This window comes from Cheilinus undulatus, linkage group 21 (assembly GCF_018320785.1).
Source record: "Cheilinus undulatus linkage group 21, ASM1832078v1, whole genome shotgun sequence".
NCBI lineage: Eukaryota > Metazoa > Chordata > Actinopteri > Labriformes > Labridae > Cheilinus > Cheilinus undulatus.
The window spans coordinates 33,982,607-34,126,785 of record NC_054885.1 but is presented as its reverse complement, the minus strand read 5'-3'; the positions used below and the strand labels follow the sequence as shown (position 1 = coordinate 34,126,785).

The following is a 144,179-nucleotide window of genomic DNA, read 5'->3' as shown; positions in this document are numbered from 1 at the left end:
GCAGCAAAAGCAAAGTTGCAGCGAAAGCAAGGGTGCAACAAAGGCAAAGGCACAACATTGACTGTCTTCACAATAAACAGGATATGAAATTTCTAAAAATGCTTTTTTTTTTAAATCACAGGATCATAATGATTCAAAACAAAATAAAAGTAATATATTACATTGTTGTCAAATCTTGCCTATGATTTGCAGGGTTTTGTAGGATTTCTGTACCACTTAGTTATGACATCGTCTGCTGAACCTCTTAATTTGAATGGCTATGTGGCTATAGCACTTCACCCTACTCCTCTATTCCAATGAGAATTTGGAACGTCCCTCCCCTAAAAATGAACATGCAGTGCATAAGGATAATGGGTGTGCTGGGACTGAGCAGTGTTGACATAGAAAGGTGTCAGGGTTTAACGGTACAGGTATTTGTCTTGAACTGCCATCATGCAGTCACTAGGGATGGGCGATATGGACTGAAAAAATTATCACGATATTTTGCTGTATTTTTTGCGATAACGATATAAATCACGATAAAAAAATAGCACCATTCAACACAACCTTTCTGACTAGGAAAAATGTTTAAAATTGGCTGCTTAACTACACCAGCTACATATAAATATAGATATATAAATATATCTATATTTATATAAATAGATATCTATTAATTTAGGGATATTTTAGTAAAAAAAAAAAATTATGTTGCTTCTACATTTAAGAGATTCAAAGAGAAATTTAGTTGGAAATAGTACAAATAATGTTCCAACTTAGCAGATTATTAAAAATTTAAGTGTCAGCATTAAAAATTGACCCTAAACTAGAAGTATTTACAGCACTATTTTACCTCCATATGGCCATTCCAGGATATGGTCTTTTTTGTCCAGTTTGCCTCTATCTTTAGTGTTTAAATCTAAAAGGCAGTCTGATATCCTCTTTTAAGTCTTGAGGTTCCTTCAGTGGAGCAGAGCTGCCAGGCTCCACCATGTTTGCTTTTACAAAGATAAGTCACCTAATGCAAGTCCAAGTTAAAATTTCTGTTGTTAAATTAATAAAAATAAGAATAAGTAAATTTGATAAATTATTTTTAAGTTTGATTAAGTCCATGATGTATAATAACACTGAAGCTTATAATGTGGTAGTAGTAGTTATAATCACATTTTCAGATATAATACAGTTTCGTGCTTTAATGTTTATCTGTCCCTCCATCATACACTTCTGTCAGTCTGTCTGTCTGTGAGGTGTGTACTAAAGACACCTATGCACCTAACAAAACAAACATGCATCATGTTATCTATCATATCATGTACATTCTATGTTGTTGTAAATGTTATATATCCCTAACCTTATAGGAAATCTACATGAGATGCGAGTTTATTACTCACATCTTTCTAAATATTAGACTAAGCGCTCCGTTATTTCCTCGTATAAACTGTGGGACTGTGCGTAATTTCCGCGGCTGTAAAACGGAGGAATAGGGGATCGTAAAATAAAGCACACTGTGCAAATTACCGTTGTCTGCTCCACGTCTGAGTTCCTCTAACCAAACCATTTACAGATAATAGAGGTAGCTCCTCGTTTAACAAACTCATCACTGCCTTCGGCCATGTTTGTTATGTAAAGCTGAATCTTCAAGGCACAAGACTTTTAACTTGCTGGAACCGTGGAAGCAACATTAACGGGCGGACCTCTAATAGTATAAATTATTATGATTATCATCACTGATATTTCAATAATAACCAAAAATCTCATCATTAAACCCCAATACTGAGGAATCTACCTTCTTCTCCTTCTGCCCAAAGTGTTTTGAATTGAGACTGTCCAGCAGAGACCATCTCTGGTTTTGAAGTGCATGCATGAAAAGGAGATTTCTGTAAATGTCATGACCTGAATGTCCAGGAAATTGTCCATAAATTTTAAAAAGTTCATGTACAAACAAGGCTGTAGTCCCTAAAATTAACCCAGGATTAAACCCATTATTTGGTCGTTAAATCTCAGAAATATGCTGGTATGAACTGTTGCAGCAGAGCTGGTGAGATTGTACATGCAGAAGTAATGCATAAGACATGAGCTTTGTCAGGGAGGTGAGTGGGTCGCAGCTCCAACCCTGCGTGTGCTATTCATAGCTGCGCCGATAACAGGTTGACTTCTCTGGGAAACAGCAGGCAGGGAAAGGGAGAGGGGGAGGAGGGGGGAGGGTAGACGAGAGACAAAGGCAGGAGGGTGCAGAAGAATTCACCTGTGGAAAAGAAACAAGAAGAGGAGGAGGAGGAGAGGAGGAGGATGCTTTAGGGTGGAAGCAGAAGGATTAAACGGAGGATAACGAGGACGAGGAAGCATCTTTTGATCCACGTACACCTGCAGCACCAGCACATGACAGTTTCACGTCGGATTGTGGATGACAGCGGTGGAGAAGAGAGGGATTGCTGCAGAACGAGATGAGAGAGAGTGGCAAAGAATAGAATAAAAAAAGGAGAAATTGGAGAGTTTTCACCCAAACAGGCATCCAAACATCAGTTGTTTATCAGCAGAGGCCTGGAGGAAAAAAAATGGGGCATCTTGCTGTCAACATTTCGCCTCAGCGTGTGAAAACAAACATGTGAAATGAGACGACAGCGAGCTGAACACAACAGGAAGCAACCACATATCAGTCTGGTCTCATTCAGCAGCGACTTTTACCTTTGCTGCCCACTTTTCAATGCAAAAATTGACATAAAATCAACTCTTTCCATTTTGAAACAGCATGCATTCATATCACCACATTCAAATGTCACCACTATACTAAATGGATGGATCAATAACACGTAGAGAAGATGAATCCAGCTTATTTTAGTCACATTTAATGTGACATTTTAAAAAAAGAGACAATATAAAATATAGCAAGAACCCGTCAGGGGAAAACATAGCAACAGGAATGGGGATTTGGTCCAGACGTCTATGGAGCGGATTCAGAGCAAGAAATTCCCAAAACAACTAATTTGGGCACAGTTAAAGCTCACTGTTTTCAGTGTATTGTTCTCTTATTATTTGTAGCTCTAATTATTTGCCTTGAATCATCTCCCAAAGGAGGTTTTGGAGATCAGTTAGCTTTACACAGAAACAACAGCCAGAAACGTCCTCTTTTTTTTTTTACATTTCTACTGAGACTACATTGTAAAGGCTGCACTAAAAGTTAAATTAGAACTTCTAAATTTACCAACTATTTGAGCTTCTACTAGAGTGAAGAAAGTGTGTATTTTTGCCACCTCTGTCATGGCCCAGGCAGCTCGTCACATTGGCCAGCTGTGACTAACTGTGATCCTGTTGTCCAGAAGCCATGTGTCTGTGCCTCATCTGTCTGCCGCTGTGATTTCATGCCTGTTCTCAGGCTCCGATCTGAAGGAAGCAAAAGTAAAAGTGAAACGAGAGGCAAAGAAAGAAGTCTCCTTGTCCGCACGTCCCATTGTGCCCTCCGTGGGTGTAGCACAGGGAGGGATAAAGGTACTGATTACCCAAGCCCACAGCAGGGGGGTCCTTGAGAAGTCTGAAGTGAAAAGTGTGTTTTTATTTGAATACATTTCTCAGTAATTGGATGACCAAGATGAGGATGATAGAGGAGAAGAAAGAAGGGACAGAGAGCAAGTGGAGGATGATGGAGAAGACAGCAGCGACAGACAGCAGGATGAGGATGATGAAGGAGAAGAAAGTGGGGGTAGAAAGCAAGAAGAGGATGATGAAGGGGAAGAAAGCAGGGACAGAGGGCAAGATGACAATAATGTAGGAGAAGAAACACAAACAAAGAGTAAAATGATGATAATGGAGGAGAGACATCAGAGGTAATGGCAAGAAGATGATGACTGAGAATGAGAAGTAAGCAGGGACAGAGATCAAGATGAGGATGATGGAGGAGAAAGCAGCGACAGACAGCAAGAAGATGATTGAGTAGGACAAGAAAGCAGGGACAGAGAGCAAGATGACAATAATGTAAGAGAAGAAACATGAACAAAGAGTAAAATGAGGATAATGGAGGATACAAAAGCGAAGACAAAGAGCAAGATCAGGATGATGGAGGAGAGACATCAGAGGTAATGGCAGGAAGATGATGACTGAGAATGAGAAGAAAGCAGGGACAGAGAGCCGGATGAGGATGATAGAGGAGAAGAAATCAGGGACACAGAGTAAGATGAGGATGACGGAGGAGGAGAAATTACTTTACGGAGTAACCTGCAAACATGCTCCAATCAAACCTGTTGCAGCGACCATGTTTTTCTTCCACATCAAGGGGAAAGTAACATTTTGGAGTCACGCAGCTGTTAGAAACACAGAAAAGACTGTTCAGTTTGAAACAAAAAGTAGGACCATAAAAAGATGTCTTCACAGGTATTATGGGAGTTTGTATTAAAGCCTGCTGCTTTTTTAAACCCTCCACCTTAACGGGAGCTTCAGTCATGACAGAGTTCACTCCACGCCATCATGTGAGTGAGAAATTAACAGTCTGAGGAAGGCCCTCAGCCGTATTCAGTTTCTCTTGTTATCAGGAAGTGTGGTGACCAAAGGAAGTGATTGCAACACCATCTGAACCTGAGGTTAAACCAAGTGACCAAATGTCAGCTGATTTTGCTGTGAGGACTCCTCCTGTAACTGCTTCACTCCATGCCACTGTATCCACGGTCTCCTCATTGAGCGGCTCTGCCAGTTTAGCCGGGCGCTCATGCCAACGGAAATGGCTGCCTCTAGTTTATCTGCACGGGCTGCATTCCTGGCCTAAAACAAAGCCGTTGCTGTTCGCCACATTAAGGCGATCTCGCAACAGATACCAGCTCCACGCTGAAACCAACTCTAATCCCTCTTTTCATGCTGGCCTCTTGGTCTTCATCCAGTTGTTCTGCAATTGACAAGTGAACTCCCTCAGGCAAAGGCGCTCCATTTTTTCTGGCCTTAATAATAATATGGATAATGCATTTTATAAATAACACATGTTTCATTAAATGCAAATCTCAAAGGGGAAATGGGAGTAGAGACGGTAATCAAAAGCAGGTAAGACAACAGGGATGAAGACGTGAGGTAAGAATGAAGGTTGTTTATGCACTTTAAAACCCTGGGATGATTTTTGAGTGTATTTAAGGCTTTCTGTAGTGAGCGCTGTGTCTTCAGGTGGGGAGGAAGTGCGCTCAAATGTGCTCCTCTAAAAGACGAATCCCTGCTGAGGTTCTTGTTAGACCTGGAGGCTTGAACCTGATGGTGCAAATAAAGGTGCAAGACGTAATTTTCTTCCTTTCTTCCTGCCTACGTCTAACTCCATTTCTCTCCTATTTATCTTATTCCCACTCCTGCGCTCCGTAGCCTTTTCTCCCTCCCTCTCTCTGCTCGCTCTCTCTGCCTGAGCCTGCCCTGACCCAGACGTCTGTTCCCTGTCTGAGCTCCTGCCAGATTCCTGCAAGGGGAGGAATGCGCAAGAGGGCCCTCGCCGAGCCACAATTAACATTTCATCTGTGCAGCGCCCACACCTATGCAGGGTGCTTAATGATGGCATATTCATGAAAAGCAAATATTTGCACAGAAAAGCTGTCTCCAAGCGACCACAGAGAGGTAGGGGAAGATAATTGAAAGGAGCTCGAGGCAGTTCTAAAAAAAATATATGAAAAGGGGGAGGTATTAAAAAAAGGAGATCTTAGATAAATGGAGGACTGGGCTTTAAAGAGACAGTTTAGGAGAGGCTGTGAGGAGTGTGTAGTGACAGGAGAAAACCTGCTCTGTGGGGGACGGCTGCACACGCTGAGAGGGCACCGGCAACAGGGGAAAAAATCCTGGCACATCAGCGCAGAGAGAGAAATCAAGAAGATAGGGAGAGGAGGAGAAGGAGGAGGGAGGAGGTGACAGGTAGAGGGGAATATTCTTATAGCAGGAATCAGATAAAGTAGGGATCGCTGCACACTAGAGGATTCTCTAAATTAAAGAAGTATTTCTGCATTTTTGAAGTTGTACAAAATACTTGGTAATAGTAATTATATCAGCCACACAGTTTCAGTCTGCAGTGGCCCTTTAAGAGGAGAGTGATGAAAGCATCAACAAGGAAGCTACAGTAGGCCATACAGAGCTACAGACAGGTGTAGTGGCTCTGCATATCTTAGCCCATTTTAGGTCAAAATAGGCCAAAAACCAAAGTTGGCCAGATAGGTTTGGATGTTTTTTTCCCTTAATAATGAAATCATCATTTACAGACGGTATTTTTTATTTACTCATGATTTGAAACATTCAGAGATGACTAATGTGCAAAAACAGGCCACACAGCTGATCTTGTTAAATCACAACTGTACCCATCTGTTACACTGTATAGTCTAGCTTCACTGCCAGCACTACCAGTGACTTCTTCTTAAAGGGGCAATTCTCACTGAAATCTCTGGAGGCTAATTCCACAACTGTTGCCAAGCAGTGGCAGATTCAGGATGTCCGAGGGGCAAAAATGATAGAAAACGGTGTTAAGTGTAAGAAGGCATCATCGTTAAAAAAAGTTGTACATTTAGAGTGAAATAGTTGGAAATCCTGGATAAGACTGAACATTTGTTTTGATTTTTCCTACTAAACCTCTGTTAAAAAAACAGACGAGGAATTATGAATAATTTAAGCATTGATTTGACAAAGAAGCACAAGGTTGTCAATGAAAACTTAAGAACAGGGAGCTTAGCACTTTTTTGCATAATCTACCCTGTTAGATGTGATTTTGTCCACTGAGAGGAGACCCTGCTCTCTGGAAGACAACCCTGAGGGGCACTTTATCACTTATTGTCCACTGGAGGGGTAGCAATAGAGGACAATTTACCATGTACTGTCCATTTAAAGGCAACATTAAGAGCAGTGTCAAATTTTAGCTGCCTGAAAGGCACTAAACAGTGAACTTGATCATTTTTGTCCACTTTAGGGTGGCATTTTATCAAATTAAGTGCTCAAGGGGTCACTCAGTCAAAATTTGTTCGCTCATAGCAGGTACTTCATGAAATTTTGTCAACATATAGGTCACTAAAGAGGGCACTTTATCAATTTTTTTCCACTCATAGGCCACTTTATCAAGTGTTGTCTACTCAGAGGGCAGTTTAGAGGGTACTTTTTCAAGTTTTGTCCTTTTAAAGGGCACTAAAGTGGGCACTTTATCAGGTTTTATGCACTCAAAGGGCAATTCAGAGAGTATTTTATCAAGCTATATCCACTCAGAGGGCACTTTATCAAGATTTGTCAACTCGAAGGACACAAAAAGGGTATTTTTTCAAGTTTATTCTACTCAAAGGGCACTTAAGAGGGTATTTTGTCAAGTTTTGTCTACTCAAAGGACAATTGAGAGAGCACTGTATAAAGTTTTGTCTACTCAAAGGGCACTTAAGAGGGCACTTTATCAAGTTTTGGTTATTCAGAGGGCACTAGGGAAGGCACTTTGTTTAATTTTTTTTAACTCAAAGGCCACTTGAGAGGAAAATTTGTCAAATTCTGGCCACTTAGATGGTATTTATGAGGTACTTTGTCAAATTTCCTCACTTAGATGGGGCTTAAGAGGGCACTTTGTCAAATTTTATCCATGTAGGAGCACTTAAGAGGGCACTTTATCAAATTTAATCCATTTTAGAGGACACTTTGCCACATTTTGCCCACTTCTAGGGCACTGAAGGGGGAATTTTGTCAAATTACATCCCCCCAGTAGGCATCTTAGAGGGTATTTTATTTAATATTGTCTATTCAGTGAGCAACAATGAGGGATCTTTGCCAAATTTGTCCATTCAGAGGGCATTTTAAAGGACACTTTGGTCACATTTCATCCACTTAGAGGGCACTTAACGGGGCACTTCTTCAAATGTTATCCCTTAGGAGCACTTAAGGGGGCCCTTTTTTAAAATTTTGTTGATTTAGAGAGCACTATAACAAATTTTGTCTACTTGGAGGACACTTTTGAGATAATTTGTCCAGATTTCCTTACGGAGAGAGCATTTGAGAGGGTGCTTTGTTAAATTTTGCCCACTTAGAGGACAACAAATCAGGCACATTGTCATATTTTGTTCACTGAGTGGGCAACAAAGAGGGCATTTTATCATGTTTATCTACCATAGGGCTATACAATAGGCTTCTTTTGTGGCAGGCACCAAGGGGGGCAATTCCCCCCGACCTTCCTCTAAGTCCACCAGTGTTGCTATGAACTGTACCTCATAATGACTCATCTTCAAGTACTGAAATTGACTAAAACTCTAACCCTGTTCTGTGAAGTTTGTGAACAACTTTATATCACTTCTAGTGCCTCTGTAATAAATGCCAGGTTTTTTTAATGGTGATTTGAAATTGGTTAGAGATGCATTTTCTCAAAGAGTTCAATTAAACCCATGTGGAAGCATGCTCTCTACCTGCTAGGAGGAATCCATGCACATCAGCAAGTGCTTGACCTGAACTGCACTGCTTAAACACATGCAGTCTATGGCTGTAACCCTGAACTCTTACATGATTATAAATGGTAATGAACTAATCATAGAGTAGTGCTCATACATGAGAGGTGACTGAACTGCACTGGTATATTGTGATTCCAGTAATGTGGTGGTAATAGCACATTCCATGGAGTATTTGATGATATAGACTTGGATGCCATCCAATCATAACTGCTCAATCTGAGGTAGACCTGTCTGGAACCTTAGACATGTTTGATATTGACAACTCCAAAACAAGGGGTTAGACTCGATCAGGAGCAGTCAAATAATCATTTAGACATCAAACACTTGAGGGTTATTTGGACAAATAATCGTTTGTGACAAGCCTTGAATCAGGCCACGCCTCCACAATCACTGAAAGGACAATTTAGGCCTAAAATCATCCGGTGTGAAGCCAGCTAGAGAAGAAGAAATGCCAGCTGACAATGAGGAGAGAGAAGAGATGATACACTGACAGTTTTCCAAGAGGAGCAGACTGCATACCGTCCTCCATTTCCCCAAAGATCATCCCTCCCTACTGCTGCCCCCAGCTGAGAGCGTGCAAAAACACTCACACACTAACATGCACACATACATGCAGCCCTGCTGTCTGGATGGGGGAGGGGAACAGCGAGATGCAGGGAGACGGCGAGGGATAGTGATGGAGCGGGGAAGCGGAGGAGCAGCAGAGGAGGATGGTGAAAGGCACAGAGGAGAGAGAAACAGGGAATCAGAGGAAGATGAACGGAAAAAAAACAAAAGGGTGTGACTGGATTGGGTTGACCATTTACCAACAAGATCCTTTCTGTGGAAGTCTGATTTAACAAATGCAATCTGTGGCTGTAACCATGAAATCTTATATGAGTACAAATGATGGCAAATTGATCACAGAAGAGTGCAAATACATCTGCAGATGTACACATTTGTGCATCTATAACTCAGTTCTTCTTGTTTTCTCTGTAAAAATTAAACTGCTGCAGCTATCACTTATTTTAGTCATTGTATTATACTGATTATTTCATCATTTACTGGATGAAAACATATGATATACACAATCTGGAGCTTCAGAGTAAAATGACACATCTGTCTGCAACACTGCATCACAATTTATCATGATCATTAATATAAAAGAAACCGTATTTTACACAATGACTGTTAAAAGTAAGGCTCTAAATTTAGAGTGGAGTTTGGAGAATTAACCCCTGCTGCCTCTTAGCACTTTATCACATCACCAGTTAACTTTCATTTGTAAAATTAAGTGGAGTCTTTCCAGGTGCTTGAGATTATGCTACAAACCGTACACATCTTGAGTCATACTGTCCTGTGTAGAGCATGTAAGGACTCATTTACTCGTAAGATTTTTCTTTATTTTGCCCGGAAGTCTCTGAGGGAAACCGGTTTTACCTTTTTATTGATTTTAAAAGTTGATCACTATCAATTTAATTTGAATTTTTTTGACAAAAAAATTTAAAAAATATCCTCTTTAATGTCTAAGTGAAAACAGATTTCTACAAAGTAATGCCAATTAAATGAAAATGTGATGTAAAATAAGTGATTGCATAAATATTCACCCCCTTCAAGCCAGTATTTAGTGCTCAAGCTCTGTCAGATTGCACAGGGATCAGGGTGAACAGCCTTTGACGCAGCATCTCCTGAGCCCTCACCCTCTTATCTTTAAAACATTTCTGTGACGCTTTCTCTGTATGCTTTGGGTCATTGTCTTGCTGGAAAACAAATCTTCTCCCAAGCCGTGGTTTTCTTGCAGACTCAATAAGATTGTCCTCCAGGATTTTTTTTATATTTGGCCACATTTGTTTTATCCTCTACCTTTACAAGCCTTCCAGGGCTGGCTGCTGAGAAGCATCCCCACAGCATGATGCTGCCACCACTACTGTTTTTGATGATGTGCATCGTTTGGTGTCATGTCTGATGGCCAGAAAGCTTCATTTTGGTCTCCTCAGGCTAAGGAACTTTCATCTTCTTGACCGTGGAGTCTTTCCACATGCCTTCTGGTGAACTCTAGTCCAGATTCAATCTGAGTTTTCTTCAACAGTGTCTTTCTCTTTGCCACTCTGCCATAAAGCCTAGACTGGTGAAGAAACCGGCCAACAGTTGTTGTCTGCAGAGTCTCTCCCATCTCAGCTGCTGAAGCTTGGAGCTCCTTCAGAGTAGTCAAAGGTGTCTTGGTGGTCTCTCTCTAGTCTTCTTCATGCACGGTCACTCAGATTGCGAAGACAGCCTGGTCTAGGCAGATTTACACATGATGGTTACACATGATCCATTTCTTCATGATGGATTTAACTGAACTCTGGGGGATGTTCAGTGCCTTGGAATTTTTTTTATCCATCCCCTGACTTGTACTTTTCAATAACACTTTCTTGAGTTTCTGTGAGTGTTCTTTTGTCTTCATGGTGTAATGGTAGCCAGGAATACTGAGGAGGTGGCACATGGGCAGGGAAAAGAAAAAACAGGAAAAAAAGGAAAATCATGCATGTTCTTCCACCTGCACTGCAGCACTCACACTGAAATTCACCCACCTGACTCAGCATCCCTCTCCATCCACACTAACACACCTCTCAATTCATCATCCCAGGTCTCCTGCCTGCCACCACACACACTCAAAATTCCTACAAAATCCCGCTGCAGAGAAGTAATTCAGGAGTCAATAACACAGCACACATGCACCCACCACCGCCCCTCCGTGCACGCTCATATACACTCATATATGTGCACAGACATGCAGACCTAAAGCAGACAGCTGGAGCTATCAAACCAAAGCCTACAGAGCCAGCTTTCTGCAGATGGATTTGAGATGTGGGCTTTACCGTATCATCTGCCAGCGCGCTGCTGGGAATGAGACGTCACAATCAGAACAGCCTACTGCCTTATAAGGCAATTATCTCTCTCTCTCCTCTCTCCCCTGTCTTTCCCTCTCTCTCTCTGTCTCCCTTTCAGTGGGGGGAGGGATGAGTGGTTTCAATTATGTGCGACACAGACCAAATTAGGCACCTGGCAATTTCAATATGGCCTCTCTCTGTGCATTAAGTTGATAGGATGTGGTTTTGATAGGGAGGTAATGTGGCTGCATGCATCTGAGTCTCACGGGTGAGCGCATGCATTTGTTTGCATGCTGATGAACAAATTGCTTCTGAATAATAAAGATCATCTTCAAAATTTACCGAAGGCTGCAACATTCTGCAGAAAGGTGACCAACAATAGCAAAAAAGAGAAGAAGAGATGATTTTTTTGTTCATATCAGGAAAAGCAAACACTCCTCACTGTTCTGCACATTCCATTATGCGGGTCACACAAAGGCTCAGCAGCAGGCCGGGATCGATCTGTGCACAGCAGCTCTGAGGGCACATTGAGTCTCTATACTCTCATTGACTTCTTCATGATCAATAGCAGCTGATTATTGGCTGGAGAAACTAGCCGGGGTGTCTGACTCTGCTCTGCTGCTGTGAGCTGTTTCACACGTAGGCCACAGCAAGCATGAGGCATACAAATGCAACCAGACGCTGCAAAAGCAACCTTCACTGGCGCACATATAACACACTGGTAATGAGAAGTGCATTACATATGCAATCAAGATTCCAAAAAAGTTGGGGCGCTGTGCAAAAATGTAAATAAAAACAGAATGCAATGACTTGCAAAACTCATATATTATCTACATTAAAACATAAACAACATATCAGATGTTGCAAGTTTGTTTTAACATTTTAACAGGAAAAAATAGCTTATTTTGAATTTGATGGCAGCAAAAAGGTAGGACTAAGATAACAAAGGGCTGGAAAATGTCACACTTTTTTGCAAACTGTTGAACCAAACAGCCCATCTTTACTTCTGAGAGACTCTGTCTCCTTAAAATGCTACTTTTATACCCAGTCATGTTACTTATCTGCTGCCACTTAAGCTTATTTTCTGCAAAATGCTCTTCCAGCTTACTTTTCCAGCCTTGTGTTGCCCTTGTCCTTACTTTTTTGAGATGTGTTGCAGCTATTTAATTCAAACTGAGCTAATGTTTTTCATGAAATGATAAGATTTTAAATGGTTTCAACATCTGATATGTTGTTTATGTTCTATTGTGAATAAAATATGGTTTTATGAGATTTTAAAATTATTGCATTCTGTTTTTGTTTGCATTTCTCACAGCGCCCCAACTTTTTGGAATTGGGGTTGAAGGTTTACAATCTCAGCTTAACCAAATTGCTTAACAGTGGGTTAACCAAACTGTGCTAAAGGGACAATTAAGCATGCAATTAGTCATGGTTCAAAAAATGTAATGCACTACTTATGGTCCTTGATTAATCATAATTAATGCATTGATGTCTGCAGCCCTAATTCAGATAAAAGTGTTGCAGGCATGGTGCACTGCCATGCATTATTTTAGTATTTCATCAGGTTAAAATCAGGATAGAGGTTGCACAAAAGCTGGGTGTTTTGGTGCTTTGTGGATTTTTGGCAGACCTGAAAACAGGATGCTACTGGGCAAATTGGGAGCTATGGTGGCAGTGGTGGACTTTTCTTACAACACTGTGGCTGCAGGGAGACGCCAATGAGGCTTAACCAAAGTGTGCTGAAAGGGACAACAAATGAAACTATCAATCACGATGATAAAAAGGTTTGTGTGCTGATCATGGCCATAATTAATCACAATTAATGCTATTAACCTTGACAGATCTTATTAAGATTAATCCCAAAATGAATTAAGTCTTAAAGGATAATTTTTAAAAAATATTTTAGTATTATTGAATCCTAATAATGATGATTATGACATGCAAAATGCTGTAGATATGATTTGTAGTGTAAAACTCACATTGCTTGAATTTACTGATGTTAATTTAATAAATAAAGTAGTGAATGTTGGGAAATCTCACTCATAAATAGTAATTCTGGTGTATGTACCAAACACTTGTCACCATGTCTGCATGCAGCTATGTCAGTCCTAAAGTTCTGATCCTAAAACCGCCCCTGTTTACAGTCCCTCTGATGAGTGATGGCAGGTTGAGGCTTTATTCATTGCACATTTTTTATTTAAATTTCCGTCCTCCTCAATTTAGTCGAGCACCATCCAGCCGTGAAGCCAAACTATAATCTCCTGACACCATATTTGAACACCCCGAGTCAAGAATGGAAAAATCAACTCTTCCTCTAGTGTTGGCGTGCACTCATCCATCCCCTTCTTTCCATCTCCATGTATGGTGCTGCTGTGTAGCAGAGAAGGGACTGGCCGAGGCTGGCTGTTCCTCTCTGGGTCTCTGCACGCCTCTAATCCACTGAGCTGCTAAAGGAAAGAGTGCTGACGGTGCCCTTTTCCGCTGACTACCTCCTAATCCAGCTGGCTGCGGGTCTGAGAGAATAATCCTGGATTAGGTGCTCCTCCCCACAGAGCGGCCATAGGGTCCCTCATGGGGGCCCCCATCACAGTCAGCTGTGCCTGAGGCGCTACGGCTTTCACGTGACGAGAGAACACAACAGTCAATCCAAAAACAGGCAAACGGTGTCTGATTAGGATTGAAATTCATCTCTCTGCTGCCCTGAGGGGAGAAACGGCGCTTATTTCACATGAATAACAGTAAAGAGGGATAATGTCAGAAGGCCTTGTGTTTACAAGTGCTTTTCATCTGGGGTGACAAAGATTTTGGGGTAAATGAGCCCCCCAACGAAGCATTTTGTCAACACAGGATGCACATGATGACAATTGTCCTAAATCCTACAGAAATATGGCTTGAAATAATGAAAATGCACGGATTATACTGCAGCTGAGAGTCTCATTAGCCATCTGCTCAATCTGAGAGTGAATACACCTCCATAACTAGGAGAAAACTTTAAAATAAAAAGCCTTTGCTGGTGTTAAAGGGATACTTCTAGCCTTTTGAAGTTGGCTTTTAGCCACAAAGATTTCAGCCTGTGTTTGCCCTTTAAGGAGAGGACACTTAGAGTACCTGCAAAGAAGCTGGGCTATCCAGCGCTATAGGTGTGAACAGCTGCTCCACATAATTTAGCAAACTTTATGCCAAAGCAGGCCTACAAATCAGTGTTTTCTTAGATGTATGCATGTTGCCAAGGCAGCGGTAGCAGGCATTACAAATAACTGAACAGCTCATCTTCTTGCTGCTTGTCTTGTTTGCTTTTGAAGGTCATACTGGGGCATCAGTATTTATTACTTCCTGTTTCATAAGCAGCTAAAACTCCTCCCAGGAGCTTAAATAACTGCAAAATGTGCTTGGATTGAAACTTGTTCCATCTATTATTTAATAGATACCTATTATAAGTGCCTAAATTATAGCGTTAGATAACCAGTGTGTTTGTTCATGGTAGATTCATGTTGATATAACAAACCTGATGGATAACACTGGTCATGATCTGGTGTAATATGGATAAAAAGTTGTTTGATTGACTGACTGAGGGTGGATTTGAGTCCCTGGACTCACACTGCAGGTAGAAGTGACCTGAATCTATTTCTGCTCTGATTGCCCTGCTTATACAATGCATTAACAGGAATTCATACCCAATTTGGGCATTAGGATACCAGGGACTGATCATTAATGCCTTGATATTTGATCACTCAGACTGCATACAGAGGCTGGATGCTGTCATCTGGATTGGCCTGGCTGTGCATATATGTGGTAGATATACTATATTGCCAAAAGTATTTTCTCATCTGCCTTGACTTGCATATGAACTTAAGTGACGTCCCATTCTTAATCCATGGGGTTTGATATGACATTGGTCCACCCTTTGCAGCCATAACAGCTTCAACTCTTCTGAGAAGGCTTTCCACAAGGTTTAGGAGGGTGTTAATGGGAATTTTTGACCATTCTTCCAAAAGCGCATTTGTGAGGTCACACAGTGATGTTGGACGAGTTCTGGCTCTCAGTCTCTGCTCTGATTCATCCTAAAGGTGTTCTATCGGGTCGAGGTCAGGACTCTGTGCAGGCCAGTCAAGTTCATCCACACCAAACTCTCTCATCCATGTCTTTATGGACCTTGCTTTGTGCACTGGTGCACAGTCATGTTGGAACAGGAAGGGGCCATCCCCAAACTGTTCCCATGAAATTGGGATCATGGAATTGTCCAAAATCTCTTGGTATGCTGAAGCATTCAGAGTTCCTTTCACTGGAACTAAGGGGCCAAGCCCAGCTCCAGAACAACAACAATAATCCCCCCTCCACCAAACTTTACACTTGGCACAATGCAGTGAGACAAGTACCGTTCTCCTGGCAACCACCAAACCCAGACTCGTCCATCAGATTGCCAGATGGAGAAGCACGATTTATTACTCCAGAGAACGCGTCTCCACTGCTCTAGAGTCCAGTGGCGGCGTGCTTTACACCACTGCATCCCACGCTTTGCATTGCACTTGGTGATGTATGGCTTGGATGCAGCTGCTCGGCCATGGAAACCCATTCCATGAAGCTTTCTACGCACTGTTCTTGAGCTAATCTGAAGGCCACATGAAGTTTGGAGGTCTGTAGCGATTGACTCTGCAGAAAGTTGGCGACCTCTGCACACAATGCGCCTCAGCATCCGCTGACCCCACTCCGTCATTTCACGTGGCCTACAACTTTGTGGCTGAGTTGCTCTCATCCCCAAACACTTCCACTCTGTTATAATACCACTGACAGAATATTTAGGAGCGAGGAAATTTAACAACTGGACTTGTTGCACAGGTGGCATCCTATCACAGTACCACACTGGAATTCACTGAGCTCCTGAGAGCGACCCATTCTTTCACAAATGTTTGTAGAAACAGTCTGCATGCCTAGGTGCTTGATTTTATACACCTGTGGCCATGGTGTGATTAGAACACCTGATTTCAGTTATTTAGAGGGGTGAGTGAATATAATGTATGTGGTATTCTACAACCAAACAAAAGCATGGCTTCATTTATAAATGTGTAGCCTTGCTTGGAGTGATGAGAACTGAAGCTCTTTTAAACTTTTTGGCTCACACACAAGTCTATCAGCCCTCAGATGACCCCTTATTTGGCACGATTTTTCCTTTTATACTGAATCTCTAAAACAACATAAATGGAAAAAAGAACATCTTTCCAACACTGGGCAACATTAAGTGAAGAGTACAGGGCCTTTTGAAGACAGACAGATGTTTACCTGCATAGAAAAGCATCAGAAATTACTATAAATGTAAGTTTGTGTTCTAAATGCACTCATTTTTATGTCTCTCTTGATTGTTTTCCATGGAATTACATGTTCTTTTTACATGCATGTATTCTAATGTCTGTGTGTCTCGCCTTCTGCGCCATCCTCGGCTGGTTGACTCAGTGTGGTCCTGGCCTGGTGTTTTCTTTTCTACAAGCTTAAAATAAGTTTAGGAGCTAAACAACCAGCTCTACTTAGCTCTACAAGTGATCCAGATCTCTAAAAAGAGGCAGATTTCCTGTCACAACAAAAGAAACTGGCAAACATCGGCTGAGGGAACACGGGCAAGGTCAGAGTTTAATGAGCTGAACTAAGACAAATCTGTACGATATTTCACTACTTTTCTGGTGCAAAAGAAGCTTAAGAATAAAGAAGTTTTTTATTTTCAGACTTTGAATGCTTGGCATAATTGTACACAGCTCAAAACATGGATTTTGGTAAAGTTTCTCTATGCAGAAATTACATCTTGCCCCCCCAAGGAGAGTTCTCTGCTGCAGCATGATTTCATCTGCAAAGACCCAGTCATAATAAGGCCACTTATTATGATTTATATGGATCCATGATGTTCTAAGAGGAGTTTGATTTTTACGTAATATGAGCAGATGGATGCAAAAACAATCAGATCTGTGCAGAAAAATGTGAATTGTGCTTTAAGGCTTGCAGCCTGAATAAGCCTGAGAAACTTTAATGAGAAGTCGATATGTGTTTGACTTTATCTGACCCAACAGAGACAGCTGCACTCACTGTAAATGGATTAAAAACACCTGAAAATTCAGTCATTTTCATGACACACAACTTATTTATTCACATTCCAGATGGCAACATGTTTCAACCCTGAATCAACCTAAATGAGGAAGCTGTTTCACAAATAAAAAGGTATTAAAAACCTGTAACTGAGCTGTTCATGGTGTGCGGTGACGAGAAGAAGCCACAAGAATTCCTCAGACATTTATGAGCGGTGACGAAGCGTCCATGGAGGTTGGTCTGACATGATCTTCAGAGGACGATAAGAAAACCACAGAATCACTCAGAGGCATGGAGCAACAAGTCATCCTCAGCACATGTAGGACGCACAGATGTGTATTAAATAACAGGAGAGCTTTAATTTCACTGAATTGATGGACAATAAGGAGAAGGATATTTTTATCATCTCCCTTATTAAAATCAATGGATATCTAGGGAGCATGCATGCAATCAAATACAAATAAATTTTTCTGCATTTATATTTGAATTATTGATCTTTTCATGCTCACGAGGCAGGACTCAGAGTGTCACAACCATGGCAAACTGATCAGTAATCTGCAGGCTAAATCACGAGTGTACATGACGTCCTCATTCAGCTCTCTCAGGCTTATTTACCTGCTCGGCTGCCCAGGAGAGAGCTGTGCTTACGTCAGTGAACATTTCCCCCGGCACTGCTGAAGCACAACAGGAGACGGCAGAGAGGTTTAATGCACCTAGAGTGGGGACTTTCATGGTAACATGACTAATGGCTGCTGAGATGACTCTTGGCTCCAAGCTGGTGTTTTTAAAGGAGGAGTGATTTAGTGGCCATCAAATCATATAAATAAAGTTTTCTTTATTTATTTCTTGTTCCAGAAAGTCCCATGGCAAGACCTTTTATTCCATTTCTTAATTCATTATGAATTTCTAGATTATTTGTGGCACTAAAATGTGAGCCTGCACATTTCCACCAAGTTAAAATAGACTGTTTAACACTTATGCATTCAGAAATATGCAGGAGTGCATGTACAAAATGACTCACTGTCCTGCGATCCCTAGTCAGTGTGACAGAACTTACATGCTTATGTGTGAAGTCTGTCTATTGCAGTTTGAGCTGCTGTTAATACTCATGGTATATACTTAAGTATAGAAACCCTATATGGACAAAAGTATTTGGCCAGCTGACCGGTACACAACTGCATCTGGGAGCTGAAGATTTTAAGTGTTAAAGTAATGATGGTGGAATTATTCACATTCATGCTTGACTTTCATCTTAAGTTTCTCAAAAGGGCAGAATTTCTTCTGTTGTATTTGGTGCTTTATTTGTGGCAAACATTTTCAATGGGAGACAGGTCTGTTGAGTTGCTGTAACTCATCTAGAATGTGGCTTGGAATTGTTTCTCTAAGATAAGCAGGGATATCTCTGAGAAAGACCTTGACCTGGAAACACACTAATACACTATATGGACAAAAGTATTCAGCAACCTGACCATTAACACCCCCCCCCCTGCAGCTATAACAGCCTCCACTCTTCTTGAAAGGCTTTCCACAAGATTTTGGAGTGTTTCTGTGGGAATTTGTGTCCATTCATTTTGCAGAGCATTTATGCGGTCAGGCACCAATGTTAGATGATAAGGTCTGGCTTGCAATCTCCATACCAGTCCATCCTAGAGGTGCTTGATAGGGTTGGGGTCAGGGCTCTGTGCAGGCCAGTCAAGTTCTTAGACACCAAACTCATCAAACCATGTCTATAGTCTGTCTTTGTGCTCTGGGGCACATCATGATGGAATAGCAATGGGCCTTTCCCAAACTGTTGCCACAAAGTTGGAAGCATAGCATTGTCCAAAATGTCTTGGAATGCTGAAGCATTAAGATTTGCCTTCACTGGAGATAAGGGGCCTAAAAAACAGCCCCATACCATTATCCACAAAGTTCACAGTTGGCACAGTGCAGTCAGGAAGGTAACGTTCTCCCACTATCCACCAAACAGAGACGCATGATTCATCACTCCACAGAACACTGCTCCACAGTCCAGTGTCGGTCTGCTTTACACCACCCTATCCGACTTGGTGATGTGAAGCCTGCATGCAGAATTGGCAACTTTACACACCATGTGCCTAAGCAGTCGTTAACCCCACTCTGTGATTTTACATGGTCTTCTGCGTTGTGGCTGAGTTGCTGTTGTTCCTAAACCTTTCCACTTTCTAACAATATCACTTACAGATGAGTGTGGAATATCCAGGGAAAAATAAATTTCATGAACTGTGCTATTGCAAAGGTGGCATCTATCACAGCACCATGCTTGCAGCCTCAGAGCTCTTCAGAACAAGCCATTTAGGATCAAAAATGTTTGCAAATGGAGCCTACATGTCTAAGTTCCTAATTTTATACACCTGTGGCACCAGGTCTGATTGAAACACCTGCATTTAATAATTAACAGGTGTGGCCAATACTTTTGTCCATATAGTGTACATCAGGGCTTTATATGCAGAACTGAGGAAAGACACTGAAGGATAACTAACTTTGGTTTTGATCATTATGAGGATAAATTAAATCTGGATGCCTTTTAATTCTACTCTAAGAATGAAACACCAGTATAGAAGCTCAATGTTGCTGTCCTCTCATTTCATTCTGTCCCAGTTTGCACACAGATTATACAGTATTGTTGGGGATAATGGATTTTTTGCAGAAATTTAAAAGGTCACGAACAGAAAAACCAAACATCTTTGACCGGAAAGCATTTTTCAATCATGTCTGCTTCATGGAGCTTTTCTAATAAGAGAATAATACAGAAGTGAGTCTGACTCATTCATTTCCTCTCTGCTCTGCGGCAAATCAAAATATGCAAAGACACACAGTGTTTTACACGCACACACAGCAGCAGGAAGACTTATGTGGTGAGGGTGGGGATCTGAAAATAGACGCACAATAAAATAAATGTGTTTGCACTCATAACTGTGTGTGTCTCTCACGCACACACAGAGTAAAGCAGTGGTAAATCTAATGCAGCACATGCCTCGCTCTCCGATCCATCATAACACCTGTGACATATCTCAGAAGCATACAGCACAGCAGAGACTCAAAACAAGCCATGAGCTCTAAAATACACACAAAGTCACAGCATATATCTTCACCTCTGTCACCCTCAATCCCTGAACCGTGCTTCCCCCCCGTCTGCCTGCAGCTATTTCCAGAAATGCCTCATTTTCATTTCAATCTTCTGTGTGATAGAGAGCGTCTGCCGTGAGCAGGCTCCTTCACCTAAACGTCACTAACAGTTGAATAGAGCACAGGCCTGAAAGAGCCACTATTGTGATGATAAGAGGCTAAGTCGATCTATTTGCATTCAAGGGTGAAAAGACATCTATTTCTGTGTCTCTGTACTAGAATAGAGGCGAGGGTGGAGGACGCAGGCGGTCGGAGCTGCATGAACGCAGCATGTCGTCTGTCATACCTCATCACCTGGTGTGTATGAAGATATCAGACCCCACCAGCACAAATGATCTGTAGTTTTTCTTTGCGTCCTGGAACAGGGGGGAAAAAGGGTACTGATTACCGGGGCCCACAGTAGGGAGGTGCCTTTAGGAGGCTGCAATGAAAAGTGTGTTTTTATCTATTATTTCTTGGTAATTAGTGTCATTATTGAATCAAAAGCTACAAAATGAATCAGTCAACAGACTGAAATTTGTATCAAATAGAGTTAAATAAATACTGGGGAGCCTCTGCTCCTCCCTCCAAATGGTATAGTCCAGCGCTGCGAAATAATGCAAGTGAATTCAGTTTATCCACAGTAAAATATTGCTCATAAATAGGAAAATTATGCTTTAAAAATACATAAAAATGCATGTATATTTGTAAGAAATGATGCAACATATGTCGCTTGGCTAGCTAGTTAAGGGGGGGGGCTGTGTAATATTCTTTCTGGGGGCCCAAAATCCCTAGCTATGCACCTGTCCTGGAATAAAGGCTGTAGACCCCAATTCCAAATAAGCTGGGACGTTGTGTACAATGTGGATAAAAACCATACCGTGATGTGCAAATCCATTCCAACCTATAATCAGCCAAATAAAGCACACACACAAGAAATTTAAAATTCCAACTGATAAAGTTTGATGTTTTTGTAAATATGCACAAATTCTGGATTTGATGCTTGCAACAAACTCCAAAAAACTAGGGACAGGAGCATGTTTTCCACTGTGTTACATCACATTTTCTGCTAAATCACTAAGTGTCTGAAGAGTGAGTGTTAAAGTAATGAAAGTAGGATTCTTTCCCATGCTAAGTTTCACAACAATGCAGAATTTTTGTTGTCATATTCTGTTCTTTATTTGTGATGCACATTTTCAGTGGGGAAGTTCCTGCACTCCTTTTCTCTGAAGCCATGCTGTTGTAACTCCTGTAGAATATGGTTTGGCATTGTTTCTCTGAAATAAGCAGGGGCATCTCTGAAAAAGACCTCGATGGAAACACACTTATACACTTTATGGTACTATATACACACGTGGACAAAATTGTTGGTACCCCTCTGTTAATAAAAGAAAACCCACAATGGTCACAGAAATAACTTGAATCTGACAAAAGTGATAATAAATAAAAATTCAATGAAAATTAACCAATGAAAATCAGACATCGCTTTTGAATTGTGGTTCAACAGAATTATTTTTAAAAAAACAAACTCATGAATCAGGCCTGCACAAAAATGATGGTACCCTTAACTTAATATTTTGTTGCACAACCTTTTGAGGCAATCACTGCAATCAAACAATTTCTGTAACTTTCAATGAGACTTCTGCACCTCTCAGCAGGTATTTTGGCCCCCTCCTTATGAGCAAACTGCTCCAGTTGTCTCAGGTTTGAAGGGTGCCTTCTCCAGACAGCATGTTTCAGCTCCTTTCACAGATGTTCAATAGGATTTAGATCAGGGCTCATAGAAGGCCACTTCAGAATAGTCCAATTTTTTGCTCTTAGCCATTCTTGGGTGTTTTTAGCGCTGTGTTTTGGGTCATTATCCTGTTGCAAGACCCATGACCTGCAACTGAGACCAAGCTTTCTGACACTGGGCTGCACATTTCTCTCTAGAATACCTTGATAGTCTTGAGGTTTCATTGTACCCTGCACAGATTCAAGACACCCTGTGCCAGATGCAGCAAAGCAGCCCCAGAACATAACAGAGCCTCCTCCATGTTTCACAGTAGGGACAGTGTTCTTTTCTTGGTATGCTTCATTTTTGCATCTGTGAACACAGAGCTGATGTGCCCTGCCAAAAAGTTCCTGTTTTGTCTCGTCTGTCCATAGGACATTCTCCCAGAAGCTTTGTGGCTTGTCAACATGCAGTTTGGCAAATTCCAGTCTCGCTTTTTTATGATTTGTTTTCAACAGTGGTGTCCTCCTTGGTCGTCTCCCATGAAGTCCACTTTGGCTCAAACAACGATGGATAGTGCGATCTGACACTGATGTACCTTGACCTTGGAGTTCACCTTTAATGTCTTTGGAGGTTGTTCTGGCTTCTTTTGTTACCATTCGTATTATCCGTCTCTTCGATTTGTCATCAATTTTCCTCCTATGGCCACGTCCAGGGAGATTGGCTACAGTCCCGTGGATCTTAACTTTCTGAATAATATGTGCAACTGTAGTCACAGGAGCATCAAGCTACTTGGAGATGGTCTTATATCCTTTACCTTTAACATGCTTGTCTATGATTTTCTTTCTAATCTCCTGAGACAACTCTCTCCTTCGCTCCATGTCACCAAACAGCACAGTGACTACTTGTCACCCTTTAAATAGGCCGACTGACTGATTACAGGTTTGTAGACACCTGTGATGCTAATAAGAGGACACACCTTGGTTGAACATGTCCCTATGGTCACATTATTTTCAATCTTTTCTAGGGGTACCATCATTTTTGTCCAGGCCTGTTTCATGAGTTTGTTTTTTAAAATAATTCTGTTGAACCACAATTCAAAAGCAATGTCTGATTTTCATTGGTTAATTTTCATTGAATTTTTATTTATTATCACTTTTGTCAGATTCAAGTTATTTCTGTGACCATTGTGGGTTTTCTTTTATTAACAGAGGGGTACCAACAATTTTGTCCACGTGTGTAAGTATTCATCCACCTGCCCATCACGCCAACAGGGACTGTACTGGCATTGTATTCAAATATGTGCACTTTAATGTAGAGCTGACCCCCTTTTGCCGAGGCAACAGCCTCCACTCTACTTGGAAAGCTTTCCACAAGATTTTGGACTGTTTGTGCTGGAGTTTGTGCCCATTCATTCTATATAACATTTATGGGGTCAGGCACTGATGTTGGACCAGAAGGCCTGGCTCAGTTCATCCCAGAAGTGCTCGATGGGGTTGAGGTCAAGGCTCTGAACTCATCAAACCATGTCTATAGTCCTTCTCTGTGCACTGGGGCACAGTCACGTCGGAACAGAAAAGGGCATTCAGCAAACTGTTGCCACAAACTTGGAAGCATAGCATTGTCCAGAATGTCTTGAAGAATTAAGGTCAGCCTTCACTGGAGATAAGGGGCCTAGCCCAAACCCTGAAAAACAGCTTCCTACCATCATCCCTCCCACACCAACTTAACAGTTGGCAAGTGGATTCATCGTTCCATCCAACACTTGGCATTGGACTTGGTAATGTGAGGCTTACATGCAGCTTCTCAGCCGTGGAAACACATTCATGAAGCTCCTTCTTCAGTTTCTGTGCTTAAATTAATGCCAGTGGAAGTTTAGAAGTTTCAGCAATGGAATCAGCAGAGCGTTGGCGACTTTTGTGCAGTTGTTGACCTCGCTCTGGGATTTTACATGGTCTTCTGCTTTGACGCTGAGTTGCTGTTGTTCCTAAACTCTTCTGCTTTCTAACAGGATCACTTAAAGACAAATGTGGGATATCAAGCAGGAATTTAATTTCACAAACCATCTTATTGCACAGGCAGCATCCATCACAGCACCACACTTGAAGTTGCTGAGCTCTTCAGAATAACCCATTTAGGATCACAAATGTTTGAAGGTGTTTGATTTTATACACCTGTGGCAACAGGTCTCATTGAAACACCTGAATTCAATATTTAACAGGTGTAGCCAAATACTTTTGTCTATATAGTGTATGTTGCTCAGCACCTTTTAAAAAATAAGGGCACTGCATCATCATATTGTTAAAATAATTTAGTTACCAGCTCTTTCTTTGACTAAAGCTCAGTAATAATCACTTCTGTGTCAAACTGTAGTGCCGTATATCATTCCTGACATTATCTCTGAAAATATTCTGAAATGTGGACTCATCAGAGTACAACACACTTTCATACTTGCTCCATTGATTTATTGTTGAATTTTTATTAAAACATTTTATGGATTTATCTTTATTCTTTAATTCTCTCAGACCTCATTTTAATTCATAGTAATATTTAAATCTACATGTGTGAGAAAATCTTTTATCTCTCTTGATTGCCTTTCTTTGTTGCCTTATATGTACTGTTTTTAAAATATGTTTTTAAAACTAAACTTCACCTCATTTTCAGAGTACACTGTGTTGAGCATTTCAAGGCCTGGATTGGAATAAAATAAATAAAAAATAATGAATAATGTATATAAAATGCATACTGCCTCCAGCATCAGCTATCGTCGGCGTCGGGTTGATAAATATCCACTGTTTTTATTGAGCATTTGAAGATTTCTGTGGGAGATACAGGAGTTGTTTGAGCCTCAGTTTATCACTGCTGTATGTACATGTCTTATTTCATCCTCCTTTATTTCCCCTCTAAACCCTCCACCCTCTAACATCTCCTCTTGTTGAATTACGACCCTCCCCACCCCTCCGCTTCAACTCCCCCCTACCCTAAAGAGTGACAGTGTGGGGCCCGGCCACTCTCCTGTCGTGAGGCCTGCATTGAAAGTCGGGTTATTGCCCCCTAATTATCAATTACCGGCCTGTGCCTTCACACCTGGAGCAGGCCAGGCTGGGAATGAGCTTAGCCCATTAGGAAGGACCTCCGGCTGGGCTGTTTATGAAGGGGGCTGGGCTCCACACTCTGGAGGTGTTAATGGACTTTTCAGGGTTAGAGTCGGCAGGCGGATCCATCAAAGTGTCTGATAACTGCACAAGCTTCAGGCTGCAGAGCTGTTATTTCATTACAAATACAGTCTTTGTAAGAATACAAATACATACTTTATTTTACATTTGAAGGCTTTAAATCTTTTAAATCTGGCATAAACCTCAAAAAAGAAATAGTAAGTGGCCACCTTGTTGGGATAAGAGGTGATACTACCAATGCTGCTGCTGGGGTGCAATACAGGCTGTGTTTTTGATGCATTAGTCATTTAAGGGACTAAAACTTTAAATTTGTGATTTTCATCTTAATCTGATTGCAGATGATAATTAAAGTTCCCCCATTTTTGTAGTGGATTCCCACAAAAATATGTTGCTTCTGCTCTGATCTGATTTAAAATCATAAAATGCTGTATTCTCAGGCTAAAATTTCTGAATTAGTGAATTAAATGAATAAATAATAAAACGGTTATTCCACAGGGATGCTTCCAGCCCCAGAAGAGCAGTATGTTTTGAACAAATGTGAACAAACAACAGTTTTCAGTGGATGCTAATAATAACAGCAGCTTTGTTTTTAAGGTCAGTGAACGGTGAGATTTTCTTTGTGCAGTGTTATTTTTCTAATAATGTTTTATCTTTGTTTATACATGGTAGGAAATTTGCTAAAATTAGATTTAAACTAGGTTTGGTACTTTGTAAGTGTGAAACAGCATTGTGCAATGTGCTGCTCTTTACTTTTACTCATGTTAACAGATGGCAGAGTGATATATGACAGGTGCATCTCAAAATATGATCGTGAAGAAGTTTTTTTTTTTTTTTTTTTAGTGATTTAATTCAAAAAGTTAAACTTCCATAAATTCTAGATTTATCTGATACAAAGGAAAATATTTCTAGACTTTTTTTTTGTTGTCATCTTGATGATCAGCTCATAAAAATCCACCAGGATCTAAAGATGTACGATACAGAAATGCCAACGTCTGGATAATTCTGCTTGTTTATGCTCTCAGTGATTGGTTGGAGCTCCTTTTGCACAAATTACTGCATCCATGTGACGTGGCATGGAGGCGATCAGTCCGTAGCACTGCTAGGGTGTCATGAAGCCCAGGTTGTTCTCAGTTTTCCCTTCCGGTCAACTTTCCATGAATCTGCTTTGATACAGCCTCTGAGAACAGCCTGGCCTATCAGCACTGACCTTCTGTGGCTTACCCTCCTCATGGACGGTGTCAGCAATTGTTCTCTAGACCAGGGGTTCCCAAATTTTCCAGCCCGTGACCCCAAAGATAACGGTGTCAGAGTTCAGGGACCTGCGCCTCACCTTGAAGGGGATAAAATGCAAAATGTTGCATAAAACATCAAGATATCAAACTTGTATTTTAGGTAGTTTTATCACTTACTTACATTTAAGCACAAATATTACTCGATAACTATGTTTTTATTTTATAAACATAACAATAACAATAATTTTTAACAATGATCTATAAAATGTATGATTATAAATCATATTTAATTTCTGTTTGCTTTTGGAAAGTATTCAGCGACCCCCTTCACTGTCTTGCGACCCCCTCGGGGGTTCTGACCCTAGCTTTGGGAACCACTGCTTTAGACCAGTGGTTCTCAACCTTGGGGTCAAGACCCCCTTAGGTGTCATGAGACACTAAGAGGGGGGTCTCCAGCATTCCTAAAAAAAAACTCAGAATATTTTTTGAATTCCACTATTGCCAGCTTACACCAATTTTGCCAACTTTCAACCAGTTTTCATCATTTTTTTCCCACAAATTTTAACACATTTTTTCCCATTTAACACTTGTTTTTGCTATTTTAAACCCTTTCCACCACTTTTTTCTGCCTGTTTTTGCCACTTCTAAACCAATTCTTGCCACATAAGCCAATAGTGCCTCTGTTGACCCATAAATGCTACTATTAACCCCATTTTAACACTTTTGCCCAATTTTTCCCATTTTAACCACACTTTTACTCTCTGATATGCCCAGTTTTGCCAGTTGGACCAATTTATGCCAATATCTGCCCGCTTTTTCTTTCTCAGTTAGCACTATTTTGACAGTTTATGTGGATTTTTCCTGCCATTTCATCAAATTTCCACCCATTTTCCCAATTTAAAGCCTTTTCAGCCACTTTTTAAATTCCCCTTTACTTATTTTTGCCACTGTTACCCATTTTGCCTTTTTTATGCCATTTATTGCCATTCTTATATTTTTTGACACTTTTAACCCATTTCTGCTACTTTTGAGATCCAATTTCATCACCTTTTCCACAAGTTTTTGCCATTATTAACCCATGTTTTCAATTTTTAACCCATTTTAATTTAAAAAGGGATTTGTTTCATTGATAAGAGCGGTTATTTTTTCAGGTGAAATATAAAATATGGCTATCACAGCTTAACTTTACAACTGACCATGGTTTTGCCGACCTCCATGGGCCCCCAGTCTGGCTGGGCCCCAGAAAGCTCTCCCCTTTATCCCTTCTTTTGGACATCTTTGTCTGCATGACTATTCTAGAATTTGCATGGCTGTTCAACCACCTTCAGGTACAGCAGGGGTCCCCAGTCTCTGGCACCTTTATTTTGGGGGATGAAAAGGTTGAGAACCACTGCTCTAGACAAGAGTCAAGCCAGCAGTCTTCCCTATGATTGTGGATTTTTGTCAGCTGTAAGACTTATTCACCAAGATTAAAACAAAAAGACCTATGGAATATTTCAGTTTTCTAGGATGTACCTGTGCATGCAACTATAAATTAAGCTCCACCTGGCTCATCCAGACTAGTGTTGAAGTATGGTTGTTCATAGTTCTGCTGGAGGTTTCTGCCTGTTAAAGGAAATTTCTGGGATTAATGTTGGGTTTTTGTAAATGATACAGCAAAGGGTCCTGTCCAGACCTGCTCTTTATGCTAACGGTCCTGACATGATGTTTGTTGGCTGATACACAGAGATAGACTTCTAGTTTAAAAAAGGCTTTTATCACTGCAATACTGACTTATTCTAGGGACCAAAGTCACTCATAGTCTCCTGATCTTCAGGGCTTTTTCCCCATTTCTAGATCCACAATCACCCCGGTTTGATTATCATGTAATGCACATGCAAATCCTGACAGAGCAGAGGAGAATTTGAGTACAACTGACACAAAGAGGCTCCACACAGCTCCGAGTGTTTTCCATAAGTCTCTGATAGCGGCCCAGCAGAGAGCATGTGACACCATAGGCTGCTGTATAAAGTCATAAATGGTGTACGACTCCGCACTCAAATTCCTGTCCTACAGTTGAACCACAAATGTTGTCCCATACCGAAACGTCCCTAATCTCACCGTCTGTAGATAAAGCAAACTACCTCCAACTCTCAAGCAGGCCGACACGTTTGTCCTGTTTCGTTCTGCTGATTCATGCTTCGCCCCATCGTGCGCCTCTGAAGTCATTTGTTCTTCTTTGCGTAGATAAAAACTGCATCAGTCGCTGAAATGACGTAAATGGGCCAGAGGTTTGAGAAATAAGAAGTGGCGTTTTATTCATTTATTGTCATTTTCTCTTTTATCTTGTTTTCTGCTATCATGATGCATTAGCCCTCAGAGAAGCTATCAATCAGGGGCTAATGGGTTGTAATTGCTGGCAGGCAGGCAGTCCCCCCTTTTACAAATACACATGGGCAGGGAGGCCTCTGGGTAACAGAATAATCTCACGTACTCGTAAAGAGAGAATTGCTTGGGGACCCTGGGTGATTTCTGTGTATACGTTGAGGTAATTTCCTACTCATTTTCCTATTGAAGCCCATTATACTCATCCTGGTGATGTCCTGCATTAATCATAAGGTTAATACAGCGAAGGGTTAAGACAAAGAGACAAGACGGATCAAAAGATGGTTTTAGACGGCACCAGATTTCAGTGGCTTTTCTATGCAATAATAATAACATGCAATAACTGGAATAATTTAAACATTAGACTTGTGTCCTTTGTTATTTACTGTGGTGTGAAAAAGTATTTCCCCCCTTCCTGATTTATATTTTCTTGCATACTTGTCACATTCAAATGTTTCAGATCATCAAACACATTTTATTATTAGACACAGATAACCTGAGTCATATCCAAACCTACCTTGCCCCTTTGTAAAAAAGCGATTGCCCCCTAAACCTAAAAACTGGTTGTGCCATCCTTGGCGGCAACACAGCTCTTCTGTGCAGAATTGCATTAATTCAGTCACATTAGAGGGTTTTTCAGCATGCACAGCATGTTTAAACAGCATCTCAAGCAGGTATGAAGTCCGGACTTTGATAAGGCCGATCCAAATCCTTCGTTTTGCTTTCAAGCCATTCAGAGCTGGACTTGCTGGTGTGCTTCGGATAATTGTCCTGCTGCACAACTCAAGTGTGCTTGAGCTTAAGGTCACAAACTAATGGCCTGATGTTCTCCTTTAGGATTTTCTGGTAAAGAGCAGAATTCATAGTTTCGTCAACTACAGGAAGTGGTCCAGGCCCACCAGGTCAAGCAAAGCAGCCCTTCAAGGAAGTTCAGCTTTTGTCTCGTCGGTCTGCAGAATATTTTCCCAAAAAGTCTTGAGGATGTTTTTTGTCAAATGTGAGACAAGCTTTTGTGATCTTTTTGGTCAGCAGCAGTTTTAGCTTTGGAACTCTTCCATGGATGCCATTTTTGCCCAACCTTGCAAAGCCAGTGGATTGGCACGACTCCATGTCTGTCATCAGGCAAATCCATCTTGAAAAGCTCCAATCCACATTTGTATGGAATGGTTCAGCTCAACTAATCAGTGTCATTTGAGACGAACAAGATGGTAGCTTTGGTCAGGGTTATATTGTTTAGTGTAGCGGTTAGCTCAGACGTAGCTTTAGTATACCGGCAGTTTTATCAGAACTGGACCACATTTTTCATTATGTTAAAGATGTTTTCACCTACATGTCTGCTGACCTGCTTTGGCATGAGTTTGTGATCGTCACAGGGGGAAGGTTTGCAAAAGCCACACAGCCAAGATGCTTTGCACATCTTCCAATAGGCTTTGGCAAGAATTTTAGTGAATGATCTGATTGGCCAGTAATGAATGTGACAGAAAGAATGTTCGGCCAATAACCTTTTGAGGATTTTTGGAAAAGTCCTGTCCTTCCCAGACACTTTGCACGAGAGGTCTCCCAGATGAATGGGAAATATCTCCATGCCAAAGATATATGAAACTGTCTATCTGGCATATTAGGTTAATTTTTGCCCAGTCTCTTTCTTATTGTTGAATCATTAACATTGACCTTAGCTAAGTCAAGTGAGGCCTGCAGGCCTTTAGATGTTGTTTTGGGTTCTTTTGTGGCCTCCTTAATGGGTCAGAGATGTGCTCTTGGAGTATTTTCAGTTGGCCAGCCATTCTTAGGAAGGTTCACCACTGTTACGAGTTTTCCCCATTTGTGGATAATGACTCTTACCATAATTTACTGGCATCCAAAGGCTCAGAAATGTCTTTGCAGCCCTTTTTTGGTATGATAGATGTCAACAACTTTATTTCTTTTCTAGATGGCACTATGATGTGTTGCTTGTTGAGATCTTTTAGTCTACTTCACGTCAGACCGGTTCTATTAAAGGGATTTCTGGATTCAACAGTCTGGATTAATCAAGCCTGGGTGTGGCTAGTGAAATTTAACTGAAAAAAATGTGGTAAATCACAGTTAATTCATAGTGGAAATTACTTAACACATTGGGCAAGATAGGTTTGGAAATCATTATTAAAAACTGCATTTAGTATTTATTCATGTTACTTTTGTGGAAGATCAATTTTTTGATGATCTGACACAACAATTTTAGTTAAAATGTGCAAGTCAAATTTGGACAACCTTAGAGCAGGCAGAGCCACGTTTAGTCAGCTTTTGGAGGTTTTTTTATCTTGTGACTTTTGAAGTCAGATTTTCTTTAAAGCTGCCTCTTTTTCTCCTTTCTTTTCTAACATACCAGCTTTTGTGCAGGGCAAGGAAGGACCATAAAAAGTCCAATAGTTCAATAAAAAAGGCTCACACTATTCTAAGAAAATGGGCTTTTTCTTTTGAAACAGGCTATGTTTTGGATAAAATGACCATTTGCTTTAATTTAGGATAGACCATTTCTTTAGCTTCATGCCCCCCAGAGAAACTGGGCCCCAGAGCCCCCCCCCCCAAGGGCAGCCTTGCTCATAACTGGCATACAGTTTCTCATTTGTTCCTTGGTAAACTTGTGGTTAGTAATTCAGTAACTCAGTTTTTCTGGTTTACTTGCTATTAGTTCCCCCACTTTACTGGCAGTGAGTCACCCATTTGCAGGCAACCATCAGCTGGTTACTCCTGTATTTGGACAGTTTTTGTGTGCCTTATTGTTATGTGCCTCCAAAAACTAATGACATTTTCTTTCCTGGGGCCCAACCTGAGCATCTCAACAGAGATATTTTTACTTCCTGCATCCCATTCCCCAAAGACAACTGTCAGCTCCAGCCCCACTCTCTCTCTCAAGGAGGCAGCCACCTGATGACAGCGTCTGATGATATCTCTCCACAGCTGTCCGTGACAGTCAGTTGATCGCCGTCAAACGCCTGAGCCTACACAAACAGTCTGTCAAACAGCCATAAACAAACGGCTGAGGATGATAAGACTGTGTTAGATTGTTGAGGGTTAAACTCAGAGAGAAAACACCGTCTGCTTTGCTGCCTTTCTCTCATGGGACGCCTTATACTGTTTGTCAGAATGGTGGAATGGAAATCCCCCGTGAGGCAGGATTCACACCTCGGTTTTCTCATCTGTGCAGAGTTAAAAGACAGCGTGCACTCAAAACAACTTCTTATCTTATGCTAGCTGCTCAGGGGAGTGACAGCGCTTTGGATTCAGGTTTTTAAAAATCCGGTCTGTAATGTAACATAAAACCACAAGAGCATTAAATCTTTCTGTTTGAAGAAACAGATCTCTGATTTTAAGAAGTTTTTGTCAACAGCAGAGAGGTCGATATAGAGTATGATATATGAGGCTGTGTTTTCACATCTCATTATTTTTACGGTACATTTAAGGATGTTTATCTGGACTTGACAGATGAATGTGGCTGAAAATAAGAGTAATTTGATATCTTGGGCAGAACTACTCACTTAATTTTAACCCTGTAAGGCTGCAACCATCAAATACAAGCTCAAAGTCATCAAGGTTTAGATGATGGATCATCAACAACATTTGTGCAAGGGCCAGCTTTTTCTTGGAAGACACCAAAGGGGCCGGACCTCCCAAAAACTCAATTTAACTAAATATTTTGGCCCCACTAACACAGGGTTATTCAATTCTTGTTTTCCCTTAATAAATCATTTCTGCCGTCTGCAGGAAGATCAGCCCAAATTGAGTGGACTACAGCTGCCACTAGGGGGCCGTTGGGATATTTTGGCAGCATATTTCTGGGCCTTGCATGTTGTCCATCACTGGGTTTGATGCTGAAATGCTGTGTTGTGATTGGTGGGGAAAACACGAAACCAGTCTATTGCTGTGGTTCTCTGGAGGGAAAAACTGAACTCTAAAAGTGCCTGAAGTGGAAAGTTGAGGAAAATGACCGCTTTAATCAAGAATGGTCAATGGTTAGATTTTGATTGTTTCACTGATAAAACCATAAAAAGGCCTGTGCATGCTTTCTTATCAAAAGACCTCTGTATAAACTACTTGATAACTGCTTTATCATGGTTTTAGTCAATATTTGCAAATCTAATTTTGGCAGCTTCAGAGCAAACAAAGCCTCGCGCCCCCCTGAGATCTCTGGCGCCCCCCCCTGGAGGGTCCTGGACCCCAGGTTGGAAACCACTGCTCCATGGGGTCAAATAAGGCTCATAAATACTTTGAACGTGCAAAATATGTCTGCAGGTGCAAATATTTTTTGCACGTGTGCAAACCTTGACTCTATGCACAAAATGTTTTTTTAAGATACAAAGTATTTTTTACAAGTCAAAAATATTTATGACGTTTATTTGAGCCCATATTTCTCCACATTTTCTCCACACTTTAACATCCTCTGCACAGTCAGGTTCCAGCGCACGGGCTGCCGACACCAGTGCACTGGAACCTGACTGTCATGGCAGCCCTATGAGAACGGAGACTAGCTGTGTGCAGTCTGTTCTGGATATTCTGGGCAGAGATCTGTTAGCCATATTGTCCTGCAAACCTCAACTGCACATATGGTTCCTAAGTGCTGACAGGGTGAGGAAGCAGTCTTTTTGGGACGCCCACTTCATAGCTTGTCTTCGACATCTGTTTTTTTTTTTTTTTTTTTTTTTAATTTTTTAATTTCCCAAATTAGTAACATAAAACAGGTGAGGACAAGGGTAGGTGCAATTCTCAAAATTATAAAGCAGACATAAAAAAAAAAACACAGGCACAGCACAAAAGCACAGTCTAACAATCTTAAATGCAACACTTGAGATTTTTTTCATTTATGGCAATTCCATTTTCCCCAATATTTCTCTGCTTTTTCCTTTTGAAGACACAATGTAAAAGTCATTTTTTCCATTATGCAAGTAGTCTATAATGTTTACAAGAAGTTTCACAGTTGGTGGATTCTTTTGAAGCCAGCACTTGGTAATTGCTTTCTTACTTGCAACCATAAATATCTTCAAAAGATATGCATCCCGTCTACAAAGGCATTCGGGTATTTTTCCAAGGAACAGAGAGGTGAAGTAGAAATCAAACATTATGTCCAAGATTTTTACAATTACCTGCTTCACATCATTCCACAAGGTACCAAGACATGGGCTGGACCAAAAAATATGAAAATAGTCTGCAGAAACCATCTGACATCCCCTTCAGCAAAAGAACTGTGACCCACTTAACTTTGATTTCTGTTTTGGGGTAATAAAAAAATCATATTAGGTTTTTCCAGCAGAAATTACGCCAGAATAACAAATGTGTGGTGGAGGACTAAATTTCCCAAATTTGAAGCCACGTTTCTTCTGAAATGACTACCTTAGCTTCTTTTTCCCAGCGCTGCCTAATATAGTCTGTTGTATTCCTACTGTTCAGACTGAAGCTTTTGTAAAGTTTACCAGTAACACCTTTAGGACTTTTTGAATCATAAGCGTCAGTAAATATCGGTATTATTCCTGGGTTCGACATCTGTTTTATGGAACTTGGCCTTCAGTTTGGAGAAGATACTACAGGTCTGCCAGCACCAAGTTGTATCAGATCAATCAATTTTGGCATATTTTTCATCGGTGCAACCCACATACTCAGCTCTGCTGTTCATCACACAAACCCATGTTCCTTACAAAATTAGTACCACTTTAAGGGAAATAAACAGGCTTTCAAGCGGTGTAAGATTTATTTCCAAGATGCATTGTTATAACAAAAAAGAATCTACCAAACACAATTTCTTTTCAACTATATAAGTAATAAAAGAAGAATGTGTCTTTCTGTGCTTATGTTTGTATTTACTGAATAAAACCCACACAGATACTTTCCACATGTAACTTCTTGAGCAGTGCTTAATAATGAGAAGTATCGGAGTGTAAATCCCAGCAGTGTTTTCAGTTGGTATCAGATCACAATCACCTGTCATTTATTGTCACAAAGGCATTAAAAGTGACATACTTAGTACATTTTGGTGTTCAGCAAACCCTCTCTGGAGATGTTCCCTTAAAGTATGATGGTTTCATTAATACCAGCAATAAGAATGGGCTCTGTTTTTGCTCGGTAATACATCAACAACTGATGGAGCTCGTACATTCAGTGATTCTGATAAAAACCCCTTCAAATAGAAGTCATTAATTAGGCTCGTGACTTTCAGTGTCTGTGCAGAGAATGTGACTCCAACGAGGATTTTAATAAAATTCATGAGTTCCTTTATGCAAACACACAGTTCCATTACTCCTCCAGCGTGCATCCCTGACTTTGCTCATTTCCACGCTGCCTCCCAATCTTCAAAACTCTGCAGGCATTTGGAGCGAGCAGCTGCACATGATAACTAATAGGGAAAAGGAGCAGTTATGAATGTCATTTGAAGAGACTGCTCGCTGAGTGAGAGAGACCACAAGAGAAGCAGGAAGAGGGAGAGGAGGGGGAGGAAGTCTGATTGAGGGTCTTAATGCTACATTTTAGGAGCAATTTGAAGATGCCCCCCGCCCCCCGGGAGTGTCACTCACAAGCTCTCAGGGAAAAAGCCTCAGAGCGGCGACCATCTTTACATCTGGGACTTGCAAATCACAGAGTTAAGATCACTATACATCCCCGTACGAGGCCTTAAATCGTCCCCTTCCTCTCCACATCTCTCACTTCTTTTTCCTCTGAAGATTCCCAACAGCTGGACCTGCTTTCTTCTTCCCTCTCCCAGGTTTTCCCCATGATCTCTTCTGTAATTAAAGAGACCAGTCGGGGGGGGGGGGCTTCTATGGCTGCTCTCCAACTCATTACCAGATGTTTAGAGGTCACTCAAGTTTATGCACACAGTCATGCAGACATCCAGAGAAATTTTAGTGTGAGAAGAAGCAGAAAAACAGCAAATACATTCATGTGGACTGATTCTGAAGTGTTGATAGTGCTTCATTGTAAAGTGAGAGTGAAGAGAAGGAGAAACAATGACATCAGGTCCAACACAGATGATTAAAAAATTAAGTAATACATCATCAGTTTCTAGTATCCATGATCTTTTTATGTCAAAAAGTGCTTTTTAAATCTACAGATAAAACACCAAAGGGACTTTAATTTCATCTAACAAAGCCAGGTAAACTAGAGGTGTACCATGAAGCAAGGGTAGAGGATAAGCCTGCTCTGTTCAACTTGAAGTCAGGGTTTTTCTTTGCCAAGAACCTGTCTCGATTTAGGTTCTTTGCAGATGACGTTAAGCAGCAGCGTAGAACTCCCTTTGTGATTTCTGCATAGAGAAACGCTACCAAAAAGGCCATGTTTTGAGCTGTTTACAGCTATGCCAAGTATTCAGAGTGCAGAAAAAAAATCAGAGAAACAGCAGCCAAGAAGCGCTCCAGCTTGGCTCAGTACAGTTTTATGATAATTTACCTCATTAAACTCTGATCTAACCCGTGTTTCCTCAGCTGATGTATGCCTCACCAACCTCTAGTGTCACTCATTGCGATGGGAAATCAGTCTCTTTTCCACATCATTAGGCTCAGCTCACTAGAGCTGGTTGTTTGGCTCCCAAGCTGTTCTTCATTTGGTACCATTTTGGCTTTATAAATGTGGATTAAATGACAACAAAGGATGGAGGAAAGGAAACTGGTACTCAAACTTGAGCAAGCTACTTTGGCTTACATTAACCCTCTCAGCCCTATGCTATTTTTTTACCATTCTGTCACGCCTGGACTTTTTGTCTTGAAAAGCTTGTAAAACATCAACCCTGTGGTCACTGTCAAGCTTGAAACATCCTTTTTTCCAGGACAACCTGAGTCTTAGGAATATGTGAGCTGCAGCAATGTCACTGGAGTTTAAAAAAAGACAAAAGAAAAAAAAAAACTTTACAAATTAAAGAGAGGTTCAAACAATTTGCTGAATGGAATTACCAACTATTGAATTGATATCTTACTACTAGAATTAGTGCCTTGTCTGTGCGTCTGTGTCGATTTGCACGCCACACCATTGCTCCAGTTGTTCTTGATGTCCCTCAGAAGAGTTCTTGGGTTTACTGGTTTGAAACCGGTGCCATGAAAAAATCCTAAATATGTACAGATTTCTAAATAATCCTAAAATGTTGTGCCGAGTCATCATTCACACCTGAGTTGAATGGGTTCCATTTGCTACGAGCTTGTATGAGTTAGTGACAGAGCCGGGGTTTTGTTGGTACCCATGGAGATGTGCTACTTTGCCTCTATGTGGATTGGGTGAATGGTTAGGGGGAGGGTCAGGGATAGACTATTGATTAGCACTGCGGTAGCAGAAATATTCAGAACACTGGAAAACAACTGGACTTTGTTGAAACACGACCACAAGGAAACATATCTGAATGGGATGATACACCTGTTCCACAATCCCTGATCTAAGAAAGCTCTCTTTAAAACACTTCTCTGTGCTCATACTGAACAAGATAACGCCGGAGATGTATCACACTTTGGTGTTAGAATCACTGAATGAGAAATCACAGTTTAATTGCTGTTTCATCTGTAGTCACATGGCCCACCTGCTGTGTGATGCTTTGTTAAAGCTCCACAAAAAAGGGTGTGCGCGCTAAACCTTTGTAAATAAGCCAGAGGGCACAGCTTTAATACTCCCTTTATTGTGTTGTTGGCCTATCACTGCATATACACACCGGTGTGCAGAGACGCTGGGCCATTATGTTGTTATCTGGGGAAAAACCCTTTCCATGTAAACTGGCCTCATTGCATTAAGCAATGATGAGGACGGTAATATCAAGGTGTTAACAGAGTAAAGGTTAGCCTACTGTCTGCAAGAGCTGATGGAAGTGCGCTGCACTTTATATGACACACAAACTTTCCAGAGATCAGGACCTCCGTATGACCTAAAAGAAATCATATGTAAACAAGATTAAAATGAAAAAAAACCTTTGGCATTACTATAACTAAGCCTTAACCAGGAGTTAAATCAGTCTGAGCCTCCAAGCTGCTTTTTTTATCCATGTGTGGCTAGTTATGCATAACGAGGATGTGATTGTTGTCTAAGGGTTTCCCTCATTCTGAGAGGAAAATTAATCAGGGTGGAGATAAAGTAAACATATCGATATTGCCTTTTATCAAACACACTGTCTGTTATTCTGAATATTCAACATGGATTTTCAGAATCCGTGAAGGATGCAAGCAGGATTTGGCACATCTGTTCGGTCAGAAATCCTTCAGGAGCAAGCAGGAGGCAGGGCTCTGGTTTAAAAAAAATGTTTGCAGTGTCTCTGTCCTTCAATGCAGCAGTATCTTCTCTTTTTTAATACTATAATAATGTTTATGTATTCATCTGTATTACTTTTTATCCTGAAATAAGACAGCTGGTGGTAGTTTCTTTATAGAAAGTGTCAAATTAGGTGAAAATGCCCCCTTTTCTGCCTGAGAATGTCTATAACCAGCTTCATGATAGCCCACTGTCTGTAAATGAAGCTTAAATTGTCGTCAAGCCCGCTTACTCTCAGAAATCTTGGGTATGTTGAACTTGCTTCATGGCACACCACTCTTGTTAAACCCAAGGTAGCAGAACGTCTGACTTTATCAGAAGGAAACATACCCTTAGCTTCCTCCTCCCTGTCAAGGAAACAGGAAAAATTATGTTCCCCTTCATGATCTGATGAGGAAATGTGCAGAGCTGAATCATGATGTGAGTCACTTGTCATGTAAACACATTCTTACCTGTTTTGGGCTCTTGTGTTTTGCAACAACACATCGCGCCCCTTTATACACCAAGAACCGCTCATGCAAGGATATAGTATTGCTAAATATTTGCTGCTATAAATGGACACATTCATTTGTTTGGGAATGAATTTGAAGAAAACATAAAGGTACTGATAATTCCTTGTAATTCTATTCATAGGTGAACCCTTCCTTGTTAAAACAAAGGGTTAGAATTTCATTTTCAGCCATGAGATACGCACAAATGTCATCTGATATTCACACAGATATTCCATTGTGAGAACATTTCTAAAGTCTCCAGTTTCATTTCACCCTCAGTCAGAGTCTGCACGGATTCAGGCCGGTTGCCTCAGACCCTGATGTGACCCACAGCCCACAAAGACCCCTGGAAGTATGCCAAGCCAGCAGCAGACTTGAACCTGAAGGAGCTCCAGACCAACACAAGGCCTGCTGATTGTCCAGCCTCTTCACTGCCAGCAGCAAACCGTCCTCGCACGGATCCACGTGACCCTGAATGCTGCAAAACACGCTCTGGTAAAGCAGTGTCCCACGATGCACCACGTGAAAAATCCTCTGTAAGACAGTGAAACAAGGAGCCGAGGCTGTGAAGAGAAGGGGCAGCAGACAGCTCAAGAATCCAGTAGAAGGATCCAGAACTATGCTGATTTATCATGAGCAAAGACCAGCCAAGCTCCCTGCAGCCCTGGCCTCAGGACTGTTTCCGAAAGGTAAAAATGTCCCGCGTTTTGGAGCCTCTTTTGCCCTCTGGTGGAGGCGTGGGGGTGGGGTTTAGTGAAGGCGACGGCGTGGATGACGGGGAAGGTGAGGAGGGTTGTGGGGTGGAGGTGCCTCCATAGGGGCAGCTCTGTGAATCCGGGTGTTCGCCGGAACACTCCACAGTGGGGATGTAGCGGCTGTCCCACATCCCCGGGCCACACAGTTTACAAAGGTCATGTAGGCTGCACGGGATTCTGGGTAGGAGGCGGAACTGGTAGAGAAGGCTGCGAGCCTGGAGGAAAAGAAGATGATTGATTGGCAGAAGGGAAGAATAACTTATTTATTTAGTTCCACCCTGTCTCCATAAATTAGAATAGTTCATCGTTATACTTCCACATTAATACAACCCCAATTCCCAAAAAGTTGGGGCACTTTAACATCTGATATGTTGTTTATGTTCTCTTATGAATAAAATATGGATAAATCATTGCCATCAGTTTTATCTATATTTTACAAAGTGCCCCAACTTTTTTGGAATTTGGGTTGTAAATTTGACTAATTTTGACTGTAGTAATAGTGAGGATGTGTGATCCAAATATCTAGCCTTATGTTTGATGCATGTTGTTCTCTTCTGTAGAAAAAGGTTGATATGTATTGCACTTCTGTAATTGTTGCCGCATATCTCTGCACAGAAATCTAAATGTGGTAAAACTAGTGAACAGTAGTGAATCAAATTCAGAGGCTGCAAAACGCTCACTTAAACTTGTCAAACTTAATGGATTAAACATTTAAAAAGTCACTACCCTTGACTCTCATTTAAAGGAAATAAAACCAAGCCAAGGTCAGCGTGGCAGTGTTGCCAACAGCTAAACAAGCTGGCAAGCCTGCTCTTAGATGCAAAATCGCAGGCAACAACAAAAGGAGCTACACCCGCTGCATGCTAACACAAACACACTGCCTGTGGTTGCAGCAGAACAAACAAAGCATCCATAAACATGAGGGCGCAGGCACGGCTCCACGGCAGAGATGCAGATCATAAATCCTCTGCATGGCATTGCAGCATCCCATTAAGCATCCCAAGGCCTCCGTGGGCAGGTTACAGTGTACAGCTGCTTTGCTGCAGCAGTGCCACTTTAAATTAAATGTAACGCAGAAGTCTGCGGTAGAACTCTAGTAGTCGTGATCATAAATCAGCAGCTATTGTTGTATTCAAAGATTAATGGATATGCATGTGATTTAGGTGTACAGTGCAGAAGTGCAGAGTAACTAAGTGAAAAGGCCTAAAGAGCATTTATGGGTGTACCTTTCGTAGCACCAGCTCTCCATTCATGTGCATGGAGAGGTTGCTGAAGTGGAGGAGCATTTGGTCAGTGGCGAGCTGCTGTTCTGTCACATCCTCGCCGTACAGAACGATGATGGCGACACAAAGGAAGAGGTGGAAGTAGTCCGTCTACGAAGAGAGTGAAAGATTTACAATAAGTGGAGGGCTTAAAACTAGAAGATAAATCAAAATCAAACCATTCTTGGCACATTAATAACCCACAACATGGTATGAAAATGCACTGCAAATTATTAAATTCATACTGTTTGTGCTTTTGCTGCAGGAAGTACACAAGGCAGAAGATAGACAAAGATCAAACACTAAAATGCTAATAAATACATTTTATATCAAACTATCTATTCTACTGGGTGCTCTCCGCTCAGATAACACTTTGGTTCAGTATGCACACATAGACAAAATTGTTGGTACCCTTCTGTTAAAGAGAGAAAACCCACAATGGTCACTGAAATAATTTGAAACTAACAAAAGTAATAATACAAATTTATTGAAAATTAACTAATGAAAATCAGACATTGCTATTGAATTGTGGTTCAACAGAATCATTAAAAAATTAAACTAATGAAATAAGCCTGGACTAATATGATGGTACCCCTAGAAAATATCAAAAATAATGTGACCATAGGGACATGTTTAACTAAGGTGTGTCCTGTAATAGCATCACTTAACTTAAAATCAGTCAGCCTGACTATTCAAAGAATAAAAAGTAGTCACTGTGCTTTGACTACACTGAACATGGATCACAGAAAGCTAAGGAGACAGTTGTCCCAGGAGATTAGAAAGACAATTATAGACAAGCATTTTAAAGGCTATAAGAGCATCTCCAAGCTGCTTGATGTTCCTGTGACTACAGCTGACCATATCATTCAGAAGTTTAAGGTCCACCTGTAACCAACCTCCCTGGATGTGGTAACCAAAGAGCCCAGAACAACTTCCAGAGTTTAGAGGTGAACTCCAAGGTCAAGGTACATCAGTGTCAGAACGCATCGTCGCTGTTTGAGCCAAAGTGGACTTAATAAAAGATGACAGAGGAAGACTCCACTGTCGAAGGCTAATCATAAAAAAGCAAGACTGGAATTAGTCTAAATGCATATTAACAAGCCACAAAGGTTCTGGGAGAATGTCCAGATGAGACAAAACTGGAGCTTTTTGTAGAGTCACATTAGCTCTACGTTCAGATGCAAAAATGAAGCATCCTATGAAAGGAAGACTGTGGCTACTGTGAAACATGGAGGAGGCTCGGTCATGTTCTGGGGCTGCTTTGCTGCATCTGGCACAGGGTGTCTTGAATCTGCGCAGGGTACGATGAAATCTCAAGACTATCAATCAAAACCTGCTGCTGTCAGAAAGCTTGGTCTCAGTCACAGGTCATGGATCCTCCAATAGAATAATGGGCCAAAACACAGCAAGAAATGGCTAAGGAGAAAACATTGGAATATTCTCTGAGCCCTGATCTAAATCCTACCGAACATCTGTGGAAGGAGCTGTCTTGAGAAGGCACCCTTTAAACCTAAGACAGCTGAAGCAGTTGGATTATCAGGAGTGGGCCAAAATACCTGGGACAGGCATTTGCTGAAGTCTTATTGAGAGTTACAGAAATCACTTGATTAAAGCGATTGTCTCAAAAAGTTGTGCAACAAAATATCAAGTGAAGGGGATGTTTATTTTAGTCCAGGCCAGTTTTATTAGTTTGTTTTTTAAAATGATTCTACTTAACCACAATTTAGAAACAACGTCTGATTTTCATTAGTAAATTTTATTTAAATTTTAATTCATTATTACTGTTGTCGGTTTCAATTTATTTTAATGACTTTTATTGATTTTTATTTCTTTAATGGAAGGGTACCAACAATTTTAACCATGGGGAAATTTATCATGGTTATCATTAATACTGGTAATCGTTTCATTTCAAGCTAAAATTCATTTTCAAAGGTAAGAAGTTTAATGAAATCTGCCTCCTTGTGCATATTACTTGTGTTTGTGATTGAATGTATACTGTTTTGTGTGATTTATAAGAGTATGCTTGTTATATATGCTTTTCTATTCATCCCTTCTGAGATTTTTTAAGTACTTTGTATCTTCGTGCTTTTTGTTGCAGCAGCTTGTAAATTAGGAGCTGATGCTAAAACTCACTGCCTGACTCAGCCTTCATCTCTTTGACACAGCTTTAATAGCCCCCAGTATTCTGAGGCTGCAGATTCGTCACTCAATCTAATTCTTTTTGCACTTTCTCCTGCTACAGTTTTGTCCAATTTAATGTAAACTAAATCAGTGAGATTTTTATAAATATTGAATCTTTACTGAAAGATTTCCTAATCCCTGTTGAATTAAACATTAAACTCATCCAAAACCGGGATGTAATGTGACATTTTATGAGTATTTAGGAGGATTACAATAGTCTGTGCTGACAGGATTTAAGGGAATAACATGGATTTCATTACAGAAAATTTTACCAGCACATTTCTGCCTGCCGTCTGAAAAAGCAGAACAAAATATGGTGCTACATCCACAGCGTCAAACGCCTCCGTGCTCTCATTTATGCAAAGTTGTTCTCACAAACCCGCGTATGCAAACGCAGCCGCTCAGACTTTGCCCTGACCTGGTAGTGTGCCCAGCAGGCCTCCCACATGCGCAGAGCCTCGGTGTCAGGGAACTCTCGCTTAAAGCAGAGCAGGATCCAGCGGTGGCAGAAGAGCAGCTGGAGGCCATCCTCCCCCAGCCGGGTCAGGTGCTGGTGGAAGCGGGGCAGCATGAGACGCAGCAGCTCCCGCAGGTACATCTGAGGGTCAGAGAGAGAGGGAACACACCGTATTACAAACACATTCAAGTGTTTTCTAATGATGTGTTAGCATTCTTCAGCAAAGATGATTCTGCTTCCCTCTGCCTGTACACAAATATATGCAGGTGTTGCCTTAACTGCAGAGTTTCTCTTATGCATGCACAAAATCATGGCGTTTTTTTTTTTTATCAAGGAAACAACTATGTAGAGAAAATAAACTACTAAATCCGAGACACTACTCTTGCTCTTTGAAGTTGTAGAATTTGGTTGCTTTTGAATATATTTTGTGTGCTTTTTGGGGGGCTGAACTGTCTCCAACTTTAAGAAGACATTGGAGGTGACTGGAAGAATGCTTTGTCTTTCATATAGAGGTTATGCATTTAGCCACAGCAGCATGAGGCTACACTGTTCCAGCCACTGAGTGGCAGAAAGAGCAATCTAGTGACAATAATCCATATGGAGAAAACATCTTCATATAAGATGAAAAGTGTCATTTTTTTTTAACAATTACATCTTGATGATGTTCACCATGGTCAGTTTAGATCCTCAGCTGATAGAATCTATTTACAGAAATGTTTGGAGCCACAACGGGACGTTAATAAAGACACATGAAGCTGGGCTGTTAGAGTAGCTGACAACATACTCCATTCTCCTTCCTCTTACCTTAAAGGAAAGTTAAAGCCTTAAATTTCAGCAGATAAACCAAACGGTAAAATAATATCTAAGGTGACAGGCACTAAACGACAACAAATTATGTTTTGTAGCTGTGCAAACAGTCCCATGATGTCTGATAAACATGGCTGGGAAAGACCAAAAAATGTTCAAGTCCATGGATATTTATCACAGATAAGATAAAGCAGGCCTTGTAAATTAACATGATTTCTATTTGGTTAAATACTGAAGTTCTAACTGTGAATGTTTCATGAGGTGAGCGTGTCTGACCCTATGAAAGCCAAGAACTGTTCTGTGTGAATTTGTCACATTAAAAACAAAACAAAAGTTAAATGGGGGTTTAAAATCAAACTAAATTAAGTAAAATCGCTGATCTCTTTTTGATAAAGGTTATACCCTGATTTTTGTAAACCATTTTAACAACTACAGAGGGATCTTTTAGTAATAAGCCAGAGTAAAAAGAAGTAAAAGAATCCCTTAAATACAGAGAAACAACTTCACTAAAGCTTTGTATAAACAAAACTTTAAGTTTCTCATCCATCACTGATGAACTGGGCTGATATAAGAGCCTTCAGGCTCTGCTTTGTGTATGTGAAAACAGTCTGTATAATGCCAGCAAACTCAATGTATGAACACACATCAATGTCCACGTTTCACTTTGTTAGGAAATCTGTATCAATTCCAGATATCCAAAATTGAAGTAGATAGTACTCAGTTTTTCTCCTGTTATTACAAAATTACACTGGCATGTATACTACAGCGTTTCTGGTGTTTCCTGTGGTTTCATGGAGATTATTTTCAAAATGTTGCCATCTGAACATGGAGCAATTTGAAATTAAGATGGGAAAGGAATGACATGTAAACAGGGCCTAAACCACACAGGTAATTCTCTCACTGGGAACAAGACTAATAGATTAGAGCTTTGCATCATGGATCTGCCTGATGACAAACATGGAATCTGGCCAATCCATGGACTTTACAAGATTGACTTATTTTTTAGGGATGCACAATATTGGGTTTTTAGCCAATATCCGATATGCCGATATTTACAGATTTATTTTTCGCTGATACCGATATTTAAATATGCTTTTCGGACAAGAAATTTCAGTCCTTTTGGACACACTTTAAGGTTTGAGGATGACCAAGGAAACAAACGTTAATCCTTAAAACACTTTCAAGTTTAAAGAATGAGCATAAATTTAAAAAAAAAGACCTCAACTGACATAACTCTATTGGTTCAGCCTAAAACTCCACTAATTATTTAGTATGTATGGACAAAATTTACATTCGATATATGCTGAAATACACAGGCAAAATATGTAGATATGTAAATATCAGCAGAAATTTTGATATCTGTTGAAACCGATTCCAGACCGATAATATCGTATCCTTGCAAAGCAGACGGATACGCCCGTTTCCTTGTTTTTCACTGGCGAATCCATCTTGCAAAGCTCCCATCTGAACCGTTTGGGCCCGGTTAGAAAGCGACAGGACCAATCAGCGACGAGGGGCAGCACTTTCAGGCGCAGCAGAGTCAAGATGTAAACAAGCAGCAGCAAGAGCTGGTGCAGTTATGGAGGAAGAGATTAGCGTGGATGCTGCTAAAGCACCAGTTTAATCAGAACTTGACGACATTTCTTTGTTAAAAGAAGAACAAAGAACAGCAATGAGTTGTTTTCTTTTCAAAATGACAAAAGTCGAGTACTTACATGTCTATAGTCGCCATGTTTTGTGTTATTCGTCAGTAGCTGCGCCCGCGCAACTTGATAGCGGCTACATCACATGTTGTGTTGCTCTGATTGGCCCGTACAGATGTGACAGACAGAACGTTCACCCAATCATACTCAGAGTTTTTTTCAAATCCTCTGCCTTTTCTCAAATCTTTCCTATTGAAGCTTTCCCAGATGGATGTGTGAAACACATCCATCTGGCGTGTCAGGTTAATAATATTGTGCATCCCTACTTTTTTAATGTTAAGTTGGTCATGGTACCTGAATTTAAAACACTGTACAATGCTAGTAAAATGAAAATAGCACTGATACCATTTGACACCACAACAACATAAACAGTCCTAGAAACTTTATCCTGGGCATTTCACTGATTTCCTAAAACATGTCTAAAAGTATCAAAAAGCTTTAAAGTCATCCTGGGATTTTTTTTCCATACCTTTTTATACTTAGAGTCAGAAATCAGGGAGAGAGAGTGGGGACTGACATGAAAAAGGTCAGTCTTGAACCCTGACAGCCTGCCATAAGAAGCCTCTGCTCATTATGTGGGCAAACCAACTACATAAATTCTGTTGCCCTGTAAGTATCTAAAATTTTGAGATTGTTTTGTGCTGAGTTTTCCTTGTGGGTTGCATCATTCAGTGTTAAGGTTAACATCCTGATTTGTACATCCTTCAGTGATGTTTGAACTAAAAGAACAAACCGAACTAAAATCAACAAACCTGACTGACACATCCTGCATGACAGGAGATCGACATGGCTGGTGTCAATTAAACAATTGAAGGCATAATTTCTTTCCCCATGCATCCGTGCTGTTCCTGGACTTCAATTTTGGTTAATAAAGTAGAGAAAAATTCCCTGAAATATTTTGGATTCATCACAAAGCCTGAAACACAAATCTGCTCTATGAGGCTTGATCTTCTATCATGCTTTGAAATTTACTGCGACCAAATCACCCTCCCTTCACAAGGAAAACAAAGACGTATTTCATTGGACTTCAGTCCAAATAACTTTGAAGACAAACTTGATTAGTGCTGTTCCAAAACAAATAAAGATGGAGTGAAAAGCCAAAAGCTATAGAGATAAAGGAGATGAGATCTAAAGTCGTTTCTCAGATGAACTCCTGAAAAACACTCAGAAAAATGAGGCAGGCTGCCCCTGGAATCCAGCTACATTTCATTTGACATGAATCTTACAGCAAAGACTTTTCTGCCAACTACATGACTGCAATTCATATCAATGTTATACATAGTTCGATATATTTAAGGTATCAACAAAAGAGCAGAGAAGAATCTACTGCTGAACAGAAAACATAATGAAGTCGTTTTATTATGGTTGCATGCCGATCAAGGAAATGAACACCATCCCCCTCTTCCACTCACTCTAGGGAAATTTTCCTAAACATATTTCCTGCTGCATCAAACACTCACTTATCCTGACTACACGGAGGAATTTTAAAGTTGAATTCCACTGTTTTTCAAATCATTTTATCATTGTGCTTTGCAGCTCTGACTTTAACTGTTGGCTTTATTGCTCAACACTGCCCCCGTGGTCCCAGTGGTATTGCAACATATGGTCTATATACATAAACTTCTACAGAATATGCAGAAATAAGGACAAAATGGTTGCAGAGTACTGACAGAACACTCTGTCCGTATATGTTTTGAGCGTGGATGATAAATGAGCCTGTGGTTAACCTTGTACTACATCGTGTTCAGATTTTGTCCTGATATTTGCCTGACTTAAACACAAACATCCTACCAGCTGCCTCTCCATGTCTTCATCTCTGGGCGAGCTGATGAAGATGGTGTTCTCCATGAGGCCGACAAAGCACCAGAAGGTGTCGCTTTCATCCTGGATCTCAGTGAGCAGGGGGGCCACCAGGTCAGACATGCCCTGGCAGTATCCCATGTCTGGATTAAACACTGCATAGTTGAGCAGGATCCTCCTGTGGAGAGGACAGATGAACATTAATGATGATGAATATCTTTGGTTTTCAGCTGTGTTTTTTTTTTTCAGTCCATAACGAAGAAATGTAGAACACAGAAAAAGCCCAGCCAGAAAACGCAGCCCCACCCAAACGCAGCGATTACTCCAACATGTGTTCCAGCATCGCTGCTTATGCCCTGCTTCAGCTGTTGCTATGCCAACTCCTCTGGTTACCAGGGAGCTAATTAATGATCTTTCTTATTTTGTATATGGATAATACTTTAAGGAAAACTTCCCTGGTGGTTCTCATGCATCACTAACAGTTTCACAAACAAAAGAAAAACCCTTAGGGCTTTAGAATTGCTTTGTGATTTTTTTAAACATTTATTTTGGGGATTTTTAGCTGTTATCTGCCTTTATTTAATCTCTGCCTTTATTCTAGGAGAGAACAGTGAACAGAGAAGGATACTGGGGAAGGAAGAAGAGAATGACATGTAGGAATGAGGCTGAGAGTCTGAGTCAAACTCAAAGCTGCCGTCTTCAAGGACTATAGCCTCTGTATGTGGGGTGAAAGGTTACCCATGAGCAAACTGATGTATGCTAGTGGGATATTAACAGGGAAGTGGACGTCTTAACACTGTGCATAGGCACATATTGTTGTGGTAGAATTTTTTTTTAAATATATATTTTGGGTTTTTTTTGGGCCTTTATTTTGATAGAGGAGGACAGTGGATAGAGTCAGAAACAGGGACAAGAATGGGGGAGAGACGTGCAGTAAAGGGCCTCAGGCCAGATTCAAACTGGGCCATCTGCGTACATGGGGCATGCCTTAAACCACTAGGCCACCTGCACCCCAATGAGGTAGAATTTAAAGCTACTGTATGCTGCTTAAATTACTCTACATTTTTTAGTAACCTGTATTTAAATTGTGCAATCTTGATAAAATCTTGATGCATTATTTCTTTTACTGTGCCAGTCCATATAATTTGTGATAAAACTACAAGTAGTAAAGTTCCAAGGTGACTATTTTCTTATCTGGCTAAACTTGTATTTAAATTGCATTTAATGGACTGGTCAAAGTGGAGAAAATGCTCAGAAAACAGTCAAATTCATCATTCATCATTGTTGTGTCGGTGGGTTTATGACATGAGGCTGATATGCTGAGTAGAGTGTGGCTAAAGTTAGCAGCTAGCTCTGCCAGCTTTCATCCCTCGTTGAAGATAATATTGTGCCTTATGTGGGTACTGATCACTCTAATTGAGTGGTTAAATGTATGTTTAGCCTAAAAACATCTTAATTTCTATTTACTAGTTCGCTATATGGTGCACGGGTGCAGCTCAGTTGTTGGGTGCATGTCCTCCATTCTCTCTGTCCATATTTCCTTTCTCTCTTCAGCTGTCCTGTCAAAATAAAGGCAAAATACCCAAAAGAATTCTTTAAAAATAGCATTAAATCAAATACTGTAATACTGCACTGTTTCTACAAGATGCTAACTGCTAGTCTTCTCATGTTTATTCTGGCAGAGAGTTAATGGAGAGCTCTGGCAGGAAGAGAGAGGACATAACTGAATCTACAGCAGCTACTAGTGGCAGAAAGCTTCATCACAGATTCAACAACAACAATTTCAGGCCACTATTTATAAAAAATGATATACTCAAAGTTTAACCAACTCATAAACTTGCACCAAAAAGATTGATATTCAAATTTAGCTGTTTAGCCTGCTAACCTCACACATCCCTAGCCATAACAATTTCTGGTAAAGTTAAAGTTCACAAGGCAAAGCCTTTCTGAGCACTGCCCTCACCACCTGACAGTAGTACTGACTGATAAATCTTTTTACAACCGCAATGGTCATGTCCGCATGTGCAATAGTTACATTACAGGACATGTGATGTTATACCACCTGAAACACGTCATGCTGTCACATGCAATTCCACTCCTTAAGTTTCTAATTTCTGTGACAAATCTGTGCAAAAGTTGTCTGCAAGGCATGTCTAAGTGGGAATATTAGCTCTGTTTAATATGGTCTTACCACATTTTTTAAAGATATTTTTGGGCTTTTATGCCTTTAATCAGAAAGGAGGATAGAGGACAGCGTTGGGAACAGGGATGAGAGATTAGGGGAAAGACATATAGGAAATAGGGCTGGGCAATTAATCCCAAATTAGACTAAATCGCAAAATGGCCTGCTGCAATTTATAAATTACAGAAGTTGCAATATTTCTCTAACTTGAACTGTGTCAAAATACAAGTTTAAAAAAGCCATTTTTGCAGCAGCAGCAGAGATTCTCCACACATTATGGAAACATTCAAGTATCAGTTTGAGAACAATATGGATAATAAATTTGCAATATGAGCAAAAATAATTGCAATTGGGTATTTTTTATTGTTCTGCCCTTGTTTTTTTTAATCTAACATTAATGAAGCTTAGCATTAGTTCACTGAAGTCATACACCCAGCCTCCCAGCTCCCACAGCCAATCACAGCTCTTCCTCAACAGCTGTCCATTTAGATATGACGTACCTCTCATTTATCCCTGCCTGCATTAACACTGATGCACCACACTGCTGCTGGTAAAGCTTAACCTCCTCCACCCCAGCATCCTCCTTATAGCTTAAATCTTGTTGTACCCTCATATTCAGATTCATGCTACAATGTATTAATTGCTTCTGAAATAATTTCATTAAATATGGATAGATAAAAGTGTATATTTATATGAGGGTTTCTAGCCATGCACTCCTTGGAAAGTCAAAGCCTGCTGCTTGACTAACCCAGGGAGCTTCTTTTGAGCAGAGTCTTCTCTGCCCAGTAAAACTGTACATCCATTTTGCAATAAAATGGTAAAATGTATGATTAGAGTGTTCCTGGCTGAATGTAGGTTATAACATAGAATGGTTTACTGCTTGAATTTGTTGTAAAATACATAAGATTAGGAACCTAATAGTAATCATATTTTCAATCGCAATACTGGGGGAAAAAAATGGCAATTTGATTATTTTTGCAAATCGTTCAGCCCTAATGGGAAAGGAGCCGCAGAAGTGACTTGAACCCGGACTGCCTGCATACATGGGCCGCAACCTTACCAACAGGCCATCTGTGCCCCCACTTCTTACTTTTAAAGCACTTCATGGACTAGTGATAAAAAAGGATGTGATTAATGGCATTTCACTAAAGAAATTCTGGGCTTAACTGCAATTTAAAATTGCAATCATTTGACAGCCCTAGTTTCAAAATAAAAGCCCAGTTGGTTTGATTATATAATTGAGAATTCCTGTATTTACAGATATTGCTTTGTTGTGAAGTTTTCCCCAGGGATTTATTTGTCGTCTTAGGCTGGCCACAAACTAGACAATTTTTAAATCTTAAACAATTTTAAAACCATGGGAGACCACAGACATGAGGACAGATTCAAACGACTTTTCATCTATAATCCCCTGAACGCACACACTAGACGACTCAGCCAGATTGTCAGATCACTGGAGACCACACACACCTGCCGACCTGCCTATGACCTCACGTGATCACGTGACTTCAGAAAAAACAAACAAACATGGGTGTCTGTCGATACCGTCTTGCTGTCCCTGTGCCCTGACATGTGTTACAGGTGCAGCCAAATTATAAAACAAGGGAAAGACTCAGGATGAAATCCTGGCTGGAATTAAAGTACAGTTGTGTTTATCATTGTAAGCATTGAAAGGACGTATGATCCGTCTGGTGACGCTACCCGGTCTGCTCGCTCTCATTGGTTGTTGTAAGTACTCCGTCAGCAGCACTACGGCCTAGAATCTTAAATATCAAACATGTTTGATTCAGGGTCTGGGATGCTACAACGTGATTTGAAGCAGTAAATTAATCGTGTTGACACCACACACATGCAGACTACTCAGACAAATAATCGTTTGTGTCAAGGCTCAAGTCGGGATACACCCCCACAATCGTTGAGGGAGTCAAATCTTGCCTAAAATCCTGTAGTGTGTGGCCGGCCTTAGTTGTAAAGATTTTTCCTTGGGTGCCTGCTCAACTTTTTAACACAAAAACACAGTTATAAATCTCAAAGGCTGATTAATGATTTTAAACATTAGACGATGTGAAATGTTTATACCTTAAAGACCCCACTTTCCTTCATTAGCTACTCTATGAATGCAGTGTTTTTGTCCTGTGTTTTTTTTAATTGTGCTCAAATCTGACCATTTTCTCACCTTCAGCCTAGTCATTATCCTGATTTAACTTTACAGTTAATCAACGTTGAAATCCAGGAAGTATTTCTCATTTTTACCTTAAGTGTGACCGTCTCTTTAAACTTGTTTCTGTTTTAACTCTCTGAACTCATGTTTACATTAGTAACTGTCTTTTTAAAATGGCTTCTGTAAAGCAGTTTCTCTCCTGTCTTGAGAAGTGCTCTACAAATAAAGTGCACTTACCCTCTTACTGTCATTATTATCCTTTAAATAAATGAGAAAACTAAGAGGAGGGAGAATTTAGGGGGAAGCAGGCTTTATTGGGGTTTGTGTTTAGAAAATTAAAGATAAAAATGATAAGGAGATGCAAGAACAAACGATCAGTTTAAATTACATGCTTATATTAAATGACCCAGAAAAAGTTATCAGTGTCATATCAGTTCAATAGATGGGAGATTAGTGAGGCAACATGAGATAAGTGCAGCGCTGGTATCGCCCTCCACCACACACAGCACAGGATATAATACCAAGACAAATACCAGGAGCCTGAATGAGAGTCACTAAACTAATATGCTATTTAAATCCTCCTGCTCCTCGTTTAGAAAGCCATTAGCTCTGAGTATGCATCAAAAGTGCTCAGACGGCTTAGTCAGAGTCAATAAAGCATGAAACTCATTTGCAGCTCCCCCAGGGTTCAGAATATGAAATGAATAGGTACGCCTGTGTGCCGGGCTGAGGAGAGGGAGCGATAAGGATGGAGTGAGTGAAGGTGACAGACGGGGAGACAAAGATGAAGATCTAAAGAGGAGGAAAAAAATAGGAAGATGGGGATAATGAAGAGATGTAATCTGACCTCATGATCTCCACGTTGGGGTTGTTCTCTCCTCTGAAGAAGTGGTTGCTCCGGTCCGTTCTCACAACGTCTTTATCTACTGTGAACTGGACCTTTCTCCAGAACTCGCTGTGCTCCTCTGGGCTCATGGACAATCTGAAAATGCACACAAACGCATTAAAAAAAGAAAACCTGCCTCTTTGTGTTTTAACACTGGTTAGAAAAGCTTTGGGAGAAAGTTTCAGAAGTTTTGAGTGCACAATCTCAGGGGAAACTAAGTAATTAGGATTAAAAATAAAACCTTATCAAACAATCTTTACCTCAAATGTTACCCTGGTGGAAAACACTGATGGTAGCCTGCAAATGAACTACAGATGTAAGAGTGGGGGAGCAATGGACTGGGGGTATTTCACCAGTTAGCACCCCGCTGAGAATAATACCACAACCATAAAAGCCCCATCTATCCCTCTAAATGTTAGGCCCTGTATTAGTGATGCTCTCTGTGTATGGCTCTAATGTACTCATGTCCTAACAAGCAGAGGGGATTTAATTAACACTGTTTGTTTTCCATGCAGCCCCACCAGGAATAATGAGCACACACCTGATGCAACGCCACGCAACTGTTTGCTTTCTGTGCCGATTGTTTGTGCGGTTTGACCCTCCTGGGCCACCTTACTTTATTTCTCTGTCTTTCTCTCTCTCTGGGGAAGATACTCAAGAGTTTGGTGCATGTTTTCATCACTTTATATGTCTGTGGCTGCTGTGCTTAATTAAAACAGAACCACAGTAATGAAGGAACCTCACTGTTTTTGATCTGATAACTTTTACAGATTCATAGTTTGTTTTCTCAAAGAGCCGTCGAGATACTAGAGTCCTGAATCGTGATATAATGCTTGTTCTTGGTAAAATGAGGCGAGCTTCCTCTTCTTTTCCACAGAACTGAAAACGAAAGTTCTTTTGAATATTAGTCACCAAAGCATAGCATGAAAAACAAGTGCTTCCTCTTAAAGCCGGCCACAGAGAATCTTATTTCACAAGGATCGATATGCTGTCAAATTAAGACGTCTCACTAAAAAAAACTTTGAACGAACTAAAAACACATTCAGCAACTTTCAGATAAAGAAGTACAATAATCCTGTTACAGAGGAGATGTCTGGTGGGTTAACTTCCATCAAGTCGGATAAAGTTTGTACTTTAATTCTATTCAAACCATATGTATATAGTGCACTGATCCAAAAAAAATTTAATTTGTCATTAACCTCCTAAATCCCTGCGTATAAGGACATATGAGGACACTCTATTTTGGTTATTCCTACGACACAGTTATAGTTTCTGCTATTAGAATATTTAAGATATTTGTCTAGGTGTCCACTGAGGTGTGAGTAATTTGCATAAAATGTTGGGAAAATTTGATATGAAATTTCAGGGAAACTGTTTTGATGTTTTTGGATTTTTTTTCACAGAAATTTTGGAAACATGTTTGTATATCTTGGAGAGTTTCACTGGAAATTTGCTTTGAAAATTTTGGGCATTTTTTGTATGAATTTGGGGAATTTGATTGGAAATTTTGGAAGAGTGTCCATAGAAATTTTCAAGGGTTTTATGGAAAATTCAGTGAATTTATTTGGATTTTTTTGGTCATTCGTGGAAATTCGGAAAATGTATTTGTTTTTTTGGTGGGTTTTTTTTTTTTTTTGTACATTTTTGTAAATTTGATTGGGTTTTTTGGAAGTGAGTGTCCATATACATTTATAAAGATTTCATGGAAATTTCACTGAATTTGTTTGGTTTTTTGGGGAGTTTTCTGTCATTTCTTGGAATTTGGGGGAATGTATTTGTTGTCTTTTATTTAATTTGATAACAAATTTACAGGAGAAGTTGCTTGAAAATTTTCAGGAATTTACACATAATTTTTTTCAGTTTTTACTGGAATTTTAAGGTTCTACGTTTAAGTTTCACTCCAACATTCAGGGAAAATTAGAATAAATTTTGGGGTACATTTTGGTTGGATACTATAAAATATTCAAGAATTTCCTCAGAGATTTTGGATAATTTCTCTAAAATTTTGAGGAATTTGTGTGAATTTTGGAAAGAAAAATGCACCAGACATTCAAAAAGAAAATATCTAAACATACTATCTATATTTTGGGCTGTCTCTGAAGCCCCAAACATACAATAACAGATATTAACACCATCATTCAATTCTGAAAAAAATCAAAAAGAAAAAAAAAAAAAGACTCAGTGACTTGCTTTCTGACTGAAGACTCCAAACAACTGGCCAAAACATTTGCCCTTAAACCTACCTAGTGCTCTATTTTACACAGAGACAAGACCTCCAGAAGGTCTGTGGACATCATCTTTGGTCTAGACTACTTCCTGTTCAAAGACAAGGCTGAGCTTTTAATCAGATTGCTGTTATCCCCAATGAGTGGGAAAAACTAAAAATGCATTCCGAAAAGAAGCTCAAGTGTCAGGAGGTTAAGAGTTATGGTATTTACATCCAAGAGACATTACTTGAGTGATGGCTTTTCAGAGAAAAGTATTTAAAGCCATTCAATTTGGAAGAGTCACAGACAAAATGATGTAGAACCAAGGCTGTAATAGATCTGGAGGTTTTCATTAAGTTGTATTTTTTATTTCTTTATCACTTTTCGCTCTCAATTTCAGTTTCGTTTTTACTCCTACACCCTGTGAGTTTAGTTTTTATTTTGCAAACATGCTTAGTTTCAGTTCAGTTTTTATTAGTTTTATTTTTTTCCAGCAGCAAAAGACACTTGATAGAGGTGAGGGGCCAGCAAAAGAAGTTTAAAACCTATTCCAATAGGCTGCCTTTCACTTTTAATTTTATTCATTCAAATTTGAAAACTGGATTCAACTCAAGACCTAGAATAAGCATTGTAGGGAGGGGTTCTGATTCTTGGGGGGATTGTGGACAGGCCAGGGGCACATATTTTAGTCAGAAAAGCCTGAGAAAGTGTATTTTGCATGAGTTACCTTTTAGCTTGACAAAGGTGCAAAAAAATATGACAAAGGAAGGGGGTGAATACTTCTTTACAGCATTGTAATACTACTATTCAGTACATAACTAGATCAGTAAGGAGAGCTTTTTTCAAGGCAGAAATCCTGGTTGGATCTTCACTAATATATTTGACGTGGTTTATATTTCACATGGATTTCTGCTCCTGTCTCTTATATTGCTCCATTGTCCATGTCAGTAAGATCCTGGCTTATGTGCATGGGGAATAATCGAAAAAACAGAGTGTATAAATTCAAATTCCCCTCAGAAACTAATAAAGTACATCTATTCTTAATTTTTGTTCTCTGCTAAAATGGAAAAGCTTAAAAAACATGAAATAAATGCATTTTCCATCCCTTCTTCTTTCATTTATTCTGTTAATTGTTTGATTCTTGGAGGTGGTAATCTAAATTTTTGTCCACCAAAAGTCAGTTTACATCACATAAACGCATTGCTTTAAGTTGCAGCTGCTCAGCAAGGGAAAGGAGGGATGGTTAGGAGACGAGGGACGAAACCACAGACATGTCTCCTTTCCTCCTAATGATCAACTAGTGGCCCTAGAGGCAGCTCCAGTCAAACGGTCTTTAAAGGAATTCACATCAGTCAGAACAAGGAGCCTAATTACCCGACTTCATGAGACCGCCTGATGTACTCAAATGTTAATAGGCCATACAGATGAAACCTGTCCAATTATCATATTCATTACAGACTGACGTGTGAGAGTAGAGGTACACTCAACCTTTAGGTTACTAAGACAAATAAAGTCTCACATCAGGTGTGTGGATGTATCGATGAGAGAATATTATCTGATATGTGCCGGCATGTTTTTGTCTCCAGAGACGTTTCATTTCACACCCTGCTCCTCGCCTTAACACTTCCCTGATTGTGCCTATTGATTGCTCAGCTTGCTATAAGAAGCCACGGCAGACTCACATATGGTTTAATGTTTGACTGACAGAGTCGATAATGCAGCCGTGTGACAGTTTAACTGTCGTTTTAGGGTGTCATAGGAGCTGTCAGGCTTTTTTCCTAATGCATTGATTTCCTTAGGAATAGCCCCACGCTCCCCACCTCCTCTGCTGGATCTCGTGATAGTGCGTGCGCTTCTGCAGTCTCCAGGCCTCCCTCTCCTGAGACGACGAGTCGTAGCTGTAGTAGTGCAGCAGGAAAGGCCACACCTCGCCACGGATGGACGGGTCGATACCACCGAAGAAGATGGCCTGGCAGGGAGCGAGGTGAAGAAACACAGTGAGCATAAAGGGGCAAACAGAGGGCACACAGAGGCGTTAAAGACATGGATAGACAGGCAACTGAGAATCTATTGAGCTGCATAAAAGACATATTTAGCTATCTATTCACCTTTATTTTTATTCCGTATGTTCAGTGTTAATTTTAGCAGGTATTTTAGATTTATTCTCAGTGTTTTCACCAAAAAGAGAAAGCGCAAGAGAGCTTTTAACAGAGGACACAATATGTAGCATTTTTGCACTGAAACGTCTTAATGAGGGCTGTCAAAAGAAATTATAATCTTGATAAATTTCAGAGTTTATTAACTTAATGGCATCCTTTTTTGTTTCTACTATTTTTTAGAATTGCTGCTGGCATAGATATTTAACCTACCTAACAGCTTGAGACAGATTATACAACCTCAATTCCAAAAAAGCTGGGGCACTATGTAAAATGGAAATAAAAACATAATGCAATGATTTGCAAATCTAATAATATTATTATATTTCATTCACAATAGACCATAAACAACTTATCAGATGTTGAAACTGAGATATTTCATGAAAATATTAGCTCACTTTCAATTTGATGGGAGCACGACATCTCAAAAAAGTTAGGATGGCGGCATGATTCCCATTGTGTAGCATCCCTTCTTTCAACAACAGTCTGTAAACGTCTGGGCAGTGAGGAGACCAGCTGCTGAAGTTTTGGAGAGGAATGTTGTCCCATTCTTGTTTGATGTAGGCATTTAGCTGCTCAACAGTCCTGGGTCTTCTTTGCCAGATTTGTCATTTTATGATGCTCGAAATGTTTTCTATTGGACTGCAGGCAGGCCAGTTCAGCTCCCAGACTCTTTTCCAGATGTGTAAGCTGCCCCGGCCATAGGCACTAATGCAACCCCATGTCATCAGAGATGCAGGATTTTCAACTGTACACTGATAACAAGCTGGATAGCCCTCTCCTCTTTAGTGCACAGGACACGGCATCTGTGGTGTCCACGGTGGTCAGATGACACAAATTATGAGTAAACTGACCACAGAACAGTTTTCCATTTTGCCTCAGTCCATTTTAAATGGCTCAGAGAAGACACCAGATGGTGTTCACATATGGCTTTGAATGAACCTCTGCTCATCTTTACTTCTGAGAGACTCTGCCTCTATAAAGTGCTCCTTTCATACCCAGTCATGTCACTGACCTGTTGCAAATTAACCTACATACGTGCAAAATTCTCCTCCAGCTGTTTATCATCAGTACGACTTACTTTTCCAGCCTTTTGTTGCCCCATCCCTACTTTTCTGAGATGTGTTGCTGCCATCAAATTCAAAATGAGCATATTTTTTCCCAGAATGGTAAAATGTCTCCGGCCTTGTCCACACAGAGACAAAAATGATATATTTCTGTTTTTGTTTTAACAAAGTTTTCTGTGAAAACGAGATCGTTTCAGGAAATGTCCACATAAGCACAGAACCACTGTAAACGACTGGTACATATGCCAAGCCTGTAAGTGGTGATGTAACGCTGCCACAGAAATGCACCAAAAGAGAGATTACAGAAAACTGCCACAAACTTTCTCCTAGTTCTGGTTGTTCTCCACAGTGGATTTAAAAACATCTAGTGTATGCTGTTCTCAGTGGTGGTAAAGGAGCATCAGATTTTGCTGTAAAAGCCAAAATAAGCTCAGTAGCTTCTGCAACACGAACACTACCCTGTAATCCACCATTGTTGTTTTGGTTCAACAGCACATGCAGCATAAGTGGGCTATGCTATGTGTGATGTAATCGTTTCAAGAAAGATGCGGTTGGCTGTCCACACAGAAAAGGTAAGCATTCACAGATTTGTTTACCCTGGGACTTGGTTTCAAAAAGTAGCATGTACAGCCTCCCAAAACGCAGTTTCCGCGTGGATGAAATGCAGATACAACAAAAAAGTTTAGCGTATACTCCCGAATCCGTCTCCGTGTGGACAGGGCCTCAGTTTCAACATCTGATATGTTGTTTATGCTCTATTGTGAATAAAATGTGGGTTTGTGAGATTTGACAATCATTGCATTCTGTTTTTATTTACATTTACACAGCACCCCAACTTTTAGGGTATTGGGGTTGTACACACAGTGGAGTAATTACAGCCCAGGACTAACATTTTAGCCTTGTCTTGCCTCCATAAGGAAAACTAAACTAACTTTTCTTCAGATTCTTCTTATTTTGACTCTCAAAATTCTCTGCTACCCATAACTTCATCTTCGGTTTTTGTTTTGATTAAAAGCTGCCTAGTTGATGAATTTACATACTGTGCATTTAATATTTACATAGTTAAATATTGACGAAAGTAATAATTTAATATTGCCACGCAGGCTGGCAACATGAAGTACTTCTTTATATTCTCTCAAAACAGTTTTAATATGGTTTGTTTTTAGCAGGTTCTTGAGACTTGAGATGTAAAGCAATAAGGAAGAAAAAGAACAAGCTGCAATAAAATGTCAAGCTACCCTACAGGTATGTTTCTGTAAAATATTATTTTTTAAGATTTATTTTTGGACTTTTATGACTTTTCAGGCAGTGATACAGCCCGAAACTAGGGAGAGATAGCAGGAATGATATGGGGAAAGGAGCCTTAGGCTGGATTTGAATGCTTTAAGAACTGCAGCCTGTGTGCATGCAGAAATAACTTGACAGCTTCTCTGGTGATGTTTCAGTTTATTCACGTTGCAAAATGCTGCAAAACTGAAACTCCTTCAAAAGACAACACTGAGTAAAGTGCATGTCCAGCAAAAAACACAGAGCTCCTCTGTTCATGCATTCATGTGCTTAGTGAGGAAACGTTTTGGCCACAGTGTAACTGCCACTGAGTCATTTCAGGATGATCTGAAAGCTCCAGATGAGTCAAACCCAGATACTGAGGATGACTCAGAGGGGGACATTGGCCGAGACCAGCTCTAAGAAAGTAGACGGGCTTGAGGTGCTGATTCAAAGTGAGAGTTAAACACAGTGGCATGACATTCAGAATGAGTCTGAGTGTTTAGTTTGTGTTTAGGGGAATGAAGCAAAGCTTAGCTGTGAGGACTGTACCTTTCGTAGCTTGTACTCCTCCTCCACCTGCCCGTTTTGGTTGAGGTGACGCAGCCAGGTCGTGACATCTAGCCGCCGATAGAGCTTCTCCTCTGGGTGGGTCTCAGCTGACGGCAGGGTGGGCCTCTGGATGGAAAACTGCATGCAGGACTTCTCCACTGACACCTGATGACAAAGAGAAAATTAGAAAAAATTAGAAAAGAAAGTAGAAAAATGTTCTGTTTTTCTTCATTAAACTAGATGACAAACAGGAGTGCATCAGTGTCCTTACCTGATCTTTGAGCTGAGTTTCCCTGCAGCACTTCCACTGCTGAAACACCTCGGACAGCTTGTCCAGGCCGGCATGATGGAAGTGGAGGATCTTATACTGGCTCTCTCTGCTGGCTATCACCAGCTGGCCACTGGTGCACGCCTCGTCGCTGCAAAAGCACAAAAACAAGAAATTAGAAAACAGACATATCTGGAGAAATCAATGCAATTGCAAGCTCTATTCACACACAAACACAAATAAACATAATTTTTACTCTGATTTTTCACTGCAGGGTTCCTTGTACATTTTTTATGTGAGTTTGGGTTGAGCCAGTGCAAGCAAGAAAAAAACAGAACTCCAACCCTCTTCTGATAAATAATGTTTAACCAAGAATCTATGACCAATTTAACATCTCTTTCTTGTTCCTCATCTTGTGTGTGGTTTTTTTTTTTACAAATGATCAGAGATAAAACCATCACAGTCCTGGATAATAAAACACTGAACATTAGTGACGCATTAAAGACTCCCGCCTGACCTGAAGAAGAGTCTCAGCGACCTCATGTGACCCAGGTCCACCCGGAAAACACCGCACAACTGCTCCAGAGCCAGCACCTTCTGCTGCTCCTCCCACCGAACGCTCTGGCCACTGCACTCTGAGGGGGCGTGGCTGTCCAGGCTGGAGGCAGAGCTTACAGAGTGGGTCATGGAGTCGTCGCACAGCTCCCTGAGATAAAGAGACAAAAGAGGAATTATAAACGAGCAGAGGCTGGGAAATACACTGAGTTTTTGTATCTAATTTTTTCCTATAAGATATGGAGCATCAACTGGAGGCACCACAGCTTTCCAAAAGAACAATCAAATTTATATGATGTCCTGAGGAAATAAATACATTGTTGTGTTTAGGGTATCCTTTTTCTTTTTTTCAAGATGGGCTTAATATTAGATTAGTTTTGCAAAAATCCACCTGTAAACCATTTGTAGCAAATAAGAGGCATAAAAAACACACATTCTTGATTAAAGCTGCCATTGTCTGCACCATTTTACCAGTTCGGGTGTTTTGAGAGTGCCCTTTTCACTGCCTGAGAATTAAAACAAAGACCTGTTCCCTTCATGGATTTTCCACCAATCACTTTTTCAGGTTTTTCTAGCGAAAAAATGTGCCCCTGGCCTGTCCACAATTCCCCCAAGAATAAAAAAATTCCATTCACTCCCCCCTCTCTTTCTCAGCCTTTCAGAAAATGTGTGCTGAAACAGGCCGTTATCGATTTTCCTCTCACGATGTCATGTGGGGAGTTAGCACCGCCCCCAGGATCAGTTGGCCCTCCCTGCTTGAAAGAAAGTTCCTCCCTCCCCTCAGATCAGGACAGCCACATCCATTAAGCCACATCCATTTCCTGAGAGGAGCGGAGTCAGAAGGCGGAGTCAGACAGCTCATTAACATTTAAAGCCACAGACACAGAAACAGCTTGTTCCCAGCAGGGCTGAAACAGAGGGGTTTTTAGACATGCAAAAATCAAATACTGGAGTGTTTTTCAGCAACAAACTTCACAGGTATGTTTTAGGGACCTCTAAGACCAATATAAACTTGTCTTAAAAGGGTAAAATATGTCCCCTTTAAGCTGGAAGCATGTGCATAGAGATGATGCAATGATGCCCATATAAGGGCAGGAGTTTGCAGGGCAGTGTGCAAACACAGAAGGTCTGTTGGAGTGAGGGGAGAGGAAGTAAGAAGCCAGCAATGTCTCAATTAAAATTAACCATTTCAACAATACGAATACTTCTAATCACGCTGATTGATTATACTTTAACATAATGTTTAATTACACACAACACCAGTAGCGGAGATATTAAAATAATGCTATTAATTGGTTGAATTCACTGTTAAAATCAACTAAAGTTGATTTGGTCTCATTCATCATTAGCTAACTCAAAGTTTGTCTTTAACTTGTTCTTCAGAAAGTTTCAAGGAGTGAATTAAGTTTGATTCATGACATGTTCTTGAACTGCTGAATTGTTCTCTCCTGTGTTTTCAAGGGTTTATAAATGCCAGGCTCTTAAGTAGGAAGCATGTGTACATTTCTTCTAATTAGCATAAACAAACGCTGATTTTATGCCCATATAAGGGCATGAGACTGCAGTCCAGTGTGCAAACACAGAAGGCACACAGGAGTCAGAAATGTCTAAATTAAAATAAACCATACAACAACTGCAATATTTAGAAATATATGAATATGGTGCTTGTCTTTTTATGTTTGTTTGTTTTGTTTTTTTAATTCATAGTGTGATTTTATTAAAACACACATTTTCCTAATGCTTTAAAATGCTCTAATAATGTAAACACATTTAGAAGCCTGTGCGTAAAGACAGGTTTTTATTGTTCAAACAAGTTTCTCAAAATAAAACTCCTTAACATGCAAATTTATGTCCAGAACTTAACATTTTGCACTTAAGATAAAGATAAAACCCAGAACATGTAAATTAGTAATTGACCACATTAAGTCATATATTTGTGCATATTATTTATAAATATAAAAGTGTAAAAATGAAGTTAAATTGGATCAAATTTTATTTTATTGCGTCATTCTTAATGCAGCATATGTGATCATTACTAAATGTGCAAATTAAACTTTTTCTCTCACATCAGCGCACAAATGTTTATAAGAGTGGAGAATCCTTAGATTTTGTTCTTGGCTAAGAATAAATTAGAGATAAGAAAACTTTGATTAATGTTGGCATCTTCTCTAAAAGTGTATACATAGGTTCCGAGAACCAATCTCTCCTTCAGGACAATAGGGCCCTGTGCGCCTACGAAGAAAGATTTCCAGAGAAATTTGTCAGAGCTTGATTTTACTCTAGTGCCCTGAGTCATAATACCCAAGAAAAAAGTGCAAAACTCCTGCTAGGAAATTTCCTGGTTTCTTGGACCTCACATGAGTCCACATCTATGATTTTTCTCCTTCATGTGGAAAATAATGACAAGTTTCACATGGCCAGCGGCGTTTTGTCCAGTGACAACTGTGCAGAGATATACAGGATTATCCTGAGCTCAGCTCCGCTCCGTTGTTTTGTGTTTCAATACGGTTCCACCGAAAAGGCTGAGAATGGGAGGAATGCATGGAAGCACACACACACACACACACAAGAAAATCTGCACACACACAAATCACACTGTCTGCAGTCCAATTTCCCCTGTCATTCCCCCATGGCCAGCATGTTGTTCCCGGCACTGAAACTTGAGCTGAGGGTTCCTCTGCTGCAGGACGAGACTCTCTGCACATACACGTTCAGACACACACGTAAATACACACATTAACACACACATGTGATGATACAGGAAGCCAACACATACAACACAAACATCAGCAAAACCACCCACCAACATTTTAAAAGATATAAGACTCACTGGGTGCATGTTCAGTCTTCCTCTCTTTACACAGACACACAACTACACAGACACACAACTACACAGACACACAACCACACAGATACACAACCACACAGACAGAGTGAGCGGACCATGGCTAATGACCATAATGCACTGTCAAACACGTCTGGAGACATGTTAATGCTGAGACACAGACCAACACTGAACTGTGTTAAACCTGCTGACATTTGAGTAGACGTCTAAATGAAGTCCACTGCTCACCATTAAATTTGCTTATTGTGTTTTAAATTTCAACCACAAACCCAACGCAACCATTAAAATCAAACATCTTCAAATATGAACACTGATTTTTCTCACACCTTAAATATAAAAAAAAGAAACATTTCCCTCTTGTTTGGACAAACTATTGCACCTAGCTGTCAAACAAATAAACAGCTGGATCATATTTAATCTCAATTGATCATTTTTAAAATTTATAATGATAGAAAAATAAAGTGCTTTGGTCAAGTTTTTGCAACACCAATCATCTATGAGTAACATCGATCACTAAAATTAAGTTTTGTTCTTGATATATCACCTGTTTTAACAGTCCATCAGTCTATTTAGCTCTGTAGTACACTTAGACCTCCTACAGGTGGCAGCGCAACCTGGTAAAGGAGCACAAAAGTCATCCTTATTCAGTAAACAACATTATTTTACCGACTTTGTCCAACAAATTCATTCATTACATGTTTTTTAAGGGGTTACTTAACTCAGTAGGCTAAACAAAAAAAAATATTATTATTATTTTTATTATAATTACTTTAGTTTGCAAAGAAAAAAAAACTAAAGTCACCCAATAAAAACTGCACTATTCAAATTTCTCATCAAAACCTAAATATATTTTTTATTCTAGCTTAACACATCATGGTGTTTTATTTACCTTAACCTAATAGCCTTTTTACAGAGCCCATCTTAACCCTTGTAACCTGGCAAAACCAACAAATCAGCCAGATTCCACGTCTTCCATCAGGTGGATCCACTGGGCTGAAACAATTGCTACTAGTCTGAAAATTAATGGACCAATCAGCATCATCCAATGTCATTTTCACACCTGATAGTCTGGCGGACTCAAATTGCAACGCTTTCCTAAGATTTGGCTCGCATTCGCACTGTCGTCTCAAACAAAGAGCAGCAAAGAGGAAAAGGAGAACTAGCTGAGTTTCCATTGCTCTTAGAAATGGGCAAAATCCAAACAGTGCAATAAAAAACTGGTAATGGAAAAAACTGAATTTTAAAAAACCTCTCAAATATCGCTAAAAATTTTTGGGCTCTCATGAAGAGGTTTTTCAGACGTTTTGATATAGAAATACATTGCAAAAGTACAATGGAAACACTTTTTCTGCATTTAAACGTCACAGGATGGTGTCACATGACAAGTTCACTCTGAGACAACATGGCTCAGTACGTGTGGACAGAAGAGGAGACTTTTTTAACATCATAGTTATACGTGGCTTTTGCCATACATAGGGACTTTGCCTCTGAACTATCGTCTGTTGCCTTCATCTTTTGTTCAAAACGTCAAGGCAACCACTGTAATCATAACCGTACCAACATGCAACAGGTTTTGAACTTCTAGCTTGCTTGTGAGTCTTGCGAGATGAGATTTTATGAGAATTATGAGGCTCATGCCCAAAACTCCCTTCAATGGAAACACATTCAAAGTGCAATCGAAATGTAAGAAATATCACTGTTATTTGGCGAAAAACTGTAATGGAAAAGCAGCTATAGAAGAGGACGAAGCCAGAAATCCATCAGCAATGAAACAACAGGGAAATTTATGCTGTCTTTGGATTTCTGCTTTTGTTTTAGGGCCTTGTGAGCAGACAGCAAAGCAGCGAATTGTCCAGCATGTTGTTCTTAACATGAGATGAATAAAACAGTACCAAACATGTGAGTGAGAGACTACCAGGTGCTGCTATGGCTACACGGATGCCCAGTGAGGTACCAACATATATGAGTGTATTAAATCACAAATAAATCTGTAAATTATTATGATTTGTGCCACCTCATGCCTTCCGTAACAGGTTGGTCCACTTTGCTGTCACACCTCAAACAAACTACACCAGGGATCGTTTGAAAGCGAACCAGTACCCCCGAACCAGATGTTGGCTTGTTTGGTCTGTACCAGAGTTTGTATGAGCTTTCACACCACTCTAAACAAACCAGACTATCCACGAAAAACGGACCAGAGTTTGTTTAAAGCAAAACAGCTCTAGTGTGAATGCGACCTGAGGAGAAAGATGTGGTAGATACCGGCAGGGTTTAGATGTACTGCAAGCCTGCAAACATGGCAGCCGGTGAAGAGATGAGCAAGTATGCACCTATGGCAATTTTATCATAACTGGACATTTGTTTTGTTAAAGAAGAGCAAAAAAAACACACTTATGGCTGTGAAAGGAGAGACAGTGATGTCTCCTGGTCCCTAAAAAGTTTTCTTTTACATCTCAACGTGCAGACAAAAACAGTGCAGACATTTCATCTGATTCTTGAGGTAGGCTCTATACTTTATTTTCAGAACTGTTTATTCAATTGCCTTTAATTATGTACAGTTATGTTCATGTACAGTTTGACAAATTTTGGTGTTTGCCCGAACCCATTCAGCTCATCTTACTCACTGCAACATGTAAAGAGGTAGCAGAAGCAGTATGGATGCACATATGAGACAAGTTTGTATATAAAGAAAAACAACACTTTCAGGTCCCATGCCTTAAAGGTGCAGTGTGTAAAACTGAATATCAACATCTAGAGGCGGGTTCTAGATTGCATTTCTCTGCTGGAAACTGTGGCAACCAGTTGAATTTAATGTGTATCTGTAATGTGAATTCCTCTATGTTACCATGGAAACATGTAAAAATCCAAGATGGCGGCACCCATGGAGGGGAACTTCCCTATGTATGAATTAAAGGTTTAATTCTGAGTTGTTGTTTTTTTAAAATAGCTATTTTTGAATTTAGATGACTAAACATTTATTTAGATAGACTGTCTTAGAAATGTTTTGCTTTATTTTACCAAGTTTGTTCAGCTAAATGCTACTAGGCTAAATATTACACACTGCACCTTTAAAGTGGTGATGTCCACACCCCTAGTCTAGGTTTCCATTCTTCAATGACACCTATTTTTCACCCAGAAAAAACTATTCTCTTTCCAGAAGGATCTCCCAGGAAGACAAGCGGCATGTTGGTACTGGTCACGGTGGAGGCCAGCCAACTGTAATCTATCACACCCTGAATCAATCATGTCTAGCTAATCATTTCCCCGTTAGCAGATGGGAAAATAACAAGGCTGATCAATCCAAGCTGCACCGTTTCCTCTGCTATCTGGTGATTTACTGCTCGCTGTCTCATGTATCATGCCACAAAGCAGACTGCGGAATAAAAGCAGGCAGAGAGAGAAGCACAGAGAGCTCTGGTTAAGTCATCTGAAATCTGTAGGAGCTTTTTTAAAAGGACTACTGTACTCATAACTCCAGTGACTGTCAAGCTTAGAGTGTTAACAAGCAGTTTTTATAGCAGACATTTCCTTCTTTCTTTTGCTCACTGCATGTGCATGCAAAACCATTTTTGCATATTTCTACACACCATGCAAAAACTCTGGAAAAAATGTCGAGAAAGCACATTGAGCCGTGGACTGACTGCTGTGCTGCATCCAAGCAGAAACTCAATGACTGATTTACAATGAGTGTCAGCAGCCTGGTTCTGTTCATACTGAAGCGACAAACTGTGCAGAGATATATTATGTAAACAAGTTATTTTGATCAAGTCAGGCTGCTTGAATGTCCCACAAGGCCAGGCTGGCATCAAACTGCCCTGAGGCCCTTCATAACACCTCTCCTTACATACAGGGAGGGCTTTACCCCAGAGGGATAGGTGCTGCTAGGTCACCCTGAGAACCAGGACCAAGCACTACAGGCCTCCAGGGACTCCCCGGCCCTTTAGATAATCCCTGCAGGGAGCTGAGAGATGAAGGAGAAAGGGCGGGCTGTGTGGGCTCTGCAGGCACACACTGGAAAATGGTCAGTGCAAAGAGAGAGCAGAAAAACATCTGATGGTTTACTTATCAGAAAACACTGCATAAAAAAGCCTATCCCAATTTAAGAGCTTGGTCTCTTTTACAAGCTTGGTGTAGCTGACCCGGATAAAGCAGGATGTTTTATTGCAATGCTCATGCTGTCTTATACCTATGTAGGTAGTATTTCCTAAAGAGAAAACCAACTCTGCTTCAGTCTGAAAGCTAAAGCAAGCTGGGAATCTCTGCTGTTTAGACTTTAGCTGTTTACACTCATTACAATAAACTACACAGAAATCTTAAATCCTGCCAATGATCGCTTTGTATGCTTTTGAAGGTCACAAAGTAGCACCTGTCTTACCTTTTTGTCAGTGCCATAACTGGTTAAAAATGTGAAATAGGTGGGGTTTCAAACAGCCCATTTCCTGCCATGGTAAAAGAAGAACCATGCCCTCTGAACTAAAATTATATCCATGCAAGACAACGCACCATCCCATACTGCAAAAAAAGGCCACTGAGGCCTTGGCTGCTGTGGGCATAGAGGGATCATGGTGTTGCCACCATCATCCCTGGACCTCAAACCTACTGAGAACTTGTGGAGCATCCTTAAAAGGAAGCTCTATGAAGGTGGGTGGCAGTTCACTTTAAAACAGCAGCTCTGGGAGGTAATTCTGGTCCCCTCAAAGAAAATACTAGCAGAACCTGTACATGGACTTACAAGTTCAATGGATGAGAGACTTGTTAAAGTGATATCAAAGAAGGACTCCCATGTTGATATAGAACTTTATCTGTAAAGATGTTTTTGATTGAAATAGCTTTAAATTAAGAAAATTACCTCCTAATGTCTGTTTTGATACTGCATATTCTTTTTTTTTTTTTTTTGCAAAAAATGTCATTGTCATCATTGGTAATACTGACAGAAAAGTCCAGATTTTATTCAGCCCTGCCCATGCCCCCTCAGGGCTACTTGTTTTGTGGATTTGGATGCATTATGACCATGTCCCACGGGAGCTAATGTGGGGGTACTGCAGGAGTAATGAGCCCCTGGGGAACTGCAGCAAGTCCTCAGGTCCCTGTACGACCAAAATGAGAGTTGTGTTCACATCCTAGGCACAAAGTTGGACATGTTCCTGGTGTGTGTTGGCCTCCACCAGGGCTGCCCCTTGTCTCTGATTCTTTTGGTGATTTTCATGGACTACCAGGCCGAGGAGGGTTTTCAGATGGTCAACCTCAGAGTTTTACCTCTGCCTTTTGCAGATGATGTGGTTCTGTTGGCCTCTTCAGCCAGGGACCTCCAGCAGGCACTGGGACTGTTTGTGGCTGAGTGATGAGGGCAGGAACGCTAAGCATGAAGCTGTGGTTCTCTGCCAGAAAACGATGGATTGCTCCCTCCAGGTGGGGAGAGTGTCTTTGCCCCAAGGGAAGGAGTTAAAGTATTTTGGGGTTTCCTTCACAAGTGAGGTTAGAATGGATCGACAGGCGGATTGGTGCAGCATCTGCAGTATTGCAGACACTGTACCATACCGTGGTGGTAAAGAGGGAGCTGAGCCGGAAGGCAAAACTCAATTTACCAGTCAATCTTTGTCCAAACCCTCAACTATGGTCATGAACTCTGGATAATGACCAAAAAAATAAGATCGTGGGTTGATGCGGTCAAAATGAGATTTCTCAGGAGGGTGGCTAGTCCCAGCCTTTTTCGGACCTCAGACATCCGTGAGGGATCTTGAGGTTGAGCTGCTGCTCCTTTGCCTCGGAAGGAGCCAGGTGAGGTTGTTCAGACATCTGATCAGAATGCCCCCCGGTCGCCTCCCTGTGCAGGTCTTATGGGCACATCTAACAGGATGGAGACCCCAGGGTAGACCCAGAACTCAGGAGGGATTTATATCTCGTCTGGCCTGGGAATGCCTCAGAACCCCCAGGAAGACGAAGTCTGGGTGGACTTGTTTAGCTGGCTACCACTGTGACCCGGCCACGGATAAGTGGAATAAAATGGATGGATGGAAAATCTAGATTACAATATATTTGTAACTGAGGAATGAAATATCATTTTGACTGCCAATTATATAGACTATTTACACTGTAAAGGATTCCCTCATTTACAACAATGCTGAGTTACAGAAATACACCAAGTGCAAACACTTGCACACATAAGTGGAGTGATTTGAGTCATCTTGACTTATCCAGCAGAAATGATAGTGTTCATCTCTGTAGTTTTCAGGCCTCAAAGCTGCTTATCTAAGTCATAATCATACAGTTGAATTTTGTGAATAAAGCCCCATAAAGTTGAGCACGTAGCCAGTTGACAGCGGTTTCATAATCTACAGTTAAACTTGAAAGAAACTTGTTAAGAAGCTTGACAGAGTTTGCTGTGGATTCCTCTCCCACCGCTCTCCTCCTCCTCTCCCCTCTTTTCATCCGCTCTCGCTCTCCCATACGCGGTTCTTTCTCTTTGAATGATTCCAAGTGACATGTTTCCAGTTCCTGGCCCCTTAACAGTGTCAATTAAAGCAAGCGAGAGAGAAAGAGAGATTGAGTGGGTTCCAGGGTTTTGGCTGCTGCTCCGCTCTCTTCAGTCCTCTAATCCGGAGAGCTGACATTCAGCCCAGCACAACAACCCCGGGAGCACTGGGAATCAAAGGGCTTCACACAGACTTTAGTTAGAGGAGGGGAGGGGGGAAGATATTTGAGAGGTGGGCAACACCGAAAGAAACAATATTGAGGAAAAACAGTGAATGAGGGAGAGGAGAGGATGCAAAGAAGGGACTGATAGTAGAGGACAGATTTAAGTGCCAGATTTCTGAGACTCTAACAGAGAGAGAAGCACAGAAGAACGGAGGAAGACGAGCAGAGTAAAGGTTAGAAGCTGTGAGGGAGAGAGCGCTGCCAAGTCACACACTGACTGCACTTACAGCAAGCTGGGGTCTGAGAGTGTTTAAAAAGGCCCAAACCCACACTGACACAGACCCGCACATTCTGGGCAACATGTCAGGCCAAATAGCTGCGTGAGGAAACGACCACGGAGGGAATCTTAAAGTCGCAGCAGCCATGAGGTCCGAGAAAGCATCGCAGTCGCTGTCCAGATGGCTTGCTTGATTGGAGGAGAAGGCTCTGGAAGCTGTGGGGTTTTGGGTTTGGGGGATTTGGGGACTTATTCAGGGCCATCTGTGGCTTTATAAAACATTTAGATCGAGAGCTGCTTTTTAATCAGCAGACTCATTTTCACTCGCTATGGTTTCACGCCTCCTGCAGAAGTCATCTACCTGCTTTCACCCCCAGGAGGCTCTCAGTGTCAGTAAAGAGAGCCACCATGAGGCCTCAGAGCAGCCTTCATGCAATCAATTCTCTTCTGTTTGGCTCCCCCTTGTGGCAGCTTAGAGTAACTGGAGAAATGTGCACATAAACATCCTAGATTTGAGCCTTGTCTTGGGTTTCATCTTCTTGCTTTATTCAGTTTTCACCCAGAAGAATCCAAGTTATTTATATCCAAGAATTTAAGATCATGACAGAGTCTGGGCTGCTGATCTCTACTTTTCCATGATCTCCAACATTCAGATGCCTGATTTTCGTTTGTTGTATTGAAGTTTGGGATGCACAAATGCACCAGTTTAACATCAACATCAGCCAGTTAGTCCTTTGTCACATGCTCACATATCACATTGTGTGAGAGAAGGAAAGAAAAGAAAGGGGCTGTTTGCAATCATATCAACCAGAATGTCCATTGGGGGTCAGGAAGTGAGGGACAGCTACTAGGAATGAATGGGAACGGAGGAAAGTTAGGACTTCAAAGCTCTATTATGGACCTGTACGCTGCAATTATCATCAGGAAATTTCGACATACTTTGAATACAATCCCTACACTTTTCAAAAAAGTGATTTTTTTACCACAGTTTAACCAAGTTACCTGGCATGGAGGCGATCAATATCATACTCAGTCCTGCAGACCTCCTAGCATCTAGCACCATCTATCCAGATGAAGAGAAACAAGACTCTAGAGGAGACTTGTACAAAGCCAAGACTGAGGCTAGGTGAGTCCCTTCAACATTTAAAAAAAAAAATCCTCATCTTGTCACAAACATGCTTTTCATTGAAATTGTGATGTCTTATCAACTAAATAAACCCTGTGGGCTAAGCAACCGAGTAAAGAAACACAGGAGTTTCTGACTTCACTCCTGTCTATACACAATTTCACCCAGGCAACCAGATCTCAAAAGTACATTACTTTAAATATGCCACGGTTCAGGACTGAATGAGGCAGGACTACTCTTATGTGGAACAATTTCCAGCTGACAGCTAAGCTGGTCTCTTTTCTTTCTTATGGTGTTTTTAAAGAGCTAGCGTCTGAACTACTCAAGGAAAATGACTGTGACTGTTTTAAAATGGGCATGTTTTGTGCGTAGAAATGTATTTTTCTATGAGTGTGTGTGTAATTAATATTGTTATCACTGTGTTTATTTAGCAGGGTCCTCCCTGCTAAAATAAAAGATAAATAATAACGTAAACCATGAAAAAACAGTGCTGCGCCAAACCACTTTTTGGAAACACTATTATTGGCCACTTTTCATCAACTTTGCAAAATTTGGAGCCATTTTTGTCTTTTTTGACCAATTTCTGCCACTGTACACCAATTGCCCTGCATTTTAAACCATTTTTATCACTTTACCTACCAATTTTTGCCACTCTTTAGCCCCATTTCACCACCTTTTCTGCCCGTTTCTTCCACTGTTAAGCTATTTTTTGTCACTTTTAAATCCTTTCCACCACTTTTTGTGCCCATTTCTGCCACTTCTTAACAGATTCTTGCCTCTCTGTTTTCTTTTTTAAGATTTATTTTTGGGCTTTTTGTGCCTTTATTAGAGAGAGGACAGTGGATAGAGTCAGAAACAGGGAAGAGAGCAGGGATAGACATGCAGGAAATAGTGCCACAGGCCGGATTCGAACCCAGGTCGCCTGCGTACATGGTGCGCACCTTGACCACTCAACTACCGGCGTGCCCCTGATTCTTGCCACTCCGTTGATCCATTTTTGCCACTATTAACCCCTTTTCCAATTTTATACATCCATTTTTGCCCATTTTAACAACATTTTACTATTTTTATGCCTTTTATTGCCACATTTCTGCCATGTACTGCCTATTTTCCGCCTTAGTCAACCCTTTCTACCAGTTTAAACCTATTTTTGCCACTTTTTAATCCTATTTCACCACCTTTTCCAACCATTTTTGCCACTTCAGAGCCAACATTGCTGCTGTTAACACCTTATACCTCTTTTTATGCCAGTTATTTCCACTTTAAGCTATTTTTTGTAACTTTTATCTAATTTTTGCCACTTTTAACTAATATCCGCTGCTTTTAAAGTCTCATTTCATTTCTGTAATGTTTTGATGGTAACTGTACCGGTGTGTGGATGTTTTTGTGTATTTGTTCTGTTTTTCATAGCTGGGATGCATTCAGCTGCACTGGTAACTATTCTAGTAGGTCTGCTAGTAGTTCTGAATAGCTGAAGAAGGGGCTACTCTACTGATAGAACAAACTAAACTCTGATGTGTAAAGCCAGTGCAAACCATGAAAAGATTTCAGTTCGGCTCACTGACCTGCTTTCGCTGTCCAGGAAAACTGAGCCGCTGCTTTCACAGAGAGCCTCGCTGACGGGGGACAGGCAGAACGGGGAGGAGAAAGTGTCAGAGTCCGAACCCATGGTGCTGTCCCGGCTCACTTCGTCCGACAGCTCGCAGGATCCCTCTTCACCCTCCTCCTCAGCAGAGGGCAGTGTCTGCTGGTGTGAGGAGGAGTCCGCTCCTGCTTCCACCACCAGGCTGTGGCCCTCTGCTGACGTGCTGATGGTTATGTTTCTTTCTTCATCCTCATCATCCTCCTGGGCGGCTGGAGGACGGGAGTGAGGCCTGGAGAGGACGGTGTCAGCGTGATTTATTTTTACTGCTCCCAATCTAAAATTTCTCAAACTAAAGAGCCACAGAGACACATACCGTCTTCCCCGGCGGCGTGCATTCCTCCGTACAGGGGAACTCTCCGGTGTGATGTAGCGCAGCGCCTCCTCATCCTGCCTCTGGATGCGAGAGTTTGGCACCCAGGTCAGGATCAGAGTGGTGCCCAGGCTCTCATCCTTCTCCGTGTGCACACACAGGTAGCCTGCAGGGGGCAGCAGAAACCAGACAGGAGTAATAAGAGGAAAAATCCAGCAGTGTGAGAGGAAAAGACAAATTTTTTTAAAAGAACCATGCAACTGCAACCCAAAGACAAACATGAAAGCTGAGGAAAGACAGAGAGACAAAGAGATGATGACAGAGGGAAACCTGAGAGGTGAGTACGCAACAAACTGAAAAACAGGAAAATGAAGGACGACAGCAGGTAAGAGATGGATGAACTACAGAGATGCTGATGGTGTTCATAAGTAAACATCTAAAAAAACAGTTAACCCCTAAAAAAAAAAAAACTTTAAAATTCATAAAAACTGGAGAAAAGTCAGGGAAGGTACACAGTTTAGAAATGGCTGTTTTGAATACTACGTCATTTGTATTAAAAATGCACGTTATCAAGTCCATTTACCCAAAATTAATGCATTAAATTTTGTAAATTGCAATTTTTAATTTACTGTAGCATGCTTGGCATATCTAAGCTTTAAAAAAACAAAAAAGTGAAAAAACAGGAACATCTGCAAAGAATAAATGTTGTCACATTAACCAGTAATCGTATATTAAAGACCCATTTTGTACATGCACTTCTTCATATTTAACGTGTGATTGATTTTGATTAACTACTAAAATTCAGCCATTAATCAGGATCAGAAAAATGATGGTATGACAGCCTCATATGACATATGCTGAGGGTCGTTTCTTTGTCCCATCACAAGTATATCCTAACCTGGGTGGTGCTCCGCCAGGCCGGGCAGGGGTTCTGCAGGGTGTACACAAACATTATTTTTGGAGAAGATGATCTCCCCATCCAGGCCCGAACGCAACGACGTGCCCCCCGCCCCCGGATTAAAGGTCAGGAGGTCGGAGGCCTTGGAGGAGGCGCGCCGCAGGAGCCGACCCAAAGACATCTCCTCAGGCGCCAGGACTCTGGGCCCATCCTCTGGAAGGAGAATAGAGAGTCTGAAGTCAGAGGATGTAAATGCAAAGCAGCAGTGAAACAGAGAGAGAAAAATTCAGCTGGAAAAAATATACAACTGCAACGTCGATGAAGTAAACCCATATTGGTTAGTAAAAGACACAAGTATCTCCTGCTTTCTCCAGCACAAATAAGTAATTAACACAAAACACAAGTATTCAGACCTTTTGCAACAACACCGTAAATGTAGCCCAGGTTCCTCCATTTCCCTTGATTGTACATCTTGACTGGAGTCCATCTGTGGTAGATTAAATTGACTGGACATGATTTGGAAAGACTTGCAGTGTCAAGGGAGTTGGCTTGGGATTGCCTAGTCTGAGGTGAGGCACCCTGGGACTGGCGAGACTAGTGTGGGTGGATATGCATAGTAGTAGTCCGGTTGACAGTAGCCAGGTAAGTGCTGGAGGATGCGAGCTGAAGGGCCCAGGGGTGAGGCCTTCTCTTCAGAGGTAGCAGTCCTGGTATCTGAGCAGTCAGACAAAAGTTAGAGTCTTTTAGTCCTTGGTCATCCCGGTTTCACTATACTCTTGTGAGGCTTGGATGTGGGCTGGTCCAGATGCCGGCAACCGGCATCTGGACCAGCCCACAGAGGCCACCGTGTGCGTCATGGGGGGGTGTGGGGGGGTGCAGAACCAAGGTTGATGTGGCGAAGTACTGGATCGGAATATGCTCCCCATACCTGACCTGGAAGGTTTCATATCTCTTTACTTAAAATGAATGTTTTTTTAATCATCATCATGCACTCATCTCTTTCAATCCATCTTTAAAGCTTATTTCTTATTCTTCTAAATGAAGTCGATGCAAGGAATTGTGGGTCATATTTTCTTCTCTCCTATCAATAATGATGGCCCAGTGTATGCTATACTGAGGGAGATAAACAAGGAACAATCAAGCTCTTTTCCCTCTTCTTGAAAGGATTCTAACAGCTTTTATTAAAGCTATTATTTCACTCAGTAGGGATTTCCCTCACAAAAAAAGCCTTTTTAAACTGACCCTATCAGTCAAACTGAACACTTACTGCAGCCATGTCGCCCTCTGCCTGTTAGAGTAGCACAAAATGTTTTTTCCGTCATCTATTTTTTAATTTGTACTGACTTTAAGTTGCATTGCAATCAAATATTCCATGCCAGCTAATGAGAGCTTCTTTTTGAGGTATCTTCATGTTTATAATTAGAAAAACAAAGCAAACAATTAGTTTTAATTAATGCTGTTATCATTATTCTGACTCATCTAATCATTTAAAAAAATACATTTTAAGTGAGTGAAATAGTCTAATGAGAAAGAGACGACAGGTGAATATGTATGCAATGCTTCTATAAGACTGCGCACGTCCTCACCTACACTTCACCTCCTCATCACACGTGCGCCTGTACTTACTGCAGTGTCCTTCCTGCAGGATCCCCTCTCCCCTCTACACTTATTCAGCATTTCCACCTGCACGTATAGCGACACAAACTGTGTAGATACTGTACCTCTGTGTCACTTAACCTGTCCCACCTTCTGTAAACAAAGCTTATCAAACAAAGACTAGTGCAAACACGCTTCACCTCATCCATGTGAAATTGCAGGCACTTATCAGAAGCCAACAGATGTCATCTCCATCGTGCTGGGATCAGCATGACACACCACCCATGTTTAACTTCTAGGTCTTACAACATCTCATCAGAGGGAAAACTCAGAGTAGAGATGGAAGTGAAGCAGCTCTTTAGATATGTCCTCTTTGAATAAGCTTAAAGAGGTCTTCCTTTACAGATTAAAAACACAACTAAAGGGTGAAAGTCAAGATTTTTCTGATGCTTTTCAAAACTTTCACTTAGGGCTGGGAGATCTATACCACAAATCAGTTTTGGTCATTTTTAGCTGAATAGCAATACACAATAATATATATTTTTCCTCTATATTTTTCTGTAAAGAAATAAAAGGTTGTTAAAACACCAGAATCATAGACTTTGATATGATTTATACTATAGCAACAAAAACAGAAATCCTAAATACCTGATGTTGGTCTTTTTTTAATTTAAATACTCAAATAGAACAACCGTTAGGCTGCTGCATGTCTCTGCAGGTACATAAACAACTGTCTGTAAGGCATAAACATGAGGTCCAATGACATGAGTGTGGACGTTTGTGATAAGCTTGAAGACATTTTCAGATAAGCCAATGGCTGCATGATATTATAGGTATAATACTGATAACAGCAGATATTAACTTAGTAAAAAATAAATTATTGGCTGTAAATATTGGCCATACAAACAAATAAGTTAGTGAAGTTCTAGGCTGGACCAGCAGACCGTCGTCAGCTGAGGCTGTGTTTTTTAAGGACAGAAATTTCTTACTTTGTTCATCATCAAACTTCAAGTTGTGTGCTTTAAAGACCGAAGTCTCGGTCTTTAAAAAAAATAGATACAGCAAGATATCATCACATAAACCTTGTCAATATGTACAGTTGAAACCAGAAGTTTACATACACTATATAAAAAGGCACATAAACTTTTTTTCTCACCAAAGTCAATGTTTTGGAGTGGCCATCACAAAGCCCTGATCTAAATCCCATTGAAAATTTATGGGCAGAGCTGAAAAGGCATGTGCGAGCAAGGCGGCCTACAAACTTGGCTCAGTTACACCAGTTCTTCCAGGAGGAATGGGCCAAAATTCCTGCAAACTATTGTGAGAAGCTTGTGGAAGCATATCCAAAACGTTTGACCCAAGTCATACAGTTTAAAGGCAATGCTACCAAATACTAATGAAATGTATGTAAACTTCTGACTCTCAAGAAAATAATAAAAAAATGTCTAAAAACTTATCTCTCTCATTATTCTGGCAATTAGCAAATAGAAATAATTTTGGTAATCCTAATTGACCAAAAACAGGAAAAGTTTAATCTGATTTAATGTTAGACGGTGAGAAAAAAAAGTTTATGTGCCTTTTTATATAGTGTATGTAAACGTCTGGTTTCAACTGTACATATCCACACAGATTTTACAGAATCGTTAAGGCTGTAAATGCTGTGAAGACAGTTTTAACATGCAATGCCGCTAACTTCCTCAGGCAGTGCAAGTAATGCTGTTTAAGCCCAATTTGTCAGTACTGTACAGAAACAGCAAGGCTGTTTATGCAGATGTAAAGCAAAGAAATCATTCTTACAAAAGCAACTACACTAAAAGCTAAGCGAAACCAGAATATCATAAGAAAAGTATGAAAATAAACAGCAGAGAGACAACAGAGAGAGTCACTTTAATTTGAAAAATTAAATATTACGTTTATGTTTTATTAATAACTAAATGATTACAAAAATACTTATTTAATTTACTTGGATCTCTGAGGACCTGAATGTAACTTTTTAAAGTGTAAGAACCTTTAAGCTTCACCTATCATGTTATCCTCTACAATAATGGTCCCCAACCTTTCATCCTTAGAGCCCCACTACTAGTATTTAATAAAAGCTAAGCCCCAGGACCCACACAGAAAAAGCATAAATCAATTTTTAATGTGTTCACTGACAAAATCCCAACATAATGGGCTAACATACTTTGACAAAAGATCTATGTTTGACCTACTCATTATTTTAAAAAAAAATCGTAGGATCTGTGAATTTTCAAGACATAACTGAAAATTCTTAATCTTAAAAATTTATGAAAATACAAAAAAATCGACTTTAAAGGTTGTAAATGTAAGTGAGCCAAAAAACTTGAATTTTTGAGATTATAAAGTCAAAAAGTGGAAAATCCAACCACTGTTTTAAGTTTGGTTTCTTGTAAATGTTCAATTCTAAACTACTGTAATGTTACAATTTTAAAAACTTTCAATCTTTTAGTTTTTGATGTCAAAATTTAAGACGTTTTACACTCAGGATTTTTTTTTTCTTGTAAATTGCTAATTTTTTAAAATCTGAATTTCTAATCCCCCTAAAAATGTTTCCCCCCTAAAATTTTGATATTTTGCAATTTTGACGTCAGAACAGACAGGGTCCCTCAGCCAAGTTCTAAGTCTAGCCGTGTTTTCTTGTTAGCCCTAGGCTGACAGATATTCCCCTTTCCATCTGAGGAATGATCCCTCCTTTTTCCTCTGAGGATGTTTTTACCTCTTTTGATTGAGCAGGCTCCCTGCTTCCTGATGCCAGGCCCCAGACAGGAAGTCTACTGGCACGAAATTCAGGCAAGAAATCTGCAGAGAGACAGCATGGCCATCCTTTGGCCTACAAATATGGGGGTGTGGGAATCAGTTTGGCCAGACTCTTACTACTCAGACAGTACATCTATTATCACAAATGTGTTGCTGTTACTTGCATTTGTCAGTAATCCTGAGAAACAGCTAAGTAACTGTTCATTCTTTTTCATTTAACAGATAAACTGTTTAGTCTAAAAGAATGGCATCCCTCAAAGTGATCTCCACTGGGTCTAATTTTTACTCAAAATCCAAAGGTATTCAAATTCATTTATATGTCTTAATTTTACAAGTCACATCTAAATAATGAGGGGAAATGGAGCTTTTGTGCAGTGTGGCTGTTGTGCTGAGCTGTCATGGTGACGAGGGAGCCAAATTAAAAAGGCAAGGTTTCTATTTACCAGTCAGTCTTCATTCAAACCGCACATCTATGGTCAGATGCATTGGTGATAGAGAAAGTCAGTTGAGGTGGTTCAGGAATCTGATTCGATACCTTCTGACATCTCCCTTAGGAGGTCTTCCAACATTACCAACAGGGGGTAGACCAGAACATGCTGGAGGGATGTCATATTCATCTTTCCTTCCTTAGGGATGGATGGATGGATGGATGGATGGATGGATGGATGGATGGATGCATGGATGCACAGATGGATGCATGGAGGGCAAAATTGTTGGATGGATGGATGGATGGATGGATGGTAAAATCTTTTGATGGATGAATGAATGAATGAATGAATGAATGAATGAATGGATGAATGAATGGATGACTAAATGAATGCATGGATAGATGGCAAAATTGTTGGATGGATGGATGGATGGATGGCAAAGACGATGGATGGATGGATGATGGAAATTAGAACTGTTGGATGGATGTATGGGTGGCAAAACTGTGGATGGTAGATGGATGGATGGATGGATGAATGGATGGATGGATGGATGGATGGATGTATTGATGGATGGATGGATATATGGATAATGGATGGACGTATGGATGGGTGGATTGATGATGGATGCATGCATGGATGGATGGATGGATGCATGCACGGATGGATGGATGCATGGATGGGTGGATGGATGGATGGACACATGGATGGATGGACGTATGGATGGATGGACGTATGGATGGATGGACGTATGGATGATGGATGGATGCATTAACGGCTGGACAGATGGATGGATGGATGGATGGATGGATGGATGGACATATGGATCGATGGACGTATAGATGGACCAATGGATGGATGGATGAACTGAGGAACTTGCAAATGGATGAACAGACTGGTGATGAGGAACGGACAGACAGATTGATGAAATAATTGATGATTGAACTTTTCTGAGACCTATCCTAAAACAATGCATGAGAGTTCACAGTCCTGTTTTGACATTTTTAACACATTTTCTGTAAAACTAAAAAAAATAAGCCAACTTAAAATAGAAAGACAACAAATTTCAACCCTACACTAGTCTACCCATAAGAGTTTTTTATAAGCAGATACTAGTATGTTCTGTGGGCAGATACTGGTGGTCTTTTGGCTTTCTGCATGCTGTTTCACTCAGTGCCAAACTAATCCACCTGTAAAGAACAAAGAGTGTGACTCTACATTCCTATACTCTGAAAACGTCACTTTACCATGATGTTTATAACAACAGGCTGGGGTCTTCACCATGACACACTGCTGTTTACAGCCACCTCATAACAGAAACTAGACTCTGACGGACTGCTGGTTGACTATCCCGTGGTTATTTTGGTCTGTATGTGATTACAAGCTCTGGCTGATAGGAGTCGTTCAGTCTGGCTGTCCTCTCATTCCCCTCTCCTCGCTCCATCTTTTATGTTGTCAACACCTCAGCGTGCCGCTCTCACACACACTGCCTCTCCTCTCTGACCTTTCACTCTTTTATCAAATGACTCACATCCTTAGCAAATCCTAAACCCAGCCTTGTCTCTCTGTGACCTGCAGAACACATATTCATGACTGACTTTCCACAGATTACCAGACAAAAAAAAGGGAGATTTATTTGAAACCTACACCATGAAAGTTTAGCCCCCAGTGTGGAAAAGCTGCTAACTGTCAGGGTCTCAACTTCTCACCTCTGGGTGACATTAATTTAGCTGTCACGCTAACATTTGAAAAGAGAAGCAGATTCTTTGCAAACACCCCTTTACCTCTGCTCTGCACCGTGTACTGACGTGTCCTCAGGCAGTGAAAAGGAGACACGGCACAAAGACGCTCTAAAAACAAGGTTCATGAGGACAATGCAATAGCTGGTGACGTTAGGAGGGAACTTTAGGGACAACTCAGGGAGAGTCAGAGCAGATATCTACTAGATCTAAAGAAACAACTTTAAAAATGTAACATTTTTCTCTTTTAGGCCTTACATAGAGCTCTGTGTCTTCAGGTAATATCCTTACATTGTGTTTCAAAATTCAAATAAACACCTAGGGCAGATTTCATACATAAAAATAGTTTAAAAGTAAGTATTTGAATGCACATCAATACTGCAATGCATACCTGTATTTGATGCATTTTTTGCTGTTTGTCTAAAAGATTTATGAATTGTGATCTCATAAATTTGCACTTGAAAAGGTGACATTTTTACTCTAAATGGAGTGTAGTGGATTTACTGTCTGGGCATATTCCAGCTGAGAGTTACTCAACTCAGATACAATACCAGTAAATTAAACCAAATTATGTCTAAACAGAAGCAGCAAAGCCATGACCTCAACTGAACACTGAAGAGTTCATCTTTTAATTCTCCAAATATATCATAGTTTCTACTCTGCTTAAAGTTCTTCATATATATGCACCCTAATGCTTGTATGCACTTAAAGATCCTGCCTTTGCCTGGAAATGTACCACTGGCTTTCCTTAAGTCTCTTCTATGTGTTAAAATACTTTACACAATACTATAGTCAATTACAAACACTCTAATATATAGGAGCTCAGGCAAACAGGTAAGGCAAGGGAGATTTTGTTTAATGCATTTGAGTTTAAGGTTGTCATAGTACAAAAAACATTTACATAATAATAGTGAAAATCCAACCGTCACCATCCATCCATCACTTCATCCATTCATCAATCTGTCCAACTATTTCATCATTCATGAGTTCATCGATTCATCCCTCAGTTCACGCATTCAACAATTCCATCATTCATGAGTTCATCCAACCAACAATTTTAACATTCATCAGTTCATCCATCCATCCTGCCATCCATCTGTTCATACATTCATCATTCGTTCATCCGTCCATCAATACAACCACTTTGCGATCCGTTCATTCATACATTGATCCATCAATCCATTATCCATTCATCAGGTCATTCATTAATCATCAGTTCATCTGTCCATCCATCAGTTCATCCATTCAACAATTCCATCATTCATGGGTTTACCTATTCATCCATCCAACCAACAATTTTAACATTCATCAGTTCATCCTGCCATCCTGCCATCCATCTGTTCATACATTCATCATTCGTTCATCCGTCCATCAATACAACAACTGCGATCCATTCATTCATACATTGATCAATCAATTCATCATCCATCCATCCACCCATCCAACAATTCTATTAATCACCAGTTCATCTGTCCATCCTGCCATCCATCCGTTCATCCATTCAATCCAACAATTCTGACATTTATCAGTTCATCCATCCATGCATCCATCCATCAATCTATTAGTCATCCGTTCATCAATAGAACCACTTTGCGATCCATTCATTCATACATTGATCCATCTGTCCATCATGCAACAATTCTGCCATCCATCAATTCATCCATCCATGCATCTAATCATCCAACATAATCCCCATCCATCCAACAACAATGCCATCCACCAGTTCATCCATCAATCCATCATCTGCCTTTCATCCATCCATTCTATTTCTCGGTTTTATCATCAAATGCACTTCAACACTACAGTAACCAAAATCAAAGTCCTAGGCAACCAGAAAATGCCAGCAAACTCCTGCATACTCTCTTGACTGCACAAATGCACAATATCACCGAGCAAATAGATTAGTGCTGTTCATACGGTGCACTGGTGTTTGCAAGCATTTTTTAGACTTCATTCCTCTCTATCATAACTAATTTAAAAGATGTTTGGTTTTTGTCTTGGTACTACTATTAACATTGTTGGAAGTATCACAAATTAGTTTCATGAGGTTCTTTGCTGTCCTTGTACACTGACGTTAATCAGGGCTTTTCTAGACAATACTTGGGTTTTTAATCGCATGCACTATGACCTGCTTATGGCATTTGAATCAGTCTGCCCAGCTCAGGTCTGTCTGTCTGCAACCGAGCTATTGGCATAAGTCAAGCTGAACAGAGAATATCAACCTAACACAGTCAAAATAAAACACCACGTAGAGACTCCTGAATACATATCCTATTACTATATCAACGTTCCATCAAAACAGGGCGCAAAAGAACGGTAAATAAACCTTGGAGGATAAAGCAACATGTTGTTTTCTTAATTCATGGATCACTACACAGACGGATCAAGGCACAGATGGATCATGGTGGATAAGGATCCTGTGGGTTTAATATTGACCTTTAAAGGCATCTATTTCAGTAGACAGAAGTTTAAGAGAGGAATAAATCTGGAAAATTAGAGCAAACTCTTTCACACGGTCAAAACTTCACACATACATTGCAAACTTCATGGTGTTGCCAATGTATGTGTGCAATTTAGAAAATGTCAAGGTGTGTACCTACCATTTTTTGATGCCTTGGCTTTTCTTGCACCATGCAATCGAAATAGGTTTCATTGTCTTTGATTTTTACTAGTTTTGAACGTGGATTTTATAGCTAAGTATTGTGACAACCCTGGGCTGCAGGGGTTTGTGTGAGCACCATGCAAAGCCTAAACTCTTGGATACAGGAGCTGATGTTTTGCAGGTGGTCTCCTTCTGTCCTGGCTATGCTTCCATGTAGTAAGAGTGCAGCAGAGGCGTGTCATCATGTCGGGGGCTCCATCAGCTATCATTACACTCAGTCTGACAGGGAGCATCCGCCTGACTGGAGAGAAGGGAGGACGGGACACGGTTTTTGCCACCACAGCACAATTTCCACACAGCCAGGCCCCGTGTTAATAACCTGTATTAATGTTAGCTCTAGCTGGAGCTCTATCTGTACCACCTTGACCATAAATATTTCAGTTTAGCCTCCATGACCACGGCAGAGACCTTCATCTGCTGGTTCCCTCCACAGCGTCAAACTCTAAAGTTTGTCCAAGAGCAGGGAAAACCTCACTGACACCATCTTTACCGCTCAAACCGGATGAATGCGTCCTTCATCTCGGTTTGTTGGCAAACACCTGCACCAGCTGGAGAAAATGAATGAACAGCAAACAGCACGAAGAGGGAAAAGGGGGCCAAGCGGCTCACCTTCAGTCCCGCAGCGGTAGTCTACAGCAGCCCGTGTCGGACGTCCATGTCACCGGGCAGGCGGGCAGGCTAGCGGGAACCGAACAGCACGCACCGGCGTCGTTTCACCTCCTTTCTCCGGAGGTAGAGCCAAGCTGTCAGGAGCTGGAGCCTTGTTTGTATCCCTATGTTGATCTCCGACAGTGACACTACACGTTTGACTGCTGCTTTCCACAGCTTAAGTACACTTCCGGGTGCAACTTTCAAAGTAAATCTATCTTACAGAAGAATTAGGTTTGTACGCTTTTATTTTGTAAGTGCACTTCCGCTGCTACTTCATTGTTTGTGTAACTTGACGAAACAGCTCCAGACCAATCCCCCAAATTTCACAGTTTCCGGGAGATAAAAAACCTTATATCTCCGTTTTTTTGCAGTTCGGAAACAAGGGCGAACATCAAGGCTTTTTAATTCTGATTAATGTTTTTTAATATTAAATAAAGTAATCCTCCAATCAAGCCTACCTTCAACATCTTCCGACCCCTTTTCATCACTAGTGACGTTTTAAGGTCACAGGAAAAAGCTTGAATGCAGTTGGTTCTCCATCATCAGGACCAGAGCTGGAGTCAGAGCATCACATCACGACGCTGCTGGAGGATTCACCTCGATTTTATTTTAAAATAAAACTAGATAGTCATTTCCCCAATAAGATAGCTGATTCTGGTATATATATATATATATATATATATATATATATATATATATATATAATTCCTGAATATTATTTTCGGTCATTTCTTTAAACAGGGATTGGAGAAGGTTGAGAATTAAAACAATTTCTTATGTTTTTAATATGTAATGCCTGGTTTGGCTTTTTGACAAATTAATTATTAGTGGATAAAGGTAAGACTATTTGTTTTTTGCAAAGCTCATTTATCTGTTTCATACTGCTGAAAAAACAAGAATATCTCTTCTAAAAAAACAAACAAAAACAGCATATTCAATTTTCTCACCAAAATCAGAATTTTCCATAAAACCATAACCTTTGATATGAAGGACAAGCTATTTTTTAAGATGGTTAATAAAAATGAATTAAATGAGGATGCTTAATTGCAGCCTTGATAGGTGAAAATCTCGATCTCTAATTGCAAATGCTCTCTTTTATATGATCATTTAGACTAGGGGTTCTCAACCTTTTAGCCAGTGATCTCCAATATAACAGCACCAGAGTCCATTCCTCGAGGTGATACAGCATGCATCTTAAGAAGTGTTTAAAAACATTACTTACATTTAGGCACCAGTCTCACTAAATAGTCATGGTTTTAACTAAAACTGTGCTCATTTGAGGATTTTTTTAAAACTTTAATAAATAAATTCTATAATTTTGAATCACTCTTTTTTAAAAATATCTATTTCTCTTGTATGCGTAGAATTTTTAGTCTTTAGCAGTGAGGTAAGTCCATTCTGCATCCTGCAGCCCACCACAAGGGGACGATTGAGATATTTTTGCCCCATATATGTGGGGCTGTCTTGCTGCATTTGATGCAGTTGATAATCACTGATTCAGACCTTTGAACAACAAAGAAAAGGACTTATTCAAGAGAGAAGACAAACTGTCAAAATCTGTGTTGGCAATCAACTTTATAAAAATATATAGACTTCATTAATTAAATATCCAAAAAAATAAATCAAACCGTTTTTAAGAGAAAGCAAAAATAACATGACTGTAATTTAGATCCAGTTTGCAATCTAAGAAGGTGATCAAGGCGATGGCTCCCTCTGCTCACTTTTATGAAAAGACACAAGCCTTTAAAAAGGCACGAGAGGCAGAGTGAGAATAGCTGGCTGGTGTCAGTACAAAAAAATGTAGCTGTCCTCTTTAGTAGTGGAAGCAACAAAGGCTCCTGGAGGTTTGGGAAACTGAAGATCAATGAGTCAGAGAGCCCACTGGACTGTGAAAACCCTTGTCATTGGTAAGGCCAGGCTGCTCACTGTGAGGACCTGTGGGACAAAAAAGATACAGGAAGTTAAAAGAATAGTTAGACATTTGATTCCTGGGGTCTGGGCACCCCTGGGGGGGTACCAAAGATCTCGGGGGGGGGGGGGCTCTGTCTACTCCGTTAAAGTTTGATGCTCAAAAAAAAGATTAGATACTTTATGTACAACTGCATATTTGGCTAACCGGTGGGGATAAAAAAAGATTTAAAAAAAAGTCTTCAAAGTTTTTGAGATTATAAAGTTGTGTATTTTCAAGGAAGAAAAACCTCAGAATTTCTAGTGGGCCCTGGGGCTTAGCTCTTCTTAGATACGAGAAAAAAGATTAGGAACCACTATTGAAAGGTCAGTCTTTTGACTCTCATTTGATACCAGTTTGGCTTTTCAATGTCTGAAAAAAAGAGCAAAGAAAAAGATTTCAATTTAACCACTGCCCCACAAGGTCTGTTTGCTAAACATCATACCACAGTGTCCTTTAAAAGCATTTCTATGATAAAATGAGGGAGATAAGCACTGCTAGCTTCTTATCTCAAGGCTAATTTTCCAGTAGCGTCACAGCACAGAGCATGAAAATTATATTTGGGCGGTTGTTTGCATGAGATGTGTGAAAGTAAGCTCAGATTGCAGGTCATCACTTAAGAGTTATTGTTAATGCATAGTGTGGATGCATGTACTTATGTGAAGTCTACCTTGTATCTGTACCCAAAATGGACCTTAATGCAAATGTAAAGAGGGTCATAATATCCCTGAGGTAGCGTGTTGAGTCTCAAGTCCCGGTCAGCTCACCTTGGTGTCACTGCGGTAGGTAAAATCCCTGACTTTGTCCCCGTTAGCTAGTACATACAAAGGAGGTGAGGGCACCCCAAATACCCGCAGTCCTCCCAGAAGCAGACCGTCCAGGGCCCCATTCAGCCTGATGGGATCACTCACCACCTGACCCTGAACAAAAAATTTCAATGATATACAAGGATATATCAGAAAGGATATAACTCTGAAACAATTAGTTCTTACAGCCTTTAGAGAGACTATTGAGTCAAAAAGAAGAGGTGCAGTAAATGTAAATACAGCTTTATATGCTTTTTTCAATTTTAACATCATTTGGATGTCTCTACCTGTCCAGCAATGAAGATAATGTAACAATAATTTTCATTTTCAAAGGTGTCAAGACTGTCCCCATCATCCCAGAACAAATCGCCCCGGGCCCAGCCACCTGCTGAGAGGGCCACCGTCAAGAAGAAAGGGTTCCTGCGAGAGGCTGTGGTGGTCAAAGCAGGCTCCTTCAGAAGAAGAGAGAAAAACAGGATGAAACAAACATCACTCTTGTCTTCAGAGTTTCAACTGTATTTTAGGTTTAATGTCACTTTAGTGAAAAAAGTAAAAATACAACATTCTACTTTAGTGACAGAACTGATGTGTTTCATTACTCAAAAAAATAGAAAAGTAATCTGAGGACTTTAGTGGGTTACTTTGTAATGTGTTCCCATAACACTGCTTAACAAACAAACAGCTGAAAAGGAACTTCTGTAAACTGACAAAGCACAATATCTCATAATATCTTTAACTTACTTTAATCTGCAAACATAAGATCAAGCCTAAATCTCAAAGCACACTATGTCTATGTAAAATAGCTTCTTTAACATGTGGTACAGTATCTTTAGTTGTAGTAGCAGAGTAGACCCAGACTTGCCTAAAGGTAAACAATTACGCCTTGCCACACCATTTGGGAGCTACTGATCAACAACCAGTGTAAAATAATAAAAGGCCTCGTTTTACCCTCTAGTAGTGTGTAAACTCCATCCAAAACTAAAAATTGAGGTCAAACTAGGCTATGTTCATTTCATGCATAGCTAATGCAACCCAGAGCAGGATTATGACTAAGTAAAAATGAACTGAAATACAATATCGCTAACTAGAAGTAGAAATTAGGAACTCCTAAGCACCTGTTTCAATTATATATTGTCTGTTTCAAATTCCTAAAAGATTCTTTAAAAAATTAATTGAGAGCATTTCGTCTCCCCTCTAAGCCAAGCCTGACACAAAAACGCTGTATCATGTTTCTCAGGAGGAGACAGGCCTACCTGCTGAGGGATAATGTGTCCCTCCCTCACATGGACATTGATGGTGTCCAGAGGAGCGGGCAGCAGCAGGAACTGACCCTTACTGTAGAAAGGCTGACCCTAGAGAGGAAACACAGACATCAATGGAGAACAGTCCTGTCATGTGTTAGTAGAGAGAGTTTCAAACATAGTGGACATATTATTAATTATGCGCCTTTAAAATCCTGCAACAGCAAAACAGTTTGGTCCCAGATGTCATCAACAAAATCAACAAGTCGAAGCAATACAGCTTGGATTATGTAGGTGTTATTAATGGACTTAATACTGATCTATGCAGGTTTTATCTGGTCTTCCTTTATCTTGTTTTTACTGATGGCTCAATTTTATGTTGTTTTTAGTTAGTATTTTTTGTATGAAGCACTTTTGTCCCTTCACAATGACTTGTCCTGTCCTGTGTTATTGACTACAGCATGTAAAAGTAGGTCGATTGAGTCACTGTAAACCTACCGTCAACTTACATTTCCTTACCTTACTTTACCCCCTTCTCTTCCCTACTCTCCCCTTTAGCAGCAAACAATCAAAACCTGACTGAATATTTGTGACAAATTCTAACAAAATAGGATTGAGCGACTCACATCCTGCAGGCTGTACCAGGTGCCAGGGGGCAGGTAAGCGGCCAGCTCTATTGCCCCTTGTTCTAAAACTGGGCTAATGAGAAGAGAGCTCCCCCACAGGAACTGGCAGTCTATGGTCTTACTGTTTGGGTCGGTGGGAAACCTACAAGAGAACAACACAAAAAGATAAGAGCAAAGAAAATGGGCCTCATTTACCAGTATCTTAAGATTTTTCTTAGATGTTTCCTTAAGAAGAGAAGTCTTTGGCAGCTCATGATGCTCACTTAAACTGCAGAATTGTTTGATGAATCTTGCTCTTATAAGGTTGTAGCTCATGCATTTTTCCTCTCATAAACACAGAAAAAGCTTTAATACTAATATAAGAGCATGACACTGCAGAGCTGTGAGCACATGCCAGGGTCTCCAGGTGCCTTAAAAATTAAGAATATTTTTTAAATTACACATTTGACATTTTACAACAATTTTGCCACATTTTAACCCATGTCCATTACTTTTCCCACCAATTTTGCCAACTTTATCAAACTTTTGCCTCTTATAACCCATTTTTGTCCATTTTAAACCCTTTCCACCACTTTTTTCTGCCTGTTTTTGCTACTCCTAAACCAATTCTTGCCATTTTCTGCCTCCTGTTTCTTCTGTTGGCCTATTATTGACTCTATTAACCACTTTTTATACCCATTTTTGTCCATTTTTTGCTTATTCTTTGCCACTTTTATCAATTTTTTGCCACTTGTTACCCATTTCTGCGACTTTCAAAATCACATTTCACAACCTTTTCCACCAATTTTAACACATTTTTGCAACTTAAAACCCCTTCTTATCCATTTTAAATCCTTTCCACAAAGTTTCTTTCTGCCTGTTTTTGCCAGAGTCACACAGGATCAGGCGCAGAACACGTGATAATAGAGCTCCAGCCATCAGGTGTGAGTTAATACCTAATTTAGATGCCTCCATAGTGGATATGACACCACAAAAAAACATATACCAGTATACGGGTGCATTGAAAAACATTATAATATCATGCAAAAGCTATTTTTTCTGTGATTTATTCTATATTTATTTCCTACAAAGTGAAATATTTCAAGATCTTTTTAGTTGATGATTACAGCTTACAGCTCACATAAATCAAAAATCAACTATCTCAAAATACTAAAATATCACAAAACACTATTCAAAAAAGGATTTATAAGACAGAAATGTTGACCTATGCTTCACTATGCTCACATCTGCACTCAGTAATTTTTTGGAGCTCCTTTTACATTAATTACTGCTTCGACATGATGTGGAGCCATTAGTCCGTGGCACTGCTGGGGGGTTGTGAGGCATAAATAACATAAAAAATGTCCCAATAAATGGTTGATGAGTGAGGCCCAATGTTACTGAAAATAAAGCACATGGTCTTTCAGAGGACAGAGTTTCGACGAGAGGACACGTACTCCACGAAGAGCGGCCTGGCCACGGTGTCAGCTGAAGTGTGTGCATGGTGAAAGAGTGTGTAGAGAAAGGGGAGGAGAGAGTAACGAAGGTTCAGCGCTCTCCGCATGGCAGCCTGGGCCATCTTTCCAAACACGTAAGGCTCCTGAGGCTGAAGGACACAAACACACACAAACAAACACAATGAGCAGAGATAGAGTTACCTCTCTTCATAATGCATGAAACAGACGGATCACTGCAGCGGAAACAACTTAGAAGGCAGACCCCTAAAAACCAATAAATAGTGACTCTGTCTTACAGCATTCTGCCTGTCATTGTGGTTCCTCATAAAAGGGTAAAAGGCCCCGAGCTGCATCCATCGTACGCACAGCTCCTCAGTGGTGTTGCCTTCAAAGCCACAGATATCCGCCCCCACAAGAGGCACCCCGAAAAGGCTGAACTGCAGCACCGCTGTGGGGGGAGGTAGAAAAGGTCAGTATGGAACTATCAAATGATCTAGACTGACATCAAAAAAGAGTTTGAAAGCTATAAACCTTTATTTCCAACACAAACAGACATGTTTGATAAAGACTAAGTCAAAAAATGCTTTAACTTGCTCCTGTTTTATCTCGTACTCTGTTCACAGCTTATGTTATGCATTTAAATTACTTTAAGCTTGAATGTTTTAACACGTAAACTAGAAAAAGAAGATGATTAATCATATGCACATAACATTTATAACAAAAGATAATTGAGAAACCACATCTACTCACCAGGGATGGAGTATCGAAGCTGCTCCCAGTCACTCCAGACGTCTCCTGTCCACACACCAGAGAAGCGTCCAATGCCGGGGAAAGAGGAGCGAGACAGGACGAAGGGCCTTTTCCCTTGAATCTTTAAAAGAGCACTGAGGATACAAGAGTTCATACAGATGAGAGAGATAAAAAAAAAAAAAGCTCTTTATTTCTATCCAATATTCTCTGGGTCAAACCTCCAGTATTCCCAATGCAATTCAAAACTGACATTAGCCAATAGTCATGGCTCAGTATTCTAAATTATTTCAATCCAGCATATCAAGCACTCAAAAATTAATCTGACCTGTGCGTGGCATAAGCTTCTGTCAGTCCGTACATGTTGTGCAGGTTGTAATGTGTCGAAATTTTCTGCACAGCTGACATGCAAAGAGTTTTTGAGTTTAAGTAGCCTCCAACCACCCCTGTTGGAAAGACAAACAGAGAGACAGTAAAAATATAAGCTTATATCAGGCATTGAACCTAACAAAGCACAAAGCAAATTACAAATTACTCTTACATAATCCTTCTAAGTAGTGTTTTTGAAAGGCGGTATAATGACATTTCCAAAAAAGTTGGGGCGCTGGGTAAAATGTAAATAAAAGCAGAATGCAACAACTTGCAAATCTCATAAACCCATATTTCACTCACAATAGAACATAAACAACATATCAGATGTTTGTTTGCATAATTTGATTGCAGCAACACATCTCGAAAAAGCAGGGACATGGCAACAAAAGGCTGAAAAATTAAGAGGTCCTAATGGAAAACGGCTGGAGGAGGATTTTCCTCTCATTAAGTTAATCATCAATAGTTCAGTGACATGACTGGGCATAAAAGGAGCATTTTAGAGAAGCAGAGCCTCTCAGAAGTAAAGATGAGCAGAGGTTTACCAACCTGTGAAAAACTGTGTCTAAAATTATGGAACAATTTGAGACAAAAAGATCCTCAAGATAAATTTGCAAAGACTTTGAATATCCCACCATCTACAGTGCAAATCTCATGAAAAGATTCAGAGAATCTGGAGAAACATCCGTGTGCAAAGGACAAGGCTGAAGGTCAATATTGGATGCTGATGATCTGCGAGCTCTCAGGCAGCACTGCATTAAAAACAGGCATTGTTCTGTACTGGAAATCAATACATGTGCTCAGGAACACTCCCAGAAACCACTGTCAGTCAACACAGTCAGCAATGCCATCCACAAATGCAAGTTTTTCTTCTTCTTCAGTCTTCTCTGGGCCAAAGCTCATTTAAAATGGACTGAGGCTATATGGAAAACTGTTCTGTGGTCACATGAATCAAAATTTGAAATTATTTTTGGAAACCATGGATGTCGTGTCCTGCAGACTAAAGAGGAGAGGGCTCATCCAGCCTGCATCTCTGATGGTATGGGGTTGTATTAGTGCTTATGGCGATGGCAGCATCTGGAAAGGAAGTATCGTTGCTTAAAAGTAGATCGAGGTTTTAGAGCAACATATGCCCCATCTAGACCACGTCTCTTTCAAGGAAGGCCTTGCATATTTCAGCAACAATGCTAAATCAAATACTACATCCATCACAACAGCATGGCTTCACAGTAGAAGACTCTGGGTCCTTAACTGGCCTGCCTGGAGTATCAGAAAAGGAAAATACAGCAAAGAAGACCAAGGACTGTTGAGTAACTAGAATCCTACATTAGACAAGAATGGGACAACAATCATCTCCAAATATTCAGCAACTGGCCCCCTTACTTTCCAAAGTTTACAGACTAAAGAAGAGGGGATGCTACACAATGGTAAACAGTGGTAAACATGGGTCTGTCCCTACTTTTTTGAGATGTGTTGCTGCTATCAAATTCAAAATGAGATAATACTTTTAGTGAAATGGTAAAATGTCTCAGGTCTGCATCTGATATGCTGTTTATGTTCTATTGTGAATAAAATATGGGTAAATGAGATTTGCAAAGCATTGCATTCTGTTTTATTTTCATTTTCAACACTTTTTGGAATTGGTGTTGTAATAAAAATGACGGACTTCCTGTTGTAATTTCACAATGTCCATAATAGACTTTTTGTGCATTTCATGGAGCTGAATATGTGAACCAAATATCATCCCTCTAGGTGATACAGCTTTGAAGGGCTGAATTTTAAGATCAGTTTAGGGGCGCTGGCGAGCCATTTCCCATCATTCCTGTGGAACACAAATAAAACATATTTTTACATGCCCGATGATGCATGTGCCAAGTGTCAAGACTTTTGAGCATGTTAAGGCCTTTAAACCAGGAGGCCTGAAGCAGACTTTCTTCTTCGTGTGTTTTGATATGCCAGCTACTTCCTCTTGTCTTCACTGGTGGTTTAGCATACTTTTGCGAGCATTACTGCCACCTGGATGTATTCATTGTGTGACTACATGAATACCAAAACCTTTACACCCCAAGTTCACAGGGTTGCAATTCAAATTTTACTCTTTCAAGGACCTAATTACAGATCATTGATCAAATTTTGCACTGGTTAGCCTAGATGCTTTTTGTATTCTATATGAAACTCAAAGGCTTTGTTTCCCATTGTCCATGGTTTAACATTTTCATACTATGCAAGCTGCCTAGTAAAAGGTGTTTGTCCATGCTAGTAATGCCTTTTATTTTTTTTCATCATGAGGCAATATTTCCTCTAAATATACCTACTCCTTGAGAAAGAACGTTTGTACTTTTGCAACCTCTGTGCAGTCAAATATGTTTTTCTTACTAGGAGTGTAGGGCGGGTTCTCGAGATCGGTGTCAGGACAGCCTTCCACTGAGCCCTGTACAAAGCTGGAAGGTTCATTCATATCCTGGAGGAGCATCAGAGAAAGAAAACAGAGAATAAGTCATTATTTGATTCACAGGTGTGAACAAACAAAATTACTCAGCTACAGACTCATGTTTATATTTCAGACCTGATGTACCTGATCTCTTATTAATCTAATGTAAATAAGCAGTGTGTGCTCATAAATGCTCACAATCCACAAACCATCCACAGGAACTTTAGAGTGAAAGTCTCTGATGCAGTCCTCCCACCACTGCCTGGTCTCGGGATTGGTGAAGTCTGGGAAGGCTGTTGGGCCCGGCCAAACCTAAAAACACAAGGAAATGACGCGCTCCAAAACCGACACGTAATGACAGAGAGGGATAAATCCTCAAAAGTCTAACCTTCCCTATGAGGATGTGTCCTGTAGCATTTTTAATAAAGACGTCACGCTTCACGCCTTCATCAAACGGCGGGTACGTTCCCGGGGGGCTCGTGCTGCTGATGCCCGGGTCCTGATGCAGAAACCAGGAATAAATAATAATAGGTTAGAGCAGTTTTGCTGCCATCTGCTGGAAAATCTCATAATATTGATTTTTTTCCTTTATCATAGCAAAATATATTTTAAAAGATTAAAGCAGTTAATTTCTATGAGTATGATTTTTATATTTTGCATAACAAGGGTAAAATCCTTTTGTGGGATCTTTTAGACTCAAGAATGTCTCACCAGGATGAGAATGTACTTCATGCCTCTCTTGTGAAAGTCCTCCACCATCACCGGGAGGTCTGGAAACCGCCAGCGGTCAAAAGTGAAGACCCTGCGCTTTGCTGCATAATCCAGGTCATTCCACTGCACATCCTAGTGGAGAAAAAGAAGAAGAAATTGTCTTAGAAATTAAAAAACGAAGAGTACCAAATGAGGGCTGTTAGGGCATCAGTACAAATGAACGTGACCACCTTGACGTGTTTTTTGTATGAACTTTAGAAATAAAATTTCACAGAGCGCTGCAGCCATGCAGCACCTTCATGTTTTCATTTAGAAATGTCTGTAAATTTGAGGACACTACAGACTTCACTTATCCTGTGTGAATGCACCACACCAAGGGGGGTAATTCATAAATCATCAGAGGTCCACAAGTAAAACTAGTCTTGTCTAACTGTCTTCAGAGTATTCTTGAGTTCTCTTGATGTTTTGAAGGGGGTAGTTGTCTTTGTGGTCTTCTGGGTCTTTTACCCTTAACTGAGCCTGACAGTGAATTCTTTATTTTTCCAGAACTGTCACCAAATTGTTGATTAAACCATTCCTAAAGTCGTTGCCTCTTCTCTGTTAGATTTAAGTTTATTCAGCCTAATTATGGCCTCCTTCACTTGTCTTGATATCTCCTTAGACTCAAAATATATAGCTCCAGTCAAACAGCTATCAAATGTTGATTCAAGTTCAAGTGCCGATCATTTAAATCATCTCTCTGATCATGCTGGAGATAGCATGGTTTTATAGGAATTATGCAAAATCAGAGTAAAAAGTCCTGCCACTTTCCTTTCTTATTTTCTTCTTAACCTCCTAAGACCTGAGCCTTTGTTTAGAGAGGATTTTTAGTTTCTCCCACTTATTTGGGATAAGTTACTGACTAAATTAACACAAAAAATGTTTTTAAAAATCATATTAAAAACTCCTTGGCACATCATATTTATAGGACTCTATGCACATAATAAGTGTTTGTAGTTTCTTTATCCCAGTCTTTGTATCAATGTTTTATCGCTGACATTTATTTTTGACATAAATTACTGTAAAGTTCAATGAATATTTTAAGCTTCTTCTTTCTATTAAGTATTATTTTAATTCTCCTTCCAAAATGTAATGGTTTGCACAGAGTGTGGGGCCTTCTTGTATTTTTAAATGTATATTTGATATGCCTGTAAATGTGTTTCTTTTTAGCTTGGACCCCAGGGAGACTGGCTGTGCTCCAGGGTACAGCTAATGGGGATCCAAAGTACATAAACAAATTAAATAAAAAAGTAGGGTCTGATAAGTTAAAATATCAGCCTTGTCATAGAACAGGAATTTCTTGGAAATTTTCCTTTCCAGAATCCAAATTCAAAACAATTTCACGAAAATTTCTGGCAAAATTCTTAAACATTTTTAAAGTATCCCATGAGAAGTACCCCAAAATGTATTTAGACAGTCTTCAAATCTTTCGGTGAAACTTAAAAATAAAAAAGTGAAAAACTTCCCCAAAAAAGTCTATGCAAATTCCTGAAGAACTCTACGCAAATTCCCAAATTTAAAAGCAAATTCTCCCTTTAATTTAGAAAAACATTCCTAAAACTTCCATGAAAATGAAACATCATAAACACTTTGAAATTTCTAAGAATAATCCTGAAATTTTCAAAGGACAGTCCTGACTGCCAAATTCCCAATCCAATTCCCTCCAAAAAAAAAAAAAAATGGAAATAAATATCCCATAATCCTATGAAAATGCAATAATTAAACTCTTGGAAATATACAAACATATCCAATAAATTTCCATGAAAATACTTGATCATTTTCCAGCAAATCCCCAAGAAAAATATTTAAACAGCAAATCAACCCAGCATTTTAAAACAAATACCTTAAACTTGAATGTTCTGTACAACTGTCCATTCTAATACCAGATATGATTACTAAAATGTAGGAAGGCCAAAATTTAATGTCCTTATTTTTGGACACAGGGTCTTGGGAGGTTAATGAGCTTTGTGTGCACTTTATTTACCATTGAAAATTTGCCATCGTGCATCCGTTGTGCCACACGCCGGGTTGTATTAGAGGTAGTGTAGCCCCAACGACACAAATGGAAGCCCAGTGACCAGTATGGCGGCATCATGGGATAGCCTGGGGATAATTAAAAGCAACAGTGACACACATTAGCAAGACACAAGTTTTCCACTCTAAAATTACACATCTAATACCACACCAGTCACTTTAACAACCTGAAACAGAACAATAACATTAGAAACACATACCAATAACCTGGATGTACTGTCGAACAACACTTTGAGGGTCAGGACCCAAGAAAACATACAGGTCCAGGATTCCACCAAGAGCCACCCAGGTGAGAGCTGGAGTCGGCTGCAACATCACCTCTAAAGATAGACACCAGTATGTTATCTTAAAATAGTCTTTCATAATTGACGAATTCATCATGTTTGGAAAATGGAAATCAACTAAACATCAGTGAAATGTCATGAGTAGTTTATGTGGTAGCTTGGTACCGATTGCATTGCTGTTGAGAAGGAAAACTCCATGTGCCAAGCCGTCCTCCTCCTGTACGATGTAGAACGGGTGTGAGCCATAGAGGTTTGCACCAGCCTGGAGAGGAAGACACAAGTTGATAGATTATCTGAAGGCACAAATAAGGTTCAACATGATAAAAGCTGCCATTCAGGGTCAGCTTCTTCCTCAGATACCAACTTTATCATCATGAATAGTGGAGGAGAAACTAGTCTGACTTGCTGCAGAAGGTACAGTTTACAGGTCTATGCTGTTGCTTTGCTAGAGTATGATTCTTTTACATTAATTTGCATTTTCTCAGTAAAATGTCCTCAAACAAAGGAAAATATTAATAAGTATCAAAGCAATTTACAGCACCGATAAAAAAGTATTCACCCCCTTGGATGTTAACCATTTTATTGATTTTATAAATCAATTACAGTCAATGTAGTTTGGCTTTTCTGACAAAAAAATACAAAAAACTTCTTTGATATCTTGCAGGGCCAGTTGCCAAGAAGCATCCCTACAGCATAATGCTGCCACCACCGTGCTTCACAGTGGGGATAGTGTGTTTGTGGAGATGTGACATCGCGTCTTGTCTGATGGCCAAAAAGCTCCATTTTGGTCCCATCAGACTAAAGAAGTTTCTTCCACTTGACCATGGAGTCTGCTACGTGCCTTTTGGCGTACTCTTATCTAGATTTAATCCTAGTTTTCTTCAACAGTGGTTTTCTCTTTGCCACTCTCCCATGAAGCTTTGAGTTACTTGGAGTTTTCTTTTGTCTTCATGGTGTAATAGTAGCCAGGAATACTAAACACTGACAGCTCTCAGGTGATCCCCATTTCACTAACTGTGAAAGTCCTAGCACTAGTTGGCTGGAGCTCCGCTGGATTAGGTCAGTCATTTTAAAGGGGGTGGATATTTATGCAGTCACTTATTTTACCTCACATATTTTTCTTTAATTGACGTTTCTTTGTAGGAGTCCAACACAAGACAATTCTCATAACCTGGTTACTGCGAGCAACAGGAAGATGCCTTATGAAATTAAGGTTAAGGACGCTGCAAGCACCTCCCAGATGGCATGTGTCCTTAAATCTTAAGGTGTGAAACCCCTATACAGACTCACATGAGGCGCCATGTCTCTGTTCCAGAGAGTCAGAGAGGTCCAGTTAAGGTCCAGGATTAGGGTGGTGTAGTGCTCTCCCAGGCCAGACACAAGGGAGGAGGCCAGTGTGGTGGACAGCTGCAGGTACTGGTCAGCAAACAGCAGAGGGGCCACGGTGGTGTTCATACTGGGAAAAGAACAAACAAACATGATGAACACAAGGGAGAGAGTCACAATAACAGTTCAGTGTTTAAGCTAGGGCAAATAAGAAAAACAAGACAAAGCAACCTGTCTAGATCAGATGAAGGATTCCAGAAGGTTGCGTGGTTTTTGACAGCTTTAGCATGAATACCTATTTGTCTCTTCAAGCTTGTATAATGCTTTATTTACTGAATTATAAGCTTTTATTTTTATTTTTGTTAATAAGAATCAACAAATTTATAAGTTCCAGTCTGTCAGTCCATGATTTGTTAATGTTTACAGCAATTTTGGCGAGCCAGCTAGGTCACTCCTGGATTTTCACTGCAGGTCACTCCACTGTAGTTATGAGTATTAAGTATTAGCCTGATCTTCTTTGACAAACCTTTTGTGGCTAATAAAGACAAGACTGAATCTAATTAACTCCATGGCTAATATAATAGACACATTAATGTAACTATGCAATCCAGTGCAACAGCTCTGCCATATGCACTTCCTTAAGAAGCTTTAAATGTAAGCTTTGGTTGAACTTCCTTGAAATGATAATTGAACGATAAGTTTTTACTTCTTAAATAAAACTGAGGTAGTATCAGCGTTATAATGACCGTGGTTTAATTGAAATTGACTTCTTGTGTTTTTACCCATGATATTTGTAATTACAGTTAACAAATCAGACATATTTTAACATAACACAGGCAAGGTCTTAGCAATACTGCACACTTCTGCCTTAATATTAAATATCTCAATAATATTTTTCTGTCATTGTCAATAAACTTAAGTTTCTTATCAGCTACATGTAAAAGGAGAATTTCAGGATAAGATGTTGTTTCACAGCATTTACAGTAAAAGTTAAGCATATCCTAAAGATGTATTGCAAAGAAACAAAAAGTACATAAATGTGAAGAAAATGAATAAATGAAAGCAAAATACTATTTAACAAGAGGAACTGCTGAGTCCAAAAAGTAGGGAGCAAAGTGTTTCAATTTAACTTAATTAAAAATGAATATTTATATATGTTTATATGACAGGTTAAAAAGGTCAGGTATTATTAATCAATTTGTTTTATTCTCCTTTATTGCATTTATTTTAAATTTACTTTATCAAAAGAAATAGTTTCATTTTAAGTTGCTTGAGTGCACTAGTATGATTTGAAGGTAATTTCGTAATCATTAATGAGAAAGAATTAAATTGCAAGGACTCTATATATACATATAGGAATAATTAGCACAACCTAACAAATACTCACATCACTCTGCCATTGGATTTTCGCCGCACTATGAAGCCAAATGGATCAGGCTGATATTCAGTGGTGTAGAGGGCATCTTGGGTATCAGATTTACTCTGAGGAGCATCACCTGGAAGTTTAACTTCATAACGCTGAGATGAGGGGTCTTTTAACTTGGGGACAAATGTAAAAATAAATTATTAACGTAAAATTAGAGCACAAATGATTTAATCTAAGAAGGAATAAATACATTAAGAAAGGAAAGCATAATATTTTTATTATATTTTAACAGTTTGGGTGACTTTTAAATTAAAACTGATGACGATTGGCTGCTTACAGTTTCTGGAGATCTGAAAAGAGAGATAAAATGGGTGAAAAGCAGCAAAAAAAAAAAAAAAAAACATCGAAAATGGGCAAGAAGTGGCAAAAAGGCAAAAACTGACAAAAAAAATTTGCTAAATGGGTCAGAGTAGCAAAAATCGACAAAGTGCCTAAATGGGTCAAAAGTATTTTTAAAAAAAAGGGAAAATGAGGGCAAATAGCAGCAAAAATTGGTTAAAAGAAGTTAAAAGAAGTCAAAAGAAGTGGCAAAATGGGTTGAAAAGGTGGTAGCATGGGTTAAAAAGTAGCATGCAACTAATCCAACATACAAACACTGGTATCAATAAATTACAACTGGGGAGGGCCCTTTCTCTGGGGTTTTCAGGGGTCCAGACAGTGTAGGATTAGTATATTCCTATTCTTAACCAAAACAGTGTGAGAGCAATGTCCTAACTGCACAAATACTTGCAGCATATGGAGAAGTAAGTATCCTGAACAATACCACTCATTTTCCAAGTGTTGCTGACACATTTGTGTAAACCAGACAGTGTGCAGGACTTTCCCACAATTTATGCTGCTAAAAACAATACATTAGACACAATGGGTGTCTGAGACTTCAAAAACATAGATATCAATTGATCTTTTAATATAAATGCTCCTTAAATCAAATCAAATATCATATTCATCATTTTTGACTAAATAATTGATTTGGACCATATTGTGGTCAAAAAGCACTATGCTACTGTTTTTATTCTTTTTTTGTCAGCATTTTTTGTGAGCATTAGGCCTAGTAAGTCTTATAAAAATTCTTTTATTATACCTTAACACATACCTCATTCAAAAATGTATCAGTATTCACTTAGGGAGTCTATTTTTGCTGCTGTGGTATGAATATTGTCTGACTAAGCTGACTTCATATCAAATCTTGACATTCTGGTATCATCACCACCTTAAATCAGTATATTTACTCACAGTGAGGTGTAAGCAGCCCGCTGCCTCTTGTATGACCTCTAAGCGAAGGGTGGGAAGATCTCTGGGGAGGTAGGATGGGGTGGCACGAGTCAGGGTGGCAGCCTGGCCCCTGATGGTGGGGGTGAAGGGACCCATTTTATAACCAGGGTATGAACTGGGATAAAAGCACCAAGGTGGTCCTGAAGGGCTGGGCAGGGGGGCGTAGCAGCATCCCCTGTCCTCACATTCTCTCTGGCTGAGAAGCCTGTCTCTGGCACAGTCAAAGCGACTCTCTGGGGCCATGATGCATTTATCATCTCTGGATATTTCAGTCTCATCAGTGAGTTTTAATTTGAACCCCCTCTTCCCAGCTGAACTGTTTTGTGATCTTGCTGGATGAGTATTAACATGTCTATCATGTGCAGTGGTTTTATTCTGAGTGGCATAAACTGATCTTACCAGTCTGGTGTTATGGGTCTGGATCTGGCTGATGTACAAACATGCTAACACAGAAAAGGCGAGGAGAACAGGTACAGTAAAATTAGAGAGCAGCATAACCATACGTAGTTTTTACCCTTTAAACCGACACAACGAATAAAGCCCTCGGAAACTCACTCAAACTTGCAGTAATTTTCATTTTGAGGGTGTTTTCACTGACTCCTTCGGAGTTAGATAGGTTAGCTGTTGGCTAGCAGTCAGCTTTATCAAACAGTGTAAACACACCTTATGAAACATATAATTTCCCTCGGAAAAATTAACCACTACGTACGAATACGACAGAAATCACGTCGTTTGATACACAGACTATTAAATAATATAAAATAGCAGGCCTTAACTTCTAAATATTAAACAAAAATGAAGCCAAAACAAACCCCACACGAGCGCTGACATACTGGGGAAATAGTATCTGTCAACTTCCGGGCTTCTAAGTGTGTCGACGAAGCCGCCATCTTGGAGAGGTGTATCGAGGCTCATGGTGAATGTATGGTAAATGACGAGTATTCCTGTCAGTGAAAAGTGAATGAATTTCCAGCCTGTTTGTTTTTTTTTGCAAACGTAAAACACGTATTTATAATCCAGGATACTTGTATGGGGGGGAAATGCAGGCATAACCTACATTCATACAGAAAAGCCCAACTTACATAAGGATAATGTTTCTGAATCACCATTATCTTGTGAGGTTACAATTCTCTACAGAAGGCATTCGATTTATTAAGGCCACTATATTAAAGAATTGTCCAGGGCATAATATAGCTTATGGCGTTCACTTAGAAAATACTAGTCTTCTGTTTTTTTTAATTACAGGATAATAATGTCAGAATGAAAAGAAAAAATAATTAGAAAATGCTGTTTTAATGAACTGCTTGGGTAACTATTTTACAATTAGAAGAAGCTGATTGTTTGACCGAGAATAACAGTATATGCCTACCCGAGATTGCTAGGATTTCTTTGGAGAGGAAGGGTATATAGGATAGTTCATTTCAGTGTGAAAACGTAATTTAACTAAGTATGCTGATCTTAATTACATGCCTGACATTTGTGTCAAAACAATCAACCTAAAAACTGATGGCTATTTCAGCAAGTTCAGAATATTTTGTGGGTTGTGCTTGGATGGTAGGGGCCATGTATGTATTTATTCATCGCAAAGATGTTGTATCTCTTCTGCAAACTACAACACTTATGTACTCACCAATGACATAAAGATTTCTCTGGTCAGAACAGTTTATTACAGAACACATCCATGTGTTGGTTTTAAGTGTGAAGGTATATCAGTGCATATTTGCAGGATACAGGCTAATACAGTGGCTTATATTTCAAACGAGCCTGCAGAATGACCTTATGTATACCTTATCCAACACATTTTGTGAGGAATAATGATTTTTGTTTAAATTACAACACTTATGAACTACATAATTTCATACCAACAACAGGAATTTTAAACTTAGTGGTGGTTATTTAACAGTGAAAAGTAGAAAAGTCTATGTCATTGCATTAATGAAGACGGCTCAATCAAAAAAAGTCATATGGAACAAAATATGTTTTATTGGCTTCAAATTATAAGGTAAATATTTTTATATCTGCAGTTTGGCCTTGTAGCAGCTACTGCATCCTTTTTGCAAGTTTTGCAAAAATAAATAAATAAATAAATGATTGTTTTCCAGTGTTTAGTTTTAGGGGGAAGTCTATTTCAAATTAAAAAGCCAATTCTGGGGCTTGTACGCTTTCCTGAATTTGCTTCTTTTTTCGTGTAAACACTTCTAAAGAGGGAGAAGGCAAGATCTTATAAATGTGCTACAATAATGGCATTAAGATGTCAATTTGTGCTCTTTTTCCCCTAGTGTGAATTTATCTTTTCTTATATTTTATACAGCCTCTTTGAAAAGGCTGTTAATATTATGGAATCTGGATTATTGATGTAGAAATTTCTGAAGAAATTAATGACAACATACTACAACTGAGTTTGATATTTTTTATATAAAAGTGAAATGCATATGTAAAAACTGTTGAAGAAAACCATTGTTGGTAGGTACAAAAATTGCCTTTAAGTTAACATAAAAAATCCCATATAACTGAAGTGCATGAATGTAAATAAAAGTGAAAAAGTAGAAACAAAAAATTAACTGGCAGTGCAGTAGAAGTGTATTTCTACTGCACTGCCAGCAGTATTTAAGGTTCCATAAGCTCACTTTTAAGTCCCTTAATGTGAAGTACCAGATACTTCAAATCTCTTTAGCAGTCCTTTAGTTTCAACATTAACAACAAATGTCTTCAAGGCAAAATTTAAGTACAAATCTCCTGAGATATCTTTTGAATCCAATAGTGAAAAATTAGAATACATACGACTACAATGATATAAAGCTTCTATTTAAGAAGCAATGAGCCATAAAATAAAAAATCCAGTCTATTTTTTTTACAGGCATGGAGTCAGGATTAATTCCTAGCAAAGTCCAATGTACATACATCTAGACAGGTGCATACTAATGCCATTCGATGTGCTTGAAGACTTTTATTTTTGTCTTTCTGTTCAAAGAGTCAATGCTTGCCTGATGCTCAATCAAGTTGAAAAAACGGCCCCGTTTGACAGGATCATGGTTCAAAGGCAAACTATTCGTTTACAATGATGTTGCAGGCAACAGGGCCTCTGAAGGTAAAGCCAAGGTAGAATGTGATGTTTTCATTGCTATGAGGAACTGAACGTACATGAAGAGGTAGGATATGGAACTTCTTTTTCTTGGGGCCATCGAGATATACTTTACCATCTTCAGTCCATCCAGACACACGTTTCAGCATCGTGGCAATCTCGGGCTTTTTCCAGGCCTCACCTCTGAACCACTTCAACCGTTTCTCAGAAACTGAGAACACCTTTGTGACACTTTCAAACTTTTTCTTGTGAACAAATTTATTCAATCCATTCCCACTACCCAGAAAAAAATGGGTGTAAAGCCTTCTTTTCCTTTGAGGAACATCCTTCATCTTGATCCAGTAGTCTTTATCCAAGTGTTCAACTGCTGACTGCACAACTTCGTATTTGTTTTCTTTCTCCAGGTCCATGTCATGATCTTCTGGCCAGAAAAGCAAAGTGAGCAGGAACAGGGCACTTGGTAAGCATCTTCTTTTGTCAGATGGAAACTGACGACAAAGTGCCTGTAAAGTTGCCAAAGGAGCTACCTTTGGAGTTTCTGGTGAAAGGCAGTTCAGTGTAATGTGGGCTGTGATGTAATTGACAATATCCCTTTGACCAAATTTGGCCTTCAGTGGATTGCTGGGATACAGAGAGAGGATGTTTTCTAAGAGGTGTACTGCATCCCTCTGGTCTGTTAGCTTTGAGAGGATTGATGTCACGTTACCGCCACCTAGATGGTAGATGACCATCCGTTTTTGGAATGGAGTAAGAATGGCTGGGATTGATTGTCCCCGAAGTTTATTGAAGTCAGCTTCACTGAAGTACTTCCCATACTCTGAAGATTTTTTCGCCAACCATTTCAGTGGTTGGCTGATCTTCTCTTCAGGACTTTCTGGGGTCTCTTCGTCATCTTCATCAATGTCTGTCTGAAAGTAACTGAGGTCTTCTGAAATCCACTCCAAGGCATCTTGCATTGTTTTGTGAAGATTTTTCAGTCGCTGATGAAATGGTTCCCAGGCATCTTTGACTTCTTCAGGAATGTAATCTGTTACCAGGTATTTCATGCACTCTGAATGACCATTGGTTCTGTTTGCAAACATGTCCAATGAAGAGATCAGTTTGAGAAGACTGCAGCCAACCTCAACTTCAGAAAAAAATCCTGAATTATTCAATTCTTCCATCTCTGCTTTGGCAGCTTTCTCACACTCCTGAAAACACTCCAGGGCTTTTAGTGCAGTCTCTACAGCATCTGCCGTATTTTGGGCTGTCTTTGGAACATTGTCACTGTCAATGGTCTTGCATTTTGCTTGAAACCACTTCCTGTACACTTGTCCCTTTGTATCGAGTATGTACGAGTTGTTTGGCTGCTGTTTGGCTGCAGTCTCTGCCCAGTATTTTGCATCTTCAAACTTTTCATAAGTATAATGAAGACGAGCAAGTTGTTGAGCAAAGAACGGATTTTTATGGAAACGCTGGAATGCTTCTTTGAGCAACTCAATTGCTTTGTCTGGGCTTTTCTCCTTGTCACATACATGCTCAATCAGAGGAGAGAAAAAACTATCATATTCATCTCCTTTGCTTACTCTTGCTCTTCTTATGAAAAGTGCTCTCAGGAATGACAAGTACTCATCCCTTCCAAATCTGTGTTCAAATAACACATCCTCAGAGAGCAAATTCATTGCACAACTGCTTTGGGTCTTTTTCCCCAAAAGTTGTTGGAGAATTTCCTTGGCAACAAGTGGGTGGATGATTCTGATCGATTCAATGTGTGTCTTTTCATCTCTGAGGTGTAAGAAGACCAGTTTGGCCTGAGGGCTGAGGGATTTCTCGAACTCGTGCTGGCGAAACCTTTCCAGGTGAATGGTTAGAGCAAGCAGGGCTTCACAATGAGACTGGGAGATGAAAGAGTTTTGAACATATGTGTTCAACAGTGCCACATAGAGGATGAGTCGAGTGACGGTAGATTGGTGGTCAATGCCTTGAAGCAAATGCTCCACAAAACTTTGAATATAATCCCTGCTGAACCCTTCACTCATCAGGACAAAAGTCAGGATAAATTCAGGTTTATATTGTTCTTCAAGTGCATCTCGTTTCCCAGAAAACATTCTCTGCTCTTGCTCAGACAATTTGTGAGTGACAGACACGTTCTGTAACAGGGATTCCCTGCATTTCTTCTCTGGATCATGGGAACGTCTACAGCTCAACAAAATGAAGCATGGAGCTCCATACTGGATTCTTTTGGTGTTAACAGCAACCTCTAGTTCATTTTTGAGATCATCTAGATAGTCTTTGTCAGAGTCTTCAATGAGAAGCAACACCGTAAGACACTTCTGCAGATCTTGCTCTTCATACTCTCTCAGTTCAACTACATGTTGTGCAACAACAGAAGCTGAGTATGAGGGTTTCACAACTGCACACCTCAGATCTTTTCTGTTGTTCCAGAGCACTTGTCTTGCCACAGTGCTCCCACCACTTCCTGGATGATGAAAGATATTTATACTGCTGACTGGAGTTTCATCTGGATTCCTTTTCAAGACATCATGGAGAAGTTTGGAAACTTCATGATAGGCATCTCTTTCAATCACCTCTCCCACATACTTGTGCTCAGCAAGCCAGAAGTTCAACCAGGTCACTCTCCCACCACGGTAGAATTGGTGTTCAATGTTTGCTTTCTCCTCAGTGATGAAGTCTTTACTGGTTTCATCACAATGATCCACAGTCAGAATCTCCAGGGAATACATCTGCTCTTCTTTGTGTGTTTCAAGAAGACATGTCCCTTTTACAAAGACTGGCAAGTGTTTCCTGGCACATGCTTTGAAGGGTTGCACTTGCAGCAGAGTGGCATTAACGTGACTCATTCTCATCCCGACCACACTTGAGTTGTTCACAGTTTGTGGTCCACATGACCCCTCTGCAAAGCTTTGCCACTTCTGGAAGTCTTCCTGGGATGGACAGATGCACATTATATCCTCATGCCCTTCCATGTCAGTAAAAAACACAGTAAAGGTGTGCAAGAGTGGTTTCTCAACCGGGGATGTGACAAGGAAAATGACCTGGAAAGTTCCTTTTGGCAAAATCTGTTTGCAGATTAAGGACACAGAGTCCCGCAGGTGAGTCATTTTAGTCTTGATCCAAGTCATTTCATCACATGGAGTTTCAGTTCCTTTGAAGTCAGTTTGGCCATTACAAAAGATCCAGCTGGTCTGCTCAAACAGATGCAAGTGTGTTGTGAATTCCTTGATGCTCATGTCCCCAGAAATCCTGTAACTCTGCAGAGAGTGCATGTTTGCTGCGTGATGCTCAAGGTATTTGCAGCAAAGACCTGATATCTTGGAATCTGGGTCAAAGTCAAAAACACAGAATATGTTCAAGTTGAGCAGCCATTCAATGTTGCAAAGTTCGTCTTGTGGGAATTTATTTGTGACAAGTATGAACCACTTCTCTTTCTCAATGAATTTCTTCCCACTTGTCATCAGCATTGTTAGTTTCCTTCCAAGGTCTTGGCAGATCTCAGGGGCACTAAAGAACTTCATTCTCTCAGCTTCTTCTCTTTGTGCATCCCGGTCTTGGACTCTCTGGTAAAAATCACTCAGGTCTTTGTCGTTCACTGGCTCGGTTTTTGAACCCACCCTCCGAAGAATCACTTCTTTTTCCAGTTCCACTTTGTTAGCTGACTCTTTGAAGTTTGGCAGACGAACTGCATACACCCTGCTCTTGACAATACTTATTGAAGGCACAATGTCAACCTCTACCACAAATCTCTTTTCTGTACTGTCTCTATCCAAAACTTCAATGAACCGTGGTGGCCGCACACACTGGCGTATTTGCTCCTTGTCAGAGGAGAAGCATCTTTCAATGTAGTCCAAAGCATCAACAAACATGTCTCTCTCTTTCACAGGGACACCAATTATCTCACCATGAACATATCCTGCATCCTCTTTGCTATCCATCACACCAAAGTGTATGGTGCCATTTGATCTGATATTCATACAGCCAACTGCAAATTTAAGGACTTCCTTTGCAAACTTTGCTTGGAGTCTTGTGCGATCCAATTCAGCAGCCACTGCAAACGACTTGAACTCATGGCAAGGAGATATCAGATTAAAAGCCCCTGATTCTGCTTGTAGGACTCTGTGCTTCACGTATATGAAATCTATTCCTTCTTGATCAAATGGTCGAGGTCTGCAGTCTTCCTTTAAGTTTGAACTTTGTCTCTTTTTTGAGACATCAACTCTCTCACATATCTGTGCAGGAGGGCCCTCACTTGATGTAGGCACACTCTGAACTGATTCTTGCTCCAGTTCTGTTTTTTTAGCACTGCTTGGCTTTTTCTTCTCTTGCTTCCCTTCCCTCTGCTTTGATTTGACGAGCTCATCTCTCTCTTCAATAATCAAATGAGCTGGCCCTGACTTCATGCAAATCTTTGCCTTTAAAAAGTCCTCGTTTAATTTCAGAAGGATATGTCCATTTACTTCTTCCTCATAAAGTTTTTCAACATACTTCTCCTTCACTCCAATGGATCTCAGCCAGGTGCTCACTTGAGATTCAGTCCAAGTCTCAGGTGGCTGGCCAGGTTCTTCAGCTGTGGCTGTAAAAAATATACAACAGTCTTGATTACATAGATGAAATAATAGTTTTTTAGAATTTTAGAACTTTTTTGCAAATTTATCAAATGTAAAAAACTGAAATAACAAATTGACATAGGTATTCAGACCCTTTACTCAATACTTAGTTGAAACACCTTTGGCAGCAATTACAGCCTTGAGTATTTCTAAATATGGCACAACAAGCTTTGCACACCAGGACTGGGAGAATTTCAACCATTCTTCTTTGCAAATCCTCTCAAGCTCAGTCAGGTTGGATGGGAACTGTTGTTGGTGCTAGATATCAGCCATGTGATGGAATTCATGAACAAAAATCTTGGCCTACATGGCCACTCTAAAGCCTGAGTTGGAGTAGGTTTGGAGGGAAACTTTTAAACAAAGGACGAGGAAGCCTAGGAGACTTATTATCTTTGGAGCCCTTGCGGCAGGACACACTCTCCTCTCTGATAGGAGGAGACCTGAGGAGACTCTGCATGGGGTCCACATGTAATAAATGCCAGTGTGACCCCCACCTCAGTGGCCATTCCATCACCTCCTAACAGCCATCCAAGCAGCAGACCAGTTGTCTTAAGCCCCGTGGAAACAGTGTTTTGGGAGGCCATAAACGCTACTTTTTTAAACTGGGTCCCAGAGTGAACTAATCTGTAAACGCTAACAGTTTCATCTCCATGTGGACAGCCAACCACATCTTTCTTGAAATGATTATATCATACATAGCATAGCCCACTTGCGCATGCGTGTCAAACCAAAACAACTATGGCTGATAACGGGTGTGTTCACGCTGCAGAAAGTACTGAGCTTATTATGGCTTTTACAGCCAAATCTGATGCACGTTTAACACCACCGTAAATAGCATTCACCAGATGTCCTTAAATCCACCACGAAGAACAACCAGAAGGGCAACCAAGAGAATGTTTTGGGGCAGTTTTCCGTAATCTTCTTCTCTCTTTTGGTGCATTTCCATAGCAGCGTTATAGGCTTTGCATATATACTACAGCGTTTTCAGTTGTTTTCAGTGGTTCTGTGCTTGTGCGGACATTTCCTGAAACGACCTTGTGTTTACGGAAAGCTTTTTCAAAACTAAACGTAAATATATCGTTTTCGTCTCTGTGTGGACAAGACCTTACACTGTGCTATTCATGCTCTCAGCTTCACCTTTAGTTTTAGCATAGTCAGCAATTGGCTGGTTGAACAAAAGCGTTCCTTCTTTTCTTCAGTGCCATCCAGACAGGAGTGCTGCAGAAAGCCTACCGGTATCTGAAGAAGGACTCACAACCCTTCTACTGCCTCAGAAGGACGATACGAGGATGGAACCATTGAAGGAACATTAATGGACTGACCGCTGCTCACTTTTGGATCTGTTGGACATTAGACTTTAATCACACAACATGATTACAAGTAAGAGGCTTTGATCTAGGCAGAGCTAGTTGGAGGAAGCATTTTACATGTGCTCATTGAAAGCTGCATTTGCTGTCCTATTGTCTGCTTATGTGTTACTGATTTACGTTGCTGTGTCCACATTTATCAATACAGTGCATTCTCCTACACAAACCCTAGTGCGACTGTAAAATCAAAGTCCAACATCTTCAAAGTCACGTATGAAACCACGTGACATCAGCCATCCTGTTTCTCTCTCTCTTTCACATTTTCCTTGCTTTGCATGCTTGTAAATAGATTGTTTTTTGTAGATTAGCAGTTGTAAAAGTTATTTGTTGGTTTGTCATTGATAAAAATTGATGCTGATTTGTTTAATAATTTTGTTAGGGATTTAAAGAGAAGTTGTCTGTGATTTAATTGCAGATATCTCTGTACTGTGCTCCATTTAGCTTTCTCTCAGCCCTGACTGGCCCTCCAGTAGGGATGGGTACCTTTGACATTTAAACCGTTAAAGTACAGATTCCTGGTACCTGTGAACCGGTATTGGTACACAACGGTACCAATTGTTGGTACTTTTGTGTGTGAATAATGTGCAATAATAAATGTTACATAGCCTCAAAACTTCTGAATTTTAGATATGTATTTCTCAATATGAAAACACTATCAAATATATCAAAACAATATCAAACACCATTTATAATGTAACATCAAAAGTGTTTTTTTACAAATTACTCCAACATGTAAAACCTAAACTAATACCCAATTTTTTTTGTTTGTTTGTTTGTTTGGTTTTTTTACGTTATATTGCACAAATTAAAACCCAGCCCCACTACCTCTTAATCCTCTAATTTCCCCTCTTTAAAAAATGTGCACTGGGGTCCATGGAGGGAGAATAAGTTTAAAACAAATTAACAATAGGGTATGGAGTCAAAATAACAAACTAACTAAATAAATAAAGGTATACAATTTTTACCAATTAAAGTATTACAAATGAAAGTATACAAACTACTTCCTCTACCATAAACTACATTTACTGCACATCTTCTTTCCTCGTGCAGTTCTTTTTCCAACAAAACTAAGATTTTATCTTTCCCTGAGAAAAGCAGAGTCTGCTCCTCACTCATCAATCAATCATGCAGCCGTCGACACAGAAGCATAACCGAGCCTTTATACAAAAAAACGTCAACCCCCGGAACTGTGCACACTGGGTCTGTTATGTTCTATTTTTATTTACTTCAAAAAAATGAATAGAAAGTGGTAAATTGTTTCATTCTGCGATGAAAATAAGCAGCGGGAACGAGCCTGTGGCTCTCTCACTCCTTCAGCATCACTCTGAATCCATCCAGTGCTTCATACGGCACCAAGTTGGAGAGATGGAGAGCGACTTTTAGGACGCACTCACACTAGGCAATCTGTACCATGCCTTTTTCCAGTGTCTGTTAGGTGACTGAGCAAACAAACACGTCCCTTTATCTAGTATATTTCTGTGGTAGATATCCACATGATAAACGGGCAAATCATGGTGTTCAAAGTGAGGAATCTGTACAGGAAACAGAAGGAGCTGATTTGAATCATTAATCATCACACTGCTTCCTCAGATTAGAAGTTTTGCCGTGGTAAACCTTAAACTTCATGTCACAAATATTGCAGTGTAATCTGCATCATATTTTGAAAAGTGGAGCGCTACCTTCGACCGCTTCCCATCTCCCATGCTTGTTTTGTTGATTCAGTTAGCTGCTACTGGCGTCATCACACACGTGTGTGCAATGCTGCGTTCGTGTCCGGCATGGAAAATTGACTACTCTTCCACTCTCTTGCAGTCACAGGGATGCGTTTAGGTACCCAAACATGGTACCGTTTGATTTTACATGAATTGGTACTTTGGAGTAGAGCTGGGAAGTATGTCCTAAAATTGATATCTCGATATATTTTTGCTATATCCCAATACACTATATATACCGCGATATTTTGAAATGGCCTCTCAGCACCTGTATAATGACTGTTTGCTTGGATTTTTAACTAAATTGTATGCAGGAAGGGTATGAATCAATACAAAGTCAAATTTAGCTGTTTTATTTTGAAAAGGACTTCATTCAATCTTTTACTAATAAATCAGAATACATAAATCATGAAATACTTTGTCTTTTATGGTGTATGGAAAGTCTTGAAATGTTTTCTGTGTTATGTTTACTCTTGCTGACTACAAAATGATTATTTTCCTCATTATGGGTGAAGCAAACCTACACAAAACTCACCAATCCTGCATGCAGCCAAAGGCCAAAACTGTGCAGTCTAGTCCACCATTCAGGCTCACAGCTGTAATGATATTAGTCCTGTTATCTGCACTGATGAATGCTGGACCAGTTTCTGACAAGTTCACAACATGAGAGCATCTTTAGACCTTATTGAAGAAGCTCTCCTGTGTAACCATGGGGGACAAAAGCTTGTCTGGAGGCAGGAACATTTTAACACCTCGTTGTCAGTTTTTTGAACTGTTAGGCTGAGATAAGCCTCCATAGTTGTGGAGAAGTGGATCACGTCTGTCCGCTGCTGGGCCGTCTTCTGGCTGACATGTACGACTCTTGCAGGGAGTTTTCAGCAAAATGCTCGTGCCCAGGCAACTCATGTATTCTGTGTGGAGTGTCTTTATGAGATTTTTAAATCCTGGCTTTTCACCAACACTGGGCTCATGTCTTTAGCGAGGTGTTTTGTTACTGCCGCCGTCATCTCGGAGTCATTTTGCGGCGTATTTTAACAAATACTGCGTGAGTTCGACCTCTTCCTTTTCAAAGTTGAACGACTGCTCAACGCTGCAGATGCAGTGCTGTTTCTCGTTATCCATCTCTGAACGCAGCTAACTCACCGCTAACTCGCCATGCTGCTGTTTACCTTCCTCTTTCTTGCTTCTCTCGCTGCTGATACAAAAATCTGCATATGTGGAGGAGTTTTCTGGATGGGCAGGGGAAAGAGAGCTCTCTGCTGTGAGAGATGCGTTCAGGGACAATTGGAGAAGCGAAATTCCAGCGAGAAATTAATGCTGATGGCTCAAAACTTTCACATAATTTATACTCGATGTTCGCATTATAGTCATTTTATACATCGTGCATGGCAAAAGCTGCGAAACATTGAGTATACTCGATAAATCGCCCAGCCCTACTTTGGAGTATCAACGGAATTTGGTCGGTACCTATAAAAGTATCTAATTTGGTACACATCCCTACCTCCCAGCCCCTTCTGCTGAGAAACACCCCCACTGCATGATGCTGCCACCACCATGATTTACTGTCAGGATGGTGTTGGGCAGGTGATATCACTCTGACATAGCTTTGCATTAAGGAAAGGCTTTTGTCTATCCACTCTGCCATGAAGCCAAGATCAGTGGAGGGCTGCAATCATGGTTGTCCCTTTGGAACTTTGTCCTATCTCCACACAGGATCTCTGAAGTTCAGTCAGAGTGACCATCAGGTTCTTGGTCACTCCTCTTATTGAGGCCTTAGTCACAAATTTCTTTGTATGGCCGGGCAACCAGCTCTTGGAAGAGTCCTGGTTGTGCAAAGCTTCTTCCATTTGAGAATTATCAAGGCCACTGTGCTCTTGGGAACTTTCAGCACAGGAGACATTTCTGTGCCTGTCAGCAATCCTGTCTCTGAGATCTGCAGGCAATTTCTTTGACCTCATGGCTTGGTTTTGCTCTAATATATATTGTCAGCTGTGAGGCCTTCTATAGAGGTGTGTGCCTTTCCAAATCATGTCCAATCAATTCAATTTACCACAGGTGGACTCCAATCAAGATGTAGAAACATCTCAGCAGAGATCACCAGAAATGGGAGGCACCTGTGCTGAATTTACAGTGTTTTTGCAAAAGGTCTGAATGCTTACGTCAATGTGATATTTCAGTTTTTATTTCCAGTAAATTTGCAAAAAATTCTGTTTTAACTTTGTCATGATGGGGTAACGAGTGTAGATGAATGAATTTAAAGAACTGTAGCATCGGGCTGCAACATAAAAAAACTGAAAGAGATGAAGGGGACCTGGAGACAATTTATATTAGGTAATTAAAATGGTCTATCGAAAAAGCTGCAGAAATATCCTGTGAAATTAAACAAAACAAAAGATAAAATTGTGTTCCAGTCATCTAATTGTAGTTTGTTCTTTTGGGGCAGATGTTTTTATTTGGTTTTATTGAAGCTGTATCTCATCACTTTACTCACCCATGCTTGTTTTTTACCCTTTTCATCACTTCCTCAACTTTGGTGTTCATTTTCATCCTCCATCTGCAAGAGAAAAAACCTGTTCAGTTGCATTCAATCCATGGCTATCTTGTACAAAGATAAATGCACATAAAGATATGCGATCAAACTGGTGTACAGGCAGATTGGTCCTTAGTCAATTTAACTTGTACTGATGTTACAAATAAACAGGAGCTCAACCAATCAATCTTTGTATCTTTTTCTATAGCATCAATTTACAACCAAAGTTATGTCAAGACACTTTACAAAGACAGCAGGTACACAATAATAAACTAATGAAAATGATAATAATGATAATAAGAACAATATAATAATTATTATTATAATAAGAAGAAGAAAAGGAAAAAGAAGGAGGAGGAGGAGGGGGAAAAATAAGTTAGTTCCTCTTCCTTCTTTCCTTATGTCTCCACCAATCACACATGATTCAGTTTACATCCTCTTATATGCTGTATTTATCACTGAGAATTAAATATAATTAATTTAAAAAGCAGGTGGTTGCATGGTGGTTACCACTTAAAATCATAACAAAGCACTTGAAACAAAAAAAAAACATCCCCAAGTGCAACAATTCAGACAAGCAGAAGGTCAGGCCTGTAACTTCAGTCCTTGGTAAACATTATATTTTAGGGAATGAAGATAACAGAGAAAAAACTGCTGAGGTAAGTCCACTGACTGCTTTAAACTCCAAAAACTTACTAGTACATTCTGCTGATATTATAAAATGATACATAATGATATATCATGGATGTAATTCCTAAATGGTAAATTACATATTTTAGTCAAATAAAAGCTTAAAGTCTAATCTTCAGTCACATCCTGATTGTTTTATTACACATCTATTGTGGGGGTAAAAAAGCAAAATGATACTGTGTCATGGGCCAACTGAAAATAACCTGAAATTTGAAAAGTAACAGAGCAGGGTAAAGTCATTTATCTTATTTGTTAATTAGTTAAAAATGTCTGAATTCAAATTCAAGTACAAACAAAAGCAAGTAAACACTCTGGGGTGGCTAAGTTAGAGTGGGGGTTGAGAGGAGCGGTGTATGCAGAAGTGGGTATACTCTTACTTTATATGCTCTTTAGTAGTGGGTATACTCTTTATCTCGAAGTCGGTATCCTCTTTGGAAACTAAAAATTAAGTGGGTATACCCTATATCAGTGGTTCTAAAATGGGGGTACGTGAAGGCACTCCTGGGGGTACTTGAGATTTTAAAATATATTCCAGCTATTTCAGAAAATAGCGCCTTTCTACGCATGTCAGGAGCAACACGATTTTGCGAGTATATTTCGTTCATTCTAAAATCACATTCGTGCTGCGAACATCTTCGGTGCGTTTTCTCTGTCCTCTAAAAAACAATGATATTTATTGGAGCAGAAGATAAAAGGTTTCTCCCTCCGCTCTTTTACGCACAGCCAGGAGGTCAGTGCCGTTTCGTTTCACTGTTTCATTCACTGTGCCAGCCAAGTTCGTAAGATGAGGGACTGACTTTTCATTCATTCTATGTCAAATATGATCAATAAGAGTAATAGGGCACATCTGAGGATTGCTGTGAGAGGAGTTAACTCTCTCCACAGCGCACAGATTGGCTCACCTGTTTGTGTTCCAGACTGGTCAAAGGAGTCATTTCAGTGAGCTCGTTGATCTGTAGCATTTATAAGTCGTATGTCTGAGGTCAGAGGAGACTGTGTTGGTAAATATTTCACTGGAATAAAGTCCCGTTAGTTTAGAAACAGCTCCAGCTGTGCAAGTAGCGCATTTGCACTCATGTGGACATGTTGGGCTGTCTGCTGCCTATCTCCCTCTCTACCAGGCAACATGAGGCAAAAACACAAGCACTGACTACAGACAGATAAGAGGAGAGGACAAATATCAGGTGGTGTTAGAGAGGAGGACGTTTTTGTTCCTCTGTCTGCCTTAAAAATTGGCACCACCACCATGTGCGCTCGTCGGAGCGAAACTTTGAAAAAAATATCCGCAGCAATGCCGCGCTGCAAGGTGTGGAAGCTTGCATTGATTTGCTACAGGTTCAAAAATAAATATTTTGTGTGAATAATTTGCACGAAAAATTTGCGTCTGGAGTGTAAGGACTTAAGTTTATGAAGTGGAGTTTATATTTTGTCAATTAATTAAATTTAATGACCCTAAAACCCCCTGAGTCTCCCCTGTTGGCAGAATGGTTTGACCCACACTGGAACATACCTGTCAATCACTGTATTCACAATCACTCCATTCATAAAAAGTTAAAAAGTAATTAGTTAATTATTTACAGGTTTTTAGTTCTTTCTAGCTCTATGTTTATATTTCCAAATTGTTCCAGAGAGACCGCTGCAGCTGAGCAGTGTTTTGCACACCTCTGGGTTTAAATGGTTTTATGCCTATCCACTCACTGTTTTCAATACATTAATTTGAATTCCCACATTTAGTGATGAGAAGATGTGCCATAAATTTAGTCAAGTATTTTTAACATTTAAAATGTTTGGAAAAAAAATTTGTAATTTGAAAGTGTTTATCAGTTACAAAGTTTGATAAATCAGACGGCTGTCACAGCACTGCTTAATGTCTTTCTTTTTGGCCATAAAACTTTGCGCTGTTAAGGGGGTACTTGGCTGAAAAAATACTTCACAGGGGGTACACGACTGAAAATGATTGAGAACCACTGCTCTATATACTGCGTATACTCTGCACTACACCACTGGATGAAAGGGTCCTTTGCAAAAAGGGAGAACTGATGCCATTGTCGGCATTTTGAAACATGCAATCAACTGCATTAGTGGTATGATTTTTTAAAGAAATTTGATTTCTCTGTCTCTGATATTTATCTGTCTGCACAGTCTAAAGATGGTTAAAGTTCTGAGAAACCCGAGTTAGGTAATGAAATCCCTCCTTATTTCTACTTTTTCAAGCTTTCACTGATCACCCTGATCAATCACCAAAGTCAAACTGAACACATCTGACACAGCGGCCAGACAGGTTTTAGTCAACGCAACAGTTTTTTGTGTTAAAATCATAATCGTGGTGACATCATCATTAGACCTCCATGTTTACCTACCTCCGTCATATCAGCACCCTCAACTCCCTGATGACATCACCATTACATCCACCTCTGATTGGTCTGAAATGGTTCAACAACACAGGAAACAAAGCTTTACAACACACCAAGTGAATAAAACACATGCCTTCGTAGAAATAAAGAATAGAACTGAGGTACTAACTTATGTTCAGACTTTTCATCTTCACATTAATAAAACAAAATACAGCAAATAGTAAGATATTTCAAACATTTTATTCTGGTATGATATATACATGGGTATATAAGTTGTATTTATCTTACTGAAAATAACCTAGCAGGGTTCTCATCCTTTACACCTGGTGCTTTGTTTTTTACGTTTTTTCAGATGGAGATATTTGACTGGGCCTGACCTAAACCTATCTCTTAGCTACCATTTCTCTCTCATTGCTGGTGATAAATTATCTGCCAGTCCTCAGACATTTCCCCAGAATTCACTTAGCACTGAAGTCGCTTTATCAGTATTCAGCAGGAAGCTGCGTCTAAACAAGTTACCAACTAACAAGGCAGAGGCTAAACCAACCGAGAATTAGGGATAAAAATGTCTTCAACAGCTGCATAATGATGGATAACTCGTTATATTTCATACTTGCACGTTTAAAATCAAAACCTGATGCTCTACAGTCTCATCTATTACTTCACCCACACTTTCACCTGTCGTTAGCGTCTGGGTCCATGAGGTGAGCGCGAGTGGCAACTTTTGGATCAAACCAAAGGGTTGGGGGAGGAGGGGGCGGATTATTTTTCAATCAAGTCACATTAAGATTTGGGGGAAAATACGAATGTCTTAAAAAGGAATTGGCATGACACTCCTGATTTTACATGCTGTGGCCTTAATGGCAAGATGATCATAACTCCCTTCGTAAAATGTTGTTAAATTGATGTGAATCTCCTCCAAGTTTTGTTGCCTTACCTGGTTTGCTAATAGCCAAGGACTAAGGGGTGAAAGTACTGGGTACTGTAATTTATGTGCGAAGTTCAGTCGATACTAGTGTGTAAAAACGGAAACAAAAGTGTCTTGAGGGTTTTCTATTTCGAGCTTTCTAAGGCCTGAGTAGCTATCCCTCCTCCTTACCCCACTTGGACCTCTGAATTCCTCAATTCCTACGACCGTACATTTCCACGTTTTCTTTTTCCGCTGCGCAACCACAAAAAGGCAACAGTTGCTCTTACCTTGAATAAACTCGGGGAAATAAACAGCATCACTTTAATTCAAATCGCTCCGTTATCGCCGAGATGAGATCCCAGGTCTGCTGTTTCATCTCTGAACGAGGGGATACTGACTGGAGACTTCTCTGCAGGACTTGCCTGGGCTGGACCCGCCACGATGTGTCGTTCGGGGACGAGCCGGATCTAACAACTAACTCTTTTTTGTGGCTGTAAAGAATCACTTAAACAAATAAAAACACTGTTAGCAAACAAGATAGTTTCATTTGGCCTGAGAGACATTTTAAAAAACCGGGGCAATCTGGAAGAACATTTGATTGAAAGTTTCATGTACTGAAATTTAAGCACAATTTAAGACAAATCCATGATAAAACCTCCGCCAAATGCTGGCGTTAATTGACTCGATAAAAATGAATACGGTATCAAATACAAATCCATAAAGGAGAAAAAAGAGCCGGCTCCTTTAACTGAGCTGAGCCAAATGGTCTGATTCCTCTAAAAAGCTTAAATTCCCATGGGCAAGCTCAGTTTCGTTTTTGGTGAAATACTAGTACATGAATGAGACTCATGAAACAGTTCCCCTTACGCCAGCATTTCTCAACCTTTTTCCGTCAAGGTCCCATAAATAATTTTGAAAATTTAGGGAGATTTATGTAGCAATATAATTAATTAGATAAATCTCTAAAATACTTTCATAAAACTATTTGAATGTCTTGGATGAAAAGCATTGTGGTGTGTCTCTCACTCCATTAACACAGGTCTAACAAACTGAAAAAAAATATGATTTTTATCCTTTAACAAAGAGCATGCTGTTTTTGATGCTGCTAGCAATACATGCAAAACAGCACCACTCCCTCTTTTTTGTGCAACTAAATAAAACATAAAATTCCTTGTAAGAATCTCATTGCACTCAAATAAATCTTTAAATCCAAGCACTCAAGAGAAAATGAGCATGCCTCGTTTCCATAATATAATATGGGTTCAAATTTGATGAAGTTACATCATTGTACCATCTAATAGTGTTTTCATTTGTTTTGGTAGAATTAAGCCACAATAAAAGTGAGCATCAAGGCAGACATCAAACCGGAAGCGAACGCAACAGTGTTTGACAGGAAGTGGGCTAAAAAGGAAGAAATGGCAGCAGAAAAAATAAACCACTGATGACACACGCTTTTGTTACAATTAAAAGCTTTCCAAAGAACCAGAGGACATCACTAGATAAAAAGCAGTTTAGCTGGGATTTACCTTTCAGACAGTAATGTCAGAATGAGAAGGAAATGGAGGAAAGATCCGTGGATTATTGTATCTTAGCACCAGATTATGTAATCCTTTCTATATGCACTTTTTTCTAGCCAGAACCAAGAGTTAAACATGACAGGACAGTTCACAAGCTTGCTACCAGATGGTTATGTCGTTAGTCATTACCAGCTGAAATGAAACTTAAGGAAGTGTTTTTATTTTTTTCTAAACCTCACATGAACTTGTGTAGACTTCATCTAAAGAGCGTGGGACATTCTTCCCAGGTACAGGAATCCTTTTGGGCACCTTTGAGCCAACACAAAAATGTTTGAACACAAAGAGAAAAACACAATCTAATAATTTAAATTTAAATCTTGTTTCCCATGATGTCCTGCTCTTTCTTGTGAATTCATAGTTAGCAAAAATACTCTGTTTTACTCTTCCATAACCTGCTGGTATTCCGCACATTTTAAGTCTGCTTTTATATGCTTTTAACACTTTACTAACCTGAGAACAAAGACAGGAAGTCACAGTTGCTTGTGTAGCTTCTTCTGACGTTTTCATCTCTTCCTAGCTCTTTTACCCTTAGCCACAACTAAGACTTCTTGTCACTGTGTGTGCAGAGCACCATCTCCTGGACAAACTGAGTATAACACATAAGCTCAACAGATACAGCTTCATTTTACTGAGGTTTTTACTAAGGAGGTTTTTAATCTGTGGTTTTAAATAAACTCACCAAAGACAGGAGAAGAGTCAGCTGTTGAACTTTGTGTTGGGCCAGGCCAAGATGGCGGTGTATACAGTGTAGATGTAGGGTCTGAATGCCGATTAGAGCCTTTCCTACTGCCGGGGTCCTTTCTAGCTTTGTGGGGGCCCTATGCAAGATGGTGTTTGGGGGCCCCTTGTCTGCCAACCTATGATGGAGACATTCCTAATCCATTAAATCATCCACCAACATACCACAATCTATTACATTTAACAAGCAAAAAATGCTGATGACTGTTTTTTGCCTGTACTAATTTTCTTTATTTGAAGTACTGTAAATGACAACCAAAACACATGATTCTTCTTTTCTTTATGTACATTAAGTTTCAACTAAAAATAAAACACTGATTGTTAACTGTTAAATAAATCTTCAACAAGCTTTCAGTATAGCGGCCGATCCATCCAAAATTAAAGCCGCTGCAGGCTAGGCACGGGAGTCAAAGTGAAGACGCGCACTCCTTACTTTATCGCACCAAACCCAGTTTATTTACATAGCGTTGCATCTTACCATTTAACAGCTTTGCCGAACAAAACCCGGTAATAGGCCAAACTTTAGTCAAGAACGTGCGGTCAACAGAAAATGTCCTCCCTGTGCTCACCCCACTCCAACTTTTAGCAGAAGCACCCCACAGGTGCACAGGTGAAGGTAAGTTAACTGATCACCACCGTGCCACCAATCACCACACCCACTAATCCGTGTGTAAACCAAAACCCACCTACACCCAAAGGCATCTCCAAACTTACATGTTTGGCTCCTACATTCCGGCCCCTAATTATGCTAAGCACTAATTACAAATCTTTCAGTTGTTTAGGAGACGGACATGCAATGTTAATACAGTCAATACTTTAAACAATGATCTTACAATGCATCTCAAGCCTGCAAAATGTTCTCAAAATAATGCAACCATTAGTTCATGTGTCCATGACAAAATGCAAATACATGTCCAAATCTTTGGACAAGGTTGCTGTAAGTCCTCACAGCTCTTCGGCCTCCTGAAGAAGGCACACCTTGGTGATTGGTCTGTCCAAATAACTAGTCCTTGTTTTGATGCGAACCCGGCGCACAAGTCCTCTTCTATCAGGAATCACTTCAATAATCTTCCCAGTCAACCACGAGTTGCGAGGTGCAGAGTCATCCACGATGACAACCAGATCTCCAGAAACGAAGTTCCTCCTGATACCCTGCCACTTCTGGCGCTCCTGAAGCCCTGGCAGGTACTCTTTGACCCAGCGCTTCCAGAACAGGTCGGACATGTACTGCACCTGTTTCCACCGACGACGAACATACATGTCCTCCTTCTGAAACACCCCTGGTGGCAATGATGGCTTGGACTTGAGAAGCAATAGATGGTTAGGAGTAAGTGCTTCTAAGTCGTTGGGATCACTTGATGCCTTTGTTATGGGACGACTATTTACAATTGCCTCAGCCTCACAGAGAACAGTGTGCAGGCTCTCATCATCAAGACTTTGTGTTCTGATAACAGAATTTAACACCTTTCTCACTGACCTTATCAACGCTCCCATACTCCCCAAAGTGTGACCCAGTGGGAGGATTGAAAATCCACTGGATCTTCTTCTGAAGGAGCATGTTGTGTATCTGACTCTGATTCCATTTTTTTATGGCCTCCTTTAGTTCGCGTTCAGCCCCAACAAAGTTAGTACCATTATCTGAACGAATCTCCAACACCTGACCTCTTCTGGCTATAAATCGTCTGAGGGCATTGATGAAGGAATCAGTATCTAAAGAAGACATTAACTCAAGGTGTATGGCTCTCACAGCTAAACATGTGAAGATAACACCATACCTTTTCACTGTGGCCCTTCCTCTCTTAACCTCAAAAGGTCCAAAGCAATCAACTCCAACTCGGGTAAATGGAGGTTCATCAGGACAAACCCTGTCTAAGGGGAGATCAGCCATCTGCTGATACCCTGGTGTAGCATGTAACCTGTGACAGACAACACATTTTGATGTTATCCTCCTAATTGCAGTACTAGCACCTGGAATCCAATACCTTTCTCGAAGCTTAGAAAGCATGTGGTTGCGTCCACCATGCCCTGTACTTTGATGTATATGACGCAAAATAAGATCAGCAATGTGGAGATCCTTGGTCAGTATTGCAGGATGCCTAGCTTCTGCTGGCATAACCGCTTTATTAAGCCTACCTCCAACTCTCACAATGCCCTCATCAAGTACAGGATTGAGCCTGTACAATTGGCTAGTTCTTTTCACGCTTTCACCCTTCTGCAGACTAGATAACTCATCTGGAAACCTGCTTCTCTGACAATAACTGATGACTGCAGCTTCTGCATTATCAAGATCTTCAACTGAAAGGGGACCTCTGGCTACCTGTGCTTTGATAACCTGCATTTCTTCCTGCAGCTTATCCTCAACGTGCTCTTTCTCCAAACCAGATCCAACAAGAATGGCCTTTACCTGCCTTCTTTTTCGGCAAATAAACAAAAGCATACTCCTAAACCTGAGCATCCAACCAACCATTTTCTTTAGATGGATCCAAGAGGAGAAGTGAGAAACAAATCTCATCACTGAGTCCATCTGCTCACTAGCTTGAGTGGAGTTCATAGACACAATTTTTCTGATCTCAGGATCCTCTAATGAAACATCTCCTGCATCATCAGGATCTACTGTGCACTGGAAATCAGGCTCTAACAGAAACTTTGGTCCTGACACCCAGTCATTTGTCTTAAGGAAAGATTCAACTTTGGCACCCCTAGATGCTAAATCTGCTGGATTGCTGGCTGATTTAACATACTTCCACTGAGATGAGTCTGATGAGGCAAGTATCTCAGAAACTCGATTTGCTACAAAACTTTTAAACCTCAAAGTTTTATTTCTGAGGTACTTGAGTACTGAAGTACTATCAGTCCAAAAAACAGAGTCCTGCAGCTGCATTCTCAGTTCTTTCCTCCACATCTTATCCATCCTGCTAGCAACCACTGCAGCTGTTAATTCCAAGCGGGGAATAGTGATGAACTTCAGTGGAGCCACACGTGCCTTACCCATCACAAAGGCGCAGTGAACCTGGTTATGAATGTTTCGCTGCAACAGATAAGACACTGTTCCGCACTTCCTCGCTTGCATCTGCAAAGTGGTGTAACTGAGATGAAACAACTTCTCCAAAATCTGGAGGTTTCAAACACCTGTTTACCTTAAATTCTGCAAGCAGATATAGTTCCTGCATCCAGGCTATCCACTCTTGTGCGGCAGTAGCCGGTAATGCATCATCCCAACCCTGTTGAATCCTACACAAGCTTTGGAGGATTTTCTTTGCACATAGCACAACAGGTGCCAGAAAGCCTAAAGGATCATAAATAGAGCTGATGGTAGACAATATCCCTCTCTTAGTTAGAGGCCTGTTCTTGAGGGTAACTCTGAACTTAAAGGAATCTGACTCAATACACCAAAGCATACCCAACACTCTCTCCACTGGTAAAGTGTCGTTGTCTAGATCTAGATCCTTAACTTCTTTTGATCTCTCCTCTGGAGGTATAGCTGCGAGCACAGCACGTCTGTTACTTGCCCACTTGGTGAGCTGAAAACCTCCCTTGGAACACAGAGCACAGAGATCATGATACAGCTCCACTGCCTCTTCTTCAGAACGGACTGAAACAAGGCAGTCATCAACATAGAAATTGTGCAACACAGTGTTAATGACCTTTTCATTAAAATGTGTCTGATTATCTTCAGCACATTTCCTCAGTGCAAAGCTCGAACAACTTGGAGAGGATGTAGCTCCAAATGGATGTACGAGCATTCTATGCTCCACCAAATCCTGACCAAGGTCACCATTGGGCCACCAAAGAAACCTAAGTAGGTCAGTGTCTGAGTTTGACACTCTAACTTGATGGAACATGGCTTGAATGTCTGCCATCAGAACAACAGGCTCCTTTCTGAACCTTGTCATAACACCAACCAATGAGCTAGTCAGATCTGGGCCTTGAAGGAGTTGTGTGTTAAGAGATGTTCCTTGGAATGAAGCTGCACAGTCAAAAACAACCCTCAACTTTCCTTTCTGTGGGTGGTACACCCCATGGTGTGGGATATACCATACCTTACCATCACAACGACCCAGATCTTCAGCTGGCACCATCTCAGCATAGCCCATGGCAAGCAAATCATTCATGAAGTTGGTATAGTCAGTATGAAACTGACTGTCTTTGCTTAACCTTCTTTTAAGATTCAGAGCTCGTTGTTCCACAATCTTCCTGTTGTTAGGCATGCTAACCTTGCCTACTTTCACTGGTAAGCCAATGGTATAATGACCATCAACTAATGTAGCAGACTTTGTGACAGACTTCATAAAGTGCTGATCTTCTATTGACAAACTCAATTGTTCATCCTGAACACATTCTGGGAAATCAGCTTTCATCTGTTGTCCCCATAATTCATCAAGTCGTGCAACAGAGATTCTATTTACAGTGACATCAGTCTGGACATCTGTATTGTCATAGCTGCAGTCTCCTCTAAGAGGTCCATTTACAGTCCAGCCTAGCAGAGTTTTTACTGCATATGGTCCACCATCTTGACTCCTTACCACCTCCCATGGTTCTAAGGCCTTTGGAACATTGGCTCCGATCAAAAGATCAATACTTGAATGAATCTCTGTTATATTCAGGTGTCTCAAATGTGGCCATCTTTGAACATCCTCCTGTCGAGGAATGTTTCCTTGATTAACAGGCATGTTCTTTTGAGTAAACAGATCTGGTAGCTCACAGAAATTGTCTGTGTCCAGCCCAGCCACCTCCAAATCTGATACAACATGACTACCAACAACCATTTCTTGACTCATCGTCCGCAGTAAAATGCTCGTTCTTCTGCCTGAGAGATGCAACCTGTTCATGAGAGACTCAGTGCAGAATGATGCTGAGCTTCCAGGATCCAAGAAAGCATAAGTAACAAACACCTCATTATTTTTTTTAGATTTCACTCGAACTGGCAATATGGAGAGTGTACAATCTTTCTCCCGGCCCCAGTAAGACCACTAGACTGTACAGACAACAAAGCACTACAACCTGTTACTTTTGCTTCCTTACTGACCTGTAATTTTTCCTTTTCTCTTGAGTGGACATGCAACATAGTGGGATGCTTCAAATTGCACACTTTACAAGAAAGACGTTTCTTGCAATCTTTACTTCTGTGCCCAATGCACAAACAACCAAAACACACTCCATTATCTTTAAGAAACAACAACTTTTCACTGTGTGTTTTCTTCTCCAATAGAAGACACAGATCCAAAGTATGTCCAGCTCCACAATACAGGCAAACATTTACAACAGGTGGTCTTCTTTCTGTTTTTGTTGTGGCTTCAACTTCATTTTTCATAGCTGTAACAGTAGTGGCAAAGCTACTGGATTTTGCCTTGAAACTCTGTTGATTTTGAGAGTTTTTTGCCAGCTTCCTTGCTGCTGGAGAGTCCTGAATATCTCCGAACAGCGGGTCACTAAGTATCTTAACCTGCCCTCAACAAACACAACAATGTCACCAAAATTAACTTTACGACAAAATCGTTTCTGCGTGTCAAAACAACATTCCTCCATTGATCTCGGAGCTTGTATGGTAATTTCTTTATGACAGCTTGCATATTAGCAGGAACATTCAGGTCATGCATGGAATCTATTTCACTCATTGTGTTACAGCATCCTCTCAACAAGAAGCTGAACGACTGCAGTGTCTTCAAATCTTCTGATTTGATTGCTGGAAATGTTAAAATCTTTTCCATGTATGCAGAAGCTATCTTCACAGAGTTTCCAAAATGTTCTTGAAGCAGGGATTTTGCATTGGCATAACCAAGATCATCAGGCATAAACTGACAGCTTTTGACAAGCTCTCTGGGCTGCCCCCTGGTGTACTGCTCAAGAAAATAAAGACAGTCTTTAGCACTCCGGGTCTTCTGTTCAATGCAATGCTCAAAGGATCTAATGAAGGTCTGATATTGTAAAGGATCTCCATCAAAAATCTGGATTTCTCGCCTCGGAAGGAATGACAGAGACTGCTGTTGGACCAGTAAGGCTGTAATTTCATTCTGTTTTTCCAACACTGTTATCAAGTTATGATTATCAGAAGCTCTTTGTAGTATGGGTGAAGGATCTGGCTTCACATCAAACTGGTGACAAGACTGATTACCAATCTGAAGTGTCTGGCCTGATGTCGTAGCCTGAGGCTGAAACCTCACATCATACACCTTAGGTCTAGCATCTAAGCGTGAATGCTGCTGTTCAACTGCAGAGGTGCCCTGAAACAACTGTGCCCCAGCCACAGGTACAAGTGTCTCGGCATCAGTATTCAAAACTTTTTGTCCTTCCCTCTCAAAGTACGAATTCATGCCGTCTGAATTGACACAAACTGCACTTGATGTTCTGGATCCCTCAGAAGCTCTGAACACATTAACTTTAGCCATCGATGCAGCTATTTCTGTCTCTAAATCAAGTTGTTCCTTCCTTTTCCTAAGCTGTTCTTCCTGCTCTTCCAGAGCATGTTTATCCTTCAAAAGTTTTTGGCGAACAACAAGTGCAGCCATCTCTGCCTCAGCCTTGAGACGAGCTGATGAAGTGGATGAAACAGCTGATCTACCACCTGCTGAACTCCTTTTCCTAGATGTTCTACTTCCAATGTTAGAAATACTATCACTGGGATTGACATCATCAACAGTGACAGCAATGTCCACATTAACATTAGAAGGCCTAGAGACACAAGACTCTTCAATGACATTTTGTTCTGTTAATGGAAAACAGGGTACATCACATTGTGCTTGTTCAGAAATGCTATGTGTTTCCTGAGCTGCCTGATTAGTTTGAACATTTATATCAGAAAGCCATTTTTTTACATCTTCAATAAACTCCTTATTAAATCTGTTTATACTGGAGAACCAAGAATTTTGCTTTTCCTGTTCTTCAGCTGGAAGCAAAGCAATCACAGATTCATGCAAAGCACAAGATTCCTTAGACAAGGCACATAAAGTTTCTAAATGTGATTGGACACTGAGAACATGGTCTTCAGTTTGCATAAGCTCTTTGATAGTTTTAATTAAACTTTTGATTTTATTTATCTTTGTCTTTCGTTCTGCTTGAAGTTTTACAACTTGACATTCTAATGCCTTTGCAGTAAGCTTTGATTGTCTTTTTTGAACATTTTCTAAGTTTAAATCAGAAGACTCCATCTTTAATTCAGAAATCTATTTTCTGATTCCAAAATGATCATTTTTATCATTCAAAAATACATCCATTCACAAAAAGCATCCAAATCACAGCGCCAAATAACAAGAACGTAACTTCACACGTTTTTCAAAGCCTCTACCTAATGAGAGGATAAGAGAGATTAAATTTATTCCTCCTAAACTGCCTGACAAAATCTATCTAAACTCACCCTAGTCTTCTGTGCATACTAGCGGCGGGTGCTGATGTACTAATATACCGATAGCCTCATGAGAGACGGACTGTCTCACACAAGAACTACGGCTGTACCCCCACAAGCCTTGATACTTATACCGCTTGACGCACGAAAAACAACAAACGGCTGAAAAACAACAAACCAATACAGCCGTGATACAGCTTGTGCGGCTGTATCACTTTACCTATCAGGGGAATGCAGTTACTCTACTCTCTCATGCTGCATGTGTGTGTATGTGACCATACCTCAGTCCCGGTGGCTGTGCTGCTGGTTTTATGAATGAATGCCCGCAGCTGTGCGTAAATTGACACTCCAATAGCGTCGAACAGCATGCTTCACTTACTGGCTCGAAGCGTTCCTTGATGGTCCCGAGAATACAAAGTTAACAAAACGTACCTCAACACTTCGAAACATACCGACTTTCTGTTGACAATATAGCGGCCGATCCATCCAAAATTAAAGCCGCTGCAGGCTAGGCACGGGAGTCAAAGTGAAGACGCGCACTCCTTACTTTATCGCACCAAACCCAGTTTATTTACATAGCGTTGCATCTTACCATTTAACAGCTTTGCCGAACAAAACCCGGTAATAGGCCAAACTTTAGTCAAGAACGTGCGGTCAACAGAAAATGTCCTCCCTGTGCTCACCCCACTCCAACTTTTAGCAGAAGCACCCCACAGGTGCACAGGTGAAGGTAAGTTAACTGATCACCACCGTGCCACCAATCACCACACCCACTAATCCGTGTGTAAACCAAAACCCACCTACACCCAAAGGCATCTCCAAACTTACATGTTTGGCTCCTACATTCAGGAATATCTGTAATTGTAAATCTGATCAATCTATAGCATGTTGAGTGTCAAACCTCTGGACTTTATTCTCCTTTAAACTCATTTATGCTCCAAGTGTCTTTAAATGTGTAAAATAAAGCTTTACATTTTAGGTTAAAATAATGGATGATTTAGATTTGCTGCATTGAGTTCACAGTAGTAAAAGCTGTCAACATCCGTTCAGCACTCTCACTTTTCATTTACAGACTTGTACCCGTCTGCATTTTTAATCCAGCACTTTTGGTGAACCTTATTTCAAGTTTCATTCTTCTGTTTATTATAAATAAAAAGGAAATTATTATATTTCCAGCAAATATATGCATGGGTTTAATCATTTTCCCTGGACGGAGTAAATGTCAAGTCCTGCCTGCAAATATTTGTAAGCATGTAAGGAATAAAGACAGGTAATTGGCTTGAGGGGCCCTATGCATTTGCATAATCCACATATAGCATGAAACGGCTGTGCCACCATCATGGCACCCCTCCACTGATCTGTAGCTTGTTGCATCAGCTATGCTTAAGTTGTGCCTTAAAGTATGGTGGAAAGGCCACTAAACCTTATGTTAGTCAAGTTGTAACTTAACTTGTGTCTTTGTTCAGTTACACCACAAAGACGTTAGGTTGATCTTAACTAGTAAAGATTTACGTCCAAACGAAGCAAAATACTGTCGCAGGCATGACGTTTTCTCTTCCTTGAACCCCTCAGCCAATTGCCAGTGAGGTTTTGTTAAGATTGAATTTTTGTTTGCTTAGATTTAATAGCTTGAATTGAGGGGCATTAATTTCAGATGGCTAATTTGAATGGCCAAATTTTTCAGTGAATGACTTGTAAAAAATGTAAAATCAGATGACAGTGTCTTACTTGCAGGGAGTCCTTAATTTCCGAAACTTTTCCCATTCATTCTCTATGGTAATTCTTATCACGATGTAATATATTTCCGGCCACTACAGAGATTTTGGGGGCGCTGTTTCACCCTTTTTAGTAAAGGTAAGGAGACTCCGTTTCTACAATACGGTTTGAATGACAGTCAGGTCAGGAAATGCAGCAGGACAGAAAACAAAGCAAAGTCTGTATTTTATCGTGACTTTTGGTCATTTCTGTGTTGAAATATCCAACTAATCAAACGTAAGTATGGCTCTTTTTGTTCTCTTTGTTTATTTACAGACGTCATTCGTATTGTTCAGCCTGTTTTTAAGTAGTTTATTTAAGTTTTATTTACAAAATCCGACCAGCGATCGATGTATGCTAACCTAGCGAGGTTTTTAATTAAAGATGGTTACCGTTTACTTTAGTGTTACACCGCTGTTAGCCGTGACATTAATGTAAAATCTTTTTGTTATTGATCACGACTAGAATAAATTTCATTTTTATGTATCTGTCTATTTTACTGGCTGTATCATAGATATTCTTGCCTCATTCACGTTTCTTCTTGAAATTCATATGAATTTTGAAACCTTTTGTTCCATTATTTGTTAATAAATTCTCTTAATGAATATTTTACTGCAGTTCAATTAAGGATTTTGTTGTTGTTGTTGTTGTTGTTGAATGATAATCAATAAAATTTTAATTATACACACCTTTTATACTCCATTATTACCTCACAACGTGCTTGTCATGGAAGTGAAAAATAAGGGTATGGGTAGTCTGTAATAGGTGTTTGTAAATAAATACTACAGTAAATTATGTGTAAGCCTAGGTCTAACTGCCATGAATAAAGAATATTTGATTATAATAATTAAGAGTCATTTATTTATTCATCTATCCACAGTCTGCATTCCTGACTAGAAGCCTTCCTTCATCTACCCTCATCACCTGTGACTCTCTCCCAGGAGGACACAATGAGCTGGGTCATATGAGAAGACCGGGATCCTGGAAAATCAACAGCAGCAGCAGACGAAGATGACCAGAAACTGTTTAACCTGTGCTCTGCCAAAGCTCAGGTGTCTTAGGGATAGTTTCTTTATTTAGTGTCTTTAGTCAGACATCAACTATGAATCATAAGAGTTTAATAATAAAGAGCACGTTCACATACAGAGGACTAGGACAGGCATTTCCACATTTTTCCATATGAGAAAAAAATGCAATAAGGGATAATATTTATTCACTACTGGAAAGCAGTGTCTCCTGTTGTTCAGTATGTGTTTTACAGTCCTTGTGTTAGTGATCTGTCTCCTTCATCCAAAATTATTTCTAACAGGAGAGCGGCTGTTATTTTATTATACATCCCAGAGACAGTTAAGACTGTTTCTAACCGTAGGGTTGTCAAAATACCTGATACTTCAATACTTTTTAATACCAGATCTTTTGAAAAGCTCTGAGGATGATAATGGCAAGCAATTCCTCATATAACTGACCAAACCTTTAAAAACATGGCACAATAATTAAGCTGTACACCTTATCAGACATGTGATGTAACAAGCACGGTGTCAAACATTGAAATATAACAGCAATCTTTAGACATATTAGGAACTGATTACCAGTTGAATCCTCTAAAACATATTTAAATGCTAGGATTTTATCTTATTGTCATTACTGTATATCATGTTGGTCTCAGCAAACAAGACTGTCCTAAAACCAATCAGGTCACGCCACAAACAAGCCCTGAAAATCCAGAAAAGACAGAAAATCACAGCAGTATCATCACTGTGACATACCTGATAAATATAAAGTGCTCAGCTTTGATCATTTAATCCTACATTCAGATGTCCATTTAGTGTATAAAATAATCCATTATGGGGCTCCTCCACCTCAGAAGAGCTTTGTTAAACTTCGCTCTGAGTACATTCGCAGATCTTCAAGGTTTTCTTTCCTCCAGTGGAGACTGTAGTGTCCCTGAGCGTGGCTCAGCCTTTGCACAGTCTGCGTTTCTTTAAACGCTATCAAAGCATGAAATAATCTCCCAACCAATCTGAAACTTTGCACAGACTTACACATTTTCCCTTGAGAAGTGAAAAAGTGGATTTTAAGAATTCAGTCTTGTCAGCATTAATCTTGCATCAAAATCACTGCTTTATGATTACAAAAAATATCATATCTAGACTTTAATATGTGTATTTTGTTCTCCTTTGCTGTTAAATATGTATTGTGGCTGAATGAATGTGAGTGTGTGCATGCATGTGTGTAGATGAATGATTGGTATTTAATTGTTGTTAATAAACTAAACTATCAGATAGTTATTGTACACCATGTGCAGTTGTTGAATCATCTATCTATCTATCTATCTACTGTTTGTTCTGTATAAAAACATGGTATTATTAATTGTTCCTTATGTGTCGGACAGCATTTGGTGATGGATTTTTTTGCACTTTTATGTTCTATGTATATAAGAGCTCACCTTAAAGGTCAGTTATTTGTTTACCATGTGCAACTACTTTTTACTGTGAAAAATATTTGACTGTTCCTTACATGTCGGCAGCCTTTGGTGATTCATTTTAAGCACCTTAATAAGACAATTGCAGTGAAATGTAAATTATTATCAGCTCTGCTTATTTTTTTGCATCCTGTGAATGGCTGTGTAGTTTTATCACTGTCTAATAAAAAATCTTGAAGGCATTACTGTTCTGGTGTCTTTACTTGATATTGGTACGAAAACAAGACTCACAAGATTTACTCAGGGATTTTACTCCTTTGAAACCTGAAGCATTTACAGCAGTAAGAAAAAGCAAATATTAATATGGCTGTAAAATAAAAAAGTAAATCAACAGATATTGTTATTAAACAATGGCCATGGTTATTTAACTGCAATGAAGATAATTAACCTTAATGTTTAATATTTGAAGACTTTATATTTAATAGGGTTGTTATCAAGGACTTTTATTTGTTTTGCTGCATTTTCAAAGTGTGCTATTTTTGACCAAAACAGAGGCTCACCACTAAGAAATAGCTAGCCTAGTGAAAATGTTAACTAATACCCAAAGTCAACAAACTTTACATAGTTACACTATAAGTCAGTAAACTGACTGTCACTCTCCGGGCAGAGATCAGCTGATCCTCCGCCGCCCAGACAGACGCAGTATTTACAGTATCTGAAGTTCAATTAAGTTCAATCAAAGTTGCGCCTGCGCACCTAAGTCTACAGCAGCCAGAAAACGGGATACTGCGTATACATGGCACAGTATCCCGTTTTCTTTTGAAGTTCTCCAGGTAGCAAAAACGGCTTTCTCAAAAACGGGATACTGTGATATCCCGGTTTCTGCAGGTGTATACATGAACAAAGAGAAAACTGGATACTCAAAAAACCCGACAGAAAACGGGATACTCAAGTCCATGTAAATGCAGTCATGTATGCAGGGATATGAATAAGCGGGTTTCTCTGTGCACATGTAAACATAGTAGCCCGAATATGATAAAAACCGGGATATGACTCATAACCGGTACACTCAGGTCCATGTAAACGCAGTCAATGACAAACGCTGTCCGAAACACTCAGCCAATCACTGCCAATACGCATTCATATCTAAAAGATAAAGAGCACTTCTTCTGCCTCAGTTGTCGGCCACTTCGGTGGCCGCCTGCGTAGGGCATCTGCCTACCAACCCGAACACCACGGGTTCGAGCCCCGCAAGGCTCCACCACAGGCAAGAAAGTGGTGGAGTGCACGTCAAAGCCGTGCATGAAGCAGATGGAACTGCGGGTCTCTACGTGGGTCCACTTTTACCACTTGGAAATACTTTGCATTGCCCACTCACCATTTACACACACAATCATAACTAAATACAACCGCGGCTCAATCTCACCAAAAACACAGCCAGCTGCAGCCATCCCATCAAACAACCTAACCAAGGAACAAACTTTTATTCATTTTTAATTGGCCTGGCTTCAGCTAGCTAGCTAGCCAAAACTTTGATTCAACTCACAACTCCTTCCACTACCCACACTCAGCTGTGTCTAGTCACTGCTAACTCCAGCATGCCGAAAACTAGCAGCTTTCACACTTTTCAGCAAACAAGGCTACACTGACTCACACAGCGACGTTTTCTGGCCAAAATGCCCACAGATAAAAGGCATTTCAACAATCCTATTTAATGTCACTGATTCTCATTCTTCTTTTTTCTTTAACAAATGGGCACTTTGATAACTACATGAGGACAGAACATGGGCATTTCACAATTGGACCTATCAGCAAGTTTAATTTTTAATATTTTTTTTAATTTTTATATTTCCACATTTATTTCTTGATTTTGACTTTGAAATCCACATTTATTTATTTCCATATGTGTACAGGTCTTGAAATTTCATTGAATCTAAATGAAGAAGTTTGTTAAAAAGTCATTAAAAATATTGAAGTTGTGTATGTGTTTGTAAATTTCTGTGTATTTTCTAAAAGGAAAAGTGAGTGAATGAAGCAATATCTGCTGAGCTAATGTGCTATACTCAGTTTGTCCAGGAGATGGTGCTCTGCACACACAGACAATAAGTCTTAGTGGTGGCTAAGGGTAAAAGAGCTAGGAAGAGATGAAAACGTCAGAAGAAGCTACACAAGCAGCTGTGTAACTTCCTGTCTTTGTTCTCAGGTTAGTAAAGTGTTAAAAGCATATAAAAGCGGACTTAAAATACACAGAATAGCAGCAGGTTATGGAAGAGGAAAACATGAGTGTATTTTTGCCAACTATGAATTCACAGAGAGACATTTTTGTTGATTTTTCAAAGCACTTTTATTGTCTCAAAAAAATTTGACAGGATCAAAAAAGAAATGAAAAAAACATCTCATGTATGAGTTTTTACAATGAAAGAATTTTTTTTAATTCAAAATCAGAGGACATTTGACCCAAATGACACACAGTTTTATTTAAAACATTAACGTCATGTTAGTTTTTTCAATACAAATGAGATCATCAGCATATGCTGACAATTTAACACTATTTATACATCCAGGAAAAGAGAAAGCAGACAACCGTAACCTTAATCTGTGCACTAACAGCTCTATGGCCAGAGAGTACACTGAACCTCTGCTGCAGTTTAGTGAACCCTGTGTCTGTGCAGCAGTGGGAGTCCACATAGAGGAGCTTTGGGGGTTCCACACATGCCTCTCTGTATCTCTTTGTGAGATCTGCCACCATCCTATCAAGTCCCGCTCCTTTCTCAGCAGTGAGGACACCGATAAGGATCTGGCCGATGTCGATGCCCACTGAGCTCATGCAGTCATCCCCTTCCCAATCCCTGCCAACTTCTTTGCAATCTTAGAGAGGACAAAAAAAAAAAGAAAGAAAAAAACAGATAAAAAACACAGAGAAAATGATGATGGTTCACTGTTAAGTACAAGAAAGTATACAGAAGGCAACTCTGTTTTGACCTTACCCTTGGTAAATCTGTTAAGACTTGACTAAAACTTTAAAGATAAAGAAACATGATAGGTTTATTAATACTGACGTTATGAATAAATCTACCAAAAACTAAAAAATATGGGCCTCAACACTGTTCAATATGAAAATCTTAGTTCTGTGTTAATGAACCAGTTTACTAATATTTTCGTTGTAATTTGATGCTGTGGTATTATGTTTTTGAAGTAGACATTAAATAGCTCTTTAAATAATCGGTAATACCTTTGTGCTTGAGTCCATTTTCAGAATGACTCCGGAAGTGGACGTGTTGGTGGCCTTGATGTGGTCAAGGCGACTCATGATATCCCTGCCATACTCAGATAGTAGCCATCCACTGCTGGACACCTCTGTGGGCTCTGAGGGCTCCTGACGTGCCACAGGGAACAGAGCTGGAAGGGCCTTAAAGCCAGCACACTCCTCCAGGTAATGCGCTAACCTGTTGAGCCACTCCTCCCCGTGGTTCCCCTTGAGTTGTTTAATCAGGCGTGTAGGGTTGTTCCCCAGGGTCTGGTCCCGCAGCAGGCCAATGACACCAATGTCTCCTACGTATCTGTGTGATAACACACAGAAATGACTTGTTAGTTCTTATACACAGAGCCTGTATGCAATAACATTTTTTTTTACTGAACTAAAAAAGGAATTCAAATGCTGTTGATAATTTGTGATTTTATGTCTACTGATCACACTTACTTCTGTGTCAGGATGAGCCTGAACAACTTCTGATGATGCAGGCTGAGTTGGTCCCGAACAGTCTTCCTGGTTGCCAGACATGTGAGGCGACAGACTGTACACCTCATTACACGCTGGACAACGCACGCAGACCCTCCACTGATTGTACGGCATCCACACCATGAGCCGCAGGAGCAGGCGTACCAGCACCCGAAGTAAAACACAAACATCACACCTTACCACACTTCCAACAAACATGAAACAGGAGATTAAAAATAAAGTGACAACAATTTGAACTTCACTGTCAAGTAAAACTTGCAACAGCAGAGGAAGTGTCTGCAGGAGCTCCTGTTGGTGAAGTCCTCACAGAGGACGTAGCAGGGCTGGGAGGTCCATGGCTGGGACTCAAGGAGACAGAGGAGATGGCAGAAGAGGCAGAAGTTGTGGTGGCAGTGGCAGAGCTGGACAATTGCTGTAAAAAAAGGACAAGTTACCATCAATTAAAATGCAGAGAAAACATATTTTTTGAAAGTTCTAACTTTGTTTGGATTAGAAATAGCTTATATTCCACAGAAAAGAAATAGGGAACTTGTTCATTAGGGCAAACCTGCAGAGAAAACACACATTTCCTTGAAACTCAGATACAAAAAAATGCCATGTAACAAAATAATAATAATAATACCAACAATAACAATAATAATAAAAAAATCAAACAACAAATGAAGATGCAAAGATTTTGAATTTTAAAAAATGCAATACAAAAGACCAGAGGCAAAAACCTTGAAGAAATCAAAACACGAGAAAGACACTGCAAAGGCTGATTCAACTGTACTCATTTTTAGCTGTTAGTTTGCAGTCTCTGAACCATCTAATAGGATAAAAGGTAATTCATGTGAGCAGAAATGATTCACTAACATTAAGGTACTAGTGGCGGGATAAATAAAATGCTCTTACCTGACCAGTTTTGCCAGGCACTAAGTCGGGTGTGGCTGCTGCACCATGTCATCCACCAAAACACGGCCATTCAAACTGAGAAAGGAGAGCAAAACCAAAGCACTTTTACAAATGTATAAAATTGTTCATAGTTCACAGCAAATGAGATTGATAAGAGGAAAAGACTATCATCTGGGGACTCTGAGCTGCTGTCCAGGATGTGGAGGACACTGTTGCTGATGTCACAGCTGTGCTCACAGCCTGGACAAAATAGAAATGGAAATAAGTCAAATATACAAGAAAGGATGTTTTTCACACATTTTCATTTATGTTTCCTGGACCTTCAAAATGTCAAATCCACATGTGCATGTCTGCTGTCCTCCAAAAAGACTCCTTTGCCCACGGGACTGTAGAGGACACTTTGGAATCTGCACAATAATATTAGCCCATTTCTCTACTGATTGATCTGACTGATTATTATAGAAACTTCCTGTACAAATGTTGCATTCCAATGTGACATCAACCTCTTTAAAGTGTCTCAACTAAGATGACTGACCTTATTGAAGAGGTCCAACCATTTCTTTTGCCGAGGGGCAGGCCTGTTTCCAGCATCTGAGTCAGCACACCTCTGGAGGCCAGACATCCATTCCCCCTCCCCCATAGCCTTGTGACCTTTGATTTATGTGCACCTCATTAAAATAACACACAACTTAAGGACATCACCTTGCACCGTTAAAACCCCACTCTGTTTAAACCCTCATTATTTTCAGCTTTACACAAAACAACAACAAAACAAAAAAGCATTATTCTGTTAAAAGACATCATCGATCGTTATAGATTAAGAAAAAAACTAACCCCCCACAGCTAAAATAGCTGTATTTAAGATGTTGTCAAGCCTTACAAACGTGATAAACACATACAGGTTTATCGTCGTCTCTACACACATATTAATCGCTATTAAGTGTTTAAAATAAAAAGTTTATTTTAATAGTACTACTCCGAAAGTCAAGTCTGACTCGCCAATAACATCAAACACTAGCATGACAATAACACTGGTTTATCTAACTAGCATAAGGCAGGATATGCAGGTTACTGTTACTTCCTTGACATGGGATGAACGTTTTGAAAAGGTGAATGTAATAGTTGATGAATAAAAGATGTATTAATATGATGTGGTTTGATGTTATATGACAGGAGCGATTTGCTAGGCAGGTTAGCAAGGCTAACTCCCTAGCAAAACGTCCACGGCCCATTGATTGGACTAGCATCGGCATGAGCTTATTGTGCAGGCATTAACGGCTAAGTTGTTATTGTTGTAAAATATCATGTAATTCTTGTTACCTTGTTTTGTCGGTGAATATCTGTGGAGCCCGGAGACAGTACTTAGCGCCATTGTGAGCTGAATGGCGGCGGCAACCGGGAAACAAAGAAGAAAAAGTGGCGAGCAGGCAGGTCAAAGTGCATGTGATGACAGAGAAGGTTTCCAGCAAAACATGAAGTATGAACGAGTGTAAGAAACAGAGCTTTGGGGTTTGAAAAAAGTTGAAACGATGACAAACGCGGTCCTAAACACTCAGCCTAAACGGGATACTCAAGTCCATGTAAACGCAGTCAATGACAGACGCTGTCCGAAACACTCAGCCAATCACTGCCGATACGCATTCATATCTAAAAGATAAAGGGCACTTCTTCTGCCTCAGATGTCGGTCACTTCGGTGGCTGCCTGCGTAGGGCATCTGCCTACCAACCCGAACACCACGGGTTCGAGCCCCGCAAAGCTCCACCACAGGCAAGAAAGTGGTGGAGTGCACGTCAAAGCCGTGCATGAAGCAGATGTAACTGCGGGTCTCTACGTAGGTCCACTTTTACCACTTGGAAAAAAATACCTTGCATCGCCCACTCACCATTTACACACACAATCACAACTAAACACAACCGCGGCTCAATCTCACCAAAAACACAGCCAGCTGCAGCCATCCCATCAAACAACATAACCAAGGAACAAACTTTTATTCATTTTCAATTGGCCTGGCTTTTTTTTTTTTTTTTTTTTTTTTTACAATTGGTCACTTTGATAACTACATGAGGACAGAACATGGGCATTTTACAATTGCACCTATCAGCAAGTTTAATCATATCAGACATATCTTGAAATAGAATTTTAACACATCTATCTAGAGCAGTGTTACTCAACCCTGCTCAAGCAAAGAGCCAAATAGTTGAAAAATACCGCTGCAATAGCCACAATGTAAGAGATAAGAAGTGGCAAAAAAGGCTGTAAGTTGCAATAAAAAGAAGTTAAAGGTGGCAAAATGTCCAAAAATGGAGGGAAAGGGGCAAAATAGGCATAAAAAGGCAAGAAGGAGAAGAAAACACGAGAAAAATGGCTGAGAAGTGACAACAAATGAGTTACAGGTGAGAAAAATGGCCAACAAGCAGCAAAAATGAGTGAAAAGTGGCAAAAGTGGCCACACACTATGGGGAACTGAAAATGACAAAAGTAAAAATAAATAAATAAATAAATAAATGTAGAAATCAATCCAGAAATAATTACAAATAAAAAACAAATGGATAAATAGATAAATACAGGAATAAATAAATGAATTTTAAAAAAATGCAAAAAAGTGTAAATATTTGTCTTTTTTGACATTTCATGACTCATTTCTTTATTGATTGATGTGCATAGATATTTGTTTATTTTTATATTTCCATATTTATTTCTTCATTTTGACTTTTAAATCCACCTTTATTTACTTACATATGTTTACAGGTCTTGAAATTGCATTTCATTTAAATTAAAAATGTTTAAGTTTTTTTAGTGTGTTTGTACAAATTCTGTGTATTTCTTTAAAAGGAAAAGTGAGTGAATTCAGCAATGTCTGCTGAGCTAATGTGCTATACTCAGTTTGTCCAGGAGATGGTGCTCTGCACACACAGACAATAAGTCTTAGTGGTGGCTAAGGGTAAAAGAGCTAGGAAGAGATGAAAACGTCAGAAGAAGCTACACGAGCAGCTGTGTAACTTCCTGTCTTTGTTTTCAGGTTAGTAAAGTGTTAAAAGCATATAAAAGCAGACTTAAAATACACAGAATAGCAGCAGGTTATGGAAGAGTAGAACATGAGTGTATTTTTGCTAACTATGAATTCACAGAGAGACATTTTTGTTGATTTTTCAAAGCACTTTTATTGTCTCAATAAAAGTTTGGCAGGATCAAAAAAGAAATGAAAAAAACATCTCATGTATGAGTTTTTACAATGAAAGATTTTTTTTCAATTCAAATTCAGACCAAAAACCAGATCAGCATTCTTCACAGAGCACAGCACTTTTTTCAGAGCCCACATTTGGGTGAAATCCTCCACACAGTCAGTTTATAGAAAGAGAGATGGGTTTTCAGTCTGACCTTTATCACTGGAAGAGAAATCACCTTAGCATCAACATGTAAAGAGCTCTCAAGTTTGTTTCTTCTGCTGAGATAAACGGACATTTTTGCCTGAGCCAGCAGGAAGTGAAACAGTTGACATTTGGTTTTGTTTTTCCTGTTCTATCTGTAACCCAGGATGAAGATTTGATGAGAAAAAACTCTCCAAACAAAGCCAACACTTGGATGAGGAGCTGGAAGAGAGAAAGCAGTCTACTGCACTCTAAGAAACAATGAAAAAGTGTTTCTCTCTGTGAGCAGAAGGGACAGGTGTCCACAACATTTGAATTTATCACAGAACCAAATGAATGAAGAGCAACAACAGCATGTAAAACCCTCCACTGTAAATCCCCAGCCCTTTAAGTTAACAGTGGTTTGTACAGTGCTCTCCACTCAGGCCTCTGAGCCTCTGTCAGGTTTGAAAATAAATAAATAATAATAATACATTGTTTGACCTACCATAGAACTCAGTTTATAATCAAGACCAGGATTGAGTTTTAACATAAAACCAAGATGACATTTAAACTCTGTAAGAATTTGAACCTGGGGAAAGAATCCGAGCCACCAGGCTGTAACAGTCCATTATTACAGGCAGCAGTCTGGGACAGGGTCTTTAGGACTGAGCTGCTGTTTCCAGCCTCTCAGCAGGAGGCTGACCACCCTGGCTGACCTGATCCCCAAGCATGGGACCAGAGCAGCAGCATTGTCCAGATCAGAGCCACACACCTCCATCAGCTGGCCCAGAGTGAAGATGTGAGCCTCACAGAGTCTCCGAAGCAGGGACGGCCCTGCCGCACACTGTAAAGGCGTCCCGTACACGACTAGCTAGAAGCCGGAATAAAGAGCCACAGTCCTTCAGCCTGTCCTTCTTGAAGAGTCCCCACACTTTAAACAGTCCCTTATAGAAGGTGGGGAAATAATCCAGTTCAAATCCAGCAGGTAAAACCAGCCTAGTAATCAGTCCTTTACCCACGGCTAAGGCTTCACTTTTCCTCGTTAACTTTGGCAGAGGACATTTGACCCAAATGACACACAGTTTCATTTAAAACATTAACGTCATGTTAGTTTTTACAATCCAAATGAGGTCATCAGCATATGCTGACAATTTAACACTATTTATACATCCAGGAAAAGAGAAAGCAGACAACCGTAACCTTAATTTGTGCACTAACAGCTCTATGGCCAGAGAGTACAGCATACCTGAAAGAGAACAGCCCTGCCTGACACCCCTCTGAACCTTAAAAGGAGCTCTTAAACCACCGTTTACCTTCAGTACACTCTCAGTGGCACTGTAAAAGACCTGGATCTGGACTATGAGACCAGAGCTGAACTCAAATGCCTGCAGCGTCTGCCACAAGTACTGGTGTTCAACCCGGTCAAGAGCCTTTTCTTGGTCCAGAGAAATCAGACCAAGCTCACTGCCCAAAGAACCAGAGAGGTCCAAAATGTCCTGAATTAGAGCCATGTTGTGAGTTATCAACCTGTTGGGTACACAGCATGTTTGGTCTACATGGATGACATGCTCTATCACCTTCCTCAGTCTAGTGGCCAACACTTTAGATAACAGTTTATAGTCAGTGCACAGGAAAGAGACAGGACGCCAGTTCTTAATGTCCTGTAGGTCTCCTTTCTTAGGGAGGAGGGTAAGGACAGCCCTCCTACAGCTCAGAGGCAGCCGCCCTTTACTCAGACTGTCTCTGAGAACACACAACAAATCCTCACCAATAACAGTCCAGAAGGCTTTCTAAAAGTCAGCAGGGAGGCCGTCTATCCCAGGAGCCTTCCTGCTCTGCAGGGCCTCCTGCAGCTCCTGAGCAGAGAGCTGTGCCTCCAGCTCAGCGTTGTTCTCCTCAGAGACCCGAGGAAGGCCTCCATAGAAAGACTGAGCCACCTCAGGGTTCTCCTGGAACTCTGTCCTATAGAGGTTCTCATAAAAACCAACAGCACACTGCCGAATGTCTGCTGACTCCTGCAGCAGCTGCCTAGTGTCAGACCTGAGGGAGTGAATCAGCCTCCTCTGACCATTCTTACACTCTAGACTGAAGAAAAAGTGAGAGGGAGCATCCATCTTTACAACATTCTGAAACGGTGATCTAATAAGTGCACCCTGAGCAGAGATACCCAGCAGCTCAGACAGAGCTGATTTTTTTACTTTTGAGAACCTGAATCTGTTCTGGATCCCCAGTGGAGTCTGCTAAATCTTGCAGCTCCACCACTTCTCTCTCCAGAGCTCTCAGAGATCTGGCCATGTCCTTTGTGACATTGAGAGTGTACTGTAGGCAAAGCTGTTTGATTTTGACCTTACCCACGTCCCACCACTGCTGTAAGGAGCTGTACTCTGATTTAGCCTGTCTACGTTTACATTTGATATTCTTTATAAAGATAGAGCACTGAAGCAGAGCATGGTCTGATATACCTACTGGATTAATACAACAAGCTTTAAATACATTTACATGATGCTCAAAACTACACACCCGGTCAAGTCTGGCTAGAGATAACACATTATCTTCACAGTGAGACCAGGTATACTGCTGCTGGTTTTTATGGAAATACCTCCACACATCAGCAAGTTCAAAATGTTCAATCATCTTAAAGAGACAGCTCCTAGAAGCAGCGTGAGGCTCCGGATGGTTCCTGTCTAGAACAGGGTCTTCAGTACAATTGAAGTCTCCCTCCAGAAACAGGTAGTCTTCACTGCTGAGTCATTCTATAATTAGGACTACATTTTATGTCCACAGTTTGTATTGACCAATTTTATAAAAATATTCACTTCAAGCAATGAAGCAATTAAATATATATTAGTGCAGATTTTTTTGTTATTTAATACAAGAAAAGCAACACATTCAGCATTTATTTAGCTAAAAATTGCATTTGTTATACTGGAATTACCTTTTTTTGTTCTGTCCAGTTTGCTAAGGTTCAGGTTTTGCTCTTTAAAAAACACAGATACATGTTTTTATCAACTATTTTCTTCATTTTTTGTTCAAGAAGAATACTTAAAACATGAGAAAGGTATTTTATAAACTTCATGACTCACTAATATTAATTAATGAATTCACTTTTTGTGTGTCCGAGAAATCTCTGTCAACTGTGTTACCGATAAACAAATCCCCTATAACTGAGCAACGGTTCTGTCAAAGTTATAAAGTTGAATTAGATTTAATGTTTAAGCTTCTGTAAATATTCTGTGAAAGTTCTCATGTTTTTATGCTTGATTTCAACTGCTAATCTGTGAAATCAAAATGATTTTTTTTGTGTCTTAAAAATGTTCTTTTTCTCTTAATATGTCCTGTCCACTGTGTTACCTGAGATTTTTGTGTCCTAAATCTTTTAAATCTTGTTTAAAGTACAATAAAAGAGTTGGACAACTTCACTAGAGAGGTAAAATATTACATAAGCAAGTTGAATGACTCTAAATTCAGTGTATTGTGGATTTATGTTGAAAAAATATTCATCCCTGATAATAGCAGCTGATAGAAAATCCATTGTCAAGCTCAAATTTTGTGTTTTTAAGTCAGTTAGAAAGAAAACTTCCAAATCCCTGGTGAATAGACACAAGACCTTTTGAATAAATGTTGTATCAAATGTGTAGTATTTCCTTTATGTCTTCTATGAAACAACTTTAGTCCCTAACATAGTTGACAAAATAATGTATCCTATGTATGTTTCTACTTGAATATTTAATAAATAATTAGAGTATAAGTATGGAGGACTGAGAGTGCCAAAATGAAATATATAAATATATAATTCATTAAATAATTAAATGTGCCATTAATTAATTAAAATTGAAAATACGTATACGTTTGAGGCGTGGCGACCTTTTACAAAGCCTACTTGATCAAGATGAACTAATGACGGAACAACTCTTTCCA

General features: G+C 40.1%; 3 protein-coding genes across 6 annotated transcripts; all 3 read right to left on the bottom strand.

Annotated features, from left to right (window-relative positions):
* Positions 1-34,629: 34,629 nt before the first annotated feature.
* tbc1d16 (TBC1 domain family, member 16) lies at positions 34,630-84,659 on the bottom strand. The gene is made up of 13 exons (XM_041778497.1): positions 84,460-84,659; positions 74,654-74,866; positions 73,759-73,921; positions 73,366-73,674; positions 60,879-61,067; positions 60,365-60,512; positions 60,094-60,258; positions 56,873-57,021; positions 52,807-52,941; positions 47,608-47,794; positions 43,268-43,447; positions 40,633-40,779; positions 34,630-39,621 (listed from the first exon to the last, which is right to left on the bottom strand). Exons 2-13 carry the CDS (start codon positions 74,832-74,834, stop codon positions 39,322-39,324), a joined length of 2,253 nt encoding a protein of 750 aa, XP_041634431.1. The 5' UTR covers positions 74,835-74,866; positions 84,460-84,659; the 3' UTR covers positions 34,630-39,321.
* Positions 84,660-86,059: 1,400 nt separating this feature from the next.
* gaa (alpha glucosidase) lies at positions 86,060-103,465 on the bottom strand. Of its 2 annotated transcripts, XM_041817578.1 has the most exons (19): positions 101,159-103,465; positions 99,887-100,038; positions 98,464-98,629; positions 97,339-97,435; positions 97,090-97,209; positions 96,840-96,958; positions 94,817-94,948; positions 94,494-94,604; positions 94,304-94,417; positions 94,051-94,135; positions 91,634-91,751; positions 91,309-91,442; positions 90,855-91,006; positions 90,559-90,707; positions 89,123-89,264; positions 88,509-88,607; positions 87,543-87,707; positions 87,217-87,369; positions 86,060-86,436 (listed from the first exon to the last, which is right to left on the bottom strand). In XM_041817578.1, exons 1-19 carry the CDS (start codon positions 101,696-101,698, stop codon positions 86,371-86,373), a joined length of 2,814 nt encoding a protein of 937 aa, XP_041673512.1. In that variant the 5' UTR covers positions 101,699-103,465; the 3' UTR covers positions 86,060-86,370. The 2 variants fall into 2 exon arrangements, with proteins under 2 accessions (XP_041673512.1, XP_041673513.1); XM_041817579.1 differs by lacking the exons at positions 86,060-86,436; positions 87,217-87,369; positions 87,543-87,707; positions 88,509-88,607; positions 89,123-89,264 and adding an exon at positions 89,326-89,532.
* A 276-nt stretch (positions 103,466-103,741) lies between these two features.
* On the bottom strand, positions 103,742-120,860 carry samd9l (sterile alpha motif domain containing 9 like). Of its 3 annotated transcripts, none has more exons than XM_041817575.1 (5): positions 120,474-120,860; positions 118,734-120,272; positions 117,543-117,605; positions 114,454-114,516; positions 103,742-108,849 (listed from the first exon to the last, which is right to left on the bottom strand). In XM_041817575.1, the coding sequence occupies exons 4-5, from the start codon at positions 114,455-114,457 to the stop codon at positions 104,243-104,245; spliced, it is 4,611 nt and encodes a 1,536-aa protein (XP_041673509.1). In that variant the 5' UTR covers positions 114,458-114,516; positions 117,543-117,605; positions 118,734-120,272; positions 120,474-120,860; the 3' UTR covers positions 103,742-104,242. The 3 variants fall into 3 exon arrangements, with proteins under 3 accessions (XP_041673509.1, XP_041673510.1, XP_041673511.1); XM_041817576.1 differs by having other exon boundaries at positions 118,734-120,609; positions 120,703-120,860; XM_041817577.1 differs by lacking the exon at positions 117,543-117,605 and having other exon boundaries at positions 118,734-120,860.
* Between the last annotated feature and the right edge of the window lie 23,319 nt (positions 120,861-144,179).

Excerpts from the sequence above, each read along its gene's own strand:
- tbc1d16 (XM_041778497.1), bottom strand. The coding sequence starts at position 74,834 with ATGTCTTTGGGTCGGCTCCTGCGGCGCGCCTCCTCCAAGGCCTCCGAC. Across the intron at positions 73,675-73,758 it reads GCACGCCGCCGGGGAAGACG|GCCTCACTCCCGTCCTCCAG; the intron begins GTATGTGTCTCT and ends CGTCCTCTCCAG. Across the intron at positions 43,448-47,607 it reads AAGACATGGAGAGGCAGCTG|ATGTACCTGCGGGAGCTGCT; the intron begins GTAGGATGTTTG and ends TCTGACCCTCAG.
- gaa (XM_041817578.1), bottom strand. The coding sequence starts at position 101,698 with ATGGTTATGCTGCTCTCTAATTTTACTGTACCTGTTCTCCTCGCCTTT. Across the intron at positions 96,959-97,089 it reads ACAGTACATCCAGGTTATTG|GCTATCCCATGATGCCGCCA; the intron begins GTATGTGTTTCT and ends AATTATCCCCAG. Across the intron at positions 88,608-89,122 it reads CCTGGTACAGCCTGCAGGAT|GGTCAGCCTTTCTACAGTAA; the intron begins GTGAGTCGCTCA and ends TTTCCTCTCTAG.